The sequence below is a fragment of the Neoarius graeffei genome, chromosome 11 (assembly GCF_027579695.1).
Source record: "Neoarius graeffei isolate fNeoGra1 chromosome 11, fNeoGra1.pri, whole genome shotgun sequence".
NCBI lineage: Eukaryota > Metazoa > Chordata > Actinopteri > Siluriformes > Ariidae > Neoarius > Neoarius graeffei.
In genome coordinates, this window is record NC_083579.1 from 64543957 (window position 1) to 64688135 (window position 144179).

The window sequence follows — 144179 nt, forward strand, 5'->3', positions numbered from 1 at the left end:
CCACCGTGCCGCCCTCCACATTAAGTCATTATGTGGAAATAGATACAGTATTGTGACATTATCAGGCGGAAAATGTAACGGAGATGTAATTTTAGAAACCCACATTGATAACCACACAGTCTCTGCAGCCAGCTCTGCTACACAAATGAACTAGCGCATGGTATATAAAGTCCACAAAATGACCTTTAATCAAACACGTAGCTACAATCAATGCACTGGGACCATCAATATTAAAAGTTTAGTCAGGATAGTGGATCCTCCACCCTTCCCCCCCACTTCAACAGGCATTTCTGTGCCCAGTGTTTCCAGGACAGACTTCAGATCCACTATGGCCTTGACCAGGATAACGTGGTTGCTTCAGTTGAATGAATGAATCAAGGGGCAAATACATTTCAGCTAAATTCACTTAATATAATTGTCTTTCTACAAACCATATAATTTGTTAGCAATAAAGGACAATAGACATATCAAAAATATTTTTATTCAAATACATATTTATCGCCAAAATGGATCACCGTTAACAACCTCCCCAGGTCAGTCGTGCCACATGGTCAGTTTTTTGCTTTGTTGATTTCACAAATCCCAGGAACTCCAGCTCAGACACCGCTTGGATGAAACGAGCACTGTTTAGTTAAAGGCAATACAAAAAAGTACGAACAAATCACCAACAGTACACAATAGCATGACAAGCTGGGTATAATCACCAGCATGGCACCATTAATATTATGGCCCAGTTATATTAAAAAAAAAAAACCTGCACTGTGAACATAAAGCTACGGTCACACTACAGCTTTGTCAATGAAAATGAGGCGTTTTGGTGATGCGTGGCGATATACAGGTGAGCTAAAAGTTGTAGTCGCACAGCAGGTGAACGCTTGATTATCACGCCTTCATGCACTTGAGCCTGGCGCAGCTCGAGCAGCCACACCCACTCGCAGAACGTATTGTGCGTGCTCTTGGGACCCAATTGTTATGGGAAACACCTGATACTGATTTGAATGCAATCAGCACATGCAGATAAGGACTCTTTTCACAGAGATTTTGCGAAGCATTATCACGGTCACGTTTCTTTCTAGCCATGTTTATGACTCTGGTTAAATATTTTGCTTTTGGTTTCATTTGTGCTTTATTACTCTGACCTTGCCTCACATTTTGTAAAAATATCACACCTACTAATAAACACTCTTCTTGCACTTCAATCCGTCTACCGCCACGTACTGTACCTGACAGAATACTTTGCAAAGTCTCTGTGAAACCAGCGTCTTTATATGCACGTACTGATTGCGCTCAAATCAGCAACAGGTGTTTCCCGTAACGACTGGGTCCCAAGCACACGCACAATACGCTCCAAGGGATCACCGAATGTAAATGCACTTTTTAAGTCTCGGCAAAGGTTAGGCTATGCGAAGCCGATGTGTTGATGAGGCTCCCGCGAGCATCGGGGATATGGATTTGTGACAAATACATCTCAAGGGGCTCGATGAAGATTCCCTGAGCTTCAGGAAGTAATCCCAAACCCATCTGCAAGTATGCGCCACTTAGTTTGTCAACGAAACCATCGCCACCAAATTTCAATGCATGCAGTGAAATTTTTCATGACATTTTTGGCTACTCGTGAGGTGGAGACGCACCAAAAAGCAACTCGTGAAGCTCGGAGAACATCTGCCGTGAATCACGTGATTGGTGGCGAGGCTACCATTTTTTCATCGGCAAGTATTTGCAAACCATTCGAGAGCTGTAGCGTGACCAGGGCCTAAACTCGCTCATACCACCATCGCCTGTGTGGATGAAATGGAAGCAATGCCTAAGACAGGAGAATCAAACTCCTTTTCGATAACGAGGCATATCACGTTTAATTTAACATCAAGTAGACTGGACCAAAACATGATTCATTTTTTTTTTCAAACCACAAGATGATTAATTTATACAACAGTTGGCTCCGTTTTACTAATTTGATTGGACGAACGCATTCCAAGACTGCTTATATTTGCTATAACACACTGGGACGTTTCACTGTTTGAATCACTCTGCATTTTGAAATTCTAGCAACAGTCCCACTGAAACCACTACTTAATGTAGAGTTAGCAACATCAGCAGGGAGGGATGGAAAAAAAAATATTTTTCATGAATATAACTTTTGACTTACAGTGGTGTTTGAAAGTTTGTGAACCTTTTAGAATTTTCTATATTTCTGCATAAATATGACCTAAAACATCATCAGATTTTCACACAAGTCCTAAAAGTAGATAAAGAGAACCCAGTTAAACAAATGAGACAAAAATATTATACTTGGTCATTTATTTACTGAGGGAAATGATCCAATATTACATATCTGTGAGTGGCAAAAGTATGTGAACCTCTAGGATTAGCAGTTAATTTGAAGGTGAAATTAGAGTCAGGTGTTTTCAATCAATGGGATGACAATCAGGTGTGAGTGGGCACCCTGTTTTATTTAAAAGAACAGGGATCTATCAAAGTCTGATCTTCACAACACATGTTTGTGGAAGTGCATCATGGCACGAACAAAGGAGTTTTCTGAGAACCTCAGAAAAAGCATTGTTGATGCTCGTCAGGCTGGAAAAGGTTACAAAACCATCTCTAAAGAGTTTGGACTCCACCAATCCACAGTCAGACAGATTGTGTACAAATGGAGGAAATTCAAGACCATTGTTACCCTCCCCAGGAGTGGCCGACCAACAAAGATCACTCCAAGAGCAAGGTGTGTAATAGTCGGCGAGGTCACAAAGGACCCCAGGGTAACTTCTAAGCAACTGAAGGCCTCGCTCACATTAGCTAATGTTAATGTTCATGAGTCCACCATCAGGAGAGCACTGAACAACAATGGTGTGCATGGCAGGGTTGCAAGGAGAAAGCCACTGCTCTCCAAAAAGAACATTGCTGCTCATCTGCAGTTTGCTAAAGATCACGTGGACAAGCCAGAAGACTATTGGAAAAATGTTTTGTGGACCAATGAGACCAAAATAGAACTTTTTGGTTTAAATGAGAAGCGTTATGTTTGGAGAAAGGAAAACACTGCATTCCAGCATAAGAACCTTATCCCATCTGTGAAACATGGTGGTGGTAGTATCATGGTTTGGGCCTGTTTTGCTGCATCTGGGCCAAGGACGGCTTGCCGTCATCGATGGAACAATAAATTCTGAATTATACCAACGAATTCTAAAGGAAAATGTCAGGACATCTGTCCATGAACTGAATCTCAAGAGAAGGTGGGTCATGCAGCAAGACAACGACCCTAAGACCTCATTCGTTCCACCAAAGAATGGTTAAAGAAGAATAAAGTTAATGTTTTGGAATGGCCAAGTCAAAGTCCTGACCTTAATCCAATGGAAATGTTGTGGAAGGACCTGAAGCGAGCAGTTCATGTGAGGAAACCCACCAACATCCCAGAGTTGAAGCTGTTCTGTACGGAGGAATGGGCTAAAATTCCTCCAAGCCGGTGTGCAGGACTGATCAACAGTTACCGGAAACGTTTAGTTGCAGTTATTGCTGCACAAGGGGGGCACACCGGATACTGAAAGCAAAGGTTCACATACTTTTGCCACTCACAGATATGTAACATTGGATCATTTTCCTCAATAAATAAGTGACCAAGTATAACGTTTTTGTCTTATTTGTTTAACTGGGTTCTCTTTATATACTTTTAGGACTTGTGTGAAAATCTGATGATGTTTTAGGTCATATTTATGCAGAAATATAGAAAATTCTAAAGGGTTCACAAACTTTCAAGCACCACTGTAAAATTTGAAAGCTCATTTGAGGAAGAAGGGAAGCCAATTTCCCTGGCAGTACCTTTCAAGCAAATGTAAATGTGGCTTCTTCAGGATCCATTTCTGTTGGCGGAGCAAAACTAAATAGATTTGAGCATGTTGTGTCCAAAATATAAAGTAGCTGACATAAATTTTTTATGTATAATACAATTGTATAAAAGCAGTATTGCACAGGAAACTGTGGTTACATTGAATTTTGACACCATATTCAGTATAACCGCAGTCTTGCTCATGCGATACTGCTTTGAAGCGTTTTATAAATAAGAACTTTGTATCAGTGCCCATTCTAGCAGATCTCTTTATGCATACAGTCAGACATACGGTATGTGGTCACAGCCTGCAGACTGTATGCATGATGAACTCTGCTAGAATGACATGAGGAAAATATACAACTGTTCAAAGTTGTGTAATCAAGTGTGACAAATACAGATTTGAACACTCGTAACAGTGCTATCCAAGATCACTGCAGATTGAGTCGCCTCGAACCAAACAATTTTGATCATACAGCTCATGTCATACTCATTTCAGAATTTGATTGTCTGAAATTTTGATGAATAACGACTGGAGTAATGCAAAAATTGCCTTAGTCTGGTCTAGAGCCCTGCACTCCCGCGGGAGTCCCGCGGGACCCGACGCAAAGCAGTGCGGCGCGGGACAAATTTTGAAAGCTCATTGCGGGCGCGGGCAGGAGAGGTGATAAGCTGCAGTCCCGCTAACTAAAAACGTGTTTAAAATAAAATTTATAAATTATTAATTATGTCTATCATATATAATTTGTGCTGAATATTTTATTTGGCATTAATAAAAACATTTTAAGATGCCTAAATTTGCGGATGTGGTCTAATCTCGCGTACGTTTCCGATTCCTTTCCGCTCTTCCGTGTTTGAGATCTCCGATCATGGCAGAAGAGCAGAGCTCCTCTAGTGAAGCTCACAATGGGTATCTCTGTAAAGCCTAAGCTGCGCATGCCGCCTGGCAACGCGCACCCTCGCTACGTGCGCTAGGTGAAGGATCGGTCAGTGGAGAGCTCAGCTAAGCTCAGCATGTTTAATTCCCCAAGCCAATGACAAGAACTTTCGTGAGAAATAATGCGAACGTCTGCAGCGGGCGGGAGCGGGATAAAATATGGCAGGCGCGGGCGGGAGCGGGGCTGAAAATCATAATTCTTTGCGGGAGCGGGACTGAAAATTCTGTCCCGCGCAGACCTCTAGTCTGGTCTGTATAATCGAGTTATTACTTCACTAAGATTTGGAGCGCTGATAAATAGTCAAACTCCAAATTGTGTCCATAGTATCCAGATCACATTAAATCAAAAAGAAATGACCAAACCTCATTAGCTGGTAATCAAACCTAGTCTTGAAGTAGCTCCTTTGTAAATAAAGGATACTGCTTGAGTTCATCAACTTTGCCATATTCTTCAGAGTCAGGATCCTTACCCTCTGCAGCTGAGGCCACTGTTGCATATGCCTGAAAAAACACAACGTCTCATTTCTCACCACGGAAAAAACTCAACATCCAGACATTTAACACGGTCACTCTATCCACAATATTGTATTGTCCGACAAGATGGTCTCACCTCCAACCAGTCATACAAGTTGATGAGCCTCCCACACTCCAGATGGAGTTTGTAGGCAATGCAGATATCAGGAGCAGCATTGGAAACTGTGCCTGCATCGGTTTTCAAGCTTGTATTCTGCAAAACGTATAGCAACACACATCACTACATTCTGTGGAGCATTTCAGTGGACTTAAAGCATATACGCAGAGCCATGGACTCACTTTCGTTTATAAATGCCTTGAGATCTCAAGAATGGCACAAGAATAGTTTTAAGCGTTAACAATAAATCTAATATAGTAATTTTTACGATTAAAGTGATTTATATAGGTAGCGGTCTGAGTGAATGACCTTGACGTCTGTAACGTCACAGCAGGAAGTCTATCGGTCTCATCGCCACTTCCACTATACTAAAACACAGAGCTGACTGCAACTCCGGTTCTCCATTCTGAGCTAATTTATCGCCATGCCACGTAGATGTGTTGCTGGCGGGTGCAGCAACACGACAGAAGGTGGATTTATGTTGCATTCATGGCCCAAGAATGTTCAAACTGCAAAGATTTGGACGCGTTTTGTGAGAAGTTCACGGGCACATTGGGCGGCTATGAAGTGGTCTCTCCTCTGCTCTGCACATTTTACTGAAGACTCGTACGAGACCTCTGATCTGTTGAGGAGCGTTGGCTATAAGCCCGTATTGAAAGAGGGTGCAGTACCAACAATTAAAGGAAAAGAAAACAAGAAAAGGAAAGTATTTATTTATTTTTTTAGTGAGTTCAGTTGCACCAGTCCTCCTGGAGCATGAGCTAAGGGTTGTTGCTAAAATCCGGGATGGAATGGTACGGGACATGTCGCTCGGGCAGTGACCTCCCCGCAGTTGTTGCTAAAACCGATGACATCCCGTTCCATCCCGGGTTTTAGTAAGTGCCTGAGCCGAGTAGTAATGGCAGAATACACAGTACGGAGAGAATGAATGGACCAGCCGTCTTATTTCTAAACTGGATATCGCTGCCATCTCTCCTTTACGTGGAAGAAGTGAATGAACGGAGAACTAAACCAACAACTGAAAGTCAGATTTGTTTTGAAACAATCGGCCACAAGATCGGCCTTCAAGAAGCGAGAACACAGACGGGTAAGCTCTGACTCTCATTTGGATAAAAAAAAAAACAAAAAACAAAAAAAACACCACCACGTTGTTTACCTGCATTTAGATTAATGCATGTAACTTGTATTGTGTGTTTAAGTTACCGGTATAAGATTATTTAATTTGCTTCAGAATGTGATTGTCTCAGTTCATCTGATTATTTAATTAGCCTTTTACATTTTATCAGTGAAAATGCATGCATGTAAATGCATGTTGCATAAGTTATAACACCTATCCTGTTTTAATGAGAGCATGTATTAAAGCAAAAAAAATTTATTTGACTGAAAATTTACGAGGGGGGGGGGTTATGGGTGGATTTCGATGAAATTCTTTATTATCAATTAATTAATGGATTAATATATTCAATTTATTGCACTTTCTTTCTATTGCTTCCGTATATTATTTTTTTGTGGCAAACCACACAAATGCAAGTGCCTGGAATGTTTAGTTTTTTGCACCATGAACTAAATGGCTTTCCGTTTTCACCTGTTTCGTACAGCCAAGCCCACCTCCACTTGTTTTACACCTTTATCGATGGCAGACACATCAGTACCTTCTTTCATGTAAAGCACATCCATGCTGCCGAAACCGAAAGCAGAATGACATGCTCCTCTATGCTCGACATCAATATAGAAAAGAGTTTGGATCTTCGCTTACATTAAAATTAAAATTATAATTTGACCTTACTTTGTGTTGAATACGACTTCAAAAACAATTCAAGATTTTTTTAAGAGAAATATTGTGGCCAACACGAGTGTTAAGTTACCTAAAAAATCGCGTGAAGTTGGCTGCTATCTACTTTGCGTTCGTTCTCATTTTCCTCCATCATTTCATAGGCCAGAAACAGATGTTTTGACGTAATTTAACTTAGTAGGCTATGATTATTATTTAACCGTAGTCTTCTAGACATTTTGACTGTTTTTTGCATTGAACGCTGGTGTATGATTTTCAGGGAATAAAGTTTAGCGCATGTCGGAACATCATTGCGCTCGCAGCCTCCAACTCCTCAAACAGCCTTTAAGTTGTGATATAACGTAGGCTATAAGGCACGGTTCTAACATACCTTACACATTGGCCTAACGAAAATAATAATTGTTGGGGCGTCTGCTGATTTGTTAGTTATAAATTTAGGTCTAATTACTTCTGACAGTCTGCAAGCATTGCACCGTCGGGTCTTCAAGTCTGGCTGAAGCAGAGGAGCGGGCTTTCCGGGGTTTATTTTTTCGTTTTTTTTTTTTTACATGCTCTATTTCTATATGTCCAGGTTTGAACTAAGTCATTTTGGCAAGATTTAATTTAATACAAAACAGAAATGGTCAGACACAAGCACGCCAAGCACATGGGAATGTATTTTGCCAATTTTGACAGCGCATGTTTTTTTAATGCTGCACCGTAGACAGCGAACGTTTAAACATGATCAAACATAGGAAATGAACGACACAAAGCATGGCTCAAAAACAAAAAAGTTAAATAAACCCTGCTGATAGTTGATGGTGTTGCAACACATCAGTGTTATAACCCAATCTCTACCTAACCACCCGTCATTTTAATTCTCCTCGGATCAGCACCGACCTCACATTTGGCCTTGGGAGAGTTCAGTTGACGGAAATCTGTCACACGACGGAAAACTTGAATCCATGAATGAGAGTCAACCCACAATCAATGGAGTCAAATCAGTCTTAGTTGAGCAAGTCAGTAACGGCATTTCTTACTTTCACCATAAATTTTTATTTATATGACTTTGGTCTATAGCTATAAAAGGCCTCGGCCTTAAAACCGGTTTCCGCAGTGACGTTACAAACCCAGGCATGGCTGGCTCAGCGGGGCAGCTCAAATGCCAACTTTGTGGTCGATTTTAACTCTCAAAATAAATAAATAAATATAAAATTCCCATTTAGGCGGCACGGTGGTGTAGTGGTTAGCGCTGTCGCCTCACAGCAAGAAGGTCCTGGGTTCGAGCCCCATGGCCGGCGAGGGCCTTTCTGTGCGGAGTTTGCATGTTCTCCCCGTGTCCGCGTGGGTTTCCTCCGGGTGCTCCGGTTTCCCCCACAGTCCAAAGACATGCAGGTTAGGTTAACTGGTGACTCTAAATTGACCGTAGGTGTGAATGGTTGTCTGTGTCTCTGTGTCAGCCCTGTGATGACCTGGCGACTTGTCCAGGGTGTACCCCGCCTTTCGCCCGTAGTCAGCTGGGATAGGCTCCAGCTTGCCTGCGACCCTGTAGAAGGATAAAGCGGCTAGAGATAATGAGATGAGATGAAATTCCCATTTATGCAGCATACAAGAGTCAAGGATGGAGATACTATCCACTCAAATTTATTTAAAAATAAAAAGGTTCTGCGTATCTGCTTTAAAGAAACAAAATGCTAATTACCTGCAGGTAGTAGAAAGGGTGGTTAAGTGCAGTCTGGATGGAGGTGCGTGGAGTTGCATTGAGGTGGCGCCGCAGAACGCCTGAGGAGCTGTAGTAGCATACTTCATATAGTGGCTGCGACTCTGGTGGCATCAGGTGGCTCCTGAACAAAAAACAGAAAATGAAAAAGAATAATACAAGTATTCTCTCCACTGTGTTTTCCATGCAATTTTGCTTCGGGGTTCTGAGGTGTTTGGAATGGGCACATATGGGTGTGATGGTCAACTGTCCACATACCTTTGGCCATAATCTACATGCAGGAGAGAGTTTGTAAACAACAGCTTTGAAGCCGACTCGTTACGATCAAGATCAAACTTTAAATAAGAAAGTTGTCCAAAATTTTAATGTACTCTGAATTTTCCAAGTAGAAGATCCATGTGTTGCAGAAACATTATTCCAGGTAATCAGGAACAACACGCACCATCATGTGTCCAGTCATTTTAGGCCCAGACAGTCCTCACTGTTTGACGAACTGCTCATTATTTAATACCATTACAAACAAGCCAAATGTACATCACACAGGCTGTTACGTCATTAGCATGATCTAATCTAATCTAATCTAAAACTATGAGGTCAGGTGCGATCGAAAAGTTCCAGAACTCTTCCTATTGCGAATGAAGGGAGCACAGCAAGGTCATGGTGTGCAGTACGAGCGAACAGTAACGTGACAACGTGCATTTGCGATCTTACTATGGACGCGAGAGCAAACACCAAATTCTGTATGAAACTCAAGGAATCAGCAAAGCAGATCCTGGAAAAACTCAGCAAGCATATGGCAAATTAGGCAATGAGTTCAAGGGGTTTTGAGCGGCATTTATGCATCAACAGGGGAAGAAGGTCGTCCTCCAATGGCGTCCTGCCAGTCTTGAAGAGCGAATGCCACTCAAAACACCTTTCCCGGCTCACTGCTTCATTCCTGTAGGCTTCTCTCGGTTGCCAATTGGAAACGCTTGTGCATTCTGCAAATGCACACATGCATTTTTTTGTGACAACACGCATGTATAAAACACAGACCCGATGCGGACAGCGCGATATCGTGCGGTATATTGACTCCGGGAAATTACTGCTCGCTGCTGCTGCATGCACATGACCTTACTGCGCTCCATTCGCTCGCAACAAGAACAACCTCAGAACATTTTAAATGTACCTTGTATTTTACAGCAAGATGGAGTAATTTCATAATAGACCAATGTTCTTACAAAAAGCTTTTATTTTTAATGACAACTTATATTTTTATTTATATATATATATATATATATATATATATATATATATATATATACACACACACACACACACATATATACATATATATATATATTAGTGCTGTCAAAAATGTCGCGTTATTAACGCGTTAACTTGACTCAATTTTAACGGCGATAATTTTTTTATCGCGAGATTAACGCTCTGTGACATGATGTAGGTTTTTCATAAGCTTTTGAAACTGCCAGGAACTTGGAACAGAGACTTTGCTTAGAAAACCGATAGCAGCTAGACTGTAATGCCCCGCACAGCCAGAGTCCTCTGCCCTCCTCCCCCAAAGAACCAGCGCGGGCAGGGCGCGCTAGTAGAGATGGGATTTATGGCTCTTTGATGGGATCCGCATCTTTGTGATCCGTTCTTTGAAAAGAGCCGTTCAAAAGACTGGCTCATTTGGCTCTTTTTAAACATTTATTCAGTTTTAAGAAGACAGCGTCTAAAGAAGCCAGATCCCTCTGAACTGTAAACTCAATGCTATCCCAGAAATCCTTCCTGTAATATGCAAATTTGGCCGCCTCTGATTGGACAGCGCGACGCATCAACAGGCAGAAAGTGTAAAAGTACAAAATGTGTTAAGTGAGCTGAAACAGTAAAGATCAGATTCAATGCAATATTTATCAACGAACAACTTAAAGTTAATATAATAGTGTACTTTATATTATAATCAAGCATGTCAAGCCTACCGTCACTGTGTAACCTGTCTCTCTGATAGACTAACTCAAGCAGTAGATCACTTCACTCATGGTTCTTTTGCTAGCCCCGGTGTTCAGCTTAGGTTTCACTTTGCAGTGGCTGTGTCAAGACGTGTTATGCTTTGCAATACAAAGCAAGCCCGTTCACGTTTTTATGCTGATAAGAGAATTACAATGGTTTTTCATGTGACAAAAATGTGCGATTAAATTGCGATTAATCGTGAGTTAACTATGACAGTCGCGACATTAATCGTGATTAAATATTTTAATCGCTTGACAGCACTAATATATATATATATATATATATATATATATATATATATATATATATATATATATAAATAAATAAAAACCTGTTACTCACTTCACAAGGCCATCAATAACATCTAGTGCCTCGTTTCTCAGCACCTCAAATGGACTCATTTTCTTTGATCTTCTAGTGCCTTTCATCTCTAAGAGAGTCTAGAAAGAAAACAGACATTACCAAAAATCCACCAAGAACAAGCATAAGCATAATATCGTTCCAGGAAATCCCATACAAGCCATAGAAACCATTACTTTCTGAAGCTGGAAGAGATCAGTTTTCTTTTGGAGATCCTTTCCTGCTGAATTAACTTCCACGTCATCAAGATTCTCTTCAGACATATCTAACAGAGTAAAATGGGTTTTATTCAAAATCAAATCCCAGTGGGATCTTACGAAGTTAATGACCACTGATAATGGGTTAGAGTAGGACTCATTTTATTTCTGTAACACAAATTCCTAGTATTCTCAACACCTATAAGGTATACAAACAAAGGTTTGGTTTCAGTCACGTGACTTTTCTTAGTGGTTTTACGGGAAGTGAAATAGTCGGTGGTCGAAACGGCTGCCGTAGTACAAACAGCTAGCGATAACTTATCAGAGTACGCTCGTAATCTAGAAGCCACTGTTGGCTTAGGATATATTCAGAAGATTGCTATGTGCAATGGAATCGACCCCTACAGTCTGGGAAAGAAGGATTTGTCATACAATCTCGAAAACTACCCTTCAGTCGAGTTCCCCGACATCTCGAACTATCTGGTGTTGCAGACGTCCTTCAACACCACAAAACAGATGAAAGCGTGGAAGAGTATGGAGGCTTACAACTTTTTTTGTATGTGGCTGGGTAAAGGACCTCGGTATCAAGTTGCTGCTGAATGAATCCTGGATTGTTTTTGCCCCTGTAAGTATGTTTTTTTATTTTTTTTAAATAAAAGCTTTTCTTTCACGTCTTTACAACGAAGCGCTGCAAGTTGAAGTGTAAACATACAACAGTTGGCTTGATCCTCACTTGTGTTGGCTCTTATCTCTCAGGTAAATCATTCACAAAGATCATCAGAAACCCCTTTAAAGACCTGGATCTTAGTTAAACAAGACGGAGAAGTGATCACGGCGCACTGTAACTGTATGGCTGGGTAAGAATTTTGTCGCGACCTTCATGCATATGGACTTTGTGAGGAGTAAACAAAGAAACAGCTGGGGACTTTAGCACTTTGTGACTAAAAAAAGTACCGTAAAATAACGACACAGCAAGACAAGTACTTGGAAAACACTAACGCCATAGCTGAGAGGGAAATACAAACCTTTCACCAAGTGATCACTGCAAACTCGAGCATGCTTCGACTCGGCTCCCTTCGATTTCAGTGAGAGGTTCAAAAAGCCACCTTTCTCGACATCTTTTTGTGAAATCTTGTGTTCGTTCACCCTTTTTTATTAGTTCACAGGGAACCCTGAAGAAACTTTTCAGTTTCATGGTTTGATTGATTCAAACCTAAAACAACGTACGGTAAGCGTAAGGTATTTTTCATGCGAGCGACGCACCTTCTTCTTACAAACGCTTTGTCAGCTGAGCTTTGGTAGACCACCAGCTAAAATTCTGAATAACTAATGAGGCAGAGGTGACGTCACGTGAAACCCAGCAATTGCTGTTGGAGTTGAGATGTTTCACGTTGATTCAAAGTTGATTTGAGTTGAAATTAAAGAGTTGCGTTGCTACACACACCATGTATCCTATGTGTAAATGTTTTGCTGAGATAAAACGCATCCTGCATTTTACGATCACGGAGTTTGCCAAAGCAAGTGAGCAACGATGATATGTGACCACCATGGGGCGTATTTGACCTACTTTTAACCAAAACAAGTCGGCGTTAGCAAACATGGCAGACTCCATTCTCCCACTAATTAAAAGCCAGCGGAAAAGGAAAATATGAAAAAGCGAATCAGCTAGAAAGCGCACCAGAGACCAAAAGGTTATCCACAAGAAATTTCGTGAAGGAGCAGATCGACCGCTAGAATCGACTGAAGGATGAAACAGGCGTGAAATCTGATGAAGAATTTACAGCGCTTGTCTTGGATTGGTGAGTATGGAGTTATACACCTAATGTTTTGATCTTACAGAGAAAGAAACGAGAACACAAAAGCAGTACCAGAGAAAAGATACATTCATCTTTTGTTTCACGGATCTCTTCACAAAGATCAACCACAAATTACATCCCTGCAACTCAAAACTCTCCGAGGTCGATACAGAGTCATGCACTACGTTCACACTGCAGGCTGAAGTGACTCAAATCCGATTTTTTCGCCCATATGTGACCTGTATCCGATCTTTTATTGACAATATGAACGACACAGATCCGATTTTTTCAAATCCGACCCAGGCCGTTTGGATATGTGGTCCTAATTCCAATTCCTATCCGATCTTTTCATATGCGACTTCAGTCTGAACCGCCAGGTCGCATTCATCCGACTTACACGTCATCAACAAGCCACAAACGTCACTATTCTGCGCTGAAGTAGGCGGTGAGTCTCTCAAAAAAAGTTACAACAACATGGCGCATGACATCAATGCGACTCCGCACCCACACGTTCCTTTGAACAGAGGTTGCAGTCACTACCCCGCAGAACGCCTGAGCCAAAACCCTTGCCCTCTTCCTTCTCAACCTCCTCCTTAACATCAGGCTATTGTGCATGTTCTGGCTCCGTCGCAACAACAACTGCATCATCGCCAGGTACTCCATGCTGGCTACTGTCATACACAGGAAACTTTAGGTTACTTCCGTAAACACTGGCCATGCTCACTGCGTGTGACGTCGTCGTATCCTGCAATGCGCATGCGGAACACTTTTAGGTCGCTTTTCGTTCATACTGAGGATCACATACAAGTCGCATATATTTGTTAATGTGAACGACCTCACAAAAAAATCGGATTTCACAAAAAAAATCGGAATTGAGCATTAAGCCTTGCAGTGTGAACGTAGTGATGTTTTCCATGCGTCGCCATCTTGGTGTGACGCAGTTCCATAGTTATGCTAATTAGTTCAAGCTCCTCACATTCGGCCGTGTCCATGGGGCCATGCTGTTTACCTCAAGAGGTAGGATATTTGGTCTCAAAACGGAGGAAAGCGACCCTCGGCACATCAAAACGATCACATCTAGTCCGCATATAGTTCTTGTGGAAAATAGGAAAATGCCATGCACAATAAAATAATATAAAAATTTCAGATGACGTTGCCGTCAGTACTTTTAAAAAAGCCTGCAACATTGCTGTGCTGTACGAGTGGCACACTGCCAGGTCTTATAGATCAGGGATGAGAATGAGAAATTGCATTTTCAGCTGAAAATTTAATCGGGGGTCCAGGGGGCCGAAGGCCCCCGGAAGCTAATGAGTTTTATACATTTTAGACCACTAGAAATGGTCTCAGATTGCTCAGTTGAATAATATTTTCAGTCCAAAGAAGCTTGAGTTTTGGACACTAATAAACAAAAAGAGTCTCAATAATGCTCAGCTAAAAAGAATTTTTAACTTCATGCTAGAATGAAAGGAATGATGAATATAAATTAAACACAAAGACAGAATATTTGACATAATCCTGTAAATGTTTCAGTTATTTTATTAAAGAATGCAGTTACCTCTTTTGCAGTGAACTTGTCTCAACAGAAACACAATTTCCCTGTTGAACAGTTCTATCAGCTCCCAAAGTCACAATCACATATAACTAGCAACACTACTCTAAGTTTTCAACATATTTACAAAGTACTTGTTCTTTTTCTAGGAATGCTTCATTGCAGAGATGTTTTTTTCCTTTTGGCAGGTAATCTGAATAAGCGATTCGTTTTCTTTTGTGATAATTTTCACCATTTTGAAGCTCTTATTCGCTGTTACATCCTCAATCTCCGGCCTCGTGGAGCGCCATATTGAATGAGTAAGAAAGCGAAATGTGAAGAACCAATCAAAACGAAGCTTACATGTGACATTTTGGCCTTTCCTATCTATGCTCGTTTACCATTGGTCAAATCGCGATATTTCTCTCTCAACGGCCAATCAAATACAGTGTACGTTCTGAACTGCCGATGTAAACAGAGCCTTGTTCCCGATGGTTGACCGGGTCAACACATACCTACACCCCCCCCCAAATATTTTCTCCTCGGATTTAGACGATTCACAAAAATGACCCCTGGGTTGATAAAATCCGCGGAATTCCACGGATCCGCGGAAAATTCCCATCCCTGATAGATGCACGGAGAATATCCGGTCAGTGGTGGTCCCTTTCTACTGATAGATGAGGTAAAGAGGCCAGACAATTTGTGTAGCAAGACAAACATCATAGACTCAATAACTGCATATCTATTAAATGCACCTACCTGGTAGTTACATCTGTTAACATAGTCAAAGAGTATAGCTACAACATGTAAAAACATACTGTCCAACCGCTCAAACTTGATGAGGTAATCCTCCAGCTGTTGCAATGCAGCGCTCATTTTCTTCGTCTTCCCAGATTTAAGAATGTCCACACACTTTCTGAGTGTTGTTACAAGCTCGTCTTTTGCAAGCAACCTATAAAATGGTGTGAAAATGCAAAAATGCATTTAAATTAGATCTATCCGATTTTACACACACACACACACACACACACACGAAATACATCCTGAAATGTTATACATGCATCTTACACAGTGTCTTTGGAATTAAACTGGAACAGCAGTACATGCTCCAACCACTATTTTAATTTTTATTTTAGCACCAACAGAAAAACATTACCTGATTACACTGATAGCAGTGTTCCAGCCACTTTATTTTACCAGAGCACCACACCCTGCCCTCCAGAACTTACACCCTGCCCTCAAATACCAACAACATGCCCAAATTTATATGCGCCCTGCTGATAATTTTCCAGAACTTTCCAAGCTCCTGGCGCAGTGTTCCGACACGGAAATAGTGTGCCCTAATGAGTAACAAATGTTGCCAAGTTCCAGTGAAAGTAATGTATGTTATCTAAATCACAGCACACTATTTGCGCAGGTCATAGTCATGCTCTGTTGACCACTTTTTATTAGCAGCACTCCATACTTAAAAGAATATGGTAATTCATCGACCTGATTTGTGATGGCTTTTGCAACCTTACGTACAGTGGTGCTTGAAAGTTCGTGAACCTTTTAGAATTTTTTATATTTCTGCATAAATATGATCTAAAACATCATGAGATTTTCACACAAGTCCTAAAAGTAGATAAAGAGAACCCAGTTAAACAAATGACAAAAATATTATACTTGTTCATTTATTTATTGAGGAAAATGATCCAATATTACATATCTGTGAGTGGCAAAAGTATGTGAACCTCTAGGATTAGCAGTTAATTTGAAGGTGAAATTAGAGTCCGGTGTTTTCAATCAATGGGATGACAATCAGGTGTGAGTGGGCACCCTGTTTTATTTAAAGAACAGGGATCTATCAAAGTCTGATCTTCACAACACATGTTTGTGGAAGTGTATCAGGGCACAAACAAAGGAGATTTCTGAGGACCTCAGAAAAAGGTGTTGTTGATGCTCATCAGGCTGGAAAAGGTTACAAACCATCTCTCAAGAGTTTGGACTCCACCAATCCACAGTCAGACAGATTGTGTACAAATGGAGGAAATTCAAGACCATTGTTACCCTCCCCAGGAGTGGTCGACCAACAAAGATCACTCCAAGAGCAAGGCATGTAATAGTCGGCGAGGTCACAAAGGACCCCAGGGTAACTTCTAAGCAACTGAAGGCCTCTCTCACATTGGCTAATGTTAATGTTCATGAGTCCACCATCAGGAGAACACTGAACAACAATGGTGTGCATGGCAGGGTTGCAAGGAGAAAGCCACTGCTCTCCAAAAAGAACATTGCTGCTCGTCTGCAGTTTGCTAAAGATCACGTGGACAAGTCAGAAGGCTATTGGAAAAATGTTTTGTGGATGGATGAGACCAAAATAGAAATTTTTGGTTTAAATGAGCAGCGTTATGTTTGGAGAAAGGAAAACACTGCATTCCAGCATAAGAACCTTATCCCATCTGTGAAACATGGTGGTGGTAGTATCATGGTTTGGGCCTGTTTTGCTGCATCTGGGCCAGGGTGGCTTGCCATCATTGATGGAACAATGAATTCTGAATTATACCAGCGAATTCTAAAGGAAAATGTCAGGACATCTGTCCATGAACTGAATCTCAAGAGAAGATGGGTCATGCAGCAAGACAACAACCCTAAGTACACAAGTCGTTCTACCAAAGAATGGTTAAAGAAGAATAAAGTTAATGTTTTGGAATGGCCAAGTCAAAGTCCTGACCTTAATCCCATCAAAATGTTGTGGAAGGACCTGAAGCGAACAGTTCATGTGAGGAAACCCACCAACATCCCAGAGTTGAAGCTGTTCTGTACGGAGGAACGGGCTAAAATTCCTCCAAGCCGGTGTACAGGACTGATCAACAGTTACCGCAAACGTTTAGTTGCAGTTTTTGCTGCACAAGGGGGTCACACCAGATACTGAAAGCAAAGGTTCACATACTTTTGCCACTCACAGATATGTAATATTGGATCATTTTCCTCAATAAATAAATGACCAAGTATAATATTTTTTGTCTCATTTATTTAACTGGGTTCTCTTTATCTACTTTTAGAACTTGTGTGAAAATCTGATGATGTTTTAGGTCATATTTATGCAGAAATATAAAAATTCTAAAGGGTTCACAAACTTTCAAGCACCACTGTATGTACGTACAAACAACATACTGTATGTGTACCACCACAGGAAACCCAATCATAAGTGCAAGGTAGTGAATCTCAAACACTTGACCACCGGACAATGAAATTTGTGTCTTTATTTACATAAAATAGATGGATTTTTATCCAGTGCTTATTTTTAATTTGCTTTAAAAAAAAAAAAAAAAATAATAATAATAATAATAATAATAATAATAATAATAATGTGAAATTATTAACCAATACATTTTATGGAAAACATTCACAACAGTTTCAGTTTTCCTTCACAAATTTCCAAAATGATATGCTGGTGGAATAAATAAAATTCGAGACCCTGTGGTTTTGGCAAGATTCCTCAATGCATGTATGCATCCAGGTCACTAACAACATTAGTTTTGCTATTTTTTGTTTTCATACTTATAAGCTTGGTCCTGAAATACTTCTCGTATCTTGTTTCTTACAATTACAATGATACAACAGAATAAAATTCCATAACCATTTTGGAACTACTTGAAGAAAAGTCACAACAAAATGGTGAGTTATCACTTTTTATTTTTTGAAATTGCAATGCGAGAATTCTCGATGCCTGTGAATGAATTAAGCTTACTCAAGCTTAACTTTCAAGTCTTATGGAGAAACTGGACTATTTAAGCTTATTTATTAATATTATGTTTTAATTATATGGCACGATCTACAGTACTTCTGGTAAAATCGTGCATTCTGATTGGTTCCTTGGCAGGTCGTATTTTCCCGTAATGCCTGTGGGCGATTACAGACTGACTTTCCAAGACCCCGGCTTTCAACGTAGCAAAACACAAAACAAGATTAACTGGAAATCAAAACGGAATCAAAAACGGCTGAAATACAAACGAGCCACCAAGTTATTCAAGAAATGAGCAATGAAGAGCATTCAGAAACTGCTAACAGAAATTCAGTTTTGAAACCGCTAGCCGTTTATTCTGCATGTGTGACTCAACTATGTTACAAATATGACATGACTGAAAGCAGCGTCATGCCTCATTATAATGTCCGTCTATTTTAATCTTAGAAATAAAAAAAAGCCATATCATAAACTCTTTACTAACCTCACTTGCTCTGTCTTTACAGGAAAATATCAGACCTCGGTCTTTTTGTATAGGCTTGGTCCGTACTGTCAAGACCTCGGTCTGATATTTTCCCATTAAGAACTCACGGTCAATTAATAAGTAGTTATTATTATTACTGTTATTATTCTATTCAGGTTGATTTTGTGCCCTTGCAAATATTTTGCTCATGCACTCATCGGGAGATACAGAAAATAGAAAATCTAGTCACTAGTATTAACATGCTAGACTACATCTAATCGAACATTAATATCCTGGAGTAATATTAATTATTGATTAATGCCATTAATATTACTATTATTAGTCATATTAACTAATGTTAGACCTAGTTAAAGGTAATTGCAGCCATTTAGTTTCAAAACAGACCTAACTGTTAGGTCTGCCGATAACATTAAAATACAGCAATAAATCTAAATGTTAGATCTTTACAGTTAGGTTGCTGTACGTCAAAAGGCTTAACGTTATTGGCCTAGATTTGGCCCATGATCTCATTTTAGGTGCTGATGATTTACAAATCCATGTTCTCAAATATTTTTACGGTAATATCAACTAAAACTAACAATCCCAATGCATCATGTTATCAGTGATGTGTGTAAAATACAGTGGATATTTAAAAAAAAAAAAAGTGTACACACCCTGTTAAAATGTAAAAAAAAAAAATAAGACCATGATAAATAATTTCAAAACTTTTTCCACCTTTAATGTGACCTATAACCTGTACAATTCAATTGAAAAACAAACAAATCTGTTTGGGGGGAAAAACATTTATTTAAAAAAACAAAACAAAAAAACCCTGTACAATAAGCTGGTTGCGCAAGTGTGCACACCCTTAAACTAATACTTTGTTGAAGCACCCTTTGATTTAATTACAGCATTCAGTCTTTTTGGGTTCACACCTGCCATCAATTAAAATGACTCTGATTAACCCCAAATAAAGTTCAGACATTTACTCAGTTGCATCCTCCAGCAAAAGCCAGGGTTCACAGAGAGCTTACAAAGCATCAGAGGGATCTCATTGTTGAAAGGTATCAGTCAGGAGAAGGGGACAAAAACATTTCCACGGCATTAGATATACCATGGAGCACAGTGAAGACCGTCATCAAGAAGTGGAGAAAATATGGGACAACAGTGACATTACCGAGAACTGGACGTCCCTCTAAAATTGATGAAAAGACGAGATGAAAACTGGTCAGGGAGGCTGCCGAGAGGCCTACAGCAACACTGAAGGAGCTGCAGGGATTTCTGGCAAGTACTGGTTGTGTACTACATGTGACAACAATCTCCCCTATTCTCCATATGTCTGGACTATGAGGTAGGGTCAAAGAAAAACATCCAGGCCTGGCTAAATTTTGCAAAAAAAAAAAAAAACAAACAAACACAACAACATCAACTCTCCCAAAAGCATGTGGGAAAATGTGTTATGGTGTGATGACCCTAAAGTTGAACTTTTTGGCCACAATTCCAAAAGGTATGTTTGGCGCAAAAACAACGCTGCGCGTCACCAAAAGAACAGCATACCCACGGTGAAGCATGGTGGTGGCAGCATCACGTCTTGGGGTTGTTTTTCTTCAGCTGTAACAGGGGCTTTAGTCAAGGTGGAGGGAATTATGAACAGGTCTAAATACCAGTCAAGTTTGGCCCAAAACCTTCAGGTGTCTGCTAGAAAGCTGAAGAGGAATTTCATCCTTCAGCATGACAATGACCCCAAAAAAGTTTTGGAACGGCGCAGCCAGAGCCCAGACCTAAATCCAATTGAAAATCTGTGGGGTGACCTGAAGAGGGCTGTGCACAAGAGATGCCCTCGCAACCTGACAGATTTGGAGCGCTTTTGCAAGGAAGAGTGGGCAAATATTGCCAAGTCTAGATGTGGCAGGCTGATGGACTCCAACCCGAAAAGACTGAATGCTGTAATTAAATCAAAAGGTGCTTCAACAAAGTATTAGTTTAAGGATGTGCACACTTATGCAACCAGCTTATTGTATGTTTTTTATTTTTTGTTTTTCCCCCCAAACAAATTTGTTTTTCGACTGAATTGTACAGGTTATTGGTCACATTAAAGGTGGGAAAAGTTTGAAATTATTTATCGTGATCTAATTTTTTTACGTCAGTAAAACCTATCATTTTAACAGGGTGTGTACATTTTTTATCCACTGTACAGACATATGATCAAAGCTAAATTTATTAGATCAACACTGACAGTCAGCAGTAATGAACCCTTTATTATCTTTCAAAGTTTTCCTTTAAATTAGTTTAATATATTTAAAAATTTTGCACAAATTGACTGGTTAATGAATGTGGACTTATCAAAGCTGTCTGTCTTTGATGTAACGTCGGCATTCAGAACGATACATTTTTCTTTATTTATATTGTATTAGTCAAGATAGTAATGTTAAATGTAGTTAGACTGGGCCTGTGACAAACGGATGTTAACTGGCAGCAAGGTCCATATTCAGGATTAGTTAGTTTTTATATATATATATATATATATATATATATATATATATATATATATATATATATATATACACATACACACACTATATATATATATATATATATATATATATATATATATATATATATATATATATATATATATATATATATAAAAATAAAAACCATATAATCCATCCATCCATTGAAACACTTCATTATTTTTTAGCCATTTTTGGTCTACAGCATTTCTTTACATGTGCCGAAGACTTTTACACGGTACTGTATGTATTTTTGTTACAATTACAATAATTGCTTGACCACTTATCTTTGAAACATTCATACACAAGCTTTCTTCCTAAATAAATTCCAAACACATGGTATAATCTGTTACCTCAGAAGCTGCATAGCAGACTCGTATTCATTTGTCTCCCATACATTCTTCTCAAGGCAGGATATATGCAGCTCTCGGATCTAAAAATAAGCGTACATTAAATGTTCAGTAAATCTACAGTTTTTTTTCGCGGTCCGGTCTCCATCAAATCCTGCGCTCTGATTGGCTGGCGAGCGGCCAGGTCCTACGATACGGACCCCAGTTACGGACCCCTGGCGACTCGCTCATTCACAACAACAACAAACATAGTAGCGTTTTTTTGTCAACATTTATCTTTTTTTTTTTTTATAAGATTTACTTATAAGATTATCAAAAATCTTGTAAATTTTTGCCAGCATTTCTCAGGAGAATAGCATCAATTTTACAGCATGGATAGCGATAACGACAGTCTTCACAGCGAAAGTGAGTTTTACTACCCTGAGGAAGAAGAAATAAAAGAAAACATTTCAGGAGAAAGCTAAAAACCTGTAACTGTTGTTAACGCCGAGCAAAAACATGGCTGAATCCTGAATGACTCAATTTTGTATAAATAGGGGAAAACATAGGGGGCAAAATGTAGTTTTTTTCCTGCCATGGAAGTGCACATGTATACCGAGGAGGAAGCCATTTGCATTACAGCCGTGAATGAGGATTCAAAATGGTGGCTCGGCTCGGTTTTCCCTTTCAGGCGCTCTCGTTTTCTGTTAGAATTTGGTGAAGGAAAAAATAAATATATTATTTACCACTTAAGGTCGGTCCATATGGTGAAATACCGTGACCTCGGCCTTGAATACTGACCTCGGCCCAGAGGGCCTCGCTCAGTACTTTCAAGACCTCGGTCACGGTATTTCACGATACGGACCTCCCAGCTGGTAAATAACATATGTATTGGAAGTAGCATTTCTTACAACAAATTTAGGAGTACATCTACAATACTAAACAGGCTCTTACTTGTTTCCCCAGAGGATACTTGGGTAAAAACGATGTCAGTGTGTGCAGACAGCAGAGGATGGGATAGTAATTCTTATGGTATTTTCTAAGATCCTTCAGTAACTTCTGACACACCACCTAGAAAAGACCCAAATCAGGCTTGCTTAATATTTCACTTTAACTGAATTCATTAAAGAAACATAAAAAAAAATATTTAAAAATGTATCTTAAAGGAGAACTGAAGTCATTTTTAAACTTGCTTTATTTCTTAATTAACGTGTTACTCAATTGCGTTTTCAGTTTTAGTAACCTTATACCGTGACTCGTATTGGCAACTAATTGCAATTAAATATGATACTTATCTGCCTATTCGGTTTTTAGCCGTGTTGAATTTAGTTCGTTTGGTCGACGGCAGGCGTCGCTTATCTGCGCGATCTTCACAAGACTTATGCGAGACTTCGAAACGTGAAGTGTCAGTGCCGCCATTTTGAAAACTGTTTTCCAAACGAAATATTGCACAAAAACGAGCTTAAATGACGATTACTGCCTACTTTTTTCAAATTTCCCTGATTGCTATCAAAACAAACAAAACTTCCAGCTTGATTACATCAGCATTCGAAAGAGGGCGCGAGTGTCTTTTGACAACGTTGGCAGATGTTGGTCACTTTGATTTCCGCTGTACGTTTTACTTCCGTCCTACGATGTCTCGCACAGGTCTCAACGAGTCTTGTTTACGGCCATTGCTTTGACATATGGACTGATATATTACAGAGCACATTTCAAACACTCATAACTTGCTGTAGCAGCGACAAAATAGCTATCAAAAATATGCATTCCTATATTTAATAAAATGAGATAAATAGAATTCTGATAATAAAAAATTTGCCTTCAGTTCTCCTTTAATGGATACAATTACCGCAGTAGTTATTAGGATCTAAAGACAACAGTGGATACACTTGACTCTGCAATGAGTAATAGGAAAAACACTACAAGGAAGCAAACAATATTTATATAACTATCAAGAGCTTACTTTAACATGTTCATCACTGGTGAGAAGCTGGACTTGTTCCTGTGCGTCTTGTGCCTCTACATATCTGGAATGAAAGCTGAGAGAGTCAGATAAAGCCCCGTCTTTCAAAAACTCTACTCCTGAGCTAGTATGCTTTATTCCAGCTAGTAAGCCATTAGGATGCATAGGATGCCTAACCTTACAGCACATATATGTTTACATAGGCTTTCAATAAGGTGACCAAAAGCAAGAAATGACACCTATACTGCTTCTGCTTCCAATAAAGGTAGGTCCCAGTAAAGGCAGATTAAGGGTATTGACATATGGGGTCACATCATTTATACAGCCCTCATCACCACTGCCTCCCCAAGTTCTCACACATCACATCTTCCCTCATTATTTTCTAGTTTGTGTACTTGAAATTACACTTTCAGCACCTGACTATCACAAGGCGAAGTAGGAAAGCACAGTGGTGCTCTTTCTCATGTAGAGAAACAAAAAAATACATCTCTGGAGACAAGGACAAACATCTGACGTCTATGAGGCCGAGGTAAGGCTGGACTACAGGCTCATCTGGACAACTTTTACCAAGCTAAACCGGTTCCAATTTGTTAGCAGAACTTTAAAACAGTGCTCAGAAAGCCGCCTCCTCAAGTGAGAATATTATCGTCACTGGTAGAGCAATTAGCTTAATTCAAATCGGCAGTAAAGCAAGAATTTAACTAGCATTAGGCAGATTCTACCGTAACTGGATCCATTAACCACTTGCCCACAAAATAAGGAATTTTTCTTGTCCTTTTTTCAGTGAGGTAATATTTTCAAGATTGAAAATATGGTATTTGGTCTTCTAAAACAGCACGTCATTTAAAAATACACTGAGTATATCAATAAAAGATTTTTAAAGAATAAAGTTCTATTTCTTTGACATATCTGACAGACATAACTCCCATTTTAAAAATCACTTTCATTATCCCTGTTGCTATCGTCAGTGAATTTCTGTCAGATGACCTGACGATAGACTCGGCCATTATGGATCTTTGGTAGTTATCGTGTGAAAGCAGGCTTTATAATTTTTGGGTGTCAACAGATAGAGTTGAAATAGATTAACGGTGAAAAAACTATTTCGTTCACGAGAGAAGCCCACAGTTATTTTAAAAAAATGCTATCGTCAGTCTGTCAGTCAAATGCACCTGACGATAGCAAAATTCAAGCCCTCGCCACGCACATGTTGACTGACGCAAAGAGGAAATTCTACTGCGCATGATTTTTGTGACAGCATACATTTACTTCCGGGCAAGACTTGGGAGTTCTGACAGCTAGATTTCATCAAATAAATCAAGGTAAGATTTTCAGTCAGCTATCCTGACGATAGAAATTTTTGACGATAGAAACATTGAGAATATATTTGTGCATTCATATTTAAAATTTTCTGGAGGAAAACTATCGTAAGTTGAGATAAATCGGAGCCACTTGCGACCCTTTCAGCCGACAGGCCATTTCAACGTGTTATTTCCCCGCGAAAGTGACACAGTCGTGTCTATCGTCACCGTTCTGACAATTATTGTTGATACATGGATTAAAGTTTTCCGTCGCTACGACGGATTTCCGTCAACTGGGAGCGCTAAAGGTCAATAATGAGATTGATGCAGATCCGAGGAAGAAAAAAAAAAAAGGGGGTAGGCCCATAGGTCTGACACCGATGTGATTTAGAACTTCACCAAGCTGCTGTGATTGCCTGTTGTTGAACCCTTTCTTGTGCTATGTTTGAGTATATGTAAAGGAATAAGTTGTTGCGCTAGATAGGCATAAATAAATAAATACAGCCTCCGCTACTGTCTAGTCCCGGGGAGGCTCGGCGTAGGCCACTGATGAAACAATCTGGCTGTCCTACTACTAATACTAGGCCTATTGTAGTAGTAGTAGTAATATTAATAATAATGATATTTGCCTATTGAAAGGCGATCAGGTGAAAAATCTAAACAGCCCTGTTGAAGCCGCAGCAAGATCTATGCTATTAAGCCTTTTGTAGGTTAAACAGGCTTCGGCAGACAACGTTCTGGAAAGGCTGTGTTTTTCTTTGGTTTGATTAGCCTACGATTTAATCTTTAAACATTATGGTTTCAGCAGTTCACTTAAACATTGGAGGCTGCAGAGTCGGGCTGCAAGATTTCCCGACACTTGTTTAAGATGCCAAACTTCATAGTAAGGAGAAAATAATTCCACAGTATTTACTGCCTCGCCAGTCTCAAAAATTAATAGTGAAGGACCAACGCGAATTAAGTCCCAAAAATACATCTCGTAGGCCTATAGTTTACATTTTCAAAAAAGTCCGGAATTGGAAGTCGGTCAGTGGAGTGTAATGAAGTGTATCATTCACTAAACACAAAAGGTCGGAAAACAGTGGAGAAAACAGTGATTGCTTAAATAGGCTACTAATGGTTTACATTAGTAATTTAATGTAGGTGACAAATAAATTAATTGATTAAATAGATAAAGAAGCGAATACTCCGAAGCTCAAAATTCAGGAAAGTGGCTCCGGTGTCGCAAGTGCACAAGAACAGTTATTTGAAAGTTAACCTGATGAATTTGTGCGTGCGCGTGCGATTTCATGAAGAACCGGGACAACTGGCATTCGGTGAAAGATTCACACGTGACTCATTATATTCGCGCGCGCCCTCTCGCCCACTGCTGCTTCGTTTTCCCGATTTACATGAGCGTCTGAAGATGGAGTTTTCAGAAATCTCCACTCTGCCCCGAGTTTGCAAAAGTAGCTGTTTTCAGTGACTGAAACCTCCGTATAGGTGTGAATGAGAGGTGCAACCGAATAAATAAATATGCGTCTTTTTTAATCACTAGAGTGCGTCAAATTACTTTCGGTTTTGCCAGCATGGACGCGCTTCTTTTAAATGAAGGCACAGATGTGTCAGACATCGACAAAACGGTAAAGAATAAGTGGAGATGGGCTTGGCGAAATGAAATGGGCGATAATGGCAAGCCATTTAGTTCATGGTGCAAAAAGATGAAAATGGCAGGTGTGTGCTTTTGTGTAGTTTGCCATAAAAAAAAAAGTCTATGGAAGCAATGGCAAAAAACTAGATGCCTTTGGCTTCACTGCGAAGAAGCAGAAAAAGTGAACTTTCACTTTACTTTTCTTGTTTCCTGGTTTTATGTCAACAGATTTTCTTATTTTTCTTTCTGTTCCACTCTTTTGAAAGCATGGTTCAAGTTCAACTGCACTTGCACTTTTCTCTTAACCACTGTTGTGCATTACTAAAGTATTGTTGAAATAAATTTGCACTTTGCGCTGAAAACTTGATGTTTCATCATTTATAGCCAGTAATGACAATGGTAAAGTCTTGCCTTAGCTTTAGTCATTGTTAAAATTACGTAAATGTACTATAAGTAGGGGCCGAGGGGATAATGGACAACACGGCATTTAAAATTTGACGCATCGCTGACGTGGTAGGGGCCAACGACACGGAGCTTTTTTTTTTTCAGTCAGATGATTTTTTTTTTGCTTTAATCCATGGTTGATATTTCAATTTTGAAAATAAAATTTATCTTTTTTATTTCAATATTTTATTTTATTATTTGGTTCTAGTGATGAGGTATTTAATATATTATTACTAAATTTGTCAGATTAATAATGTAAGAAACAGTTTTGTTGCTATTGTCATCTAGAGTGTCTGTCAGAATATGATGGTAGACGTTAGTTTGTCTGTCAGATTTTGATGATAGAAACCGATGTGTTTCTATTGTCATTTAGCATGTCTGTCATGTCAGGCTTTTATTAATTAGTTACCAGGACTACTGTCCTAAAATTTACTGTGAATGTCCAAGACCCCAAATGCTACTAGAAAAACTTAATAGAATGCTCAAAATAATCAATCAATTCAGCAATTTAAGGAGATGGGACTTAACTGGCCTCTGTTATGGTAGAATCTGCCATTAGTATTTGTGATACCAATGTTTTATCGCAACTTTATCATAAACTCCACATCTCTGGATGCACATGTATTGTGAAGCATTGTTATTTTTGCCATCTTGCACACCCTCGCTTTCCAGGGACGATGAGAAATTCATCACCTCATGAAAGAGGGCAGCTGGCGGACCATTTCCACGTCTTGGTGGCTCAACTTCTGTGCATAGACCAGAAATTTCTTTTTCTCACAGCAGAGCACACTGAGAGGCTGTGAATGGAAGTGCTCCAACAGGACAAACTGTACAAGAACAAGCATAATGTTCTCAACACAACAAAACTATTCAACATAGGCACAGAAATCAGAAAGTAGTATACAGTCATGTTGTTGCATCTGCTCACCTGCAGGCCTTTAACAAAGTTGCGGACTGAGAAGTCATGGTACAGGAAGATGCTCACCAGCACCTGCAGAACCTTCCCACTGAGCTTGAATGGAAACTCTGAGGTCAAAAGCAGCTGCAAAACAAAATAAATTTTTTAAAAAAATCATCAACAACAACAAAAAAAAATGAACTAATTGTCAATAATGAATACCTGGTCAATAACAGTTGCAAGGTGCTGGGTACAGGACAGTGACTGAAAGAGCTCAATGCACAGCAGAGATGACACAGAGTGTGGCAACATGCGCTGAATGGTGCTCGGAGACGTGGCAATGCCAAAGACGAAGATCAGCGGAAGCTCCTGGATGTACCGACTGTTCAAAAATATTCATTCTTCAATATCAATAATTTGATAAAATGCACCACATAATTTAAAAAAAAAAATTACATAAAGCAATAAGATCAGGAAACCTAGTTTTGCTGGACGGCTATCAACCGCACAGCAATCCTTGTGTAAATGTCACTGGTATGGGATCTGACAGGATGTTAGAAGTGGATTTGTCTACCGAGTCTTACTATGAAGAGAAATACCACAGTGGCATTTCAAATTTCTGATAGAGTGCAAGGTATTCTACTCAGTGCTGAAAATAGGAGTCGCTTTGTGCTTGTAAAGTTCCTCGCATCTCTTGTCTATGCACATTTCAACACTGGGGAAGCAGTGAGTTTCTTACTGAAAGTCATGGTGACATTTTCCGACCTCTAGGCAACTTCTGGGTTCTGAGAGGAGGACTGTGGCATATAATTAATTTCACTGTTGGACACAAAACTGTCACAATGGACACAAAACTGTGACTCAAGAGACTGGAAATGGTTCTATCTACAGTTAAATTGGATGGGTACCAGGAAAAATATACAGGAATTTAAATAAACATTTCAAATCATTATCTAGAGCATACCTGATACGTATACCATTGTGTTCAATCAATTAACACAAAAAGTAAAACAAATTGAGGAGCAATAAAAAGAAAAAACATTTCTTTCCTCTATTAAAGTGCTGATGACACGTTTTTGACATCTTTGATGTTTTATAACATAAAAACTAATTCCCGATGATCCATATATTAATTCACGAAGGCGCCTATTTTACAAGTTATGATAAAAAACGCGGCTATCTGGGCAAATTTGACGGGGCTGCAGCACCCAGGAGACGAAGGAGGAGCTATATGACATCAGCGAAAGAACCTTCCTCCTAACTTACCAGTTTGTTGTTGATGCGGCAGGTGTTCAGTTTGTCATTATTAGTATTATTACACACACACACACACATATATATATATATATATATATATATATATATATATATATATATATATATATATATATTAATTAGTTATTATGCCTTCGCGTTGTGTTGCCGGCTTTTGCTCCAAAACCTACAAGGATGGGGAGATCCCGAGCTGCATGCGAAGTGGGTGAAGCAAGTCAGGCGCACTCGTGACAAGTGGGAGCCCTCGCCAACATCCGTCCTGTGCTCTGAACACTTCGATTTGGATTGTTTTGACACCCTTCCCAGCTTAAAAGAATCTCTTGGGTGTTCAGTTCAGCACAAACGTGTGTTACTACCATCAGCAGTGCCTACACAGTGTTGCCAGATTGGGAGGTTTCCCGCCCAGTTCAGCGGTTTCAAGTGCATTTTGGTGGGGTTTGAACATATTTTGGGCTGGAAAACATCAGCAGTATCTAGATACTGCTGATGTTTCCCAGCCCAAAATATGTTCAAACCCCACCAAAATGCACTTGAAACCGCCCAACTGGGCGGGATTCCTCCCAATCTGGCAACACTGCCAGTATTCTGGAGGGGGTCTACTAGTAGCTATGCCGGATCCAAAGACAGTCCTCCTGTCAGAACGTGTTGTGAAACGACATAAGATAAAAGGTACATAGAGCTATAGATTCTACATGATAATTATAAATGTATTCATAAAGTCGGCGTGATATCAGTCATGTATTTGCTTGTGAAAGCTTGCGGCTTTCATGTAACTGCCGCCTAGCAACGAGAGGCAAAGGGTAGGCTATCATAGATTCTATTTGGAAGAGATCAACACAATTCTAGACTCCCAGAAGAGGAAGAGCTAGCACTAGAGAGTTCACCGGCGTTTTCATGCGCCATTTCCATTGAGTAGAACCAGAGTAGAACAGCCAGTGAACCGCAGCGTGTTCTTCCGCTGACGTCACAACATGGCCGCGAGCCACGGACCCAGTTTTCTTGCACTGTGCAATTAAAAGTTGGATATTCGCGTAACAACAGCTTCTTTTCACGTAATTATAACATAAATCTAACATGTTTGCCATGTTGTATAGTTTATTTAAGAAATTGCATAGAGTCATGTTCGTGTCATCAGCCCTTTAAAGTAATTAATCCAGCAGCAAATCTTAAAATGGCATTAGATTACAGGCATTTAGCAGACGCTCTTATCCAAAGCGATGTACAATATACCCAGAGCAGCCTAGGGAGCTCAAGGACACTTCAGTCATTCCTGCTGGTCCAGGGAATCAAACCAGTGACCTTTTGGTCAGGGGTTCTCAACCTTTTCTGCTTTGAGGCCCACCTATTCATACTTGTAATGAGTCGGAGCCCATTAAAAGAGAGCCCCAATTGTTTTGGCTTATCTATTCTATTAGAATCTAATAATCTATTGGAAAGTGTATTAATGGAAAGCAACATCAATCCCTGTTACAGATGTGAGCCCAGAAATTACATAAATGCAATAAAAACAAACTGTTTTTAATTGTAGGTATTGTATTTAAAACTGTATGGATGTGCCAGAAGCCGACATAAAACCATGCATGCAGGGCATTCTCAGCCAAAAGGGATTAATGATCCAAAAGTGGAGTCTGGTCCATTAACACAAGAACTTATTGACATGTTTGTGTTCAGCAAACAAGAAAGTTATTAAAACCAAGAAGTTCACTCAAAAGAAGTGAATATAGAAACCACTCAATGGGATTAGATCCTTACACGCTAACAAAGAAGGATTTTTCCTACGAGTTGGAAAATTATCCATCTGTTGAGTTTCCTGGCATCTCAAACTACCTGTTGCTGCAGACATCATTCTACACGGAGACACAGATGAAAACCTGGAAGAGCATGGAGGCGTACAACTTTTTATATGGCTGGGTTAAAGATCTGGTGATCAGGACACTACAAGATAGACGGCGGTAGAAGGATCTAAGTGTAGGAAGAGTGTTTATTAGCAGGCGTGATATTTACAAAAGCAAAACAGAAAGCAAAATATTTAAAACAGCGTTATAAACATGGCTAGAAACAAACGTGACAGTGAAAATGATAATGCTTCGCAAAGCCTCTGTGAAAACACCGTCCGTATCTGCTGATTGCACTCAAATCAGTATCAGGTGTTTCTCATAACAACTGGGTCCCGAGTGCACACGGCCACTCGAGCTACACCAGGTTCAAGCACGCAAAGGCGTAACAGTTAAATGTTCAGCTGCTGTGTGACCACAACTTTTAGCTCATGTGTATATCGCCATGCATCGCCACAAAAATGCCTCATTTTCATCCAGAACCCATCGCAAAGCATCGTGAGCTGTAGTGTGACCGTAGCTTAATGAGTCGGATGCGACGTCGGATGCAACCCAGCAACTGTACCCTACTACGAGTAAAAAATTAACTTCAACTTGGAAAAAAATGAAATAAAATTTGCGACCCATTCGACGGCGCTTCGCAGCCCAGTGGCTGAGAAACACTGCTTTTGGTCCCAAAGCTGCATCTCTAACCATTAGGCCGTGGCTTCCCCAAAATAAACTGCAGCACCTAATCTCATAAACTCACATTGTTATTTGATCACTAATAACAGGCTAAAAATTAGCTCTACCATATAAAGCCTAGGTCACAACCGGACGTACGATTTTTTGGCCGTACGATTTTTGGCATTTCCCCAAATCGCTGCGTTTTTTTTTGTTTGTGGAGAAAGGTGCACGTTGGCCGTAAGTTTGTCTTGCAACCTGAAAAAAACGTAAGCAGCCGTAGAGTTTGTTTGACATGACAAAGAACCTCTGCGGCCAGTCTACGGCTCGAAAATCAGCACGTCACACATGCGCCCTCCGTGCGTTTTTTGCACGTAGACCGGCCGTAGGAGCACGTACGGCCGGTTGTGACCGAGGCATAAGTGCAGAATGTGATATTTGCTGCCAAAATATATTTTTAAAATTGCAGGGGAACAAGGAAGGAGATGAGGCATTGGAGACCACTGTATTGTTATTCATGCCTATACATTTATCCAAAGAAAATGCACGAGGGAAAAAAAAAAAGCAAGAGACATCCTATAGAAGTCTCTCAGACACATGCAACTGTGCTACAAGTCAGCAGTAAATGAGAAACATACAGGCAGCAACCCCTATATACTGCCAACTTCGAGATAAAAACTCAAACACATATGCACTTCTAAGCCTACATGCTTGTTCTGAAAATGTGGAATATCTGACTTTGAAGCCAAGACCATTTTATCTGCCCAGAGAACTGCAATGCATTATTGTGAGTGTCGTGTATATCTCCCCCTCTGCTAAGGAGAAGGCTGCACTGAAGGAGCTACATGACATGATCAATGAGCATGAAAACATATATCCTGATGCTACCGTTATTATTCTGGGAGATTTTAACCACTGCAATCTCTGGAAAAACATGCCTAAACTGCACCAGTTTGTGACTTTCCCCACCAGGGGAAATAAAACACTGGATCACCGCTACAGCACCATCAGAAACGCCTTCTCAGCTGAACCAAAACCCCATTTTGGAAAGTCTGACCACCTGGTGATCCGGCTCAAACCAGTTTATAACAAAAGGCTCAAGACAAAACCAGTCACAGTCAGAACCGTTAACACCTGGACTGAAGGTGCACAGGCTAGCCTGCAGAGCTGCTTAGAGGCCACAGACTGGAGCACTTTCAAAGAGGCCACTCATGACATCCACGAGTACACAGAGACTGTGAGCGACATCATCAGCTGGTGCACGTCTATATGTGCACCTCCCAGGACTGTGCGTATGTTCCCCAACCAAAAACCCTGGTTTAATGGGGACATAAAACAGAAAATCGGGAAGCGGCAGGAGGCCTTCAAGTCAGGAGATCAAGTGGAGTATAAGAGAGCCTGGTACGAGCTGCAGAAGTCCATCAGAGCAGCAAAAAGGGCTCATTCCCAAAAACTTGAAAGCTACTACCTCAACCACAACACAGTGGCAGGGAATCCAGTCTGTCACAAATTATGAGAGAACCACAGACCCCTGAGATGCCACCCTGCTAGACAGCCTTAACACCTTCTACGCCAGGTTCGACAGGCTGAATACGGACACACCCTCAAAAGCCCCGTGACCCCACAGACACTGCCTTTCAGGTGACACACACACACACAGGTACTGAAGGCTCCGAAGAAGGTGAACCCCCCCCCACAAGGCTGTGGGACCCGATGGAGTCCCTCCCAAAGTTCTGAAAGCCTGTGCGGAACAACTAGCTGGTGCGTATGCTGACATCTTCAACTTGTCATTATCCCAGGCTGTAGTCCCCCGTATTTTCAAATCTTCCATCATTATACCTGTCCCCAAAAGACCAGATATATCCACCCTAAATGACTTCAGGTCAGTGGCACTCGCACCAAATCGCCATGAAGTGCCTAGAAAAACTAGTCCTTACACACATCAACCACACGGTCCCGGACACTGTCGACCCCCTCCAGTTTGCCTACCGCCCCAATCGATCAGTGGACGACGCGGTAGCAATAGCCCTACACCACACTGATAGAAAGACCACAGGTGGTGAGAATGGGAGGACAGGTGTCTGCTGAGCTCACAGTCGGCACAGGATCCCTACAGGGCTGCTGCCTTAGCCCCAAACTCTTCACCCTGTATACCCATGACTGTCTCTCCACCCAAGACAACACCATCATCATCAAATACGCTGATGACACCACTATCCTGGGGCTCATCAAGGGGGGAGACGGGTCAGGGTACAGGACCTTGGTAAACAACATTCTTGTCTACGGAGAGGAGAACGACCTCATCCTCAACACAGACAAGACCAAAGAAATAATACCGGACTTCAGGAAGAATCCTCCCCCTCTCCAGCCTCTCATCATCAAAGGGACTGAGGTGGAGAAGGCTGACAGCTACAGATTCCTGGGATTGCAGGTTACATCTGACCTTAGCTGGACTCTTAACACCAGAGCCACAGTGAAAAAAGCCCAGCAAAGGCTTTATTTCATCAGGCTGCTCAGGAAAGCTGGTCTGAACCATCGCCCTCTCACCCTGGCCTACAGAGGACTGATAGAGAGCATCCTCACCACAGGCATCACTGTCTGGTATGGTAACACCACACAGGCAGAGAAGAAGGCTCTGCAGAGAGTCATTAAGACTGCGGAGAGGATCGTAGGGACAAAACTTCCTTCCATGGACTCTACGTATGTGCAGCGTTGTCGGAAAAGAGCAGAGGGAATCATCAGAGACTCACTCCACCCAGCTCACTCTCTGCTCAGACACAAACACTGCACGTACAACCTGAGACACAGCACAGCGGACAGCATCACCACTCATAGAACACGGTTCTTCAACAGCTTCTTCCCTGTCACAGTCAGACTGATGGCAAAACAAAACTATTGAATAAGTGTAACAATAACCCATTACTACCTCACTTCACCTGTCATATGCAATACGTGATATATTATTATCTGTGAAATAGGATTGCGTGTTATATACCCTCTGATAAATGTCCAATATTCTAACTGTGCAATATCCCCACATAACTCTCATCCCCCTCCCAAAATGTGCAATATTTCCATATAACTTTCCCCTCTTTTCATTATCCAGGAACAGCAATCAGAACTAGCCTTTTATTTTATTACTGTTATTTAACATTTGTCCTCTCCTTTTGTTTAATACTTGTATTTTTTCTAATTTTGTACATATTACCACCTTTTGTATAGTGCTTTATCTCATCTCATCATCTCTAGCCGCTTTATCCTGTTCTACAGGGTCGCAGGCAAGCTGGAGCCTATCCCAGCTGACTACGGGCGAAAGGCGGGGTACACCCTGGACAAGGCGCCAGGTCATCACAGGGCTGACACATAGACACAGACAACCATTCACACTCACATTCACACCTACGGTCAATTTAGAGTCACCAGTTAACCTAACCTGCATGTCTTTGGACTGTGGGGGAAACCGGAGCACCCGGAGGAAACCCACGCGGACACGGGGAGAACATGCAAACTCCGCACAGAAAGGCCCTCGCCGGCCACGGGGCTCGAACCCGGACCTTCTTGCTGCGAGGCGACAGCGCTAACCACTACACCACCGTGCCGCCTATAGTGCTTTATATTTTATATTTTTATTATAATGTTCTATTTCCTAACGGGTTTTTTTTTTAAGTGTTTTATTTCCTAAACTGTTGACTCAGAGAGCCCTGCACAAAAATTCCAATGTGTCTGAACTGTTGGTTTATGCACAAATGGCAAATAAAATCTAATCTAATCTAACATGAACAACAACAACTTTACCTCGTGTTCAATTGTCTGTAAATGATTATAGTAGTAACTAGTGTATGCATGCAAAATACATTGAAGCATGGATGTCTGGTGCTATTTATGACAGAGTTTACCAACATTTCATATTGAGCATCACCTGAATGTCTGCATGGTAAGGAAAACACATTTCTAATACATCCAAAATATACAAAAGGCAACAAGAATACATTTACCTGCAGATAAGTATAAAGTCCTGAAGAACACGTGGATTAAAAGCTTCAAAATCTTTGAAAATCACCAAAATTGGTGGAGACTCTGAGAAATCATTGACTGAACTGCATTTCCTCCCTGGTGACGTCACAGTCTGTTTCTATAAGAAGGAGCCACAAACATAATGAGCTCCATATCCAGTAGCATCGATGGACACAGCAACCTCCAGAAATAATTAGACTAATGTCTTCTTACCTTTGTAACCGTCTTATACCACTGACAAAGCGCACTCATTGAGCAGGACACCCGCTTTTGTGGTAAAGACATACTAGGGTCTTCTTCATCATCTTCCATTGACACACTAGCACCCATCAATCTTTCTAATACTCTCTGCATCAGATTCTTGAGAGCTGTATGAACACAAGATTTCTTCACCTAATCCTAAGGTTGTTTTTTTTTTTTTATTTCATATAAAAAGCCACAAAACGATTTTCGGAAAATTTCATAACAGGTACAACCCCAATTCCAAAAAAGTTGGGACACTGTGTAAACTGTAAATAAAAACGGAATGCGATAACTTGCAAATCATGGAAACCCGATATTTCATTGAAAAGACAACATATCAAATGTTGAAACTGAGAACTTTTATTGGTTTTTGAAAAATATAGGCTCATTTTGAATTTGATGTCAGCAACACGTTTCAGAAAAGTTGGGACAGGGGCAAGAAAAGACTGAAAAAGTTGTGTAATGCTTAAAAAAAAAAATTATTTGTTTAATTGGCAACAGGTCAGTCAGATGATTGGGTATAAAAAGAGCATCCCAGAGAGGCGGAGTCTCTCAGAAGTAAAGATGGGGAGGGGTTCACTGCTCTGTGAAAGACTGCGTGGGCAAACAGTGCAACAATTTCAGAATAACGTTCCTCAATGTAAAACTGTAAAGAATTTGTGGATCACATCATCTATGGTCCATAATATCATTAAAAGATTCAGAGAATCTGGAGAAATCTCTGTATGCAAGAGACAAGGCTGAAAACTGACATTGGATGCCTGTGATCTTCAGGCCCTCAGGCGACACTGCATTAAAAGCAGACACGTGTCTGTAGTGGAAATCACCGTATGGGCTCAGGAACACTTCAGAAAACCATCGTCTGTGAAAACACTTCATTACTGCATCCACAAATGCAAGTTAAAACCAGATATACAGTAAACAATATCCAGAAACACCGCCACCTTCTCTGGGCCGGAGGTCTTTTACGATGGACTGAGGCGAAGTGGAAAACTGTCCCGAGGTCTGATGAATCAAAAGTAGAAATTCTTTCTAGAAATCATGGACCCCACATCCTCCAGGCTAAAGAGGAGAGGGACCATCCGGCTTGTTATCAGTGCACAGTTCAAAAGTCAGCATCTGTGATGGTATGAGGGTGCATTAGTGCACATGACATGGGGAGCTTGTACATCTGGGAAGGCATCATTAATGCTGAATGATATATACACATCTCAGAGCAACATGCTGCCATCCAGACAAAATCTTTTTCAGCGAAGGCCTTCCTTCTTTCAGCAAGACAACACCAAACCGCTTTCTGCACATATTAAAACTGCATGGCTCCATAGTAAAAGAGTCCGGGTGCTAAACTGGCCTGCCTGCAGTCCAGACCTGTCTCCCATTTAAAACATTTGGTGCATTATGAAGCGCAAAATACGACAAAGGAGACCCTGAACTGTTGAGCAACTAAAATTGTATATCAGGCAAGAATGGGGCAACATTTTACAGCAATCTGTCTCGTCATTTCCCAAACGTTTACAGAGTGTTGTTAAAAGTAGAGGTGATGCGACACAGTAGTAAACATGCCCCTGTCCCAACTTTTCTGAAACGTGTTGCTGACATCAAATTCAAAATGAGCATATATTTTTAAAAAAACAATAAATTTCTCAGTTTCAACATTTGGGGCGGCACGGTGGTGTAGTGGTTAGCGCTGTCGCCTCACAGCAAGAAGGTCTGGGTTCGAGCCCCGTGGCCGGCGAGGGCCTTTCTGTGTGGAGTTTGCATGTTCTCCCCGTGTCCGCGTGGGTTTCCTCCGGGTGCTCCGGTTTCCCCCACAGTCCAAAGACATGCAGGTTAGGTTAACTGGTGACTCTAAATTGACCGTAGGTGTGAATGTGATTGTGAATGGTTGTCTGTGTCTATGTGTCAGCCCTGTGATGACCTGGCGACTTGTCCAGGGTGTACCCCGCCTTTCGCCCGTAGTCAGCTGGGATAGGCTCCAGCTTGCCTGCGACCCTGTAGAACAGGATAAAGCGGCTACAGATAATGAGATGAGATGAGTTTCAACATTTGATATGGTGTCTTTGTACTATTTTCAAAGAAATATAATGTTTCCATGATTTGCAAATTGTTGCATTCTGTTTTTATTTACAGTTTACACAGCGTCCCAACTTTTTTGGAAGTGGGGTTGTAAAACAGCATACCTGCACATTCTTTGGCCTGTACAGAAACGGCGAAAGGGGTTACTGACTCCTGTAAGAGGTCAGATAGGCTCTGAAATGTCATGTCATGATCTGGTACGTTCACACCTAATGAGTGGAAACAAATGTTAGGAAAATAATTATCATCTTCAATAGACTGGATATTGATATGTGAAATACTGAATTTAAAAATGTACTCATACCAAGCACCAGGGCAGCTGTTGGTATTTCATTGGCTCTCATATGCGACGCCCAGTCACTGGATCTGGACTGGAAGTTTAAGCTACGTTTTTTGATGAATTCTAAAAGGCTATCCAATATTTTCTTATTCAGGTTATCCTGTAATATCTGTTTAAGAGAAAGCAAAACAAGTCACTTTAACTTGGAAAGAAAAGATCAAGAATCAAAATGAAAGCAGAGGTGTTTCCCACTTTATTTCTATCAGAATCTTTTTTTTTTAAATGCCACAAACCTCTGTGTCTGTTTTAATCTTCTCCCAAAGTCTCTGACAAATAATAAAGCGTTCTTTGCCATACGCGTAGTCACCATTTACATCAACAAAGTAGTCTTCTGATCACGATCATGATGGAGAGGCACAGTAAAAATTCTGTCAGTGGGAACTATGGGGATAAACATCACCAGATGGTTGATATACTAATATAATTGTTTGCCCTCTACTTACCTGCGTCTGTATTACGCTTCCTCTTCTTAGAACCTGGCTTGAAGACAAAACATCCCTAAACATGGAGGAAATAAAAATCAAGATCAAAGTTATAAAGTATTTATAGATGACTCCAAAAAGTAATAACTAGGACGATGTCTTTCTGGACACCGAATAAAGACAAAGATCCAGGTACTGTACAGACCAAGCAAAAGTGATTAATAATTAAAATCCCCAATATAAGGTAACACATTTATTTAAGTAATATAAAACCTTGCCTTGACACACAAATACAAAAATAATTAGATATAAATGACTAAACATCAGTAGTTTGGCTTGTAGACAAGACGATCATCTTCTTTTGGCTGCTTCTGATTGGGGGTCACCACAGCAGATCTTTCGTCTCCATTGCTCCCTGTCTTCCGCATCCTTCTCTACCACACCTGCCACTTTCATATCCTTTCTCACCACATCCATGGATCTCCTCTTTGGCCTTCCTCGTTTTTGTGTGCCTGGCAGCTCCGTCCTCAACATTCTCCTTCCAACATGCTCTGCATCTCTTCTCAGGATGTGCCCATACCATCTCAGTCTCATCTCTCTTAGCTTAATTCCCAAGCTCTCCACATGTGCTCGTTCCTTATCTTGTCCAACCTCGTCACTCCCATCGCAAACCTTAACATCCTCAACTCCGCCACCTCCAACTTTGCCTCCTGTCTCTTCATTAAGGGTACGATCTACAATCCATACATCACAGCTGGTCTCACTATTGTCTTCTACATCTTGCCTTTCACTTTTGCTGGGACTTTCCTATCACAAACGACTCCCGAAATCCTTCTCCAACTGCTCCACCCTGCCTGCACTCTCTTTCTCACCTCACTATCGCAGCCCCCATTTTCCTGCACAGGTACTTGAATTCACCAACTTTCTTTACGTCTACTCCTTGCATCTTCACTACACTCTCATCCCCGTTCTCACTGACGCACATGTATTCTGTTTTGCTACTGCTCACCTTCATTCTTCTTTGTTCCAATGCATCCCTCCATCTCTCCAAACCCAGCTCAACCTACTTTCACCACATATCACAATATCATCCACAAACATCATGTTCTACGATGACTCTTGCCTCACTTCGTCCGTCAAGCTATCCATCACTATGGCAAACAAGAAAGGACTCAAAGCAGATCCTTGATCAAGTCCTACCTTCACCTTGAACCATTCAGTCATTCCAAATGCACACCTCAGTGCTGTTTCACTGTTCTCATACATGTCTTGCACCACTTTGGTATACTTCTCATTCAATACAATACCATAACTCATCTCTCGGTACTCTAGAAGAGCGTTTCTCAACCTTTTTTCAGTCACGGCACCCTTCAGAAGTATGGAAATTCTCAAGGCACCCCCATATAAAATATACGCAGTCACGCTGACCATACGCTGACCCCCGGCAGTGACGTTGTGACATGGGAAAGGGGGCCGTGAGACAAATTCTGATGATGCATGAGGTGGCGATGATCTGCATTAGTGTAACTATAATTTTTTGGAATTTTCTCATCTCATCTCGTTATCTCTAGCCGCTTTATCCTGTTCTACAGGGTCGCAGGCAAGCTGGAGCCTATCCCAGCTGACTACAGGTGAAAGGCGGGGTACACCTTGGACAAGTCACCAGGTCATCACAGGGCTGACACATAGACACAGACAACCATTCACACTCACATTCACACCTACGGTCAATTTAGAGCCACCAGTTAACCTAACCTGCATATCTTTGGACTGTGGGGGAAACCGGAGCACCCGGAGGAAACCCACGCGGACATAGGGAGAACATGCAAACTCCGCACAGAAAGGCCCTTGCCGGCCACGGGGCTCGAATCTGGACCTTCTTGCTGTGAGGCAACAGCGCTAACCACTACACCACCGTGCCGCCCTTTTTGGAATTTTAATTCATTTTATTTATTCCAATGTTAGAATATATAATTTTTTGACGGCACCCCAACAAAGCCAGATGGCACCCCAGTTGAGAAAGGCTGCTCTAGAAGAAGAAGAAACCTTTATTTGTCACATGCACACTTCAAGCACAGTGAAATTCATCCTCTGCAACACACACACAGAGCAGTGGGCAGCCACACCAGAGCGCCCAGGAAGCAGTCAGGGGTCAGGTACCTTACTCAAGGGCACCTCAGCCCAAGGCTGCCCCATGTCACAGTTCAACCTAACTGCATGCCTTTGGACTGTGGCGGAAACCGGAGCAAATCCACGCAGACATGGGGAGAACATGCAAACTCCACACAGAAAGGCCCTCGCCGGCCACTAGGTTCGAACCCGGAACCTTCTTGCTGTGAGGCGACCGTGCTAACCACTACACTTATCGTATGCCTTCTCCAGGTCCATAAACACCTAGCTTATAGACAAGATAATAATCTGAAAAGTAATCTTTATTTAAAAAGTAAAAAATTGAGTGTTGTGCTGGAATTCAGAGTTCCACCTTAAATCATTTTAAACATCACTGTAAGGTGAAAATTTTTCATAAGGCAAATATTATTTTGCAGTTAGTGCCACCAAGAAGCACTAACATGTACACTACCGTTCAAAAGTTTGGGGTCACCCAGACAATTTTGTGTTTTCCATGAAAAGTCACACTTTTATTTACCACCATGAGTTGTAAAATGAATAGAAAATATAGTCAAGACATTTTTCTGGCCATTTTGAGCATTTAATCGACCCCACAAATGTGACGCTCCAGAAACTCAATCTGCTCAAAGGAAGGTCAGTTTTATAGCTTCTCTAAAGAGCTAAAAACTGTTTTCAGCTGTGCTAACATGATTGTACAAGGGTTTTCTAATCATCCATTAGCCTTCTGAGGCAATGAGCAAACACATTGTACCATTAGAACACTGGAGTGAGAGTTGCTGGAAATGGGCCTCTATACACCTATGGAGATATTGCACTAAAAACCAGACATTTGCAGCTAGAATAGTCATTTACCACATTAGCAATGTATAGAGTGGATTTCTGATTAGTTTAAAGTGAGCTTCATTGAAAAGAACAGTGCTTTTCTTTCAAAAATAAATAAGGACATTTCAAAGTGACCCCAAACTTTTGAACGGTAGTGTACAGCAATTAGACAATACAGTTTTACAACACTCCATGGATTTAAAAAAAAAAACATGAATGTGGTCCCTTCCAGCTGTGATCCTGCATCTGCATTTATTTAAGGTGGAAATGTGAATATGAAAAAGCAGCTGGTCTTTATGTTCAGCCTCAGTACACTGGAGCCCAGTCTCACATCCACAGCAGGAAGACAGCTCTTCACTAACCCACCCATCGTGCACCATTTCAAAACTCTCGGAAAGCACAAAAATAAAACCTTTACCTTTGATACTGAAGAAGTAGCCATTGTGGTTCATTCAGCCTGGTGAACCGGAAAAACGCAACACCACTTCCTGTTGTTTTTCCCGCGCTTCTGACGTATACGTGATGACGTTGGGAGAAAAAGGGGCGCGTGGGGATGAAGGGCTTATCTTCAATATCAAAAGGCTTGACTAAATAAACTTGGTTGTTTATTGTAGCCCTGTGATAGCTCTATTTACCATGCAAAAAAATTTTGGTGATAACGTTATTTTTGGTGAATGTATGGCAATATATGTCATATTTAGCAAAATTACTCGTGTCATTTAGAAAAAGTGCTTTTTTGACCACAGGTCCAGTTAGGTCCATATATATTTGGACACTGACACACATTTTGTTTTTTTTTTACCTGTTTACTGAAACATATTCAGGTTATAGTTATATAATGGACATGGACATAAAGTCCAGACTTTTAGCTTTCATTTGAGGGTATCCACATTAAAACTGGATGAAGGGTTTAGGAGTTTCAGCTCCTTACATGTGCCACCCTGTTTTTAAAGGGACCAAAAGTAATTGGACAATTGACTCAAAGGCTATTTCATGGGCAGGTGCGGGCAATTCCTTTGTTATGCCATTCCCAATTAAGCAGATAAAAGGCCTGGAGTTGATTTGAGGTGTGGCGCTTGCATTTTGAAGATTTTGCCGTGAAGAAAACATGCGGTCAAAGGAGCTCTCCATGCAGGTGAAACAAGCCATCCTTAAGCTGCGAAAACAGAAAAAAACTCATCCGAGAAATTGCTACAATATTAGGAGTGGCAAAATCTACAGTTTGGTACATCCTGAGAAAGAAAGAAAGCACTGGTGAACTCATCAATGCAAAAAGACCTGGACGCTCACAGAAGACAGCAGTGGTGGATGATTGCAGAATAATTTCCATGGTGAAGAGAAACCCCTTCACAACAGCCAGCCAAGTGAACAACACTCCAGGAGGTAGGCATATCAATATCCAAATCTACCATAAAAAGAAGACTGCATGAAAGTAAATACAGAGGGTTCACTGCACAGTGCAAGCCACTCATAAGCCTCAAGAATAAAAAGGCTAGATTGGCCTTTGCTAAAAAACATCTAAAAAAGCCAGCACAGTTCTGGAAGAACATTCTTTGGACAGATGAAACCAAGATCAACCTCTACCAGAATGATGAAAAGAAAAAAGTATGGTGAAGGTGTGGTACAGCTCATGATCCAAAGCATACCACATCATCTGTAAAACACGGCGGAGGCAGTGTGATGGCTTGGGCATGCATGGCTGCCAGTGGCACTGGGTCACTAGTGTTTATTGATGATGTGACACAGGACAGAAGCAGCCGGATGAATTCTGAGGTATTCAGAGACATACTATGTGCTCAAATCCAGCCAAATAATAATCGGCGTTTCATAATACAGATGGACAATGACCCAAAACATAAAGCCAAAGCAACCCAGGAGTTTATTAAAGAAAAGAAGTGGAATATTCTTGAATGGCCAAGTCATTCACCTGGTCTCAACCCAGTTGAGCATGCATTTCACTTGTTAAAGACTAAACTTCAGACAGAAAGGCCCACAAACAAACAGCAACTGAAAACCGCTGCAGTAAAGGCCTGGCAGAGCATTAAAAAGGAGGAAACACAGCGTCTGGTGATGTCCATGAGTTCAAGACTTCAGGCAGTTATTGCCAACAAAGGGTTTTCAACCAAGTATTAGAAATGAACATTTTATTTACAATTATTTAATTTGTCCAATTACTTTTGAGCCCCTGAAATGAAGGGATTGTGTTTAAAAAATGCTTTAGTTCCTCACATTTTTATGCAATCATTTTGTTCAACCCACTGAATTAAAGCTGAAAGTCTGAACTTCAACTGCATCTGAATTGTTTTGTTCAAAATTCATTGTGGTAATGTACAGAACCAAAATTAGAAAAATGTTGTCTCTGTCCAAATATTTATGGACCTAACTGTAGCTCCAAAAGGGATGCACTTAAATCATTCTTTATACCATAAAACAAATATTTGGTTCCATATCATTGGAAACATAGTTAAGTTTTAATGTTGAATGCCAGTAAGTTTTCAGACTATTTTGATCAAATTAGTACGTAATTGTGTCAAAAATGTCCTCTCAGAGACAGCTAATTTTTCAATATAAAATAACATGTCTAAAATGATTTTCATCCTAAAATGTGGTCAAGATATTGGGACATAAATATTAGAGACAACTAACACAAAGCTTACAGCCTTATATTTAAAAGCACTATGGAAGTAGTGGATTCTGAATTGTCAAAAAAAAAAAACGTCCTCTCCGAGAATCACTTCATTTATTTCTCCCAGCCCTGCTTAAAGCTACACTTAATCTTCTTTATCTTATAGCAGATTACACAAAACTACCATACACATATGTAAAAAAATTACCTGAAATCTGTTCTTTAACTTGTCCTTCACTTAAAAACTGGTACAAGAACCAGTTTGAATCAATTTGAATTTTGGACCCCTGTGACGCAAACTTTGTACCGATTGTAAAACAACCCTTAACGAAACCTTGGTCCATTTATTTCGGTCTTGCCCACACACCAGACAACTTTGGGGCAAACTGACACGCTTTGTCAGTGATCATATTTACCCTCAGTTTAATTTATGCTGGAAAAATGTCTTGTTTGGCTTCACTGAATTTGATAAGAAATTAAATTCACAGTTTTATCTGATTAATTTGCTTATTATTTTGTCTAAGTTTTACATACACAAATCTAAATTCTCAGGCAAGAAACCAAATTTTCTGGAACTGTCTGCATATGTGGAACAATATGTCTCCTCAATATCTGATTGTGAAAATAAAAACAGCTGTTAAAACATACAATCTTTGTAAGCTTTACAAAATATTCATTGAATAAGTTTTTTTCTTTTTTTCCTTTCTGTTTTGTGTGTTTGTTTATGATGAATGTATGTTTCTGTATTAATGTTGTATACACATACTATGTACTTACTGTACTCGTGTGTATACTCCATGTTATTAATAAAGATTGTTAAAAAACATAAAATGAAGCATGGCCAGAAATGTGCTAAGCTTTGTGCTAGTTTATAATAATAGACTGAGCTAACGTATGAGCTATGCCATATAGAATTCAAGTTTTTCACCCTGTAGCCACGTAGTTGGTTTAGAAAACAGAAGGACAGTCTCATCTCATCTCATTATCTGTAGCCGCTTTATCCTGTTCTACAGGGTCGCAGGCAAGCTGGAGCCTATCCCAGCTGACTACGGGTGAAAGGCGGGATACACCCTGGACGAGTCGCCAGGTCATCACAGGGCTGACAGACACAGACAGCCATTCACACTCACATTCACACCTACGGTCAATTTAGAGTCACCAGTTAACCTAACCTGCATGTCTTTGGACTGTGGGGGAAACTGGAGCACCCGGAGGAAACCCACGCGGACACGGGGAGAACATGCAAACTCCGCACAGAAGGACCCTCACCGGCCACGGGGCTCGAATCCGGACCTTCTTGCTGTGAGGTGACAGCGCTAACCATTACACCACCGTGCCGCCCCAGAAGGACAGTGATTGGAAAAAAGAAATCAGACAGGCTGATTGATGGATTTCTGCTCTTTGGAGGCGGTGTGCAGTGTTATGAGAGGCTGAGGGGGCCATAAAGCCTTATGATGGGTGTAGCAAGTGTTCTAGGTGGGTGGAGCACAGAAGCACGTCAGGCCAGAACTGAGTTCTCAAAACTCGTTTATTGTAGCTTTTCAGCTTATAACTATACACGCACGCACACACACGCACACAGGTATCCAGGTCGGGAGTAGCCCCCTTTCTCCGCGCTCCCTCTCCTCTTATAGGGCACGGTCACTGGGGAAGACAAACAAACACAGGTTAATTCCCGTCAGGTGCAATGATTCCGCCACTTACCTTCCCTGACTCCACCCTCCATTCACAGACCGATGCTTGACCATGCCCCCGCTGCCACATACCCCCACCGCCCGACTCAGGCAGGGCAGCTGTCCGGCCTGCAGCCAACTCCCCCCCCTTGACGGGAGAGGAAGTCCGCCACAACCATCTGCGCCCCCGGCCTGTGGACCACCTCGAACTTAAACGGCTGGAGTGCCAGATACCAACGGGTGATCCGCGCGTTGGCATCCTTCATGCGGTGGAGCCACTGCAGGGGCGCGTGGTCCGACCAGAGGGTGAAAGGGCGCCCCAGCAGATAGTAGCGGAGGGTGAGAACTGCCCACTTGATGGCGAGGCATTCCTTCTCTATGGTGCTGTAACTGCCCTCGCGCACCGACAGCTTGCGGCTGATGTACAGCACTGGACGGTCCTCCCCCTCCACCTCCTGGGACAGAACAGCCCCCAGCCCTCTGTCCGATGCGTCTGTCTGTAACACAAAGGGGAGAGAAAAGTCAGGGGAGTGTAACAGTGGCCCTCCACACAGTGCAGCCTTTACCTTAGAGAAGGCCCGCTGGCATTGCTCCGTCCACTGGACCGGATCTGGTGCCCCCTTTTTAGTGAGATCAGTCAGCGGGTTGGTGACATCTGAATAATTAGGTATAAACCTATGATAATAGCCAGCCAGCCCCAGGAACTGCCTCACCCCCTTTTTGATCTTGGGCCTTGGGCAGGCCGCAATCGCTGCTGTCTTATTGATTTGGGGACGCACCTGCCCATTGCCCAAGTGGAAGCCCAGATACCGTACTTCCACCTGCCCAATCGCACATTTCTTCGGGTTGGCTGTGAGACCCGCTCGCCTCAGCGACCCCAGGACGGCCCTCAGGTGTTTTAGGTGCTGCGGCTAGTCATTACTATAAATAATAATGTCATCCAAGTATGCGGCCGCATAGGTGGCGTGGGGGCGGAGGACCCTATCCATAAGCCACTGGAACGTAGCGGGCGCCCCAAACAGCCCAAACGGAAGTGTGATGAACTGGTGTAAGCCAAATGGTGTGGAAAAGGCCGTTTTCTCTCGGGATAGTGGAGTCAAGGGGATCTGCCAATATCCCTTTTTCAAATCCAGCGTCGAATAAAAACGAGCCGTGCCTAGTCGATCGAGCAGCTCGTCAATACGAGGCATTGGGTATGCGTCAAATTTAGACACCGCATTGACTTTTCTATAGTCCACACAGAACCGGACCAACCCGTTGGCCTTGGGAACCAAGACCACCGGACTGCTCCAGTCACTGTGGGACTCCTCGACAATGCCCATTTCGAGCATGGTCTCGAGTTCTTCCCGAACCACCTTTTTCTTGTGTTCGGGCAGTCTGTAAGGGCGGCTGCGCACTACCACCCCCGGGGGTGTCTCAATGTGGTGTTCTATGAGGTGGGTGCGGCCGGGCAGGGGCGAGAACATGTCAGAAAATTCTGTTTGCAACCAGGCGACCTCTGCGAGCTGGGTCGGGGAGAAGTGGGCTCCACAAGGGACCGGAGCGGTGGGTGATGCCAATTTTCCCTTTTGAACCTCCGGCCCCAGCTCCGCCTTCTCGGGAACCACCGACACCAGCGCCACGGGGACCTCCTCGCTCCAACGTTTTAACAGATTGAGGTGGTATACCTGTAACACCCCACCCCTGGCCGTTCACCTCACTTCATAGTCGACGTCCCCGACTCGCCGTGTGACCTCAAAGGGTCCTTGCCTCCTGGCGATTAATTTAGAGCTCGACGTGGGCAATAACACGAGCACTTTGTCTCCCGGTGTGAATTCCCTAAGGCGCGTGCCCCTGTTGTACAGGCGGACTTGACGTTCTTGAGCCTGCCGCAAATTCTCCTGGGTTAGGTGTGTGAGTGTGTGGAGTTTTGCACGCAGGTCAATAACGTATTGAATTTCATTTTTGCACGGGGAAGGTCCCTCCTCCCAATTTTCCTGCAGCACATCTAGGATGCCGCGTGGCTTACGCCCATATAATAATTAAAACAGGGAGAACCCTGTGGAGGCTTGTGGGACCTCTCGCATTGTGAAAAGCAGGGGTTCGAGCCATTTATCCCAGTTACGTGCGTCCTCGCTTACAAATTTTTTAATTATGTTTTTGAGGGTGCGAATAAACCGTTCGACTAAGCCGTCCGTTTGTGGGTGATAAACGCTGGTGCGGATCGGCTTGATTCCCAATAACCCATACAGTTCGCGCAGTGTGCGTGACATGAACGTAGTGCCTTGATCAGTCAGAATCTCTTTGGGGATTCCGACTCGGGAGATAATGTGGAAGAGCACTTCCGCAATACTACGTGTGGAGATATTGCGGAGTGGCACCGCTTCCGGATATTGCGTTGCATAGTCCACCAGAACTAAAATAAAGCGATACCCTCGTGTTGACCGATCTAATGGCCCGACGAGATCCATCCCAATTCTTTCGAACGGGGTCTCGATTAATGGGAGAGGGCGCAAAGGCGCTTTTGGGATGGCCGCTGGATTTACTAACTGGCATTTGCAGCACGCCGTACACCACCTATAGACATCGCCATGAATCCCTGGCCAATAGAACCGGGCCATTATTCAGGCTAGTGTCTTATCCTGCCCTAAGTGTCCAGCCATAGGATTAAAGTGAGCCGCCTGGAATACCAATTCCCAGCGGCTCTTTGGGATCAAAAGTTGGGTTATTTGTTCCTTAGTTTGAGTGTCCTGCGTCACTCGGTATAATCTATCCTTAATAATGGAAAAATAGGGGAAGGACGGGGTGGCGTTTGGCTGGAGCGTTTGACCATCGATTACTCTCACTTGGTCAAACGCATGCCGCAGAGACTCGTCTTGCGATTGCTGTAACGGAAAATCTGCGAGGGATTCCCCGAGAGAGGGAGGAGGAGCCTGCTGCTCCTCACTGTGACGCAGTGATGACGTAGACGGCTCTGTGACAGCTGCTCCCACCAACGCCACTCCAGGACCTCCCCCCGCTAAACTACGGCAGGACCCACTCTTCACTAAGCGCGTCATTGAATCCCGAAATCCCGGCCAATCAGTCCCCAAAATTATAGAGTGGGTGAGGCGAGGATTAACCGCTGCCTGAACTCTAAATTTCTCCCCTAGAAACAGAATGTAGACCGACACTAAAGGATAGTTGTGAACATCCCCGTGCACACACAACACCTTCACCAATTGTGCTCTCCCCAATGCCTCGTTTTGCACCAGGCTTTGGTGGATTGAGGTCTGATTACAGCCGGAATCCACCAAAGCCTGATACGTATCCCCTTGGATACTCACCGGTATGCGATATGCTCCGGCCCGATCGAGGGCGGTTCCTGGCGCGTCGGGGATCCGGACCACCGCGCCCACCTCCATTGCTGAGCACTGATGTTGGAGGTGCCCCGGCTCCCCGCAGCGCCAGCACACCGGCCCGGGCTCTCTCTCTGCACCGGTGTTCCAGATATCACTCACCTGAACGGAGGAAGACACAGACATGGAAGTAGGAAATGGTAGGACACCGCGGGTGCCGTGGGCCGGCTGGGGTGGAGCCGGCCCCCGCCTCCGCGGTGGGGGAATGGGGCGAGGGAGAGGAACAGAAGGGGAAAGAGAGGGAGAGGGGAGGGGAGAAGGGGAGACACGCTGATCTGCTGTTGGAACGGCCGCCATATGGTCCTCCGCCAGCTCAATGGCCTGATCCAGCGACGCTGGGCGATGGCACTGGACCCACTCCGCGGTTACTTCTGGAAGTCGAGCGACGAACTGCTCCAGCGCCACCAGATCGATGATCTCCTCGGCATCGCGGTTGTTGGCCCTCAGCCACCGGCGGCAGGCATCCCGGAGTTGCTGGCCAAACGCGAACGGCCGGCCAACCTCCTCCAGGCGCAGCGCACGGAAGCGCTGCCACTGCTGCTCTGGAGTGCGACCCATGCGCGGGAGGACGGCCCTGCGGAGGTCCGCGTAGACCAGCCGGCTGTCGGCGGGGAGCTGTAGCGTGGCCAGCTACGCCTCGCCCGTGAGCAGGGGGAGGAGGCGCGCCGCACGCTGTTCCATCGGCCAACCCCACGCCTCTGCTGCCTGCTCAAAGAGAGCGAGGAAGGCCTCAGGGTCGTCGTGCGGGCCCATCTTCGTCAGGGTGAGGTGGGAAGGGCCCGTGGCGGTGGAGGTGGTGGACCCCGCCGACACGAGTAGGTGCCGGAATGTCCGGTGATCTTCCTGCTGCGCCAGCAGCAGGGCCTCGAACTTTTGCTCCTGTTCTTCCTGGAGGGCGACCAGCGCCTGGTGCTGGCTCTGTTGGGCCGTGATGAGGGCATGGATCAGGTCCTTGAAGGGGGAGGACTCCATGGGGCTGTTCTCTCCTGCGCTCCGTCCCGAGTTTCGGCACCACTGTAGCAAGTGTTCTAGGTGGGTGGAGCACAGAAGCACGGCAGGCCAGATCTGAGTTCTCAAAACTCGTTTATTGTAGCTTTTCAGCTTATAACTATACATGCACACACGCACACACACACAGGTATCCAGGTTGGGAGTAGCCCCCTTCCTCCGCGCTCCCTCTCCTCTTATAGGGCACGGTCACTGGGGAAGACACACAAACACAGGTTAATTCCCGTCAGGTGCAATGATTCCGCCACTTACCTTCCCTGACTCCGCCCTCCATTCACAGACCGACGCTTGAAGGCTGTTCAGTTCAGGGGGATATTCAGCTTTTTTCATTTCCTGTTTTGCATTAGAGGGGATATTCAGCTTTTTTCAATGGCTGTTCACATTAGAGGGGATATTCAGTTTTTTCATGGGCTGTTCACTTCAGGGAGATATTCAGCTTTTTTCATTTGCTGTTTGCATTAGAGGGGATATTCAGCTTTTTCATTGGCTGTTCACATTAGAGGGGATATTTGTTTTTTTTTTTCATGGGCTGTTCACTTCAGGGGGATATTCAGCTTTTTCATGGGCTGTTCACTTCAGGGGATATTCAGCTTTTTCATTTCCTGTTTTGCATTAGTGGGAATATTCAGCTTTTTTCAATGGCTGTTCACATTAGAGGGGATATTCAGTTTTTTATGGGCTGTTCACTTCAGGGGGGTATTCAGCTTTTTCATTTCCTGTTTTGCATTAGTGGGAATATTCAGCTTTTTTCACTGGCTGTTCACATTAGAGGGGATATTCAGTTTTTTATGGGCTGTTCACTTCAGGGGGGTATTCAGCTTTTTCATTTCCTGTTTTGCATTAGTGGGGATATTCAGCTTTTTTCAATGGCTGTTCACATTAGAGGGGATATTCAGTTTTTCATGGGCTGTTCACTTCAGGGGGGTATTCAGCTTTTTCATTTCCTGTTTTGCATTAGTGGGAATATTCAGCTTTTTTCACTGGCTGTTCACATTAGAGGGGATATTCAGTTTTTCATGGGCTGTTCACTTCAGGGGGATATTCAGCTTTTTCATTTGCTGTTTGCATTAGAGGGGATATTCGGCTTTTTCATTGGCTGTTCACATTAGAGGAGATATTTGGTTTTTTCATGGGCTGTTCACTTCAGGGAGATATTCAGCTTATTCGTTTGCTGTTTGCATTAGAGGGGATATTCAGCTTTTTCGCTGGCTAATCACATTAGAGGGGATATTCGTTTTTTCATGGGCTGTTCACTTCAGGGGGATATTCAGCTTTTTCATTTGCTGTTTTGCATTAGTGGGGATATTCAGCTTTTTTCAATGGCTGTTCACATTAGAGGGGATATTCAGTTTTTCATGGGCTGTTCACTTCAGGGGGATATTCAGCTTTTTCATGGGCCGTTCACGTCAGGAGATATTCAGCTTTTTTCATTTGCTGTTTGGCGTTAGTGGGGATATTCCGCTTTTTCGTTGGCTGTTCACATTAGAGGGGATATTCAGTTTTTTATGGGCTGTTCACTTCAGGGGGCTAATCCGCTTTTTCATGGGCCGTTCACTTCAGGGGGATATTCAGCTTTTTTCATTTGCTGTTTGCATTAGAGGGGATATTCAGGTTTTTTTCATTTGCTGTTTGCGTTAGAGGAGATATTCAGCTTTTTCACTGACTGTTCACATTAGTGGGGATGTTCAGTTTTTTTCATGTGCTGTTTTGCGTTAGAGGGATATTCAGCTTTTTCATTGGCTGTTACTTCAGGGGGATATTCAGCTTTTTTCATTTGCTGTTTGCATTAGAGGGGATATTCAGATTTTTCATTGGCTGTTTGCATTTGAAGGGATATTCAGTTTTTTCATGGGCTGTTTGCATTAGAGGAGACATTCAGGGTTTTCATTGGCTGTTCACATTAGAGGGGATATTCAGTTTTTTCATAGGCTGTTCACTTCAGGGGATATTCAGCTTTTTTCATTTGCTGTTTGCGTTAGAGGAGACATTCAGGGTTTTCATTGGCTGTTCACATTAGAGGGGATATTCAGTTTTTCCATGGGCTGTTCACTTCAGGGGGATATTCAGCTTTTTTCATTTGCTGTTTGCGTTAGAGGGGACATTCAGATTTTTCATTGGCTGTTCACATTAGAGGGGATATTCAGCTTTTTCTTTGGCTGTTCCCTTTAGAGGGGATATTCAGCTTTTTCATGGACAGTTCGCTTCATGGGCCATTCACTTCAGAGGGGATATTAAACTTTTTTCATTTACTGTTTGCGCTAGAGGGGATATTCAGTTTTTCAGTGGCTGTTTCCTTAGAGGGGATATTCAGCTTTTTCACTGACTGTTCACTTCAGGGGGATATTCTTTTTTTCACTTGCTGCTTGTGTTAGCGGGGCTGTTCAGCTTTTTCACTGGCTGTTAGCTTTAGAGATGTGCAGCTTTTTCATTGGTTGTTCACTTCCATGGGGATATTCAGCTTTTCATTGGCTGTTCGCTTCAGAGGGGATATTCAGCTTTTTCACTGGCTGTTTGCTTCAGAGATATTCAGCTTTTCACTGGCTGTTTGCTTCAGAGGAGCTATTCAGCTTTTCATTGGCTGTTCACTTAAGAGGGGATATTCATATTTTTAATTGGCTGGTCACTTCCGTGAGGATATTCAGTTTTTCATTGGCTGTTCGCTTTAAAGGGGATATTCCGATTTTTCATTGGCTGTTCTCTTCATAAGGGATATTCAGCTTTTTCATTGGCTGTTCGCTTTAGAAGGGATATTCAGTGTCATGACTGGTTTTACCCTTCAGGGGTGATATGCAGCATTTCATTCGCAATATATTTCTCTTTTGTGCAATTTCCACTGCTGAGAAATGTTAACATTTTTTCTTGTCAAAGACTCAATAGACCAAGGTTTCACATATTGTGTACTCACACTGAAAACATATCTTAGTCCTGACATATGAAACGTGGTTTTCCTCAAATAACAAAAGGAATGTGCAGAGGCCTCTTAAGATTTATGTGCACATCACATTTAACCTGCCATGTCAGAGCTCATGCATATTTTTGACATTTATGCCAGTTTTCCCCCTCTCTCAACACATTACATGAAAAGTATGCACAAAACATACCCATATCTTAAATGAACATTCCATTGTAATCATAAATTACTTTCAGGATTAAGTTGTTTATATGAGAGCTTAAAGTAGTTGTTTTCTCAGACGCTGACACAGTGAGCAGCACGCACACCTCACAGGGTCCTCAGTTAGATCCTGAGTTTGGGTTTCTCTCTGTGTAGAGTTTTGCATGTTCTCCCTCTGTCCACATGGGTTTCCTGCTGGTTCTCCAGTTTCTTCTCACCTTCCAAAAACATGCCTTGTGGATAGATTGGCTAAATTAAATTATGAATGTGTGTGTAATGGTGTCATGTGATGGTGTGGTGCGCTTGCCTCTTTGATAAAAGAAGGAACATAGAAGGAAGGGCTGCATGCATCAATACAGAAGACTGAAATACTTCAAATATTTGCTTAATTATTATCATGGCTGGTTTGTTGAAACAAATTTTAAAAGGGGTGAATAAAACTAGAGTACGTGCAAGTACAACCGCCAAGGAAATATAAAATCCTAAAATTATAATACTTGAAGTGGGCTTGTGAGCAAAAGAATACCAATTAATAACTGAACTAAAAGTTAGCCCTGGTCATGCAGTTTTGATATATAACATAATTTACAGAAAGCATTCGGGTTACTTTTATTGAATATTGTGTGGAAGACATATACATTACTATACACTACAGTGAAGTAAAAAATAAATATATACTTAAAAAAGAAACAGATCCCATAGGGATATATCAAAACATTTTTTCAGCATGTGTGTAAAATATTACATTTAGCAAACGCTAAGCTTTAAAAGAGAACTGACTTCATAAATACAAATATGTTTCTACATAACATTTAAACCCTAATGTACATAATGGTATCTCAAAATGTAAAATCAATATTTTGTATAAGAATCTGTCTTTTTCAGTCTTCCCAAATCAAATGAAATGCTTGAAAAAACCTCAGACAAACTGTTAGCTGATGTACCTGTCTGCAGCATGTAACGTTATCTAATCCTGAGTGCAAAGCTCTGAAAAGAGACAGAGACATCAGTCTCAAAGCCAGTCATCAACTGCACAGCCACTTTTTCAGGATGACTGTAGGCCGCATGTCCTGAAGTTGTTTCAGCAAAAGATCAGCACCACTGGAAAAACTTCCATCCATAACAATCTTAACATTATTGACAGACTCTAACTTGAGGGGATTTCTGAAATGAACCATATGTTGGTCCTCACCTTTCTTCAGAAACATAGAGTTTCTGTACATACTATTAGCATTCAGTTTTTTTTGTTTTCGTTTTAATGGTTTGTCAGTCCAATCACTTTCAGCTGATTTCCTCTTGAAAGTATTTGTCGAAGGAGGCTCTTCAAATAACTTAAGTATCGATGCCTTCAACCCTAAAGGACTGAAAAGCTTTTGTGCAACTCCACTCTCAGTCTGCTCCTGATGATGGACAGCAGAATTTGATGTAGCGCCTGAAACCTTTGGGACATGGTTGCTATCTGTAGTGCTGTGTCTAAGACTTTGTTTCCGTTCTGGGTTGACTTTTAGTGTCTGTTCTGACTTTCGCGGCCGCCCCCTTTTGCGTTTAACTGGTATTGGTTCGGATGTAGGGTTCGCAAAAGCTACTTGCTCGGTTTTAGGAGGACCGTCATTTTCCGGCTCTAGATCCTGGGATTTAACCACGGAGTTCACAGGATCAGCCTTTTGCTGAGGATCAGTCTTTTGTGGGGGTTCAGCCTTTTGCTGAGGATCAGTCTTTTGTGGGGGTTCAGCCTTTTGCTGAGGACCAGTCTTTTGTGTGGGTTCAGCCTTTTGCTGAGGACCAGTCTTTTGTGTGGGTTCAGCCTTTTGCTGAGGATCAGTCTTTTGTGTGGGTTCAGCCTTTTGCTGAGGATCAGTCTTTTGTGGGGGTTCAGCATTTTGCTGAGGATCTGCCTTTTGCGAGGGATCAGCCTTTTGGGTGGGATCAGCCTTTTCTGCGGGATCCACCTTTTGCTGAGGGTCAGCCTTTGGAGCAGGATCGGTATTTTTGTCAGAATCAGCCTTTTCAGCTTCAGTGGTGTCTGATGAAATTTCATCTGATTTACTTCCTTCTTTGTTCCTTAATCGTGAGTTCTTCTTACAAAATATGAAATGGCTCCTCTGATTCTCAATGTAGCGTTCTGTGAGACCGTGAGTGGTGTAATGCTTAACTATATTCCGTTCTGTGTTTGAGACTGAGTCACAGCCCTTAATCATACATGGGTACTGTAGAGGAAACTGCCCAGTGCACATAGCAGATGCCTCATCCTTGGACTTCAGAGAAGGCTTTCCGAAGCTTGTCCAGTGGTTACGGGCTTTCTCCTCCTTTTTCTTTGAATTTTTCTTTTTCAGTTTGATCTTGTTACTTGAAATATTCTCCTTCCCATCATTAGGCTTTGCGCCAAGCGTTTTTGCCGATTCTGTCTCTGCTTCACACTTTTTTGGTTTCTGTTTAATGGTGTCAAAAGGTGTTTGATGCTTTTTCATGAAATGTCGTAGAAGATTTGACTTTGTGGTATAGACCCGGTCACAACCCTCATACTCACACTTGAATGTGAGGTCAACACTTTCAAAGTCTCCATCCGCAGAAACTCTTATTGCTTTGTGGTCGTTCTTAATATGATCAATGTATTTCAGATGGCACGTGAAATATGCAGAGCATTTGGACTGATCGCACTGAAATTTCCCTACCTCAATACCCGACAGCAAAGCACTTGCTTTTTCTAACGTGCATCTGTGAAGCAACAGATAATGCTTGAGTAAGCTTGTAACTTTGGAGACAACCTTGGAACATTCCTTCACTTGACATTTAAATTCATGGACACGAGTAGACCCATCATCATGATCTCCACTGATCTTTTCATTTGCTTCATCTAGAATCTCTGACTGATGCATCGCCTTGTAATGTAAGATGAGATTTTGCTGGATAGAAAATGCTGCTACACATCCTTCATGGACACATCGGTATGGCCTGTACAAACTAACATCATCATTTGCATCAACAGGATCGACTTTGGCCACAAGCTTTTTGCGTGGTTTCTCTTTTTTAAGGGGTTCAAACCTCTCCTTAGGTTTTGCCTTTTTTGACTTGTTCATTTGTTCAGTCACGCTTTCTCTCACATGTGTGGATGAGGCATTGGCAGCTTGCTCCAAAACACAGTTTTTGTCAACAGGAACAGTGTTCCCAGCTGCCAGTTCTTGATTAACACCTATTGTTGAACTCTGCACATTTGGGTTATCTGCAGTGTGACAAGGACCTTGCAAAGGTTTTAAATCCTTTTCTGATATTAAAACAGGACCTGGATTTTTCTGTAACACATCTGCAGCTGGACTAATCACACTACTTATTAGGGCAACTTGATTAAGGCATTGGTTTTTTCCTGCAAAGTCTGCTGGTTCACTCTTTATATTAGTACCTACCATGCCAAAAGTTACGTTTGACAAAGACTGCAGGGATGAAAAGCTGTTTGTCTGAGGGCTGGCAAGGTTCTTAGTTGCATCTTTTGATGCGGAGTTAGATGCTTTTGTCTTTCTGCTTTGTCTGCCAATTTTTAATTTAGATATTTCCTCCTTTGATAAGCGATGTACATTTTTATAGTGGATTTTAAGGCCTGTGGTTCTGGTAAATGTCTTTGAGCACATGTGACAAATGTATGGTGATAATCCGTCTGGGTTTTTCTTTAGTTCATTTACCTTGTCCTCAGTGAATTCGTGTACTCGGATGAGGTGTTTAAATAAAGCTTCCTTTGTCATTGCACCATAGGCACAGCCATGTTCAGTACATCTGAATGGTTTGAGAATGTTCTTCAGATCACGACTTTCTCCCTGACTTTTGGATTTATTACAGCTCTTGGGTGTTGTTTTATTGACAGCCATAAGATTTTGCAAGGCAGGTGGTCCAACTTTTAGGGTGTCTTGGGTGAGTCCATCGACTAAATCTAGGCGCTGTAATGCCCGTTCAATTTCTAAAATATTGCCATCTTCAACGGGAGATGTAGAAGAAGATATTTCAGCTTTAAAGTTCTTTTCAGCATCAGTTGCTGGCAAGTCAAGAATTTTCAAAGATGGCACATTAGATGAACTTCCACTCTGATTATTAGGGGCTACGAAAGGACTTTCGGATGTGTCTCCAGATGACAGATGTCCATTCTGAAGACTGTAATTTGGGCTTTGGATGTCTGTAAAGCTGCTACTGTTCAGGACATTTGATTCAGACTGCTGATGTACAAGTGACTGGGGATCTTGGCCATGCAGGTCATTTCTGTGAAGAGATACTGGGATGGTTGAAATGTCGGGATCGTTCAGAAAATCAAGAAATGATGTCGGCAAATCAGCAGTTAGATCAACTTCATCTAATGGCCTGCACTGGGAGCGCTTAGATAAGTGTCCTCCAAGGGACTTGGTGCTGCTAAACTCTCTGTAGCACCTGCAGCAAATAACTTTTCCATCCTTTATTATTGCAGGCCACTTAGTCCTCTTCGATGATCGAACTTTCTTCATTTTTGTGATTTCACCAGGACTTGTAATGCTCTTATCACCACAAGAAACATCTTCACTTGTCACTGGTGACATTTCTTGTGTGAGTAAATCATTATTCTGTTCATTTTCAATTGCTGTAGTGCTGGCATTGGAAACAGAAAAACATTCAGGTTCTTCTTTGCAAATACGTGATACAAAATGGGTTTGACTTTTAACTTCTGATGAGAACAGCGGATTAGCATCACTAACCGGGTATTCTTTTTCTGGCTTTAACAGAGATTGTACTGAAGTGGAACACGTCTCTGCTGGATAAGATGAAAAATATTGACTGAAATTCTGATCCGATACAGAATGCAAATCGCTAACATCTGGGGGAACGACGCTGTTATGGTTTTGTCTGATCTGCATGTATCCAAGTTCTTCACTTGATGCCATTTGTGATATCTCACATGTCTGGTCACCATTAAGTGCATGTAACACCCTTAAAGAGCTTGAGACATATTTAGAAGCTTCGTTCATTACACTTGAGTGCGAATCCATGTTTCCTGTTGACAGTGCGTTGCCGTCGTCAGCTAAGGAAGGAGCATAATCCATGTCTCTTTCTGACAGTAGGTCAGTGTGTGACATGTATAATGGATAAGACTGCTGTAAGCCGTCAGGCATAATCATTGGCGGGAAGTGATTCTGCAGAGAATAATCAGAATTGTATCCATCAAATGAAGTTGAACTCCACGACTGAGCCATCTGTGATTGTATTAACGGAGGAGCAGTTAGTTGAGCTTCATTCTGAGCTCCTTCAAATGGAGGGCAAAATTTGGCACCAAAAGTTTGTGTGTTTATAGGACCAGAGAGATGGGGAATAGGGTCTGCAGCTGTACAGTCTGGCTGACGCTTCACCTGCTGGATTCCTGGATACTGGTGGGGTACTGCCCTTGTAGAAGATTTTATCCGCTTTTTGGAAATCGGAATATTTGAGTGTTTAGGGTCGGATGAAGATTTTCTTGCAGCAATTTCTGCAATCCTCTTGTACTTCCTTGACAGTTTCCACTCCTCGAAAGCTTCAATATGCACATTTTTTACATGTCTTGACAAACTTTTTGAAGTGCTATATTTTCGCGTACATGTCTCAAATGGACAGATGTGAGTGAGATTCTCCCCTCCATTTTCCATATTTGCCTGCGACCATGGCTGCATACATGCATTTGGCGGAGTTCCATTTTGTAAATCAGGTGTCTGACTAGTTGTGAGCTGTGTCCCAGTGAAGAAAAATAGCTTCTTATCTTTTAATATTGGCTGAGGCGCTGCATCAGTGTTCTCAAGAGTATTCAACATAACAGAATCATCATACTTGACTGGAATGGGCATTAGTTTCACATAGCATGATCGAAGATTAACCTGGTTTGCGGAATCAACGCCAGATTCTGTCATACAAGCTGTGTTTAGAGTCTTAGTTGCTTCATTAGTCTGTGCAACAGAAGGGCTCCTAGCTGGTGACTGGTCATGTGTGACTGATGATTCACGTGTGTAAGAAAAAGAGAGATGAGGCTCCTCTACAGATCCATGAGTAGAGTTTAACGTGTTCTCAACAGTGTGTTTCATGTTCTGTGGACTACAGTCTTGTAGAACATCAGCGGTTTTGTTTGAGGTCTGTTCTATGTTCAAAGAATTCTGGGGGTTTGTCTCATTTTGAAGCCTTAAGCTCTCAACGTCAGCAAACTCTGGCTTCGTGTGATCTTTCTGATGTAAATTCAGCTGAGACAGAGAGTAAAATATCTTGCCACAATTTTCACTTTTGCAAGTGAACGTGATGTAGTGTTGTGCTTCGTGATCATAGAGTAAGTAAGCTTCACTGAATACTCTCCCACAGTTTGGAAACATACACTGTGCCTGGAATTCTGAATGCACCTTTCTGTGCATGAGAAGTTCAGCATGCGAGTTAAAGCTGCATTTGCATCCCAGCTGAATGCAGAAATATGGTTTTTCGCCACAGTGCATTTGCAAGTGATCATTTAAATGGGTCATATTAACGAACTGTCGACGGCAATACTGGCAAATGGCTTTCTGGCTTTGTACTTCAAGAAAATGTGTAGCCTCCGCTTCGTTTTTGTGAGCCTTAACATGTGCAACCAAATTTCTGAAGTACTTGAATACTTTCTGACAGCTTGTAACAGGACAAGAACAATCCTCAGTGTTTTCAACATCACGTACAGGGTTCCCTCGTTTCTGAGAGCATAGTTTAGGTTTAACATTTCCAGCAGTGCTAGAATTAGTGTTTGAAGTTCCTACAGCAGTAGGGCACACGTTCTGGCCAACCTTTACAGCCGATTTGCTGTAGTCTTGTTTACTATCAGTCAACAAGGGTTGATTCGGTTTTTTGTCTTTTGCATTCATAGCAGCAAGCCGTTCTTTGCACGACTGTTTCACGTGTGATGCTACATGAGGCTCAAGAATTACTCTCGTCTCGAATGTCTTAGTACATATTGGACAACGGAAAATACCATCTTGGACATGCTTCAGTGCATGCTTCACTATCCTGTGCCCAAGGAACTCCTTATCACACAGTACACAATACTGCATATAAGCTTGCCAGTTGCGAAACCTTGCAGACACAAATCCCTTTTCTCTCAGCTTTTTCATTTCTCTTTTTTTCTTTCTTTCAGCTTCCATACCACCATCCTCATTTGCTGGACTAAAGGTAAATTCCAGATGTTTGAAGTCATTCTCATCAGCATCCAGAAGCCCTTCATTTTCCTCACTGTCATTCAATTTGTCAATGGAGGACACAATAGATGCTTCCTCCCCCATTAGAGCAAGGCAATGGCGCTTCAGAGTTTTCCAGTCCCAGAACTCGGGGTCAAAAGGCCACTGCGTTTTCAAGGCCAATAACAAATCACAGCGTAATGAATTTGGAATCGGGAGACTTTCCTCCTCAAGTTTCTGGTCAGGTTCATTGAAGAGTGTTTCAACCGCATAGTAGGAATCCACAGTGGGCTTCACAAGAAACTCAGTTAACTGGCATGCCCGCTTCACTTCCAAGTCTAAGGGCAACAAGCAGGAGATAGTTTTGCAGATAGTTGTGTTGCAGTCTTCATTGTCACTCACTCCTATTTTCAGAGCTTGAATGCACATTTCAATGCACACTGGAAGTCCTTCATTCTGAACCTGGAAACGAGACAAATGTATAATATTACTTTGATTTGTGATACTACATCCAAGTGAATATTCTTGATTAGTGTATGAGATAAAACGAAGCCTTACCTCTGCTTGGATAACTTTGATGAGGAGAAGGATATGGTAAACGCTGCCAGAGAGTTGTGCTAACAATCTGCATTGATCCAAAAAGGCTTGTGCTGATTCAAGACGTATCAGAAGCTTACTCCAAAACAGTGTCAGTTCCCTGCAATTTAATGAAAACAAATTAACTCAATTTATCTTATTGAAACAGAAGCAAAGTAGATCATCAAAGACAGACAAAAAAAAAAAGAATGCTTGTTAGTCGCGATATAATCACTAATTATTCTATCCACATTCATTGGATATGAGCAGTCGGACGCTCTGATTGGCTACTCTACTACTAGGCTACCAGCTCATATACCGTCAGTAGAGGAAAACAAAATGGCGGCGCGTGTTGCTGAACCAACCGAAGACGAAATAAAAACTCTACTTAAAAACAAAACCCGAAAAAAATACAAAAAGCACCAAAATATAGAATGAAAGTATTTGATGGTAAAAACATCTTTATTTTATTTTTCAAAAATTATTATTATTATAGCATTTTTCACAAATTGCTACTGTTATTTCGCCAGTTTGTTTACATTCTAAGCAGAAATTATTTTTAGTGCTGTCAAAAATGTCGCGTTATTAACGCGTTAACTTGACTCAATTTTAACGGCGATAATTTTTTTATCGCGAGATTAACGCTCTGTGACATGATGTAGGTTTTTCATAAGCTTTTGAAACTGCCAGGAACTTGGAACAGAGACTTTGCTTAGAAAACCGATAGCAGCTAGACTGTAATGCCACGCCCCGCACAGCCAGAGTCCTCTGCCCTCCTCCCCCAAAGAACCAGCGCGGGCAGGGCGCGATAGTAGAGATGGGATTTATGGCTCTTTGATGGGATCCGCATCTTTGTGATCCGTTCTTTGAAAAGAGCCGTTCAAAAGACTGGCTAATTTGGCTCTTTTTAAATATTTATTCAGTTTTAAGAAGACAGCGTCTAAAGAAGCCAGATCCCTCTGAACTGTAAACTCAATGCTATCCCAGAAATCCTTCCTGTAATATGCAAATTTGGCCGCCTCTGATTGGACAGCGCGACGCATCAACAGGCAGAAAGTGTAAAAGTACAAAATGTGTTAAGTGAGCTGAAACAGTAAAGATCAGATTCAATGCAATATTTATCAACGAACAACTTAAACTTAATATAATAGTGTACTTTATATTATAATCAAGCATGTCAAGGCTACCGTCACTGTGTAATCTATCTCTCTGATTAGAGTTGTAGACACTCAAGCAGTAGATCACTTCTCTCATGGTTCTCTTGCTAGCCCCGCGCCGGTGCTCGGCTTAGGTTTCACTTTGTAGTGGCTGTGTCAAGACGTGTTATGTTTTGCAATAAAAAAAAAACAAAAAACATTGGTACAAAGCAAGCCCATTCACTTTTTTATGCTGATAAGAGAATTACAATGGTTTTTTTATGTGACAAAAATGTGCGATTAAATTGCGATTAATTGCGAGTTAACTATGACAGTCGCGACATTAATCGCGATTAAATATTTTAATCGCTTGACAGCACTAATTATTTTGTCGGACGTTTTGTATAAAGTTTTTATCTATCGAATTTGCAAAAAAAATTTAAATAAAAATGCTCCGTTTCTCAAAATCCAGTGAACGTGGATAGAATAAAACGGTTATTCCACTCAATCTCGTCATACACGGCTTATAGCCAAAGCGCTATGCGCCTCGTCAGCTATCAGCTCATGTACAACTCGATTCCGTGGAATAACTGTTAAATAGTATCCAATCAGGTACAGTAATTGTGAAGAGTCACATGCAAAATATCCACAGCTAATGTCATTTTCTTTTCCAGTAAGAAGTAATAAAATGCACCTTTCAATACCTTAGTAAGACAGAAATAGTCTTGAACCTGTCTTTAAATATTATACGTTATACTGATATTATATTGATAAATACTGTATAAACAAAATTTGAACGATTCAGCTGCTGAATCTCTGGAAATGAAGTCACGTTACTAATAATAGGAATAGGATGACCCATAAATAAACTTCACACACAGAATGGTTGTGTAAAAGCATGCCACCCACAGATACATTTATTATAAAACTTAAAAAAGGGTCATACCAAGCACAGTACACATCCCCTTGGAGAAGCTGCCGCTTGAAAAAAGCAGTGCAAAGGCTCAGGGCACCTTTTACGTTTTCCTCAGATTCTAAGTTACAAATCATATCCAAAGCATCTTTGCAGTCAATCTCCTTGATCTGAAACAAGAAGTTGGAAAACATTACTCAGCTTAAAAACAACTGTATTCTGAAAATGCACAATTGTGTTGATGTGTTCTACCGACAAAAACTTGGTCACACATTTATTTTAATGAACTCATATTTGTCTACATATCCATATCTACTCTTCCTTCACATAAAGATATATGAATTCAACATCAAGGACAAAAAAAACTTTCCGATGTTTTACGTATGAGAATTTCTTACTTTTCAGAGCAATCGGGAATAAAAATCCATAATAAACATTAAAAATATTCACCTCTTGCATGAGTTCTTGTTGTGACATTGTCTCACACAGACATACAAGGTAAATCTGCTTGAAATTCTTCTTTCCACCAAATTCAGGAAACTCTGCACATGTTTTTGCAAGCACTGCAGCTTTTTCCACGCACTTCTGTTTGATAAGGTGTTTTATACGCATATCAAGCAGGGTAGGTCCTTCCCGAGCTAAGAGCTCATGAACTGCGAACAAACAGATTACAAAAGTACACAAATTTCAGGTGAAACCTTGACCTGCTGTCAGAGCCACTCATTCTTCTTACTAATCCGCAAAGACAATACAATAATACAACCCCGATTCCAAAAAAGTTGGGACAAAGTACAAATTGTAAATAAAAACGGAATGCAATGATATGGAAGTTTCAAAATTCCATATTTTATTCAGAATAGAACATAGATGACATATCAAATGTTTAAACTGAGAAAATGTATCATTTAAAGAGAAAAATTAGGTGATTTTAAATTTCATGACAACACCACATCTCAAAAAAAGTTGGGACAAGGCCATGTTTACCACTGTGAGACATCCCCTTTTCTCTTTACAACAGTCTGTAAACGTCTGGGGACTGAGGAGACAAGTTGCTCAAGTTTAGGGATAGGAATGTTAACTCATTCTTGTCTAATGTAGGATTCTAGTTGCTCAACTGTCTTAGGTCTTTTTTGTCGTATCTTCCGTTTTATGATGCACCAAATGTTTTCTATGGGTGAAAGATCTGGACTGCAGGCTGGCCAGTTCAGTACCCGGACCCTTCTTCTACGCAGCCATGATGCTGTAATTGATGCAGTATGTGGTTTGGCATTGTCATGTTGGAAAATGCAAGGTCTTCCCTGAAAGAGACGTCGTCTGGATGGGAGCATATGTTGCTCTAGAACCTGGATATACCTTTCAGCATTGATGGTGTCTTTCCAGATGTGCAAGCTGCCCATGCCACACGCACTAATGCAACCCCATACCATCAGAGATGCAGGCTTCTGAACTGAGCGCCGATAACAACTTGGGTCGTCCTTCTCCTCTTTAGTCCGAATGACACGGTGTCCCTGATTTCCATAAAGAACTTCAAATTTTGATTCATCTGACCACAGAACAGTTTTCCACTTTACCACAGTCCATTTTAAATGAGCCTTGGCCCAGAGAAGACGTCTGCTCTTCTGGATCGTGTTTAGACACGGCTTCTTCTTTGAACTATAGAGTTTTAGCTGGCAACGGAGGATGGCACGGTGAATTGTGTTCACAGATAATGTTCTCTGGAAATATTCCTGAGCCCATTTTGTGATTTCCAATACAGAAGCATGCCTGTATGTGATGCAGTGCCGTCTAAGGGCCCGAAGATCACGGGCACCCAGTATGGTTTTCCGGCCTTGACCCTTACGCACAGAGATTCTTCCAGATTCTCTGAATCTTTTGATGATATTATGCACTGTAGATGATGATATGTTCAAACTCTTTGCAATTTTACACTGTCGAACTCCTTTCTGATATTGCTCCACTATTTGTCGGTGCAGAATTAGGGGGATTGGTGATCCTCTTCCCATCTTTACTTCTGAGAGCCGCTGCCACTCCAAGATGCTCTTTTTATACCCAGTCATGTTAATGACCCATTGCCAATTGACCTAATGAGTTGCAATTTGGTCCTCCAGCTGTTCCTTTTTTGTACCTTTAACTTTTCCAGCCTCTTACTGCCCCTGTCCCAACTTTTTTGAGATGTGTTGCTGTCATGAAATTTCAAATGAGCCAATATTTGGCATGAAATTTCAAAATGTCTCACTTTCGACATTTGATATGTTGTCTATGTTCTATTGTGAATACAATATCAGTTTTTGAGATTTGTAAATTATTGCATTCCGTTTTGATTTACAATTTGTACTTTGTCCCAACTTTTTTGGAATCCATGTTGTACAACACGTAAATACAACAAACACCGGAATGTGTTTTACCTTTATCAACATCGGGCATGTTGTTTGATAGAATGTGACACAGAGTGGTGTTGGTCCAAACTCCAGTTTCATTAGCTACAGCCATCAGTGTACTAAGCTGCAAATTCCCATTGCCCTGAAGAATACCATGTGCCACCTGTGAGAATGATGATAAAAGAGGTGAAGAAAATTTGCATCCTTTCATAAACTTTTACCATCTAACAAGAATTTGCAAGTGGAATTAATGGAAATTAGGTTTCATATCATTTCCACAACAAATTCTACAAAACTGGAGCAAAGCATTTATACAATTACTCACTGTGTATTTTTCATAGTTATTTTAGAACCTTTTTACAACTCAAACCATCCAATGCTTTGCCCCATACAGCATCTTTTTCTACAGAGCAATGACATGGATTGTCTGAGACAGATTGCTGCTCCAAACAGTAAATTTCAAGTGAAGCAAATTAATATCGTCTAACCTTGACAGAAGACTGAAATTCTTCCCATAGGGCACCTGGTACTTTCTCCAAGAGTGAGAGTAGAAAATCCAGACAACTCCTAAAATACAAATTTCATTTTCAATGAATGAATTGGTTAAAGTCATGTACCATAATGCACCCATCATATTTAGGTTACTTCTACTCACAAAGCTAACTTCTCAAGGACAACCGTGACATGTTCACATTCTGAAAAAAGAAAGGGGGTGGCCTCGGCAAAGCATAGTATAGCCACTGTGTACATCTCCAGCAAAGGCAGTGGATCTTCCTCTGACTTCCATTGGCCTCCATGTTCCACAAGTATCTGTTAACAGAGGGGAACAAATGGTACTGTATTGTAGCATGCCATAAATAGCCATCTTCAGTTTATCAAAATCTAGTCCAGTATCAGTCATGTTGCTGAAAAAAAAATAATAATAATTTGTGTAATATTTCTTCAGTTTTGCATTTTTCATGGTTAATGAAAAGGTTTTGAAGATAAACTGTGCACAGAAATTGGGAACATTCTGCTTTAGTTTGTTTTTAAAGGGGAACAGACCACCACGTTTTACTGTCCAGATGCCAAATTAATCACTTTGATTGGAAGTATCTGTCCTGTTGTGTTTGCTGGGTATTGTAACAAACAGATGAACAGCAATAAATTAAAAACACAGATGTGCCATGTGTTTAACAAACAGTGTAATAACTACAAATAATCCTCATGGATTTAAGCACTGAGAACATGTGCAGGTCAAAGAATTGATTCCACACATACACAGTCATTTGATAACGTGTAAATATATCATATATAAAGCATGCCAAAAAGCAATTATTTGTAAGCTATAATTTGAAAGAAACTGATATTACTGTCTAAGTTTATGTTAAAAAAAAAAAAGCGTTCCCAATAGTTTCACTCAACAAATTACAAATGTTATTCTAAATGTTATCCTCGATCACTATCTGAGCTCAAAGCCATCCTGCTGGAGTATAGGGCCAACACAAAAATAAAAACTGGGTCACTGACCAATTGCTTACAGACCACACTGTATAGATGCTTAGAAATAAGCATATACTTTTCTGAGAAAACCTGAAATGATGCACAGGTAAACTGTTAGTGCTCTGACATTACAAAAATATTATTTTTACTTGTGCATGTCCTTTAAAGGTTAAATATTTTAAAAGCAGCGTAAACTCCTTTTTCAGTGAAAACTGCACTACTGAAGCTTGAATGTTACCCCAAGTGAATAGTTTTGCCATTAAATTGTCATTACAGTGACTACGTTTACATGCACATCCAAATCGAGCTGCTGTCGGTAATCGAGCTGAAGGTCCCAGCAGGGTGCCAGAGAAATCCAATCGTACATGCACACAATGAAATCGAGCTGTGAGGTGCATTGTGCACCCGAGCCACAGGTGGCGCTACACGCCCCATCGTGTTGGTACACTTCCGGTTGTCGTCATGAAGAAGAGCTATTCAAGAGTATAAACAAAGTTATCAGCAGTGTTGCCAGATACTGCTGACGTTTTCCAGCCCAAAACATGTTCAAATCCGCCAAAATGCACTTAAAACCGCCCAATCTGGCAACACTGGCAGTTCTGTGTTCACAAGTTCCGTGCTCAAACTGTTAGGCTTGCTCTAACAGACTGTATGGCTACAAACTGTCCTGCGCAGACCACTGTTTTGTAAGACAACTTATTTTGCACAATTGTATATTTTTCTAAAGTCCATTTTTTGCTTACAATTTAACTTATGTCTTAATAAACACACAAAAAGTTCAATTGTTTTGTTTTTATTGACATTCTTCAGATGTTGGACATTATATATATATATATATATATATATATATATATATATATATATATATATACACACACACACACACATATACACACACACACATACAGTGACTTGTTTATGTACACAATTCACAGCTATGCAACAGCTGTACAGATGTATTTGGTGATACAGTAAGTGAGCTAAATTTTAACAGTGCAAACAATGCCACAAAAAGAAAAGATTCATGCCGTTGTCGTGCCGACCGAGGCTGTTGTGTTTCCCGCTTGTGGTCTCGTCACTTGTCACTTCCGGAAGGGGCAGTGCTGAAGTAAGTAGCTTGAATACGTAGCTCAATAGGGTATACATGCACTAAGTAGCTCGGCAGAAATCGCATAATCTAGGTCGTGTAGCTCGATTATGAGAAATCAAGTTCGGTTCAATTTCAGCCGAATTAAGGTGTATACATGGCATTTTGAACTTTGATTTCAGTCGAGCAACGGCAGAAATTCGATTTTCTCTATGTGCATGTAAACGCACTGAGTGTTATATGCCTTTTAACTCTGACTTGTTTGAAAATACGATGTAAACAAACTACAACACTCACAAGCCTAGTAAAATGTTATGACCAAACAACATGCAGAGATTTATTTTGTAGATTCATTCACAGAAGTTTTTCCTTTTGAGTTGTTCATAGAATTTTATGGGAATATCTGGGTCACTCCATGAAAACCACAGCCACACTGTGACATGAGGGTAAAATTCCTGAATAAGGAATTTTGAAGAACACTTTCATCCTTACGCTGACATTACCATCAGACATAATAGCACATGGGTCAAAAGATACAATCACCACTCACACCCGAGTTATAATGCATCGCATTAGGGTGTTGGACATGTAACAAGGACACAAAAATAACAATTAGTTAATCAAAAAAAGTTTTTAAAAAATAGGAAAATATTTGACAAGTCAAATAACTAACACAATCAATTAAAAAAAATTAAAAATATGAACAGAATTTTGAAAATAAATCAACGATTGCGACCAATATTAAGATCTGTTCATTTGAATATTTCAAGATAATTTTTTAGTGTATTTTCGATCCAATACAAAATAAAAAGGATTCAGAACACTGAAATGGAGATTTTCTTGAGTGCATCACTACGAAGTTAAGGTAAGTCCATATCAGATATTTTAGCTTTTATGACAATGTAGTTACAATATACACTACCGTTCAAAAGTTTGGGGTCACCCAGACAATTTTGTGTTTTCCATGAAAAGTCACACTTTTATTTACCACCATAAGTTGTAAAATGAATAGAAAATATAGTCAAGACATTTTTCTGGCCATTTTGAGCATTTAATCGACCCCGCAAATGTGATGCTCCAGAAACTCAATCTGCTCAAAGGAAGGTCAGTTTTATAGCTTCTCTAAAGAGCTCAACTGTTTTCAGCTGTGCTAACATGATTGTACAAGGGTTTTCTAATCATCCATTAGCCTTCTGAGGCAATGAGCAAACACATTGTACCATTAGAACACTGGAGTGAGAGTTGCTGGAAATGGGCCTCTATACACCTATGGAGATATTGCACCAAAAACCAGACATTTGCAGCTAGAATAGTCATTTACCACATTAGCAATGTATAGAGTGTATTTCTGATTAGTTTAAAGTGATCTTCATTGAAAAGAACAGTGCTTTTCTTTCAAAAATAAGGACATTTCAAAGTGACCCCAAACTTTTGAACGGTAGTGTATATTAACTGAGTGACTTCACTATCCACTGCACTAACTGTTGCAAGCGTAACATAGACAGCAAATTTTTAAATGTTCCCATATTACAATACACTGGTATATTATCCAATGATTGCAAAAGAACACAATGGGACAATTGATTTTAACGTTTTTGGGTATAAAGAAAAAATATTTAGAACAAGTCGCTTAACATCAACCTATTGTCTATTTCATTGGAGTGTGGAACAATAGTCCGGTAGGTTAACAACCTTTAACAGCAGGCCAAGGCTGCAGCTTTATCGACCTCAATATACCCAAAACAGGACATGATAAATCTATAAACCTTAAAATGTCGATTTTATCTATAATCTTACATTCTGGTCATTATCCTCGATTTTTTTAAATACCATAAATTGTGCTTGACTGTGGCCCTGCAATGGATTGCTGACCTGCCCGGGCTGTACCCCACCTCTCAACCGAAGTCAGCTGAGATCGGCTCCAGCTTCCCCTCGAGACCCTGACGGACATGCGGTATAGATAATGCATGGATGGATGTGCTTGACTGACTGACAGGGAAAAAGTATCGTTACTAATGGAAATCCTTGTTTTTATTAAAACGGTTTGAACGTAACCCATGCGGTTACATTTGCAATGACTTTTACTAGACCTCATACTTTTATTACAAGAAAGGGTAAAAATAAAAGCAAAAAAAAAAATTACTTTATTAGGTACGGTAAGGAATGTCACAATTTCCAACGCTAATTATTAAGGAGAATTTAGAAAGACATGTTTTGACAGTAGTTAGGAACAGGATGACACTGAAATTATCTTACGTATATCTCAACGTGCAACATTAATCATATTTAACAATATTCACTGCAGTGTTAACTTTTATTGCCAAAAATGTATATACATTTGTACGGCTGCAGTTTTCATGGAGTGACCCATCTGAAACCTGTGGCACTTCAAGAAGAACTGAAGTCATTTTTAAACTTGCTTTATTTCTTAATTAACGTGTTGTTCAATTACGTTTTCGGTTTTATTAACCTTATATCATGACTCGTATTGGCATATTACATTACACTTACTGGCCTTTTCAGTTTTTAGCCATGTTGAATGTAGTTCGAATGGTCCACAGCAGGCGTCGCTTATCTGCACGATCTTCACGAGACTTATGCAAGACTTCAAACGTGAAGTGTCAACGCTGCCATTTTGAAAACTGTTTACACAGTGGCCAGATCGCCATATCATTCCAATTTAGATTCATTTCGAGATTTGTCAGATTCATCAGTGATGAAGATTATTCCATATGACTTCGAACCAACGTGGCGTAGAGAAGAGTTGGAAAGACGACAGGATAAGGACAAGTCCGTCGTGCTGGTATTTACGTCATTACTGTCGCACAATTAAAACGTGCCAGATCAGGCGGCTGGTGGGTTTTCAAAATAATAAATACCGTATTTTCCAGACTATACGTTGCTCCGGAGTTTAAGTCGCATCAGCCAAAAAATGCATTATGAAGACGAATAAAACATATATACGTCGCACCGGACTACAAGTCGCACTTTTTTGAAGGGTTATTCTATCCATAGAATCTGTGATTCTATCTGATAAGCGGCGCGTGGTTACTGCGCAACTGCATTGTTTATTTAATAAACGAACAGCTGAGCAGTGATAACGCACCCTTTGCCCTGTAAGTAGCCTAGTCTGATTATTTTAAATATCTACTACTATATTTAATACTATCACTATCGTTATTACTAATAGCCTATATTATTATTATAACTAATATTAGTAGCCTATTACTAATCATTACTATCGTTATTACTTGCGGTGAAAAAAAAAAAAAAAAAAACATATATACGTCGCACCGGAGTATAAGTCGCATGGCCAGCCGAACCATGAAAAAAAGTGCGACTTATAGTCCGAAAAATACGGTACATGCATGTATTTTTGCGATAAATACATATTATACTGAGCGCATTTCCCACATAATCCTCACTAAGGTTTTGGACAGCACTACAAAATGGCGTCCCCACTATACAGTGCCCTATATAGTGATTAGGGAGCGATTTCGGACACAGGGAAAACTTCTGGCTTGATTACGTCAGCATTCGAAGGACGGCGCACGCATCTTTTGACAACACTAGCAGATGTTGGTCACTTTGATTTCCGTTGTACGTTTTACGTCCGTTCTATGAAATCTCGCACAGGTCTCGGCAAATCTCGTTTACGGCCATCACTTTGACATATGGACTGATATATTACATAGCATATTTCAAACACTCATAACTTGCTATAGCAGTGACAAAGTAGCTGTCAGAAATGCATTCATAAAATGAGATAAATAGAATTTTGATGATAAAAAAAATTTGCTTTCAGTTCCTCTTTAAATGTCACCGACCTTCCAAGAAAATGAAGCCAAACATAAATGTCTCGTAGAGGTTAAAAAAAAAAAAAAAAGGACTGGTTAATTAGTTTAGCCAGATTGTTAAACGAGCAAAACCCTAGACCTGTTAACTAATAGCCATCTTTCAAAATGGTTGGGTAAGATGCAAAGCTGAAGCTCGGAGTTATTTTGAAACAATAAATGTTATCTTAATATAGTTTATAAAAAAAAGAAAGAAAAGAAATTGGGCGGCACGGTCGCCTCACAGAAAGAAGGTTCCGGGTTCGAACCCAGCGGCCAGCGAGGGCCTTTCTGTGTAGAGTTTGCATGTTCTCCCCGTGTCTGCGTGGGTTTCCTCCGGATGCTCCGGTTTCCCCCACAGTTCAAAGACATGCGGTTAGGTTAATATGGGACGGCCTTGGGCTGAGGTGCCCTTGAGCGAGGCACCGAACTCCTAACTGCTCCCCGGGCACTGTTAGCATGGCTGCCCACTGCTCTGGGTATGTGTGTGTGTGTTCATATGGAATCAATTTTGTGCCAAAATGTTCATACAATACTTTTGAAATATCAAACAAAAACGACAAATCAAAATACAAAAAAAAAAGTCAATTTTTTTAGACTGGCAAACAAATTATTAGTGTAATCGTGCAAAATATCAGTCTATTACTCTTCAGAAACCTTTTATTTTTGTTCCACGTCTTTCTCAGTTTTGTTTGACGTAATTTATTTTGGTTGCGATTCCAGCTTTCTCGTTTGCGCTCCCTGACTTTTTGCTTGCAGTTTTGGCACAAACTTCACGTGTGGGTGGGCTGTCCAGGAATGCATTCCCATTGGCTAACTTGTGTTTGACTGACAGCTACGCTCAGCGATTCCCCCGGAGGCTACTGCGGCCATTTCCTACTCGGATTCTGGCGGACTGTTTGACGAGTGGCCGATCCATTGAAGGTACACAAGGATCGAGTGGACTTCAGTGGCGACTATGATATTGAACTAATTCAACAAAGTGTAAGTACGGGACAAATGTGTTGTATGTGTTGCAGTAGCACACATTATGCAGGTCTGTTTAACGTTAGCAAGACAGCTATTATATTGGGTAGTGGAACTAAGTCTAACATTTGACTTGCCACGAAACGCCTGCATAATGTGCACTGCTGCAACACATACAACACATTTGTCCCATACTTGCACTTTGTTGAATTAATTCAATATCATAGTAGCCACTGAAGTCCACTCGATCCTTGCTTACCGTCAATGGATCGGTCACTCGTCAAACAGTCTGCCAAAATCCGAGTAGGGAATGGCTGAGCGTAGCTGTCAGTCAAACACAAGTTAGCCAATGGGAATGCATTCCTGGACAGCCCACCCACACGTGAAGTTTGTGCCAAAACTGCAAGCAAAAAAAGTCAGGCAGCGCAAACGAGAAAGCTGGAATCGCAACCAAAATAAATTACGTCAAACAAAACTGAGAAAGACGCGGAACAAAAATAAAAGGTTTCTGAAGAGTAATAGACTGATATTTTGCACGATTACACGAATAATTTGTTTGCCAGTCTAAAAAAAATTGACTTTTTTTTTTTTGATTTGTCGTTTTTGTTTGATATTTCAAAAGTATTGTATGGACATTTTGGCACAACATTGATCCCATATGTTCACTGCTTCAGATGGGTTAAATGCAGACAGGAAATTTCACAAGTGTGTGATGAATAAAGTTGTGCTTTGCTTGATCAACATTCCATTACATTTATTAGCCGCGAGTTAAAAGTTCACCCGGAAATAAAGCCAAGTAACTAATGTTAGTGAAAAATCCGTAAATTTGAGAATATCCACAAAAAAGTTAGGTATTTATAATGGAGAAGAAAAAAATAAAAGCATTCCATACAGGAGATAGATATCATAGATGTAGTACATAAATGGGTATAATGATCAGAGAGAGAGGGGGGAGAAGAACAACACTCAGGGGACTACTGAGCCAACAGAGATTATTCAATAATTTATTTATTTACTGGGTTTTTTGTTTAATAGTACTGGGGTGGGGCTCTTGGGTTATACAGAGTTGTCAAATTATCAAAGCATGGTGTCCCAGCCTGGATATGTATATTAAATAAAAGATTTAAGCTCACTCACAGATGCATGTATTTATGACTTGGTTGTAACACTAGCTCTTTGCCTCCATATTGCCCAGCCCCATTTCTCTGACCAGCTCGACCCAATTCCATTAAAATGTGTGTCTTCACTACAAGTCGGCATTTGATCAGTTAGTTAGCAGCTACTGCCATCTTAATTTTAACCATCTGCTCATCCCTTAACACACTCTGTCTATTTATGCAAGGGGAAAAATAACAATAATAATCGAACGAATAAAATGCAGGAGGAGGAGGAGGAGGAGGCATGCAACTACAACGTTTCATTAATGTCATGCACGGGCTCTGTGGCAGCTCTTGAAACTGCACAAGTAGCATTTATGAACTGATTTCAACATTTAATGATAAATTGTGTTGGTTGTTATCATAAATAACACCGAACCGTTTAGAATTGCAACCGTAGTCCGGATGCTTGTGTGGATGACCGTGTTTTAGGTCGAGACCCTCCCTTATTATCAATGCAATTAAGCGTTAAGGTGCCACAAAAAGCTAGCCAGCTAGCCACTTAGCCGAGTAGCTATCAGGGGGAAGGGAAGAAGGGAAGGGAAGAGAAGAGAAGAGAAGAAGGGGAGGGGGGGGGCTTGGCAGACTACAACATACCTGCTACTTTTGCAACAGAAATACAGCAATGTGAAACTCTATACCGCTAACAAACCAGCCGTTTTGTATAAATGTGTTATTTTCGATATTTAATTCAAGAAGCACAATGCGGTGTCTAAAGCCGCCGAGGTATTTCCCTCCAGCCGGTCAACGGACCGATAGTCTGCAGGACAGAGCTAACGGAATTAGCCATCCAAGCTAACCCGTTCTCTGCGATGATGGAGACGTGCAACTCTCCCACCAATCTGCCTCAAACCGAGCGGGCAAAAATCACAGGAAAACCCAAACCTGGCAAAATTCATGGCAGAAGCGAGCGGAGGCGTCCAACGCCGAGTCTGCGCTGTCTCGTAACACCGTAGTTAATTCCTGGAAGCGTTTTCTCAGGGCCACGGTTTCTTCTCTTCTGTTGTATTCTTTCTCAGCCTCCTCCTCCGCCATCTTCACAACAATCACGGCTGCGCGCGCCCGCTAGGCCCTGCTCTCGCGGTCCGTGCCGCGCGCGCGCACTACGTGCTCGACGCCTTTTTCTTCTTCTTCTTTTCTTTTCTTTACGTGAGCTGCTTTTAGGTGTGACTGACTTCACAGATAAAACCTTTTTTTTTTTTTTTGGAAATATGTTTTGTTTGTTTTTCCTTCCTTGAATTGTCGTATAACGTTTCAATGCAGCATGCAAAAATATTAGAAAAAGAAGTCAGGCTTATCCTTTACATCATGTACAGTACAGTACAGTACAGCTGCACATTTTGGTGTTTTTTCCCTGCTCTAACACACCTGATTTGACTCATAAACAGCCATTCCTTAGCTGAAGTGGACATGCTGGCACGCTTCAAGCAGGGCAGGGGTACACCAGGACTATAAGGTTGGGGAAGCTGTGGCCAGTGTGTAAGGTTCGTCATGATAGAGCACCCCACAGTTCAAAGACCTGCGGTTAGGTTAATATGGGACGGCCTTGGGCTGAGGTGCCCTTGAGCGAGGCACCTGACTCCCAACTGCTCCCCGGGCGCTGTTAGCATGGCTGCCCACTGCTCTGGGTATGTGTGTGTGTTCATTGCTTCAGATGGGTTAAATGCGGAGAGGAATTTCACAAGCGTGTGATGAATGAAGTTCTTCTTCTCTCGCGCACGAATAAAGAGGATTAAGGGCCTTGTGCAAGGGCCCATCAGGGGCAGCTTAGCAGTGCCAGGGCTTAAACTCATGACCTCCTAGCTCGAAGACATTTCCCCTGAAACAGCACTGCCCCAAGACTGGAACCTAAAAATCTACACAGTATGCCAATTTGCCTGTTTTTATCTCTTTAGAAAAAGAAGTCAGCCTTATCCTTTATCACGTACAGCAGAACCCAACCCTGGTCCTGGAGAATCCCCTGTCCTGCACATTTTGGTGTTTTTTCCCTGCTCTAACACACCTGATTTGACTCATAAACAGCCATTCCTAAGCTGAAGTGGACATGCTGGCACGCTTCAAGCAGGGCAGGGGTACACCAGGAGTATAAGGTTGGGGACCTGTGATGTACAGTATAGAGTGCTCCGAGATGATGCTAAAAAATAGTAACACTGCGGTCTGCGAGGCCATCTTGGAAGTCACTCGTTCCAGAGCGCTCATAGAGTACACATCAGCTATTTACATCCACCGATTCGTTTCCGCGTTAGAGGGCTTAGAAGCTTGGATTTTTTAAGAATTTAGACATCTGAAGTGATGGAGCACTACTGTGATAGTTTAGATAAGCAGACACGGGAGCGTTATGCTGAGAAGTTACATTTCATTGGGAATGTAGATCCATACACTGTTAGTGAGAAGGAATGGAAAGCTGACCCCAGCTTGTTGCCACATGTGACATACATCGATCTTGTGAACTATCTAGTGTTTCACCCAAGTCCATTTTGTGAACTAAAGGATTTCCAGAACTACAAGAGTATGGAAGCATACGATAGATTTGTGTCCGGTTGGGTCCGCGATGTGTCGGTGTTATAACTATTATAATTATTATCAATTATTTTAGTCAGTGAATAAAATGTAGGCCTAGTATGTAACTTGTACTAACAGCATGTGTACATAAACATTACTAGGCCTAGATCTTAAATGCCATTTGATGCAACAATGCACTGCAGTAGACATAAGCTACCTAATGTGACAAATATATCCATTAATCATTGCTGAAAGTACATAGAAAAGATAATAGTTTGTATCACATTTATTTTAGTAACTATGAAATTCAAGACAATATTAACTTACCTGTCACAAAGTGATCAGAACAAATCCGGATACAGTCAAGTTGTCCTAAATTTGATCGGTTGATGGCAGCCAGCCACTGTCGTTTCCTCCGCTCGCTTTTCTCCTGTGCTGCAATTCCCTGGTTAGTCACAACTTTAGGGAGTCTGTAGAAGCTTTTGCCACCCTTTTCCCCCCGGCTACTACAGCCAACAATGACACACGTATTCGGCATTGTCACCCCTTTTTGCTTCGCTGAACAACAACAATGCACTGACACAGCCTGACCCAGGCGACCTTTGACTTCCAATATGGCCGCCACTGGGTTCGCGCTGACCTCGAAGCACTCTATAGTCAAATTCTTTCCTTCGGATAGGAAGCTGTGGCCAGTGTGTAAGGTTCGTCATGATAGAGCACCCCACAGTTCAAAGACCTGCGGTTAGGTTAATATGGGACGGCCTTGGGCTGAGGTGCCCTTGAGCGAGGCACCTGACTCCCAACTGCTCCCCGGGCGCTGTTAGCATGGCTGCCCACTGCTCTGGGTATGTGTGTGTGTTCATTGCTTCAGATGGGTTAAATGCAGAGAGGAATTTCACAAGCGTGTGATGAATGAAGTTCTTCTTCTCTCACGCACGAATAAAGAGGATTAAGGGCCTTGTGCAAGGGCCCATCAGGGGCAGCTTAGCAGTGCCAGGGCTTAAACTCATGACCTCCTAGCTCGAAGACATATCCCCTGAAACAGCACTGCCCCAAGACTGGAACCTAAAAATCTACACAGTATGCCAATTTGCCTGTTTTAATCTCTTTAGAAAAAGAAGTCAGCCTTATCCTTTATCACGTACAGCAGAACCCAACCCTGGTCCTGGAGAATCCCTGTCCTGCACATTTTGGTGTTTTTCCCTTCTCTAACACACCTGATTTGACTCATAAACAGCCATTCCTAAGCTGAAGTGGACATGCTGGCACGCTTCAAGCAGGGCAGGGGTACACCAGGACTATAAGGTTGGGGAAGCTATGGGCAGTGTGTAAGGTTCGTCATGATAGAGCACCTCACAGTTCAAAGACATGCGGTTAGGTTAATATGGGACGGCCTTGGGCTGAGGTGCCCTTGAGCAAGGCACCTGACTCCCAACTGCTCCCCGGGCGCTGTTAGCATGGCTGCCCACTGCTCTGGGTATGTGTGTGTGTTCATTGCTTCAGATGGGTTACATGCAGAGAGGAATTTCACAAATGTGTGATGAATAAAGTTCTTCTTCTCTCTCTCTCTCTCACGAATAGAGGGGATTAAGGGCCTTGTGCAAGGGCCCATCAGGGGCAGCTTAGCAGTGCCAGGGCTTAAACTCATGACCTCCTAGCTCGAAGATATTTCCCCTGAAACAGCACTGCCCCAAGACTGGAACCTAAAAATCTACACAGTATGCCAATTTGCCTGTTTTAATCTCTTTAGTGTGATTTAATGGGTCAGAAATGCTTAAAAATTTTTACTTTTCTATAACAATTTGCTATGTTCTTTCTTTCACATGTGTCAAGTGGAAAGATACCAAGTACTTTAAAAAATAATATATTTTGTAAGCTCTTGAGTGGCAGATCATTTTCTTTTGAGTATAAGTGTTCATTTGTATACTACTACACTAGTAATTTTAAAAGATAAAATAATATTCAAATTATAATATTAATGACTCGAATAAGTAATAAAGAGATAGATAGACATTGATTGATTGATTGATTGATTGATTGATTGATTGATTGATTGATACATACATACATACATACATACACACATACATACATACAGAGTTGCAGCATATGCTTTATTTTAAAGGCACATTTGACAAATTCCACACTGCAATTTGGTTTACTTCTCTAAAATAGTAAGACAAGTAATTACAGCTTAATAACAAATTAAACTTTAAGCACAGAAAATTTATACACATGAGCACGGGGTAATTTTTTGTTATGTAACATGCATTCAAGGGATTTCTTTAACACACTAGTCAAATGTGTTTGTTTTGAAGTCATGACAGCTAAAATTTATGATAGTAGCAAGTGCTGCAATGGCAGTCTGTATGATTCACTAGCTTTACATCATTAACAATAACCTGTGGGACCAGAAAAAGGAGAATATCAGTAAAACCTGTAACATTTTACAAATAACACATTTTTTTTTAATATCAAGTATAGTGTTCTGGTTTTAATTATCTTACCCGTCTAACCTCTTTGGCAACACAACACGTGGCTTCAGATGTGATATTCTTTGGGACCAACATAGTTTTCTTGGACCTCAAAGGAGTCGGATAAGCTCTGGAAAAGCAGCATCCCATGCACTGATACACAGGTGCACCGGGTTTTGAGAAAATATTGTTCTCCTTGAGTTTGCACTCTTCACAGCCAACTTTTCAGACAATGAGCAGAAATAATAACATCAGCATAAATACAAATTCATATGGATTCTTATGCCGATTAATTTATCAGTTATTGAACCTCTATTTGCTCTGGTGTTGTTTTAGAGTCATAATTATGCTGTAAAATAAAGGAATTAACTTACAGTCATTGTTTGGATAAAGCTGTCCAATTTCAATTACAACAGACAGTAAAAGGATTGTTGCTCCCGTGTATTTAAGAATCAGAATCATCCTAGCTATGGACAGTCTGAAAAACAAAAATATACATTAAAAATCACTTCTCTATAACAGTCAAATTAGCTATTTATCATTATAAAATTCCAATGAGTGTTAATAATTTAGAAATAATACCGTTGTTCTTCTTCACACCAAACACTCACCAATGCATATGTCCTAAATGCACCTCAGGAGTTTTATAGTCTCTCCTAACCACACCTACTGAATAAAACTCCAAAAGTTCTTCCTCCAGTTAATTCTTGGTATGACTCACTGGCCTTTATCTGACCTTATAGTCCATTAAATGAATGAAAGGAAAAACTGAATATGCACTGTTGTAAACAATATTTGGGGTTGATAATACAGGTGTGGATTACACTAAACATTATTAAACACCACGTAATCAAGTAGAATGCAGCAGTGTATCCAAGCAGCCACTGTTCTTGATCTGTTCCACATTATCAAACTGAGTGATTCTTTCTTCTGCGAATTTGTATTTGGTAATTCTTTAACGGTACAGACTAATAAAATAATGTGGCACTATAATCCCAGTATACATTTTTGCTAGGCCTCATTATTGATGATAGGAGAAAGCTAGAAATGTTTGATCTGAGATTTGAACAACCATTTTCGGCTGCCCTATTTCAGTAAGAAATGTTGCAGAAGTTAAAGTTGCCATTATTATTTCCCAAGTTTCTTTTCCCTTGTAATTTCTGCAGTTAACACTAGCATCCACCTCTATTTAACTATTCAACTATACAAATCAAAAATGAATATTTGTTTGCACAACTATCTTTTGAGTTTTCCGTTGTCGCTAATCCATTTATCCTTGGTTGTGTTGGAAACCAGAGTCTGAGCTCAGACAGCTGTAACCTAATACATTGTGTGGCAGATGGAACACCATATCTTGGGTTAAAAGATTTATTTAACTTTCCAGGGTTTCATGTAAATGCTATCTCATTTAACAAAAATGTTCCTTTTGTTGTTCATTAACGCAACCAAATTGAAAATTGGTCAGTTCACTATTTCCATTAGAAACCATTAAAGTCTTTGGGTGAAGTTTTTTGGTTCAACACAAATATAAGAAGTTAAGTGAATTTTTATTAACCTTGGTACTGGGAGGTGTGGCTCGCTTAGACAGACATACAGAAAATAAATGAAGAATAGCTCCACAATTATCAGACCAATATACATAATCTTGGTCTCTATGGCTCCGTATGACCTCAGAGACTATATTTCAAGTATCAGTAACATTGTGACCGTTACTATACCTGAGTAAATTAAGAAGAAACCTTTATTTGTCACATGCACACTTCAAGCACAGTGAAATTAATCCTCTGCATTTAACCCATCTGAAGCAGTGAACACACCCAGAGCAGTGGGCAGCCACCCCAGAGTGCCCGGGGAGCAGTCGGGGTTAGGTACCTTGCTCAAGGGCACCTCAGCCCAAGGCCACCCCACGTTAACCTAACCGCATGGCTCTGGACTGTGGGGGGAACCGGAGCACCCGGAGGAAACCCACGCAGACACGGGGAGAACATGCAAACTGTGATAAACCAAAGGAGAAATTTACTTTTTTTTTTTATCCTTGCCTAAAATTTATTCTCGGATAGACAGTGGATCCCATGGTTCTATACACAAAGATGCCAATTTTTAAATTCAGCAATTCCTTGATGACAACTGTACCAAAAAACATAAATATGCCACAAATCTCATCGATACTACAAAGGTTTTCATAAGGTGGACTCTCCATTTGCCAACTTGGATACCTAAGGTGTGCCAAATAGATTTTTAACCAGTTGAAAGTAAATCTGACTATAAAATACTACTGATGATTCTACCATTCTCAAAAATCTCATCTCATTATCTCTAGCCGCTTTATCCTTCTACAGGGTCGCAGGCAAGCTGGAGCCTATCCCAGCTGACTACGGGCGAAAGGCGGGGTACACCCTGGACAAGTCGCGAGGTCATCACAGGGCTGACACAGAGACACAGACAACCATTCACACTCACATTCACACCTACGGTCAATTTAGAGTCACCAGTTAACCTAACCTGCATGTCTTTGGACTATGGGGGAAACCGGAGCACCCGGAGGAAACCCACGCGGACACGGGGAGAACATGCAAACTCCACACAGAAAGGCCCTCGCCGGCCCCGGGGCTCGAACCCAGGACCTTCTTGCTGTGAGGCAACAGCGCTAACCACTACACCACCGTGCCGCCCATTCTCAAAAATCAATTAAAAAACAAAACAAATATACTGTATTTTTTTAAATTGCATTTTTAATACATTTTATCTGCAAATGGAAAACAACAAACAAAACACCAAAAACAGCAATGTGCACTATGTACAAATTTGTACTTTTAGTGCAATGTCTGTAGTAATATAGCAATTCTGAAGTAAAAGTACATTCAAGAGTCAAGAGCAGAATAACAGCATGAAAAAACTACGTACAAAAGAATGTTCCTGGGGTATGTACTGATTGAGTGCTAATGTTTCAAACAAAACAACAAAAAGTACAATGTGCAGCATGCCAAAAATACTAACTCTTAGTGCAATGTTAGTAATAAAAACAATTCTGAAGTAAAAGTACATTCAACAATCAAAAACAGAATAACAGCATGAAAAAACTACATACAAAAAACTATATACATCCTTGGGTATGCACTGATTGAGTGCTGTGGCGTCTACATCCTCATGTGGTACTTCTGAAAACAGTTTCTGGTCAAGGTCTTTGCCATCAGTTATGTCCATGGTGGTAATGTGGGCTGGGTCTTTCTCATAACCCCCAGCCACAGGGTATGCAGGTTCTACCATGGGACCCAGAGTGTCCTGGCGTGGTCCCAAGCCTATGGTAGACACCTGATGTCTGACTGGTCTCTCACAGGGTAGCAATGCACTTACTACAGTACAGTGGGGTGTTCACTTTTTCCCCCTGGTCCTTGCATACAACACAGACCCTCCACAGGGCAGTGGCAGTTTCCCAGTGGCAGTACATGGGCATACAAGTGGTGCTGAGGGTGGGGCAGAGGGCAGCAACAGTAACTGCAGATTTGGCCTCTGCAACCAGCTCTTCCATCAGGACATCCCTAAATTCTTTGCCTGTCATAGGAGTTCCTGATCATCTGATGACCGAGAGCTTGTACAGGATGTAGGGATTCACAACTGCAATGCCAATGAAATGATAGAAAAAGGTCTTATACCATCTTATTGTTTTCCCTCAAATGGAGTAATATTGGGTGAGAGCATCCAACAGATCCACCCCACCAATGTAGTTATTATAATCCTTGATGGTGTCAGGGAAGGGAATGTTTTTTATAGTACCACTGACAAGCCTCTGTCACTTTCCTACGGTATATGTAGTATCTCCACTGTATGCCTTGTGGAAACTGCTGCACACTGTCACCTCCTTGGTGTCCTCCTGCAGCCACCTTATGTCTCCCATTTCTTTGGTAAGTCATTCTTGGTTGTTTTGGGAAAGTCAATGCGTGAGTGTCAGATGGTTCCACAAGCGAGCATGTTACTGGCAGCAAGTTTATAAAAAAGTGCAGTTTTCCCGTCATAAATAAATAAGTTCCACATGTATGCGGTCTGGGAATCAGCCAAGACAAACAGTTTGTATTCATACTTGGTTGGCTTGTGTTTCATGAACTATTTGAATCCAATTCTGGCCTTTGGTACCACCATCCTCCCATCAATAGCTATTTCTCTGCCTGGCTGGAAGAGAGAGTTCCAAACATCGACAATCTGGCTGTAGAGGGATTTGATTTTGAAGAGTCGCTCATGCTTTACTGTTTCCATAGTTACACCATCCTTGTACATGTACATTCACTGGCCACTTTAATAGGGACACCTGCACAGCTGCTTATTCATGCAAATATCCAATCAGTCACACTTGTTGCTGCAGCACAATGCATAAAATCATGCAAGAACAGAATCAAGAGCTTTACGTAATGCTCAAATCAAACATCAGAATGCGAAGGAAATTTGTGATTTCAGTGACTTTGACCGCAGCATAGCTGTTGGTACCAGACAAGCTATTTTGAGTATTTCAGAAACCGCTGATCTCTGAGGAACAAGTATGGCAGATGGGCTACAACAGTAGCAGACCACATCGGCTTCCACTCCTGTTGGCCGAGAACATGAATCTGATACCACAGTCGGCACAAACTCATCAAAACTGGACAACTGCATGAATAAGCTGGTGCACATAGGTTCCTGTTAAAGTGGCTGGCATGTGTATATTGTAGAGCAGGATGAAATATCAAAGACTTTCAGGAAAACAATATAACAGGTAATATAAGTACTCATTACTACATGTAATCTAGACCATCTTAAATAGCATCATATGGATATAGCATCTTATAAAATACTGTATACATGAAGTTGACCATCAGAGCTAGATGCATATGAATGTTGTGGCATATAGAGAAACGTTTATCATTAAACATAGCATCTGGTGTGGATCTTGGTCTGGAAGCCAGATTAAGATGAAAGATTAATTTTAAAAATCTATACTATTTCTAAGGACTCTTTCTGTTGAAAAAGATGAGCCTGTGAAGAATGTGATCACAGGCTCTTCACAGCCTGTGAAGGGTGATGGATTTCAGGAGGTCCAGCCCCCCTCTGCTTCCAGTCTCCATCGAGAGGGTTGATGTGGAGGTAGTCAGGACATACAAATACCTGGGGCTGCATCTGGACAATAAACTGGACTAGTCAGCAAACACCAATGCACTCTACAGGAAGGGTCAGAGCCAGCTCTATTTCCTGAGGAGGTTGGGGTCCTTCCATATCTGCAGCAAACTCCTGATGGTTTACCAGTCTGTCTGGCTCTGTTGTTGGCATTGAACTGTAGCCCCTGACATCAGTGGCGGAAAAGAGGACCCTGAACAAGCTGCTGTCAAGAATGGACAATGACCGCCACCCTCTGTACAGTACATTCACCAGACAGAGGAGCATGTTTAGTGGCAGACTTTTGTCTCTGTCATGCTCAACAAACAGGTTGAGAAGGTCCTTTGTCCCGAAGGCCATCCAGCTGTTCAACTCAGCACAGAAGGAGAGGGGTGAAATGGACTTTTGGGCATGAATCTGCCTCACTCTGTCCCCACCACATCATGCCAGCCTACACCCAGACTGTCTTTTTTCTTTTATTGGCTACAATAGCCGCTACATACAACCCTTTTTTAAATCTTTTAATTTTAGTATTTGTTTATGAGTATTAAAGGATTTGTATAGTTAATTTCTATTACTGTTGACATTCTTGTATTCTATTGCTGTGTACATTCTCTTCTACCATAGCATCCTACTGAACCACTTCCACTATGCATACTGCCTAGAATCTGTGATCATTTCACAATTATCTTCTGTGAGGTTTTTTTTAATCATTTGTGCGTATGTCATATAAGCTACTGGATGCCTTAATTTCCTTCTGGATGAATAAAGCATCTATCTATCATGCTCAGCAAAGTATAATATCCATCCATCCCTTATCTTTTTTTTTATAAGATTTTTTTGGGCTTTTTTCACCTTTATTGGATAGGACAGTGTAGAGACAGGAAATGAGTGGGAGAGAGATGGGGAGGGATCGGGAAATGACCTCGGGTCGGAATTGAACCTGGGTCCCCAGATTTATGGTGCCTTATCCACCTGAGCCACGACGCCCCCATCCATCCATTATCTGAAGCCGCTTATCCTGTTCTACAGGGTCGCAGGCAAGCTGGAGCCTATCCCAGCTGACTAAGGGCGAGAGGCAGGGTACAGCCTAGACAAGTCGCCAGGTCATTGCAGGGCTGACACATAGAGACAAACAACCATTCACACTCACATCTACGGTCAATTTAGAGCTACCAATTAGCCTAACCTGCAAGTCTTTAGACTGTGGGGGAAACTGGAGCACCTGGAGGAAACCCACGCAGACACGGGGAAAACATGCAAACTCCACACAGAAAGGCCCTTGTCAGCTGCTGGGCGTGAACCCAGGACCTTCTTGCTGTGAAGCGACAGTGCTAACCACTACACCACCATTTTGTTTTGTTTTATCTGTAACCGCTTATCCCGTGTGGGATCGCAGGGGTGAGCTGGAGCCTGGTCAGCCCAGCTGACCATGGGCAAGAGGCAGGGTATACCCTGGACAAGTCACCAGCTCATCGCAGGGCTGACACACACATAGAGACACAAACAACCATTCATACTCACGGTCAATTTAGAGCCACCAATTAGACTAACCTGCATATCTTTGGACTGTAGGAGGAAACCCACGCAGACACGGGGAGAACATGCAAACTCCACAAAGAAAGGCCCTCGTCGGCCGCTGGGTTCGAACCCAGAACAAGAACCTTCTTGCTGTGAGGTGACAGTGCTAACTACTACACCACCGTGCCGCCTAGTATTTGTTTATGAGTATTAAAGGATTTGTAGAGTTAATTTCTATTACTGTTGACATTCTTGTATTCTACTGCTGTGTACTTTCTAATCTACCACAGCATCCTACTGAACCACTTCCACTATGCATACTGCCTAGAATCTGTGATCATTTCACAATTATCTTCTGTGAGTTTTTTTTAATCATTTGTGGGTATGTCATATAAGCTACTGGATGCCTTAATTTCCTTCTGGATGAATAAAGCATCTATCTATCTATCTATCTATCTATCTATCTATCTATCTATCTATCTATCTATCTATCTATCTATCTACAGTGATGCTTGAAAGTTTGTGAACCCTTTAGAATTTTCTATATTTCTGCATAAATATGACCTAAAACATCATCAGATTTTCACACAAGTCCTAAAAGTAGATAAAGAGAACCCAGTTAAACAAATGAGACAAAAATATTATAATTGGTCATTTATTTATTGAGGAAAATGATCCAATATTACATATCTGTGAGTGGCAAAAGTATGTGAACCCCTAGGATTAGCAGTTAATTTGAACTTGAAATTAGAGTTTTTCAATCAATGGGATTACGATCAGGTGTGAGTGGGCACCCTGTTTTATTTAAAGAACAGGGATCTATCAAAGTCTGATCTTCACAACACATGTTTGTGGAAGTGTATCATGGCACGAACAAAGGAGATTTCTGAGGACCTCAGAAAATGTGTTGTTGATGCTCATCAGGCTGGAAAAGGTTACAAAACCATCTCTAAAGAGTTTGGACTCCACCAGTCCACAGTCAGACAGATTGTGTACAAATGGAGGAAATTCAAGACCATTGTTACCCTCCCCAGGAGTGGTCGACCAACAAAGATCACTCCAAGAGCAAGGCGTGTAATAGTTGGCGAGGTCACAAAGGACCCCAGGGTAACTTCTAAGCAACTGAAGGCCTCTCTCACATTGGCTAATGTTAATGTTCATGAGTCCACCATCAGGAGAACACTGAACAACAATGGTGTGCATGGCAGGGTTGCAAGGAGAAAACCACTGCTCTCCAAAAAGAACATTGCTGCTTGTCTGCAGTTTGCTAAAGATCACGTGGACAAGCCAGAAGGCTATTAGAAAAGTGTTTTGTGGACGGATGAGACCAAAATAGAATTTTTTTATTTAAATGAGAAGCGTTATGTTTGGAGAAAGGAAAACACTGCATTCCAACATAAGAACCTTATCCCATCTGTGAAACATGGTGGTGGTAGTATCATGGTTTGGGCCTGTTTTGCTGCATCTGGGCCAGGGCGGCTTGCTATCATTGATGGAACAATGAATTCTGAATTATACCAGCGAATTCTAAAGGAAAATGTCAGGACATCTGGCCATGAACTGAATCTCAAGAGAAGGTGGGTCATGCAGCAAGACAACGACCCTAAGCACACAAGTCGTTCTACCAAAGAATGGTTAAAGAAGAATAAAATTAATGTTTTGGAATGGCCAAGTCAAAGTCCTGACCTTAATCCAATCGAAATGTTGTGGAAAGAACTGAAGCGAGCAGTTCATGTGAGGAAACCCACCAACATCCCAGAGTTTAAGCTGTTCTGTACAGAGGAATGGGCTAAAATTCCTCCAAGCCAGTGTGCAGGACTGATCAACAGGTACCGGAAACGTTTAGTTGCAGTTATTGCTGCACAAGGGGGTCACACCAGATACTGAAAGCAAAGGTTCACATACTTTTGCCACTCACAGATATGTAATATTGGATCATTTTCCTCAATAAATAAATGACCAAGTATAATATTTTTGTCTCATTTATTTAACTGGGTTCTCTTTATCTACTTTTAGAACTTGTGTGAAAATCTGATGATGTTTTAGGTCATATTTATGCAGAAATATAGAAAATTCTAAAGGGTTCACAAACTTTCAAGCACCACTCTACCGTATCTATCCATCATGCTCAGCAAAGTATAATAGTAATGAACAATTTTGTCCACATGATGGCTGTATTGAGTAAATAATAATAATAATCTCATCTCATCTCATTATCTCTAGCTGCTTTATCCTGTTCTACAGGGTCGCAGGCAAGCTGGAGCCTATCCCAGCTGACTACGGGCGAAAGGCGGGGTACACCCTGGACAAGTCGCCAGATCATCACAGGGCTGACACATAGACACAGACAACCATTCACACTCACATTCACACCTACGGTCAATTTAGGGTCACCGGTTCCGGGTTCGAGCCTCGTAGCCGATGAGGGCCTTTCTGTGCGGAGTTTGCATGTTGTACGCGTGGGTTTCCTCCGGGTGCTCCGGTTTCCCCCACAGTCCAAAGACATGCAGGTTAGGTTAACTGGTGACTCTAAATTGACCATAGGTGTGAATGTGAGTGTGAATGGTTGTCTGTGTCTATGTGTCAGCCCTGTGATGACCTGGCGACTTGTCCAGGGTGTACCCCGCCTTTCACCCGTAGTCAGCTGGGATAGGGATAAGCGACTAGAGATAATGAGATGAGAGGAGATGAATTTCAGTTCAATTCACTGCATGCATGTACTACAATTTATGTGAGCTGTTCAAATGCCTTGGTGGCTGTTACTCTGGCACTGCAATGTCCACAGACTATTCACGCTCCTATCATCTAGCAGACGCTACAGGAGTGTGAAAGCAAGGACTACTAGACTGACAAACAGTTTTTACCCCCAGGCCATCAGGCTTTTGAACCACAGATTATAATCACCATCTACCTCTATATTTCCATCAGGCTTTGAACCACGGATTATATTAGCAATTTTGCACAAGACATTGCACAGTATATCTACCTCTATGTTTGCACATTGTTTGTTTGCCACTCCTTTTTTTTAAATACATTGCACAGTATACCTCTATGTTTGCACATTGTTTGTTTGCCTCTCTCTTTTTTTTTTAAAAATGTTATCTTCATTTTTGGGAGGCATGGTGGTGTAGTGGTTAGCGCTGCTGCCTCACAGCAAGAAGGTCCGTTCGAGCCCCGTGGCTGGTGAGGGCCTTTCTGTGCAGAGTTTGCATGTTCTCCCCATGTCCACGTGGGTTTCCTCCGGGTGCTCCGGTTTCCCCCACAGTCCAAAGACATGCAGGTTAGGTTAACTGGTGACTCCAAATTGACCGTGAGTGTGAATGGTTGTCTGTGTCTATGTGTCAGCCCTGTGATGACCTGGCGAGTTGTCCAGGGTGTACCCCGCCTTTCGCCCGTAGTCAGCTGGGATAGGCTCCAGCTTGCCTGCGACCCTGTAGAACAGGATAAAGCGGCTAGAGATAATGAGATGAGATTTATTTTATATTGGTAAGCGTAGTTTGGTCGGGCAGTTGCAAAATAAGAATTTCATTACCCAATAATAAACTGCTGTGTCTGTTATTGTGTATATGACAAATAAAAATCTTGAATCTTTAGAGACATAAAAGAGACAATTTAGATTTTATTTTTTGCCCTATAGAGATTGAAGTTTTCCCTCCTCACAACACTCCTTTATCCAACCCATCAACTGTTAAATAGATTTGTTAAATAATAATCAGACAGGGGCGACACGGTGGTGTAGTGGTTAGCGCTGTCGCCTCACAGCAAGAAGGTCCGGGTTTGAGCCCCGTGGCCGGCGAGGGCCTTTCTGTGCGGAGTTTGCATGTTGTCCGCGTGGGTTTCCTCCGGGTGCTCCGGTTTCCCCCACAGTCCAAAGACATGCAGGTTAGGTTAACTGGTGACTCTAAATTGACCGTAGGTGTGAATGTGAGTGTGAATGGTTGTCTGTGTCTATGTGTCAGCCCTGTGATGACCTGGCGACTTGTCCAGGGTGTACCCCGCCTTTCTCCAGCTTGCCTGCGACCCTGTAGAACAGGATAAAGCGGCTAGAGATAATGAGAATGAGATGAGATAATCAGACAGTTGGATCAGGCGTGGTTAGAGTTAAAAAAAAAAAAAGTCACGTGGTAGGAATCTCTAGGCAGACCGGAGATGAGAACCTTAAACTGTGCATTGAAGAAGGACCAAAATAACTAGAACTAGATCTAGAAAAAGCGTCCTCGTCAAATCCTGAGACACAATGCTGCTCTCTGCTGGTTAGGGTTTTGTTTTTGTGTTGCCAGAGAATGCTTATTTAGCGTCTATGGCCGCCACTATCCTCACAAACGAGCGATCCCTGGATGGGCGCGTGAGAAACCCCGTGCTTTAGAAAAAATCTCGCGGCGTGATGCTAGCCGCCATTTTGCATCGTCCTAGCAAAGTGCAAGAGCGGCGCCGGACCAACGGCAGGGGTTTTGGTCATTTTTTCATTTTCTCCCGTTTTCCCTCCGGAGTCATCCACACACAACAATTATTAATCGACAGGTACGATAAACATCTTAAGCTTGGCAGAGAAATCTATCGCGTTAAAAGAAATGACCTGATGTTCTTTTGTTTTCAAACAAAAGTAGCTAGTAACTGGTCGGGACGCCTCAGACCGGCTTTTTGAAAATGGACTCCCATGTGTTGCGGCACGTTGACTTGACTTGCATCTGGCTAATTTAGCTAGCTTAACCCAGCTAGGCCTCGGTTCGACTTATAACTCTTCACACAATTATTTTAGCTATTTGTGACTCGTTTTGTTGCCCTTGTGGAAAATAGTTATCATTAGAAAGTGCTTGGTAAGACAGACAAAAAGGATAAGCATTATTTCCCGGCCAAGTTCTCAAGCTAGCTAGCTAGCTAAGCACTTAGCCACGTAGCAAGCTGGCTAACAACAAGCACGCAAAGTTATGAAAGAGTTTTTCTTAATCGCTGTGAGCAATCCGTGTTATTGTGGATGCTTGTTGTAAACCAGTTCGGTGTCAGTGAACATACGAGTCGCTTGACAGCGTGGTTCACAGTAGCTGTCAAATAACGCATGGTAGCTATTGGGAGTTGTAGGTGTCCACGTTGCTCGTGTGTCCTGGCCTAAATGAGCTAGCTAGCTAGTTATGTAGCCTACTGGTTAGCTCAATGCACTCCCGTCATTAGCGCGCCACATTGCACATTGACCGCCTTATTTGAAGCTGCTCAAATCTCCTCGGTTAAAATGAAACAAAGCGAGCTTCATTCATCCCATCAGGTGTTCCCTGGTAACTTTGGCTGCATATCAGATACTCGATATTAAGCTCAATCCAGTGATCTATTGTTATTAAGTGAATGTTAACCGAGCAACATGGTTATCAGTGTAGACTGTAACTGGGCGTTGAGATGTCAAGTCTTGAACGGATTTGCATATAAACTGGTGAGCTCATGTTCGTGCAAGTAATGGACTCGACAACTTGTGATCTGCTTGGACACATGCTTGCCTGGGTAACATCAGATGAGCACGAATTAGCCTCTAAAAGAACACGTGGAAAAGCACACACAGATTAGGAGTTCAAGTTCAGACCTGGTGGTTGTTAGATTTCTGGTTGTTGTACGTAACTTTTTTTTTTTTCTTTTTTCATTTGCATGCTGTTTCTGTTAATTGTCAAATGACGAGACGCTTCTTCTTGCAAAACTCAAGTGGGTGTGGAATGTATTGATAAACTGGTTTGAAGTTGATGCGCTTACCGATTTGTTTAAGCAGTAAAACTGGGGCCCTAGTTGTATCAAGGTCCCTCGGATAGTGCTGTGCACTTTGTATAAGGGATGCGAGTACATGAACACAGGGTCAGGCAACAGGTTCCTTGACCTCTGCCCAGTTTGAATTAATTTGGCTCATTGCATCTGCGCAGATAACGGAGACATGGCCACAGAGCATATAAATGGAAACGGTACTGAAGAACCAATGGAGACTTCGGCTGCAGTTACCCATTCAGAACACTTCCAGACATTATTAGACGCTGGGTTACCTAGAAAAGTTGCTGTCAAACTAGATGAAATTTACATAGCAGGTAAGGCCCCTTGAACTTTCAGCATATTCGCACCCTTTTCAGGTTTCAATTCAGTTGCATGTGCTTTTAAAATGAGATTGTTGGAATTGGAAAACCAAAGCAACTTTTTGTGGTTTCCTTCCAAAATGGGTACTGCAGTCATAAGGTGCTTAAAAGCTATTAAAGAAAATTGGCCAGTGATTTTTCATTTTATTTACTTATTTTAAATTATTATTTTTATTTTTCTCTGTGCCTCCCTTAGCAGTTTGAAAGAAAGTGTATCCTGGGTGGCAGTTTGAGAATTTCATATGTAGACCCCTTAAAGCTGGGTGTTAAGCAGTCCTGAGGAGGTCTCCTCATACAGTGTCAGGGCAAGTGTGTTGCCAGATGGACATATGCAGGAACAATGGAGCAGCTGGCAGTGGTTAAGACAGGTGACGGGTCCTCATAAATCACTGTGAGCAAGCTTGATATGCAGAGGGTTTCTGGATGGTGGTCTCAAATTACACCATGACATCTGTTGTGATTAGTCCTGTATATTTGTGCTGTGACTCCAGCGATATTTGAATAGCACAGTGCGGAATGGGATAAGAGACTGAACCGATAGTTGATCATTATTGCATTATTCTTTTGTCTGTATCTTTTTGCTCAGGTCTGGTTTCTCACAGCGATCTTGATGATCGGGCAATTGAAGCTCTAAAGGAATTTAACGAAGAAGGTGCTCTGCAAGTCCTCCTCCAATTTAAAGACAGTGACCTCTCACATGTTCAGGTACGTTTGTGTTGAAGAGCCGAGACATGAGAGTGATGAGTCAGTCTGTTTCACAGCTATCAAAAAGCTGTTTTACAAATTAGTATATCTCAATTGTTTATCAGGAAGTACAGGAGTTGGTGGAAAGGCTAGATATGGGAATGCTCAATCATGCAGCGATTGTTGATTAGCTGTAGAGCATAGTTATAAAGCACAAAGGTGCTGACTTTAATCAGCCCTGGAAACTGTAGCAGGGGTGCATGTTATACAGTTTATGAAGCTAGGTCAGCCAGCCACTATGGAGTTGGGTCAGTTTGTGTTCTAGTTAACACTTAGCTGACACCCACAGCAAAAGTGTTGGGGTTTTATTTCTACATTATGATTGAAAAGAAGTAATGTTGATTTTAATTAGTACCAAGGTTTACCGGATGAGTGTTTCAGGAAAGTATATGAACACTGACACCTGGAATTAATTTATTAAAAAGCAAAAACAGAAAAATAGTCTTAGTTTGATATTTGTCAAGGCTCTTCACTGCCACTCCTGTGTAAGTATACAGTATATAGGCACCAGTATAGATCCCCCCCCCTTTACTTTGTCCATAGAACAAAAGTGCCTTTCTCTGTGGAGTTATGAAGACATACAGGCAAAGGGAGAAACAGGGGACCAAAGTGTCAGATTCTAATAAAGGACCAGATGAGGCAAAAATCAAAGTAAGTTTTATTTTACTTTTCTCATTTGATAATCTTTTTTTTAAAATCCCTTTGTCATGGCAGAGATGCATGTTCGTCTTTCTAATTTCAGGCTTTGCTTGAGAGGACTGGCTACACACTCGATGTGACAACAGGTCAGAGGAAATATGGCGGCCCTCCTCCTGAGTCAACCCACTCGGGTGCACAACCCACAGTTGGGACAGAGGTAAGATCACGGACACCCAAACAAGTCGTTTAAGGATTTCTGGACATTTACCCAACAGTAAACTATAACAAATTGTCTGTAGTATTTGTGTGTGTTTTTCTCCTACTGTAGAGAACAAATTAATTGGCAATTTTGGGATGCAGTTGTTGCAGATTACTTCTAATCATGGAAACTTTCATTAAATAAATGTTTTTCTTTGAATTGACTTTTCATTGAATTTAATGCATTTTTCCAAGTTTTACACTCGTATGTAAGGGGCTCGTTCTTGTCTTTTAGATTTTTGTAGGAAAAATTCCAAGAGATCTCTTTGAAGATGAGCTGGTCCCCCTGTTTGAAAAAGCTGGGCCTATATGGGACCTGCGTCTGATGATGGATCCCCTCAGTGGCCTGAACAGAGGCTATGCCTTTGTCACTTTTTGCACTAAAGAGGCTGCTCAGGAGGCTGTCAAACTTGTAAGTGACTCGGCACCACTGGTACCAATATTAATCATTTTGATAACCAGTAGTATTGGCCAATAAAACTTACTCAAAAAACAGAGACCTCAGTTTAAAAACCGACTTTTTTAAAAGCAGTCACCGGTTTGAGTGAGATTAAGAAATGGACAGCATACGGTAGTATGGATTATAAATGGTCCTGCTCCAAGTGATGCACATTTCAGAAGGTTGAGTTTGTATTCCCAGCAGTGCATCAATTCAAAGAAGCTATGTTAATTAACCGTAAAATAATTGCTTTTTGGCAATGAGGGTTTACATCTTTTTTACAGTGTAACAACAGCGAGATCCGCCCTGGAAAACACATTGGTGTTTGTATCTCTGTGGCCAATAATAGACTATTTGTTGGATCCATCCCTAAGAGCAAAACCAAGGATCAGATAGTGGAGGAATTTGCTAAAGTTACAGGTAGGTACATAACTGCAGGACTGTTAACCTTCAAGCTTAAGGTTCTTTTTGTAGCACAAGGGCAAGTTGTCAGTATGAGCTGTATCAGTTTATGTAGCTTACATGCGAATGAAACCTGGATCCATAGTTAATCGCTTGTATTTTTCTCTCAGAGGGGCTGAACGATGTAATTTTATACCATCAGCCTGATGACAAGAAAAAAAATAGAGGCTTCTGCTTTTTGGAGTATGAGGATCATAAAACAGCAGCACAAGCACGGCGCAGGCTAATGAGTGGCAAAGTGAAGGTGTGGGGGAATGTGGTGACCGTGGAATGGGCCGATCCCATTGAGGACCCTGACCCAGAGGTTATGGCAAAGGTAAACGAGCAGAATATGTGCCAAGGGCAACTTTTCTTACACTTTCTGTGGGATTTCTTATGGTGGTAAAATCCATTTTTGTTCTGTCCCGTCTAGGTTAAAGTACTGTTTGTAAGAAACCTTGCAAGCACTGTATCAGAAGAGCTCTTAGAAAAGACATTCAGTCAGTTTGGCAAGCTCGAGAGGGTGAAAAAGCTTAAGGATTATGCCTTTATTCACTTTGAGGATCGAGATGGTGCTGTTAAGGTATCATTTTAGTTCCCTTTCGTTTTTACACTTGTCATGTTTGTGGAAAATATTAGGTGATTTAACTGTGCATTCTTCAATAGGCTTTAGCTGAAATAAATGGGAAAGATTTGGAAGGTGAACAAATTGAAATAGTCTTTGCAAAGCCACCCGATCAGAAGAGGAAAGAGCGGAAGGCTCAGAGGCAAGCAGCTAAAACTCAAATGTAAGTTTACTTATTCATACTCTAACATTTTTTTGGTTTTGTTTAGTTCTTTTGTATTGTGTGTGTTGCTCAAATTCCATTACTTGTGTTTTCAACAAGGCATTTCTGGGCCTCCTCCAGGTATGATGATTATTATTATTATGGCCCGCCACATATGCCACCTCCCACAAGAGGAAGAGGACGAGGAGGCAGGGGAGGCTTCTCTTATCCCCACGACTACTACGGATATGATGACTATTACGAATACTATGGCTATGACTATCACAATTATCGAGGTGGCTATGAAGATCCGTACTATGGCTACGAAGACTTCCAAATTCAAGGTAGAGGACGAGGGGGTCGAGGAGCTCGCGGATCCACTCTGTCCCGGGGTCGGGGTGCAGCCGCAACTCGAGCAAGAGGAGGTTTCTCCCAGCGTGGAGGGCTAGGATCCAGCAGAGGGGCACGTGGCTCCAGAGGAGGAGCTCAACAAAGAGGCCGCGTGGTATGTGTGCGAGAGAGTCAGGACAAACAAGGCCATTCTATACCTAATTGCCACTCGTTAATATTGATTTATTGTTTTATTATTTTCTTCTTTCAAATTGCTAACACATAAAAGGCACCTTGTGGAAGAAATGGACCAAAGGTTTGCATGTCTCTCTCTTTCTGGAAAAGCTGCTTTGAATATGCAGTACTAAGCAATTTATTGTGCAATGACTGGTGGTTTTGCAAGCAATTTTATTTGCTTTGCTTAAATGATGTACAAGAGCACATTACTGTAATGTTTCAGTACTTTTATTTCTGAATTTTATGCATAAAGTGGGCTTGAAAAATGCCGCTGGTATACGAAAGGCTTAAAGCCAGAACTACCTCACACATGGCATGCCTTTTTATATATTTATTGGGAATCTTCTTCCTTTTTTTTTTTTTTTTTTCCTTCTGTTGGTCACGTTTGACATTTTTAGTTAAGGCTGTTTTAATTTTTTCTCAGCAGGGAAAGGGGGTCGAGGCTGGTCCTGACCAGTGACGGTGAAGACTGACTTGCTACATGGGGTTACACCATAAGCCGCCAGTGAAGATGATGGATGGTAAGGTCGAAGCAATGCCCCAATGATGTTACAGCCTTACAGAAGCAGATCTCCCCATACTGCCACCCTTGAAAACCAGTGGAAATTCTGTTCACTTGGACTTGTTGTATTCATATAAGTAACGCATTTAAATTTTGTCACGTTCTACCCCTCTGTAACATGCTCCAATTATTACAAAGTATGCCAGTTTAAAAAGAAAAAGAAAAAAAAATATTGAGGTTCAGTCTTTCTAAAGGATCCTTCTTTTTTGTTTTTGCACTTTTAAAGTCTCTGAGTTTGGAGTGGCTCAGTGGAGCTTGATGATAATGTATATTTTTGTGCTAATTGCAATTTTATTGTCGGAATATCCATGTTTATCTAAATTAATTATTTGGATGAAAAGGACATGACATCTGCAGGTTTTTGGTGTAACCACCTTGCATGGATAAGTCAGGCATTCCAGGAAAGTGGTTCTTTTCAGAACTTGTCTTTAAAGGGTTGGTTAACTACCTCAGTACAGAGGATTGAACTACCCTGCCTGTACTGTAAATAGGGAAACTTATATTGATGAAAGCAGGGCTTGTTTTCTATGAAATATGCATTAGAGCAGCTGCTCAAAAGATGTACTTAATGTAATATAATCATTTTGCTGCTGCTCTGACACTGCAAACAGTCAAACTGGGCATGCAAAATACTCATATGATGAGCCTGAACAAGCCCTGCTTTTATCGTATTTTGAACTGAATTAGCTTCCTTGCTTCTTCAGATTATGTAGTTACTGGTTGTATGATTGTATGATAGTTTTGGAATAAAATGTTACTTTTGTAAAGGCTTGAACATCACAAAGGCGTCAACTGCTTTTGGTAAGCCCTGCAGTGTCCCTTTTTCTAACAGTTTTTAGAAAACATTGGTCCTCTTATCATGCATCATCTTGCCTTTTTTTTTTTTTTTAAATCGAATCATGCACCATTTTTGAAAGAATGATCACATTTCCACCCAAAACCAGACAGAAGAAAATCTCTAAACCTTGTTTTTTCACCTTCTGTGCATCTGGCTGCGTTCGCTGGGAAGGGATGGGATCATTCAATGGAAAAAGGGATGCTGCAGCTTTGGTTTATATTCCATTATATAGAAAACAGTTGACTGAACCATTCAACCGGTTTTGTACACAGTTAACTCCCTCTTGATGAAGCTGTATCAACCTTTTGACATGTTAGCAGTTTTAAACTATTGTTGGTGGCCAACAACGTTTTTGCATTCCCGCAAATAAATTGTTTTATACTGTAAAATGAGGTGAGTGTAACTTATTTTTGTAATAAAGTTTTTGATTTCTATCTGTGTCCTAAAACTGTTTACTGTAACAGCTTTTAAGTGTTTAAAAACTTTAGAGATGTGATGGTTAGACTTGCTGCTAAAGAAAGAATATATTCAGACGTCGTCTATATTTATTTATACTCTCCTATGGCTTCCCGAGTCACTTCGCCATTCCTTGTAACGTTTTTATGAGTCATGCCATGTGCTGAAGTGCCAAGCTGCTCCAGTGTCTGGGGAGAACACGTGGTCACAGGCGCGCCTCCACCCGGATATGACGTGACTCTGGGACCAAACCCCAAGCAAACAACGTGTGGAACCGTTATAAAGCGCATCAGGAAGGAACGCAGGTTGAACACCTTGGTATCAGATCAGTGAAGAAGTGATGCAGTGTCATGGTTAATGTGTTGCTTGGAGAGCGTTATTTCCGCTGGCTTGTTTGGCGCTATCTGTTTATCAAAACAAACCAGCTGCGGCTGTAAATAGTGTTGGAGCTGTTTTTCTTGGGGTAAGTAGAGAGATTTCAGTTTAACTGAGTTTCATGAAAGCAGCTGTAATTATGATACATTGCCATAAATCCATAATGATGATGATGAATAATAATTATTGCTGGTATAAGGACATTAATTCGTATAATAATAGCAATAATAATAATAATAATAAATAAAAACATGCAGAGGAGGCCAGAAACCTATATGGTTTTTCGTGGGCCTCCCCCCAAAACTTAAAAATATAAGAATGCTAGCATTAAAGTATACATACATAAGAAAACAAAATTAACTAATGAAAGAAACAAATCAAAATTATATAATGAAGTATCTATATAGCGCAGAAGCATGTCTGTGAAGATTGTCATCCAGGTCATAGTAAACTGTGGGTGGTAAAAGAGAGCAACTGGACTTGCTTGAAGATTCTCGAAGATGTTTCGCCTCTCATCTGAAATACTTCTTCGGTTCTGAGAGAGCAACTGGACTCGCTTGAAGATTCTCGAAGATGTTTCGCCTCTCATCTGAAAGACTTCTTCGGTTCTGAGAGAGCAACTGGACTCACTTGAAGATTCTCGAAGGCGTTTCGCCTCATCCGAAAGGCTTCTTCGGTTCTGAGAGAGCAACTGGACTCGCTTGAAGATTCTCGAAGGCGTTTCGCCTCATCCGAAAGGCTTCTTCGGTTCTGAGAGAGCAACTGGACTCGCTTGAAGATTCTCGAAGACGTTTCGCCTCTCATCCGAAAGGCTTCTTCGGTTCTGAGAGAGCAACTGGACTCGCTTGAAGATTCTCGAAGGCGTTTTCGCCTCTCATCCGAAAGGCCTCTTCAGTTCTGAGAGAGCGACTGGACTCGCTTGAAGATTCTCGAAGGCATTTTGCCTCTCATCTGAAAGATGACTTCGGTTCTGAGAGAGCAACTGGACTCACTTGAAGATTCTCGAAGGCGTTTCGCCTCTCATCCGAAAGGCTTCTTCGGTTCTGAGAGAGCAATTGGACATTCTTGAAGACGTTTCGCCTCTCATCCGAAAGGCTTCTTCAGTTCTGAGAGAGCAACTGGACTCGCTTGAAGATTCTCGAAGGCGTTTCGCCTCTCATCCGAAAGGCTTCTTCGGTTCTGAGAGAGCAATTGGACATTCTTGAAGACGTTTCGCCTCTCATCCGAAAGACGACTTCGGTTCTGAGAGAGCGACTGGACTCGCTTGAAGATTCTCGAAGACGTTTCGCCTCTCATCCGAAAGGCTTCTTCAGTTCTGAGAGAGCAATTGGACATTCTTGAAGACGTTTCGCCTCTCATCCGAAAGACTTCTTCGGTTCTGAGAGAGCGACTGGACTCGCTTGAAGATTCTCGAAGACGTTTCGCCTCTCATCTGAAAGGCTTTTTCGGTTCTGACAAGAAGCAGCCATTTTTTGTCAACCTGGAACGGCCATCACTGAACAGAGGTGGTGGTCTAAGACATCATTTATCAGCCACCTACAATGCAGTCTTTAGCACACTTCCCAGCCAACTGAATGCACACCAAAACCCAGCTGTTTTCAGTGACTCCCAGGAGGACAGAGAGAACCAACAATCCGTTAATCACCCCAATGACACTCTAGGCTGTTCACACCCAGCCTCCAGTGACCCACACCACAGGATGACTCAATGACACCTTAGGATTGCTTTTCATCCATGAGAGGATAAATACCTGATACTCCCTATTAGTCAGACAGAACTGAAGAAGCCTTTTGGATGAGAGGTGAAACGTCTTCAGGAATCTTCAAGCAAGTCCAGTTGCTCTCTTTTACCACCCACAGTATACATCGGAAGCTTACACATATGAAGACAATTAAGTCTTGAAACCTATGAAATGAAATGGAATGCTAGCGTTGTAATTAAGGTATACATGCATAAGCAAACAAAATTAACTAATGAAAGAAACAAATCAAAATTATATAATAAAACACAACATAGGGGCGGCATGGTGGTGTAGTGGTTAGTGCTGTCGCCTCACAGCAAGAAGGTCCGGGTTCGAGCCCCGTGGCCGGCGAGGGCCTTTCTGTGCGGAGTTTGCATGTTCTTTCCGCGTCCGTGTGGGTTTCCTCCGGGTGCTCCGGTTTCCCCCACAGTCCAAAGACATGCAGGTTAGGTTAACTGGTGACTCTAAATTGACCGTAGGTGTGAATGTGAGTGTGAATGGTTGTCTGTGTCTATGTGTCAGCCCTGTGATGACTTGGAGACTCGTCCAGGGTGTACCCTGCCTTTCGCCCGTAGTCAGCTGGGATAGGCTCCAGCTTGCCTGCGACCCTGTAGAACAGGATAAAGCGGCTAGAGATAATGAGATGAGATCTTACCAAGACCAATTTGCAAGGTTCCTTCATCTTAATTTTGAACTGCACAGCTCTAAGCAATGTCTTTCCTCGGAGTGTATTTGCAGAAGATGAGGCGAAAGCTGGAGCTGTGCAGGGAGGTGGGACGCCAGTATCCTGCCTTCTGCTTTCTGCTAGTGCTCCTGCTTCTGTCTACTGTCTTACTGAATAGGTAATAACTCGATTTAGGTGTAATAAATGCCTTATACACCATTCACATCAGTTCTGTCATAACACTCAGAAATAAAGATACCTAACTTCATGTTTTTACCATCAATGGTTCCATCTTAAGATGTGTTTTTCACTTGGGAATGGGAATATGTTTAAAAATAATTGAAGATACAACCCAGTGACAAAAGTCCGCTTTGGTGCCGGAGTGGAGTGTATGGCGCGTACACACTGACACTGGTCTTGTTTGTTTCAGGTATCTTCACGTTATTGTCATTTTCTGGTCGTTCTTAGCAGGAGTGGTTACCTTTTACTGCTCCTTGGGGCCTGAGACATTGCTTCCTAATATCCTTATAACAATTAAACCTAAGAAAAAGGTATACTTTTTTTTTTTTAAAGTTCTCTAATATGCAGTGGGGGGATTAGGTGTTTGGTCAATTTATTTAATATACTTCCAGTGCAAAAATAGATTTTAAATTTACAGTGTATTTGTATTTTGTATTTGTATGCTTAAAAAGATACAGTACTGTGGCAATACTTGGGTAAGTCAGAGGCACCGTAGAAGACGACGACTTTATTTGCCACACGTACACTCAAGCACAGTGAAATGTCTCCTCTGTATTTAACCCATCTGAAGCAGTGAGCGGCTACGCTACAGCATCCGGGGAGCAGTTGGGGGCTTTGCTCAAGCCTTCTGTAAACCCAAGTGCGTGTCTTTAGACTGTGGGGGAAACCAGAGCACACCCACACAGACACGGGGAGAACATGCCAACTCCACACAGAAAGGCCCTCGCCGGCCACTGGGCTCGAACCCAGAACCTTCTTGCTGTGAGGCAGCAGTGCTAACCACTACACCACCGTGCCGCTGCCTGTATAGTTTGTACTAAACATCTTTTTTTTTATTTTTATATCATTCTTTATTTGGTAGCATGGTGGTGTAGTGGTTAGCACTGTCGCCTCACAGCAAGAAGGTTCGAGGTTCGAGCCCAGTGGCCGGCGAGGGCCTTTCTGTGCGGAGTTTGCATGTTCTACCCGTGTCTGTGTGGGTTTCCTCCGGGTGCTCCAGTTTTCCCCACAGTCTAAAGACATGCAGGTTCGGTTAATCGGTGACTCTAAATTAACCGTAGGTGTGAATGGTTGTTTGTCTCTGTCAACCCTGCGATGACCTGGTGACTTGTCCAGGGTGTACCCCGCCTCTCGCCCATAGTCAGCTGGGATAGACTCCAGCTTGCCTGCAACTCTGCACAGGATAAGCGGTTCCAGATAATGGATGAATGGATGGATATTTATTTTTTATTTATTTTATTCTGCATTATCAAGTCAATATAAAACATTTCAGATTTCCGAAGAGTAGTTTTCAGCACCACATTAAATGTTACAGAAAAATGTTTGTCCGTCAGTAAAGAATGCAGAATATTATGTAAGAGAGAGTGACCACTTTGAAGACAAAAGACATAATGAAGGCTACTGGGTTTTCTTGCAAAAATAAGAAGCAAATGTGGCTAAGTCTCCAGAAGAACTGTGGCTGGTTCTGCAAGATGCTCAGTGAAACATACCTTACTTGGTTAACTTTACTAATTTCATTATAAAACTGCACAAAATTTTTGTAGTATCGGAGACTACTATTTTTGAAGCAAAGGGTTGTAACAGCAAATATTCTTTTCATTTATTACTATTTGCTGCTCTTTATGGTATTTTTCAATGAAGAAACATTTTCATTATTTTTGAATGCATGCATTTCTTCACATGTTCCTAAGACTGTTGCCAAGTAGCCTACTGTGTGTGTGTGGTTGTTTACTTATTTAAAAGCTAAATTTATCATAAAGCTGCTGTTTGTAGTTCCAGCAATGCAGCATGACTGCTAAAAAGTAATTAGCTTTTTGCAATATTATGGTCCATTCCTCATGGCAAAGAGCTTATAATTCCCTAAGGTTATGAGGGTCCTTCTAACAGATTTTAAGAGCCTTTTTCAAAGATGTGCTAGGCCATGCAAGCATCATCTTGAGTTATTCTGGTGGAATGTTTGGGGTCATTGTCTTGTTAAAATCCTTCTCCTCCCCACATTCAGTTTCATGGCCCATGAGATTAAATTCTCCTCCAATATGTCCTGATACAATGCCCCATTAATGTTTTCTCTGATACTGTGCAGTGCCTTAATACTGTTTGCAAAGAAGCAGTGCCATATCATTATGCTTCTGCCTTCGTATTTAAGTGTGGATGTGGTGGTCTTGGGATTATACACACAACCCTTATTTCTCTAAATATGATGATGTGAATTGTACAAAGGTTCCAAAGGGTTGTTTTATCTGTCCAGAGTATTCTTCTGAAAGAGTTGTCTGAATGCTATTAGACATATACAGTGGGGCAAAAAAGTATTTAGTCAGTCACCAATTGTGCAAGTTCTCCCACTTAAAAAGATGAGAGAGGCCTGTAATTTTCATCATAGGTATACCTCAACTATGAGAGACAAAATGAGAAAAAAAAAATCCAGAAAATCGCATTGTCTGATTTTTAAAGAATTTATTTGCAAATTATGGTGGAAAATAAGTATTTGGTCAATAACAAAAGTTCATCTCAATACTTTGTTATATACCCTTTGTTGGCAATCACAGAAGTCAAACGTTTTCTGTAAGTCTTCACAAGGTTTTCACACACTGTTGCTGGTATTTTGGCCCATTCCTCCATGCAGATCTCCTCTAGAGCAGTGATGTTTTGGGGCTGTCACTGGGCAACACGGACTTTCAACTCCCTCCAAAGATTTTCTATGGGGTTGAGATCTGGAGACTGGCTAGGCCACTCCAGGACCTAGAAATACTTCTTATGAAGCCACTCCTTCATTGCCCGGGCATTGCGTTTGGGATCATTGTCATGCTGAAAGACCCAGCCACGTTTCATCTTCAATGCCCTTGCTGATGGAAGGAGGTTTTCACTCAAAATCTCATGATACATGGCCCCATTCATTCTTTCCTTTACACAGATCAGTCGTCCTGGTCCCTTTGCAGAAAAACAGCCCCAAAGCATGATGTTTCCACCCCCATGCTTCACAGTAGGTATGGTGTTCTTTGGATGCAACTCAGCATTCTTTCTCCTCCAAACACAAGTTGAGTTTTTACCAAAAAGTTCTATTTTGGTTTCATCTGACCATATGACATTCTCCCAATCCTCTTCTGGATCATCCAAATGCTCTCTAGCAAACTTCAGACGGGCCTGGACATGTACTGGCTTAAGCAGGGGGACATGTCTGGCACTGCAGGATTTGAGTCCCTGGCGGCGTAGTGTGTTACTGATGGTAGCCTTTGTTACTTTGGTCCCAGCTCTCTACAGGTCATTCACTAGGTCCCCCCGTGTGGTTCTGGGATTTTTGCTCACTGTTCTTGTGATCATTTTGACCCTACGGGGTGAGATCTTGCGTGGAGCCCCAGATCGAGGGAGATTATCAGTGGTCTTGCATGTCTTCCATTTTCTAATAATTGCTCCCACAGTTGATTTCTTCACACCAAGCTGCTTACCTATTGCAGATTCAGTCTTCCCAGCCTGGTGCAGGTCTACAATTTTGTTTCTGGTGTCCTTTGACAGCTCTTTGGTCTTGGCCATAGTGGAGTTTGGAGTGTGACTGTTTGAGGTTGTGGACAGGTGTCTTTTATTCTGATAACGAGTTCAAACAGGTGCCATTAATACAGGTAACGAGTGGAGGACAGAGAAGCCTCTTAAAGATGATGTTACAGGTCTGTGAGAGCCAGAAATCTTGCTTGTTTGTAGGTGACCAAATACTTATTTTACAGAGGAATTTACCAATTAATTCATTAAAAATCCTGCAATGTGATTTCCTGGATTCTTTCCCCCCATTCTGTCTCTCATAGTTGAAGTGTACCTATGATGAAAATTACAGGCCTCTCTCATCTTTTTAAGTGGGAGAACTTGCACAATTGGTGGCTGACTAAATACTTTTTTGCCCCACTGTATCTGTGGGTGGGGTGGTTTAAGCACAGGAGTTTTGCCTGGGGTGTGGGAGCGGAGATGATTACAGTGCAGTTCCTTGCTTTTGTACACAGTGTAATTATTGTTCCTGTTGCTTTCAGGTCGTAATGCAACTCTTTTTGATTGACCATTGGTGGCTGCTTCTTTATCATTAGTCTGAGGAGTATCTTGTGAAATCTTGTGTGGTGCACCTGTCTGGGGAAGATTAGTTTTGATTTTATGAACTTTCCACCTGCATATCATCAATCTAGTTGTACTGACAGGGATGTTTAATGTCTTTTGGTATGGCTTTGTAGTTTTCTTCACTCAAGTGTTTAATAATCCTGAGAACTTTTTGGGAAGCTCCTTCACTACATTACAGGCAGCATAGTGGTGTAGTGGTTATCATTGTTGCCGCACAGCAAGAAGGTTCTGGGATTGAGCCCAGCGGCTGACGGGGGCCTTTCTGTGTAGCGTTTGCATGTTCTGCGTGGGTTTCTTCCAGGTGCTCTGGTTTCCTCCATAGTTCAAAGACATGCGGTTAGGTTAACATGGAGCAGTCTTGGCCTGAAGGTTGGGCTGAAGTGCCCTTGAGCAAGGCACCAAACCCCCAACTGCTCCCCAGGTGCTGTAGCATAGCTGCCCACTGCTCTGGGTGTGTGTGCACGCTCATTGCTCACTTGTGCGTGTGCACATGTGTTAAATGCAGAAGAGAAATTTCACTGTGCTCAAGCGTGCATGTGACAAAGGCTTCTTTTTCTTCTTCTGGAAGGGACTGTCACCTCAAAGAAAGTTCTGGGTTTGAACCTCGCAGTCAATTGAAGCCTTATTGTGTGGAGTTTGCCTAGTACCTGCGTAGGTTTCCTCTGGGTTCTCCTGTTTCCTCCCACAGTCCAGAGACATGTGGATTAGGCCAACTGACTACTCCTAAATTGCCCATAGGTGTGAATGTGAGTGTGAATGGTTGTTTGTCTCTGTGTTGGCTCTGTAATAGATTGGCAAGCTCTCCAGGGTGTACCCCGCCTCTCACCCAAAGTCAGCTGGGATTGGCTCCATTTTCCCCGTGACCCTGACGGATAAGTGGCATAGATAATAGACATGTGGCTATATATGCAGTGGAGGTCTATTAAATAACGAAAACAAACATCTTTGAATACTTATTTCCCTTCACTGTATAACATTAGTTTAATACATACCCTTTCAGGATTTGGTAATGTTTTTTTTCTATGTTAATAGCCAGAGCAGCAAGAGCTGTTTCCCTTTGCTCACAGCTGTGCTGTCTGTGGGAAAATTAAATGCACAAAACACAGGTAAATTTAACTGCTATTGTTTTATCCTCATCTAAGATTAATCCAGATTAAGTTTCTAAAATGATTGATTTATATTGTTTCTTCTGTTAGACCAACATTGCTTCTTGAAAACTATCGGCCATGGTTGGATCTAAAAGTGCATTCCAAGGTGGATGCGTCTCTTTCAGAGGTTTGAGAACTTCATATCACCTCAATTTATGGTGACTTTTTTTTTTTTTAAGAATATTGAGATGTTATTTGAGAATCTTATCTGTCTCCAGCTTCTTGAGCTCGTCCTTGAAAACTTTGTGTACCCATGGTACAGGTATGTTGATTGCATCCATTCAGGTCTTTGTATGTTAAGACACGGCAATTAAAATGAATCCTTGTTGGCAGGGATATTACAGATGATGAGGCATTTGTGGATGATCTCAGAGTAACTTTGCGTTTTGTAGCTGCGGTGTTGGTCCGCCGAGCACAGAGAGTAATGTACCATTTCATCATTTTTATTTTTTAGTTAGCGTAAGATTTTGCTCTTGGATAGTTAGCCTGTCTTTATCATAACAAAGGTGTGTTTTCTTTGCACTGCTAATGGGAAATTTCTCTTTTGCTTCACAGGTTGATATCCCATCTCTCATAACACTCAAACTTCTTAAAGTTGCCATGAAGCACATTGAAATAATTGCCAAAGCAAGACAAAAAGGTATTTCATCACTATTTGTTAGAGCTCCAAAAACTTGCTTGCCTCTACCAGGAGGATAAAACTTAGCCATAGATCAGTGTTTCAGCAAAAATACCACCCCACACACATCAACACACAAACTTTTATGGGAAATACAAAATCAGTGCTTTGCAGTGACCATGGTTCCAGTTTATCTCTGGATTTCGGCCATATTACATTTTTTTTTCCTGAGTTGAAGAAGGTAGACTATATGCACACACCTAAGAACATACTGTAAGTGGGTTTGAAAAGATTCCTCTGTCTTCAACCTTGACATCACAGAGAAAGGTTTTGAAACCAGTATTTTGCAGAAAGAGTTTGATTGATAAACATTTTTCAAATAAAGTTTTACTTAACCCTGGAGTTAACTTTGTTCTGTGTGCACTTTAGTGAAGAACACGGAGCATCTGCAGCAGGCTGCGTTAGAGGAGTACGGTCCTGATCTGCATGTGGCCTTGCGCAGCAGGAGGGATGAGCTGCTCTACCTACGCAAGCTTACTGAGATGCTCTTCCCATACATTTTGCCTCCAAAAGCTACTGACTGCAGGTAATGAAGCTCCGTCAGTGGGAGAATTAACATTTCTCCACTTTTTCCTCTTCTGTTGCATGCCTGTCTATTTTCCAGATCTCTTACTCTTCTGATAAGAGAAGTTCTTGCTGGCTCTGTATTCCTTCCCTCCATGGATTACTTGGCTGATCCTGTGAGTGTCGGTGGAAAAGAAACCTGTTTCTAAGATGGACATTTTTGTTTTGTTCATATAAAAATCAGCATTTCCTTTTTCTCTTTTAGGATACTGTGAACCACTTGCTGCATATTTTCATTGACAACTCTCCAGTAAGTTTTAATTAGTTGTGCTGTTGCTCTTGGTGATCTTGAATGATGAAGGTTTTCTTCTGGACCAAATGTTAGGGGGGAAAAAAAGATGTAAAGCAGTGAAACAATGTAGCAAGTAATAAGAAATTAAAGCTATGCGACCTTTCGATTTCATAAAATCAGTGAAATTTTGTTCTCTCGGAAATTTGGTCATTGTGATATATGCCTCACTCAAGGGCACCTCAGCCTAAGGCCGGCCCATGTTAACCTAACTGTATATCTTTGGACTGTGGGGGAAACCCATGCAGACACGGGGAGAATATGCAAACTCCACACAGAAAGGCCGCCACTGGCTGCTGGGCTTGAACCCAGAACCTTCTTGCTGTGAGGCGACAGTGCTAACCACTACGCCGCCGTGTCACCGTATATCTGCTGGTATAATCTAAATTTTTAATCAGCATGATGTTTTCCGTGCGTCGCCATCTTGTTGGGATTCATGCTGCGTTCATGTGCTATGGGAAGATGATATTTTCCAGTTGGGAAGTGGTATTTACCAGTGTGTTGTGTTCACATGCTTTTGTTGTTGTTGACAAATTAAAGATGGTGGACCAGATTCAGAATCAGGCCTGTTATTTGGCTAAAACAATTATAGATTGCCTTGTTCATCAGCTGCAGCAGGAATATGAGTTATCAAAAGTCAAAAGGTAAATAATGCTGAATATTTCCTGATCGTGACAAGTAGAGATTTTCTTAACACATTGAATGCCACGCAGTTTTTGGAAATTTGGCTGTAGCCACAATGAGAGTAGCCAGTATCTAGATCATTGTTGGCGTTCTTTGGACAGCCACAGAATATTTTGTATTAGGCTATAATATAATATACATAACATGACTCTTTTAAAAGGTGAGAGTCAGCTTTCCGTAGGTGAAAACCACTTCTTTCTTGGTTCATAAGCTAGTCTTGTACCGCTCGCCGCCATGTTGAAAAGGTTAAAGTTCATCTCATCTCGGCAACTCGTGTATCAAAATTTTCTACGAGTTGCCCAGTGGGAAATACCACAAGAGGGGGCGTTCATGTGTGCTTTCCATGTCGGCGTTTGGTATTTACCATAATTCCCATAGCACATGAACGCACCAATAGTTCCATGGTTATGCTAATTAGTTAAAGCTCCTCGTGTTTGGCTGTTTCCATAGGGCCATACTGTTTACCACCAGAGGTAGGAAAACGGTCCCAAAACGGATAAAAGCGACCCTCAGCACATCAAAATGATCACATCACGTCCGCATGATATTGTTCTTATGAGACATAGGAAAATGCCATACACAATTTTTTTTTTTTTAAATTTCAGATGACTTTGCAGTCAGCACCTTTTAATGTGCAAAGATAAAACAAACTTCGATGAATAGAATATAACTTTGTAGCCCTGCCTTTTTAACTTCATTCTTAATAAGGGGGCCAGGAGTTACAAGTGACAGAGGAAAGAGGATGATGTAATCTTGAGCGTAACCACACCACCATTCTATTTTCTATAAAATGTCAGTTAATAGCTAGTGGTAAGAATACCAATTACTTATCATTGTTTTGGCGGTAATGGTGATAGATTGATCATAGTCAGGAGTCAGTCTGTGTAGAGAGAGTAGAGGCTAGTGGCCTTCAAGACAGCAGGACTTGAAAGTGATTGGTCACAGGACATCAGGAGTAGAAGCTTGAAACCCTCAGGACAGAAGGAGTAGAAGCTTGTAGGTCTTGGGATGGCAGGAGTAGAAGCTTGTACAGTAAGTGTGTGTACCCAGTAATTAATAAAGTGAAGAAACTCAAATAAGGACTGAATAGTCTTTAACGTTCCAATTAAATACAAAAATTAAACACAATATTCAACAAATACGATTAATAGTCCTCCAAATAAATGTTTGCTGTATATCTATGCATATATTTTGATGGTGAATATCTCATTGTAGCCTGAAGCTGCCACTGAACCGGCCTCTGCACTTGTCCCATTCCTGCAGAAGTACGCAGACATACGCAATAAGTCGTCTTCAGTAAGTCTTTTCTGTTCCCACCTGATTCCATGATGCATTTATTTATCTTTGCATTGACTTAACCATTCATCCAGATTCATCTGTTTTAATGATATTAATGGTATTAATCTTCAAATCAGGTGTTAAAGCTAGAACTGAAGGAGATTCGGGAACAGCAGGACCTGCTGTTTCGCTTCATGAACTTCCTCAAGCAAGAAGGAGCTGTTCATGTGCTGCAGTTCTGTCTCACTGTTGGTAAGGATTACGAACTTGCTGTTGGAACACGTAAAAAGTCTACTGTGTACATCTTTTCATCTTAGGTCTAGTCGTTCCCTTGGGCAGCTAAACAGTGAGTTTGGAGGACAGTGCAGAGTTATTCTGTACACAAGAGATAACAGATGCCTAAAATTGTCAACCATTGTTCTGACTGACAGGGAAGAAAGGAATGGCATCACTCCCACTCAGAGAGCAGGGCCAGTTACAGACTCAGCCAGGATTTACAATCTGTCAACAATACTGGAAGTACTTGGTTGCTTCACCCAAGAGTTTGTTTCAGGGTGATAGAAATGTGTTTAAGCTCAGTATTTTTTTTCCTCCATATTTCAGAAGAGTTTAATGATAAGATCCTTCATCCAGAACTTTCTGATGCTGAAAAACTGATGCTGCACGAGGAAGTGAAAAAGATATATGAAACTTACTGCCTTGATGAGAGCGTTGACAAAATTCGCTTTGATCCTTTCATTGTTGAGGAGATCAGAAACAGTAAGTTGCTGGTTTGTTGTTTTGAGGATAACTGTTAAAAGCAGGCATTCTGCAGAACTTGTACTATAAATTCAGTCAAGGTTAACTTATGTGAAATAAAGATAAATGTGCACGAATGGGAATACAATGGCTTTGATTTCATCATATGTTTTATTGTTTCTCTGCCCCCTACAGTTGCAGAGGGTCCGTATGCTGACGTCGTAAAACTGCAGACTATGCGCTGTCTGTTTGAAGCCTATGAGCATGTTCTTTCCTTGTTGGAGAATGTTTTTACTCCCATGTTCTGCCAGAGTGATGAGGTAATGTCACTTCTATGCACACTGCACCATAGTGGCATCAATTCCTGACACATGACTGCTTTAATGAGCCAAGCATTTAATACTGAGCCTACGTCTGTACCGGGGTGCCCTTGTCCAGCTTTCAATTTGGGGAATCACCAAACTATGGGACTGGAGTTGGGCACCCCCACTGTGTAAATTCACATTTCAAATTATTTTTATCAGTTTTTTCCATAGCTATGTGTGTGTGTGTGTATGTATGTGTGTGTGTGTGTGTGTGTGTGTATATATATATATATATATATATATACACACACACACACACACACACACACACACACACACTTTCCACAATGTGTATATATATATATATATATATATATATATATATATATATATATATATATATATTAGTGCTGTCAAGCGATTAAAATATTTAATCGCGATTAATGTCGCGACTGTCATAGTTAACTCACGATTAATCGCAATTTAATTGCACATTTTTGTCACATGAAAAACCATTGTAATTCTCTTATCAGCATAAAAAAGTGAATGGGCTTGCTCACCGTTCGAACTACGGGGGTACTCGGGGGATCCGAGATCCCCTGAAACAGACATGAGATCCCTTGAAAACATGATTTGGGAAATGTTGGGGGGTCTCTAAAATATTGGCAAAATGATGTTTATTGACATAGCAATCGTGTGTAACGGGAAGCATTTGCATATCCGAAGTGAGCGTGCGATGGAGATCCGCGCTCTGAGACAAGCGCAAGCACCCCCCAAGGGAAAAAAAAGGGACCCCCCGAAAATATCGGCATAGTTCGAACACTGGTTGTACCAATGTTTTTTTTTTATTGCAGAGCATAACACGTCTTGTCACAGCCACTGCAAAGTGGGGCTGGAGCCGCCGATGGGAAAACGAAACTTAAGCCAAGCACCGTGGCTCTTCGGGGAAGGGCAGAGGACTCTGGCTGTGTGGGGCGTGGCATCATGTCACAGAGCGTTAATCTCGCGATAAAAAAATTATCGCCGTTAAAATTGAGTGAAGTTAACGCGTTAATAACGCGACATTTTTGACAGCACTAATATATATATATATATATATATATATATATATATATATATATATATATATATACACCCACACCCTTTCCACAATACTAATATTTGCTTAGTAGGTCTTGATAGAATGGAGAAATTTCACACTTGCATAAATACTATTTTTCAGTATTTTAGACAGCTGTTGAGGGGGGCGGAATCCCCAACTAGGAGCTCCAGACTTGGCAGGTGGGTGCTCTCCAGTTTGTAGAACAAATATTAGTTGAAAGTAGGGCCAAAATTTGAAAAAGAGCACATTTGGTATTTGACTAAATGAATAATGATGCAAGATTATGGTATCAAGCAGGTAGACTTATGCAACAAAAAATGCTTCTTTCTGAATATAGTATATGTGTTTGTGTGCTAAAGTGGTAATCTGTAACAAATCTACCAATATTCATATCAAAATAGACACAACACTAGCCATAAGAAAGCATATTGCCTCATGAACAGTTTAGAATATAAAGGAAATAATTAAGGTCCAGTGAATATTGATTTCATGTTGTAAAAGATTTCACTTCATCCACCAATATTATGGATTTTCAAAATTTTTTGTTCACTGAGAAGCATAAATCAAACCAAAATGCGTTCAAATTCATCATGTATGCAATGGAAAGTATTTGCAGTGGTAATTCAGCTTTGGCCTTGGTCATGAACTTTCATTTGTGTGCATCACAAAAAAAAAAAAAAAAATCACGAATAATTTGCTTTGCCAGATAAATTGCACAAAGATATGAAGGCTTACATGTCAGACAGGATTTGCTATTTATTTCTACTGAACGTTGGATTCCAAGTATTGTAGCATCCACCAGAATGTAGTGGTTGACTATTAAATACTTTTTGTTCAGGAAAATGGAACATTTCCTGTTTATATTTACTCACTTGTCTGTCAGTCTGATCATATTCTACTGTTTGTGAAATGTTTTGCTTATTTATTCAGCATATAACGTGTTCTTTGAATGTTCTTTTCTTTCCTTTATATCCAAAGTGTTATTTGGTGCTTTTGTTATGAGGTTTAGTGTTTTCAGCGGACAGCTGTAATTCCTTTTGCCCATTATTTCAGAAATAGCGTGAGTTTGGATGACATCCGGTGAGTATGCTGTTGGCTTCATGCTCAACCTGTAGCTCTCCATTCTCCACATAATGCTACACATGAGATACATGCTGGAGTGCAGGGGAAAACTGTTTACTTTATCAGCTATAGATTTATCAGCCGTCTCTGTGAAAGCTACGACGCTGTTGTGGCTTTGTATAAAATAAGCTAAGGATTCTTTAATTTAGTTCAAGTCTAGCAAGATGTTTTCTAAATTGAGACCATTTTTCAAGCCAAAGCTAAATTGCTTATGTATATTAAAATTGTCTGACGTCTACTCTGTGCACGTGTCGCACAGAATCCGATAACTTTGGCCTCCACATGCCTTGAGATAAGAAAAAGTAAGAGGCAGTCAGTGGAGCTTGTTGCCTCACTGCTATATGCTGCTGTTGAGGAAAAAGTCTGAGATCTACTGCAAGAACTTACACGACTACCTTGACCACCTTAGCTAATTCTGTTTGTCTCTCTCTTACATCACGGACTACACTTTGTGTCTGTGTCCATCCTTTGACCCTCCATTCATCCATGGGCTCTAGCTTTTCTGAGTGGGACTATACCATGAACCTAGACTCTCCGTCCATCTCACCTGCATCTGTCTCCCCTAATGTTTCATCCATTCTTACCCAACCATCTGGCTCTAATGCCTGGCGCACCGTTGCGCTAAAGTAAGTCAGGATCCATTGCAAGTCCCGTACCCCTGTATGCATGGATTCTTTTGATAACCCTCTGCCTTGTGTGTTTGTGTGTGGGGAATCTCAGTATGTTGACCATGCTGAGAGTAACAACATATTTTATTGTAACTGTAGTTTTATCTAAATGTAGCTGTAACACAGTCTAATATATTGTTTCGAACAGAAATCTAAACTGGATTTGGAATAATGTGCTGATCCTTTACAGGGACTTTGTCCCTTCCTTGTTGTTTAATCAAAGTGCAGGATTTGTCCTTCACTACCAGGGCTCGGCATTAAGGACTGCCCGATTGCCCAGGGCAAGTGAAACATGCATTCGGGCAAGTGGGAAATGTCCCCGACATGCCTGACTGGGCAAGTTGGAATGAGCACATATTACGAATTAGCACCACAAAACTTAGGCTTTTTGATCTTTTATTTCAGTTCCTAAAAGCGTTCCTCACTACGTATCCACCATTATGTCTTGGCTGTTTTCTTAGTCTAGGTTTCGTTTACTGCTTTGCAAGTTATTTTATATACCCCCACTGTTGTAGTATGGTACGCGTACTGTTTATAGACCCCTTGCGCATGACGTCACGCATCACGTGATGATTACAGCTGGGGTCAGACAGACACCGTTTTTCATGCAAGCAAGGCTTAATCTGTCTTCAGTATGGTTAATTTTTGTGCTGCTTTTGCTTGTTCAAATAGAGAAATAGATAAAAGGTATTACCGTCTCCCCGCTCTCAAGAAAAATGTTAACAAATAGAAGCAAATGCTTCAAGAACATCGAGGAAATGAGTGGCTAAAGAATACGACAAGAGGCGCTCAGCCTGAAAACTCCAGAGAAATTCACGATTGTATTTAAAATGTATTTTACAAAAACAGAAAGTTGGAAGTGAGTATGGAAGACTTTGCTTAAGAATCTCGTTTTATTTTTTTTTCTGCTCGCCTTCGAGTTAGCTCCTTTATGAGAGTGTTTGATTTTCTTACAGGTGAAGCCGCTTCTTTATTCGACACAGAAAACCCAGATTGGTTTCAAATGACTCGGGCATAAAAAACTCTACAAGGCGCGACATGCGCGATAAATCCTGAAAGAACAGATTAAGAGCAGGGAGAGCTGGAGCTTTGTTTCTGTTATCAGAGGAACACAGTCCTGTGAGATATAGATTTTGGTTATATCATCCACTTCTAGGTTTAAAAAAAAAAAAAAACTCCAGGAAAAAAAAACGCGTTGCGTCATGACAGACAGCATAATGTTTGAGTTTAAAATTGTTGTGTGTGTAGGTGGTGGGTGTTTTATACACACCTGCCAACCTGTAACTGAATCAGTGCAGCCGTTCTGTCATGACGCAGCGTGTTTTCATTTATTTATTTTAACCTAGCGGTGGATGAGATGTATAAAAAATATACACACACTCAAACACAGTACTGTTCAAAAGTCTTGGTACACTATTGTTTTCTTCATACAAACTTTGTTATAGATTTCTATTTTATGATTTCTACATTGTCGAGTAATGAACCTACAGTCAGAGTTTTCTACACAAACACACTGAACTTTACAACAGCTGCATGCATGTGAAATGGAAATAAATCGACTAAGGCAGGAAAAACTATTTTGGATAAAATTATTGTCCATTACAAGTAAAAAGTAACCAACAACCAAACTTAATAATAAACTTAATAACCAAATTTCATTTTATGTTGCAATTCACAACTATTCTATGGTTTACCTAAAAAAAAAAAAAAAAAAAGAGTACTTGCAAAATAGGGGGCAAGTGATAATATCTGGGGGGAGTGGAACTTAACACCCACTTGCCCCCCCACGGCAAGTGGGTTTAAAAGTTAATGTCGAGCCCTGACTACACACGAGCACTAATATTTCATATTCAAATCTCAAATGAGCATGTGGGTGTGGTTGTAAGTGTGGGTGGGTGGCCACGCTTGTTAATCTTACATAAATTCCATGTGGTGTAAGTTGCTGTCCATGTGCCATTGCCAACTGATTGGATGATTTGAGCTGAATAAAATGACTTGGATTGAGTCCATTTTTGTTAGAAATGTCTGTCTTAAGTGATGCAATGTTTATTTGAAAGAGTTTATTTCCCCTGACAAATGCATGACAATTGCATGTGCTGTGCCCATCTTAGACATCGTTACCAAGGGTTCTGGGTATGTTTGTGATTGTGTGGACATGTATTATGTTTAGGAACACATCAAAGCGAGGAGAATCTTTTGGCATCAGCCGCATTGGCAATAAGATTAAGGGGGTTTTCAAGAGTACCACCATGGAAGGTGCCATGCTGCCCTCTTATGGACTAGCAGAGGGAGAGGATGATATGGTTAGTGAGCTCTGCCTTAACCCTTTGATGCAAAACATGGGTCAAAAGTGACCCGGCTGAGTTTTTATCTTCTATATCTTTGCAGTAAATTAATTCCATCATTCAGTATTCAAGGTATTCCTCAATTAACTTGTTTTTGATCATCATACATCCTTATTTTATTTTTTCCTTTCTTGCTTTTTGAATAAAAACCCTTTTTGTATCACTACCCTTCTAATGTGCAACATGGGTCAAAAACGACCTGCATTCATTTTCCAGGTTATTTCATGTATGGCTGAGTGTTTCTATGATATACTTTTGAAATAAATTCATTTTGTCATTTACTTTTCCAAATATGCAGTAAATATCTTGTTTTTGTTTAGCACAAATCATCATTTTTATTTTTCCTTTCTTAAGTTATGAACAAGCACAGCTTTTGTAATTCTACATCAAGTTTACACACATGGGTCAGAAACGACCCGCATGCATTTGCTCCAGCGTTTGGTGGGAACTGTGAATTGTGCTTGTGTCAGACATTTCACAGCTCAGCGCAGCGCCCTTTGCCCACCTAATACATGGAAGTAATGTTTTTCAATTGTTCGAACATTACCTTAGAAAAAAATTGATTATGTTTAGGTTATCTTGAGAGTGAATAGATTACTTGTCAGAAAGTTACAAGTAATTACTATTAGCTACCGAGCTGTTGACATATTCTACTTTAGTTAGCTAATTTTATTGTAGTTGGCTTAGCTAACTACATAGTTAATAAATAAATAAATAAATAAATAAATGGCCCCATTCACTGCTAAAGTAATTACTTGAAACAAATTATTATTATAGTATTAAGACATTTAATTTTAAATCACACTTGGATGACCCATGTGTAGTAATATAAAAAGTATTTTTGTTCATAAAGTAGGAAAGAAAAAATTTAATTAATGATTTGTGGTAATTAAAAACAAGATATTTAAAGAATACTTGGAATATTCCATCTTAAAATAAATTGATTTCAAAAGATAGAGCAAAGAAAAACTCAGTCAGCATGAAATAACCTGGAAAATGAATGCGGGTCATTTTTGACCCATGTTGTGCATTAGAAGGGGTGTGCATATGTTTTGCATCAAAGGGTTAAGACTATTTATTTATTTATTTATTTATTTATTTATTTTTCCTTCCTTTTAAGAAAGGTTTATGTTAAGTTTACCATATGTCTGTTGGATTGTGGTAGACTTTTCAGTCACTGTGTTTGGCTTATGGGAACAGTTGAATAACAGTGACTGATTATATACTGTACCTGTGTTTCCCAGCAGCGCCACCTCTGATATTTGAACTTCAAAATGGGTTCTCTCTCTCATTCTGTGAGCTCAGTTTGTCAATAGTAGTTACAATAATCAGGATCTAGCTCATCCTTTGCTCATTTTGTGAACAAGTTTAGAAATAGGATGTTTCACACCTTGCATAAATGTAGACTGTGATGAACATCTAGTAAGAATAAAATATAAACATTTTTGGTTTGGAACTTATTTTGGGGTGTTCTATAGCAACAGGTTATCCTAAAACATCATACATGGACCTCAAATTGGAGATACAATATTAATTTATACACCGATCAGCAATAACATTATGATCACTGACAGGTGAAGTGAATAACATTTGATTATCTTGTCACAATGCCACCTGTAAAGGGGTAGGATATATTAGGCCACAAAAGAACAGTCAGTTCTTGAAGTTGATGTGTTGGAGGCAGGAAAAATGGGCAAGTGTAAGGATCTGTGCGACTTTGACATGGGTCAAATTGTGATGGTTAGATCACTGGGTCTGAGCATCTCTAAAATGGCACATCTTGTAGGGTGTACCTGTATACAGTGGTTAGTACCTCCCAAAAGTGGTCCAAGGAAGGACAACCGGTGAACTGGTGATAGGGTCATGGGTGTCAAAGGCTCATTGATTCGCATGAGGCATGAAGACTAGCCCATATGGTCCAATCCCACAGAAGAGCTACTGTAGCACAAACTGCTGAAAAAGTTAATGCTGTCTTAAACAGAGAGGTGTCAGCATTAACTTCTTCCTACCCATTTTTCCTCCTTCCAGCACATTGACTTTGAGAACCGACTGTTATCTTGTTGCCTAATATATCCCACCCCATTACAAGTGCCATTGTAACGAGGTAATCAATGTTGTTCACGTCACCTATCAGTGCTCTTAACGTTATGGTTGATTGGTGTATATTGTGGTAGTTATATATATATATATTGTGTGTGTGTGTGTGTTTATTTATATATATATATATATATATATATATATATATATATATATATATATATATAAAATTTAAATTATTTATTTTCTATCCACATTCACTGGATTTAAGCAATCGTGCACTCTGGCTACACTACTACTAGGATATCAGCTCATATACCGTGAGTAGAGAAAAACAAAATGGCAGGGCGCATCAAGTCAGATGCATCACTTTATCAAATATTTAAAAGAAACAGAAATGGCTAAAAGAATATAGTTTTCCCTCCCTATATCTCCTTTTGCACAGTCCAGTCAGTGGCAGTAATGCACCTTTTAAGTCGGTTTGTCAACCACCAAAAAAACCTTAAAAAAGAAGAAGAAAATGGCGGACCGTGTTACTGAACCAACTGAGGACGAAGTAAAAACTCTACTCAAAAACAAATTCCCAAAAATGACAAAAAAAAGCAACAAAATATGGAATAAAAGTATTTGATGGTAAGAACGTGTTTTTTTTTTTTTTTTTTCAAGAATTGTTATAGCATTTTTCACAAATTGCTACTGTCATTTTGCTGGTTTGTTTATATTCTAGGCGGAAATGATTTTGTCATCTCATCTCATTATCTCTAGCCACTTTATCCTTCTACAGGGTCGCAGGCAAGCTGGAGCCTATCCCAGCTGACTACGGGCGAAAGGCGGGGTACACCCTGGACAAGTCGCCAGGTCATCACAGGGCTGACACATAGACACAGACAACCATTCACACTTACATTCACACCTACGGTCAATTTAGAGTCACCGGTTAGCCTAACCTGCATGTCTTTGGACTGTGGGGGAAACCGGAGCACCCGGAGGAAACCCACGCGGACACGGGGAGAACATGCAAACTCCACACAGAAAGGCCCTCGCCGGCCCCGGGGCTCGAACCCGGACCTTCTTGCTGTGAGGCGACAGCGCTAACCACTACACCACCGTGCCGCCCGATTTTGTCAGATGTTTTGTATAAAGTTTTTATTTATCTAATTTGCTAAAAATAAAAATGCTCTGTTTCTCAAAATCCAGTGAATGTGGATAGAATAAAACAGTTATTCTACTCAGTCTCATCGTACATGGCTTATAACCGACTCTGTGCGCTGTGCCTCATCGGCTATCGGCTCATGTACGACTCGATTTCTTGGAATCTGTTTATACTGTATAAAAATAAATACACACACACCATGTTTGTTGATGTCATTTATGATCTTAACTGCTTGTGTAACTGATGTTATCCCTGCCATATATGAACTGAGGTAAATATTATATAATACATATTAAAATGGTTTCTACTGATTTCCCTCCACTATTTGACATCTTAGGTGGAGGAGGCTATCATGGTTATGGAGGATGACTTGCCCATGGAGGCCATCAGTACTCCAAGTACACCTCGTAACCTGACGGCCTGGAGCATCACTATCCCCTATGTGGACTTATTTGATGATGAGGTGAAGAAAGAGAGGATTCCTGTGTATTGCATAGATGTGGAGAGAAATGACAGGAGAACAGGTAAAGCCTGAAATGATTCAGTCACAAACTATTTAAATTGTTTAACTGTTATCTAATTCAAGATAAGTTGCTTGTTCTGTGTTACAGTGAAAGACCTATAGTATAATTTCTTTTACCTGCTTTTCAGTGGGTCACGAAACAGAACATTGGTCTGTTTACCGAAGATACCTGGAATTTTATGTTCTTGAGTCAAAACTTACAGAGTTTCATGGTATGTACAAATTGATTTATAGGCAGTAGGTGAAATTTGTTTTAATGCTTGCAGGTGTTGAACTGAAGAAGATAAACTTCATATCCACTGTGTAATGTTCTTTATATTATATGGACACATCCACAAAAAAAAAAAAATCAAGTTAATCAAAAGAATTTTAATTTTGAACCGGTTCGACAATTTGACAATGCGGGTCTAGTCTGTAAAAAAACCCCACTAGGAGTGATGTCATTTGGGTGAAATATTGGGAAATATGTCACTCCGATCTATGATGTATTTTGTATGAAAAATGTGAATTTTTCAACATAAGATAAACTTCATATCTTCAAGCCAGCGTGTAATTTTCTTTTTATTATATAGACACATTCACAAACAAAAAGTACCCAAACTTATCAGAACAATTCATCGAGATCCTCACAAGTGAGATATAGAGATTTATGTCACGTTTTGAATCTCCATGTCCAGGATGTAGCTTGTATGAAAAATACGAGTGGTGTATTTCCCAGTAAAAACACTTCTGTCCATATAATATAATGGTAATAATACCTCTGTCCCAACTTTTTTGTGTGTGTGTGTGGGGTGATTTTACAACCCCGATTCCAAAAAAAGTTGGGACAAAGTACAAATTGTAAATAAAAACGGAATGCAATAATTTACAAATCTCAAAAACTGATATTGTATTCACAATAGAACATAGACAACATATCAAATGTCGAAAGTGAGACATTTTGAAATTCCATGCCAAATATTGGCTCATTTCAAATTTCATGACAGCAACACATCTCAAAAAAGTTGGGACGGGGCAATAAGAGGCTGGAAAAGTTAAAGGTACAAAAAAGGAACAGCTGGAGGACCAAATTGCAACTCATTAGGTCAATTAGCAATAGGTCATTAACATGACTGGGTATAAAAAGAGCATCTTGGAGTGGCAGCGGCTCTCAGAAGTAAAGATGGGAAGAGGATCACCAATCCCCCTAATTCTGCGCCGACAAATAGTGGAGCAATATCAGAAAGGAGTCTGACAGTGTAAAATTGCAAAGAGTTTGAACATATCATCATCTACAGTGCATAATATCATCAAAAGATTCAGAGAATCTGGAAGAATCTCTGTGCGTAAGGGTCAAGGCCGGAAAACCATACTGGGTGCCCGTGATCTTCGGGCCCTTAGACGGCACTGCATCACATACAGGCATGCTTCTGTATTGGAAATCACAAAATGGGCTCAGGAATATTTCCAGAGAACATTATCTGTGAACACAATTCACCGTGCCATCCGCCGTTGCCAGCTAAAACTCTATAGTTCAAAGAAGAAGCCGTATCTAAACATGATCCAGAAGCGCAGACGTCTTCTCTGGGCCAAGGTTCATTTAAAATGGACTGTGGCAAAGTGGAAAACTGTTCTGTGGTCAGACGAATCAAAATTTGAAGTTCTTTATGGAAATCAGGGACGCCATGTCATTCGGACTAAAGAGGAGAAGGACGACCCAAGTTGTTATCAGCGCTCAGTTCAGAAGCCTGCATCTCTGATGGTATGGGGTTGCATTAGTGCGTGTGGCATGGGCAGCTTACACATCTGGAAAGACCCCATCAATGCTGAAAGGTATATCCAGGTTCTAGAGCAACATATGCTCCCATCCAGACGACGTCTCTTTCAGGGAAGACCTTGCATTTTCCAACATGACAATGCCAAACCACATACTGCATCAATTACAGCATCATGGCTGCGTAGAAGAAGGGTCCGGGTACTGAACTGGCCAGCCTGCAGTCCAGATCTTTCACCCATAGAAAACATTTGGCGCATCATAAAACGGAAGATACGACAAAAAAGACCTAAGACAGTTGAGCAACTAGAATCCTACATTAGACAAGAATGGGTTAACATTCCTATCCCTAAACTTGAGCAACTTGTCTCCTCAGTCCTCAGACGTTTACAGACTGTTGTAAAGAGAAAAGGGGATGTCTCACAGTGGTAAACATGGCCTTGTCCCAACTTTTTTGAGATGTGTTGTTGTCATGAAATTTAAAATCACTTAATTTTTCTCTTTAAATGATACGTTTTCTCAGTTTAAACATTTGTCATCTATGTTCTATTCTGAATCAAATCTGGAATTTTGAAACTTCCATATCATTGCATTCCGTTTTTATTTACAATTTGTACTTTGTCCCAACTTTTTTGGAATCCGAGTTGTATATGCATATATGTAATCACATATACACATGTATCCTTAATGTAATCACAAATGTATTTTGATTCATATACACACACCTTAATGAAATCGCAAGTGTATTTTGATTCACACGTAACCCCACACACGCCTTGATGTAATCACATAAGCAGTAATGTGGTTTATGATGATTGTATTTCGATTCAAAGCCAGTCATGTTGATTTCCAGTAAAGAGTTAATGAAGTTGATATTACAAATAGGTTGTTCAAAGCTTTATACTGTTAATGGAACCTTGAAGCATGTGTTGAACTAGAAATAACCTCAAACTAGAACCAAGCCTTATTTGGATGTATATTATTGGAATGACCTTGTTTGGATTCATATTTGTCACTTAGCACAAGTGGTTTGTTTTAATATTAAGAATAATCAGGGAAGTCTCTCCTTGGATTGAGAACAGTGCAGTTCACTTTGGGGATACTGGAAGAGATAGGTGGAAACGTATCCTTATATAGTGCAAGTCTGGCATTGGTGGAATACTATAAAAACGGATGATTTGAGATTTGGAACCAGTTCACTCTGCAGACTGTACTTGGCTTTTATTAATTGATTTAATAAAGGTCTAAACTTTTCTGTAACCTCTTTGAATCATTTTTGCTTGAGAGAGCTTCCACGACACGTGTTGCAGGCATCAAATTCTAACTTCATTTATATTTACAAAATGAAATGAAGTTGGTCAGTGAAACTATTGAAAATCTTCTCTTTGTACTTTTGTCAGTTCAATAAAGGTTCACGTGAATTAACAAATCACAGATTTTTGTTTTTATTGCATTTTGGAAAATATCCCAACTTTTCTGGAGATGGGGTTAGTGATATGGATTACTACAGTTGTGGAATAGGGCTGTTTACTGTATTTTTATTATTTACTGCTTGATGGTCTCAGATGCATTAAGAAGGCAAGAAATGAATCCACTAATTAACTCTTGACGAAGCACCTGTTAATTGAAAAGCATTCCAGGTGACTACCTCATGAAGCTGGTTAAGATGATGCCAATAGTGTGCAAAAGCGTCATCAAGGTCAACGGTGGCTACTTGGAAGAATCTAAAATATGAAACACGTAGCTTTGTAAACACCTTTTTTTTTTTTTACTACATATATGGAATTATGTTCCATGTGTTATTTCATAGTTGTGTTGTCTTCAGTATTATTCTACAATGTAGAAAATAGTCAAAATACAGAAAGACCTATGAATGAGTAGGTTTGACCAAATGTTTTGACTGGTACTTTGTGTGTGTTGAAACAGGCTCATTCCCTGATGCACAACTTCCATCCAAGCGGATAATTGGGCCTAAAAACTATGAGTTTTTAATGTCCAAGCGTGAGGAATTTCAGGAATACCTACAGGTATGAATGATAGAGAAACTGTTGTTTCATTTAGCGTAACGTGTGCTGTATGTAATCACTGACATGTACGGTATGCTGGGTGTATTTTTTTTTTTATTTAGAAACTCCTGCAACACCCTGAGTTGAGCAATAGCCAGCTGCTGGCAGACTTTCTTTCTCCTCACAGTGTGGAGTCGCAGTTTCATGATAAGATGTTACCTGATGTCAATCTTGGTACTTGGTGTGCATAATTGTAGTTATGTATAGAACACAGAGACACTCACATTTTAAAATCATATTTTTCTCTTACAGGGAAGATAATTAAATCTGTACCTAGCAAACTAATCAAAGAGGTTGGTTATTTTTATCTTAAATGCAACTAATGCACTAGATAATACTGATTTTATATAATTACGAGGATTTATTTTGTATATTTACTCTTCTGCAGAAAGGCCAGCACCTAGAACCATTTATCCAGGCTTTCTTCAACTCATGTGAGTCACCAAAACCCAAACCCAGCCGGCCAGAACTCACAATCCTCAGCCCCACATCAGAAAACGACAAAAAGGTAAGCTTTTTGAGTTTTAATGGAATTAGTTAATTTCAAATATCAAAATTTGCTTTGTTTCTGCTAGAAAAGTGTCTGAATCCAAAACTGTATCTTTGAAGTATTCAAGGATATTCTGGTATTCTTTAGCTTTTCAATGAGCTATACAAAAACAATGCAAATCGCTCAGAAGTCACAGAGAAGAGGCACAACCAGAATTACTTTATGGAGATGATCACTGTTGAAGGAATTTATGACTACTTAATGTTTCTAGGTAAGTCTGTGATTTGATTAAAATAACCACATCTTGAGTCCTGTTCAGTCGACAACCCCAAATCTGAAAAAGTTGGGACAGTATGTTGAAATTAAAACTGAAAACAATGATTTGTAAATAATCTTTGACCTGTACTGCACTCAAAACAATACAGCAGCACATTATTTGATATTTTACCTCATGAATTTATTTCCAAAATAAACACATTACAATTTTGATTCTTGCAACACATTTAAAAAAAAAAAAAAGTTGGGGCGGTAAAGCATTTACCACTTTATAATGTTGCCATTCCTTTTCACAACACTTAAAAATGTTTACAGATTGAAGACACCAAGTGACGAAGTGTTTCAGGTGTTACTTTGTCCCATTCTTCCTATAAACAGGTCTTTAGGTGTGTCACTTCGTCATATTTTTATTTTAAAATTTGCCACACATTCTCTGTTGGGTACAGGCACCCTCTTCTTCCGCAGCGCTGCCTTTGTAATGTGTGCAGAATGTGGTTTTGCATTGTCTTGTTGAAATATCTCCATGTCTTGATGGCAGCACATGTTACTCCAAAATCTCAATTTACTTTTTTGCATTAATGCTGCCATCACAGAAGTGTTAGTTACCTTTGCCAAGGGCACTGACACAACCCCGTACCATGACAGACCCTGGCTTTTGGACTTGTTGCTGGTAACAGTTTGGATGGTCTTTTTTGTCTGAGGTCTGGAGCACATGGTGTCCATTTCTTACAAAAAAGACCTGGAATACTAATTTGTCTGACCACAATACATGTTTCCACTGTATGATGGTCCATCCCAGATGCTGCTGAGCCCAGAGAAGTCAATATTGCTTCTGGACACAATTAACATAAGGCTTCCTTTTTGCACAGTAAAGTTTTAACTAGCATTTGTGGATGTAACTCCATATTGTAGTGCTTGATAAAGATTTGCCAAAGTAATCCTGAGCCTATGTGGTTATATCAGCTATAGATGAATGATGGTTTTTGATGCAGTGCCGTTTGAGGAATTGAAGATCATGGGTGTTCAGCTTAGGCTTGTGCCCTTGCACTTTACACACCGAAATCCCTCCAGATTCCTTGAATCATTTAATATTATGCACTGTAGAGGGTGAAATGTCCAAATCCCTTTATATCTTTATTTGAGGAACATTGTTTTTAAACATTTTTATGAATTTTCTCATGCATTTGTTGACAAACTGGAGATCCTCGGCCCATCTTTGTTCCTCAAAGACTAGGCCTTTCCTAGATACTGATTTTGTACCAAATCAAGATTACAATCACCTGTTGACATCACTGTTTCACATCACATCATTATTTAATTGTTCTACCTTGTTAATAGCTCTAAATTGCCCATGTCCCAACTTTTTTTTCTGGAATGTGTTGCAGGCTTGAAACACAGGAATGGATGTATATTAAGAAGTAAAATGAAGTTGACTAGGGCGGCACGGTGGTGTAGTGGTTAGTGCTGTCGCCTCACAGCAAGAAGGTCCGGGTTCGAGCCCCGTGGCCTGTGAGGGCCTTTCTGTGTGGAGTTTGCATGTTCTCCCCGTGTCCGCGTGGGTTTCCTCCAGGTGCTCCAGTTTCCCCCACAGTCCAAAGACATGCAGGTTAGGTTAACTGGTGACTCTAAATTGACCGTAGGTGTGAATGAGAGTGTGAATGGTTGTCTGTGTCTATGTGTCAGCCCTGTGATGACCTGGCGACTTGTCCAGGGTGTACCCCGCCTTTCGCCCGTAGTCAGCTGGGATAGGCTCCAGCTTGCCTGCGACCCTGTAGAACAGGATAAAGCGGCTAGAGATGATGAGATGAGATGAAGTTGACTAGACACAACATGAAATACAAGTCAGAGTGAATTCAGAAATCTCTACTTTTTTTTTATTGTCCAAACTTTTTCTGATTTGGGGTTATATATGTCATTATTTTATTGATCCTCATAGTAGTTATAATTACTCTCCACAATTGACATCGAGACTGATAAATGAAGCCTTTTATGTTGCTACAACTGAAGTTAATTTTCTTCCCAAAATTTTGGCAGGACGAGTGATATTTCACATACCTGATTGGTTACATCATCTCTTAATGGGTGGGCGCATCCTGTTTAAAAACACACTGGAGGCATATACTGAATACTATCTGCAGAACAAACTAGACCAGGTGTTTCAGGAGCATCGTGTGGTTTCACTTATCACTCTGCTCAGAGGTAACAAGTACTACCCACAAAAAGTGGGACTGTCATCTGCTATTAAATAACAAGCATTCATAATAAAATTACTAGTATAATTAGAATTTATAAGTCGTTAAGTTAGCATGATGATTTTTTTAGTTTGCAGTCACAATGCACATTTCAATATCATCATTTGACAGTATTTACTTCTCCATAGATGCTGTATTCTGTGAGAACAGTGAACCACGCTCTTTAGAAGACAAGCAAAAAAGAGCCAGAAAGACATTCGATGAAATGAGGAATTACATTCCAGGTTGAGCAGCTGATGATTTTTAAAATTACTGTATATATCCCCTTTCAATTACTCAAAAAATATTTATTTTCATTGGAATGGTTTTAATTGATTGTGTATGTCTAAGAATGTATCTGGCTAATGAAGGACATGATAATTAGTCCCTCAAGTGCATGACTCCAATATTAAGGTAGATTATTAATTAGTAATACATTTGGCACTTATGAACATATGACACACACCTTTTTCATCAAAGATATGAGCGTAAAACAAATGTACGCAAATTCCACTGACAGGTTTGTTGATCATCAGTGTCCTCTTTCTTTGGTATATTTGGCTTATATTTGGTTTTATTGTGTAAATTTGTGTGTATTTTTACAACCAAAAATGATGAATTTTATAGTTAAATCATCAAATGTAATATTAATAATGACCAAAATTATAGTATGTAGTATATGAACACTAACAACAGAAGATAACATTGATGATCATCCCTGAACCTTGTACTGAGACAGTAGATCATTTGATTAGGAAATCGTATGTACCGTATGAGTGTAAATCATGGTGTATCATCTGTGTCTGATATGTAAATAATGGCGTAGAGGGCAGGAAGTTGCCACTGAAGCAGATTTGTCAATTGCACTCAAATTGTCACTCATCTGGATGCCATCTGACAGTATAATGAATTAAGCTCAAATGTCTAAACAGTTGGCATGAAAAGGGCGATGATTTCTCAGATTTGAGGACTCGGTAATATTTATGTAATGAGGTGAAATTGTTGCTTTGGTATTAGATTTGCTTGGAAAATGTATTGGAGAGGAAGCAAAATGTGAAGGGATAAAGCTTCTCTTTGATGGACTTCAGCAGCCAGTTCTTAACAAGCAGGTAAGTAAAGTAGGAATAAATTATTGTGAAATCCACCATACAATTGATGATAATTCAGGAATTTTCTTACCTCTCCTTATAGCTGACATACATCTTGCTTGATGTAGTAATTCTGGAGCTTTTCCCTGAATTAAACAAAGTAAGTTGTATTGCATGCCTCTTAATTTTAAAGAACAATCTAACTGAAATAGTCATGTTACTATTTTTTTTAATTTTCGTGTTGAATTTTATAGGTACAGAGAGAAACTTCTATAATGGCTCCATGGATGTAGAAAAATCCACCACGAGATGGAGGAAACCGCAGCTATAGCTGCATGTGCAGCATCCTGCATAAGGGTCAAAATAACCATGTACAGTAGTGTACTGACATTTGTCTCAAATATACAAAGCATGACTTATCTGTATAGATTGCTATGCAGGGTAGGCTGTATAGAATGGACGTACTGAAATGGCTTAAAATGCCCATGATTACATCAAGTATGATTTAAACCGATGTTTTAGCAAAAGTTTTATCTTTGGTGGGGGGGAAGGATATTAAAACAGGAAATGATGAATGTTAGTTAGTTAGTTTTTTTTTTGCCAGTATCAAATTGACAACATTGCACTGACCTTTTTGTTTAACACTGAATAGGTTGCCGTGTACTATATTACATACTTTGTAAACCAGTGACGTGCGGTGAGGTTTGTGGCTAGTGAGGCACTGACTTTTTCAAAATCAGATTTTCAAATATGCACCAAAATATTTGCCAAATACCGATTAGTTTCATATCTCTGTATCCTATTTGACAACCCAGAAAATACCGTAGATGTCTCCAAGTGTCTTTCAAGCCTCTCATCTCTCTCAGCAAAAGCATTCAATAGCTCGACATAATTCCCACGATTCGAAGAGCTTGTACTCTCATCATCACCGCGAAATGCCAATTCCTGTTTGGCTAAGAAGCAGGTTGCATGAATGAGATATTTTAAGATCTCTCGGTTTTCCTTCACCTTAGCGTTGTGCATGCTAATGTTTAGCCGGTGCTGTTCATTCAAAGCCACATCTACAGTCGTGCTTGAAAGTTTGTGAACCCTTTAGAATTTTCTATATTTCTGCATATTTATGACCTAAAACATCATCAGATTTTCACACAAGTCCTAAAAGAAGATAAAGAGAACCCAGTTAAACAAATGAGACAAAATATTGTACTTGGTCATTTATTTATTGAGAAAAATGATCCAATATTACATATCTGTGAGTGGCAAAAGTATGTGAACCTTTGCTTTCAGTATCTGGTGTGAACCCCTTGGGCAGCAATAACTGCAACTAAATGTTTCCAGTAACTGTTGATCAGTCCTGCACACTGGCTTGGAGGAATTTTAGCCAATTCCTCCATACAGAACAGCTTCAACTCTGGGATGTTGGTGGGTTTCCTCACATGAACTGCTCGCTTCAGGTCCTTCCACAACATTTCAGTTGGATTAAGGTCAGGACTTTGACTTGGCCATTCCAAAACATTAACTTTATTCTTCTTTAACCATTCTTTGGTAGAACAACTTGTGTGCTTAGGGTCATTGTCTTGCTGCATGACCCACCTTCTCTTGAGATTCAGTTCATGGACAGATGTCCTGACATTTTCCTTTAGAATATAATTCTGGTATATAATTCAGAATTCATTTTTCCATCAATGATGGCAAGCCATCCTGGCCCAGATGCAGCAAAAATGGGCCCAAACCATGATACTACCACCACCATGTTTCACAGATGGGATAGGGTTCTTATGCTGGAATGCAGTGTTTTCCTTTCTCCAAACATAACACTTCTCATTTAAACCAAAAAGTTCTATTTTGGTCTCATCCATCCACAAAACATTTTTCCAATAGCCTTCTGGCTTGTCCACATGATCTTTAGCAAACTGCAGATGAGCAGCAATGTTCTTTTTGGAAAGCAGTGGCTTTCTCCTTGCAACCCTGCCATGCACACCATTGTTGTTCAGTGTTCTTCTGATGGTGGACTCATGAATATTAACATTAGCTAATGTAAGAGAAGCCTTCAGATGCTTAGAAGTTACCCTGGGGTCCTTTGTGACCTCGCTGACTATAACATGCCTTGCTCTTGGAGTGATCTTTGTTGGTCGACCACTCCTGGGGAGGGTAACAATGGTCTTGAATTTCCTCCATTTGTACACAATCTGTCTGACTGTGGATTGGTGGAGTCCAAACTCTCTAGAGATGGTTTTGTAACCTTTTCCAGCCTGATGAGCATCAACAACACTTTTTCTGAGGTCCCCAGAAATCTCCTTTGTTTGTGCCATGATACACTTCCACAAACATGTGTTGTGAAGATCAGACCTTAATAGATCCCTGTTCTTTAAATAAAACAGGGTGCCCACTCACACCTGATTGTCATCTCATTGATTGAAAACACCTGACTCTAATTTCACCTTCAAATTAACTGCTAATCCTAGAGGTTCACATACTTTTGCCACTCACAGATATGTAATATTGGATCATTTTCCTCAATAAATAAATGACCAAGTATAATATTTTTGTCTCATTTGTTTAACTGGGTTCTCTTTATCTACTTTTAGGACTTGTGTGAAAATCTGATGGTGTTTTAGGTCATATTTATGCAGAAATATAGAAAATTCTAAAGGGTTCACAAACTTTCAAGCACCACTGTATTCGAGAAGTCCCAAAAGTTTTAAAGCAATTTGGCTTTGAATGTGAGTAGCTGAGCATTCATGTTTCAGGAGGCTTCTTGGTAGGTTTTTTAAGTCACAAAATCCCATGTTAGTCCAGACATTGTCAATGGTTGAGAACAAGAGACAGGGATAACAGAAAAGGCGGTTTCTTGTAGCACAGCCAAACAGGCAATCTTTTCGGTTGTACCACTCACTTTGAAACGATCGGGTTATCTTCTGCCCAGTCCTTTGAAGTAATTCCTTTAGCTCTGGCATCGGCCGTCCATTCTTTATCACGTCCCGTTTTCCTTGAAAGTCCAACTTTGAGAAACCTTTCAGTTGAGCTATTACATCCTCCATTAATTTGTTGCAGTCAATCGGAACAAGCCAACAACAGTCCAAATTAAACTTTACATGACGACGTAGAGAAGAAGCAACCACCAAACAAGAATAACTGAGCTCACATACGCCCTCTGCACTGCGGCAGAGCTACTGCCTGCCTCACCTCATGTCTTTTCAGTGCGGCTTTATGTCAAATTGTTAACACTAAATAAGTGATACACATATGTAGAAAACATTACATATTATAAGGAAAGTGAGGACATATTATACACATGTCTACAATGCATAAAAAACATTTTAATACAGCATTCCGTTGGTAGCATACATAGAGTAAGCAAAAGGCACGCGCTCAACCCAGTTAACAAGGGATTGCGCAATCTGACGTGAGGCACGGCTTGGTGCTGCCTCACGTCGCTGCATATTCGCTGCAATTGAATAGGAAATAGGCAAATACGGCGATTTTGATCGCAAAAATGATTGAAATTATTTGAATCGTACAGAAATGGCATATATAGCACAGATGATTGGACAAATCTTTATCATTATTTACATTCATTACATCTCATGATGGCTGGATGATGACCGGTGAGGCCCTGCCTCACCTGCCGCCCCTGACTGCACGTCACTGTTGTAAACCAGTTCTTAATTGTGAACTCTTTAATCCGTAATTAAGGGAGAAATTTTATGTTGCCTGTCAGTAAATAAAAACTGTGTACCCACTACTCAGTCTTATGATGCAAGTGTGTTTTCATGTGCCACAATAAAATATTTTGTATAGCCCACATGTCTGTGTGCACTAAAATGTGTATCTAAGGGTTATTAAGAATTTGTTAAGGTTTGTATTGGATTTGTGTGTGGCAGATTCTTATAAAAGGACATGCTAAGGTTGCAGTAGAGACCTGTTATCTCTGGTCTTATATTTTTAATATTTGAGTGATTTAGACAAGCAAACCACCCTGTGCATTTTAAAGACTGCGTTTATGCCATTATATAGTTTGCTATCCAGTGTGGAAAGAGCGAATGTGTGTAGAGTTTGAGATTTATCTGTAGCCGTTCTTTTTCTTCTTGGTTGTGATTTACAGTGGTGCTTGAAAATTTGTGAACCCTTTAGAATTTTCTATTTCTGCATAAATATGACCTAAAACATAATCAGATTTTCATACAAGTCCTAAAAATAGATAAAGAGAACCCAGTTAAACAAATGAGACAAAAATATTATACTTGGTCATTTATTTATTGAGGAAAATGATCCAGTATTACATATCTGTGAGTGGCAAAAGTATGTGAACCTTTGCTTTCAGTATCTGGTGTGACCCCCTTGTGCAGCAATAACTGCAACTAAACATTTCCGGTAACTGTTGATCAGTCCTGCACACTGGCTTGGAGGAATTTTAGCCCATTCCTCCGTACAGAACAGCTTCAACTCTGGAATTTCAGTGGGTTTCCTCACATGAACTGCTCGCTTCAGGTCCTTCCACAACATTTCGATTGGATTAAGGTCAGGACTTTGACTTGGCCATTCCACTTTATTCTCTGGTAGAATGACTTGTGTGCTTAGGATTGTTGTCTTGCTGCATAACCCACCTTTTCTTGAGATTCCGTTCATGGACAGATGTCCTGACGTTTTCCTTTAGAATTAGCTGGTATAATTCAGAATTCATTGTTCCATCAACGATGGCAAGCTGTCCTGGCCCAGATGCAGCAAAACAGGCCCAAACCATGATACTACCACCACCATGTTTCACAGATGGGATAAGGTTCTTATGCTGGAATGCAGTGTTTTTCCTTTCTCCAAACATAATGCTTCTCATTTAAACCGAAAAGTTCTATTTTGGTCTCATCCATCCACAAAACATTTTTCCAATAGCCTTCTGGCTTGTCCACATGATCTTTAGCAAACTGCAGACAAGCAGCAATGTTCTTTTTGGAGAGCAGTGGCTTTCACCTTGTAACCCTGCCATGCACACCATTGTTGTTCAGTGCCCTCCTGATGGTGGACTCATGAACATTAACCAATGTGAGAGAGGCCTTCATTTGCTTAGACGTTACCCTGGGGTCCTTTGTGGTCTCGCCGGTTATTACACGCCTTGCTCTTGGAGTGATCTTTGTTGGTCAACCACTCCTGGGGAGGGTAACAGTGGTCTTGAATTTCCTCTATTTGTACACAATCTGTCTGACTGTGGATTGGTGGAGTCCAAACTCATTAGAGATGGTTTTGTAACCTTTTCCAGCCTGATGAGCATCAATTTTTCTGAGGTCCTCAGAAATCTCCTTTTTTTTTGTGTCATGATGCACTTCCACAAACGTGTGTTGTGAAGATCAGACTTTGATAGAGCCCTGTTCTTTAAATAAAACAGGGTGCCCGCTCACACCTGATTGTCGTCCCATTGATTGAAAACACCAGACTCTAATTTCACCTTCAAATTAACTGCTAATCCGGGCGGCACGGTGGTGTAGTGGTTAGCACTGTCGCCTCAGAGCAAGAAGGTCTGGGTTTGAGCCCCATGGCCAACGAGGGCCTTTCTGTGCGGAGTTTGCATGTTCTCCCCATGTCCGCGTGGGTTTCCTCCGGGTGCTCCAGTTTCCCCCACAGTCCAAAGACATGCAGGTTAGGTTAACTGGTGACTCTAAATTGACCGTAGGTGTGAATGTGAGCGTGAATGGTTGTCTGTGTCTGTCAGCCCTGTGATGACCTGGCGACTTGTCCAGGGTGTACCCCGCCTTTCGCCCGTAGTCAGCTGGGATAGGCTCCAGCTTGCCTGCGACCCTGTAGAACAGGATAAAGCGGCTAGAGATAATGAGATGAGATGAATGTTGAAAACCTGTATGACTGAAGATGGAGATGCTCCACCACCTTGTCTGCCACTTGCTCTCGGCTACAGCACAATCAGCATTGTGTTGCAAAAATGGTCAAAATTTGACGAAGCAGTTTCAAGAAGTAAAGTGATTATTTTTGCTGCCAAATATATTGGGAATGTGGTACTGAAAGGACCTACATTTAAAAAAAAAAAACAACCCAGATATATGGAGCCATGTATCGAGGGCCTACGGACACTACATACTCACAGGGGCGCCGCTGGGGGGGAAGTTAGGACGATTCTAAGGGCCTGGCACTGACAGGGGGGCCCTGTGAGGGATATTAATATTGTTTTAATAGTATTGCCTTGTGTAAGTTTTTGAAATAAAATATTTCATTTCATCTGTTAAAATATGCAAATTATACATGGTTATGATTTGCTATAACATTTTTCTTGAATTATTTATGATCTTGTCATTTCACCCCTCCACCCTTTTTACTAATGGTACAGTGTGATTCTGGGAGCGGGATTAGCGCAGTTTAGAGCAGCTGTCAGTTTCTCTCTGCACGCAACAGAGGTGTACATTCTAGAAGTTGCTAAGCAGGAGCAGGTGTGATAAATTATGAAGTCTGGATATCACACTGTGTGTGAAAAAAAAATCACCTTTTTTCATAGATATCTTTATTGTATAATTAAATCTAGATGTTTTGCCATTGTTCATGTGTGGATTTATTGATACTGTTGCTAAGTATTTAACTTGAATATTTGAACATTTGCTGTGTTTTCTAATAAATGTGTGATGCCTAAAAGAAACCAAAAACACTTAGTGGATTTCTTGCAGTGCACTGTGATTGTATCAAAAAACTAGTGTAGTTATTCATCAAGGCATAGATTTGATCACATACAATAAGTCAATAAATGGAGGAAACAAAGGAATACATTTTGTAATCCTGATTATTGATGATGTTTGCTGGAGGGCTCTGGAGTATCCATAATGTGCATACAGAATGTTATAAATCCATACTGATACAGTGATGCATGCAATTTCTCTCAACACAAACATTTGGATTGAATGAACTCCATAGGCTACTGAGTGGCCTAATAATAGTTGCTCATTATATATATATCATGGAATGTTCATTTTAAGGCAACAGTCTATTCAGTCTAATTCTGCATTTAAAATGTTCATCTCATCATCTCTAGCCGCTTTATCCTTCTACAGGGTCGCAGGCAAGCTGGAGCCTATCCCAGCTGACTACAGGCGAAAGGCAGGGTACACCCTGGACAAGTCACCAGGTCATCACAGGGCTGACACATAGACACAGACAACCATTCACGGTCAATTTAGAGTCACCAGTTAACCTAACCTGCATGTCTTTGGACTGTGGGGGAAACCGGAGCACCCGGAGGAAACCCACAGGGAGAACATGCAAACTCCACACAGAAAGGTCCTCGCCGGCCCCGGGGCTCGAACCCAGGACCTTCTTGCTGTGAGGCGACAGCGCTAACCACTACACCACCGTGCCACCCTTAAAATGTTCATATACCAAATAATTGTATCACCTAAACTTGCTAGGTAGCTGATCACACGCGTAGTAAAGTAAAAGTGCCAGCCAAAAACAGACTTCAAATTCAGTTGCTTGAGCTTGAAAATTTTACCGGGGGGGCCATAAATTGTAATCTTTCATAGGGCCCAAGATTTCTAGCGGCGCCCCTGCATACTCATAATGAAGTTTTATCATGGGCGTCGCCACCATTGAATGTGAAGGGGACATGTCCACCTCACATTTCATAATTCTTCGTTTGGACCCGCCCACATTTAACATAAAATATGATTTCACCCAGCGCCGTTTCTATTGCTTCGTGAAAGAATCCATTCCACTTGATGGATAAGAGAGAAAACACAGAGCACTGACAATCCACTCCGGGGTTTCCGGGCGCTCCCTACAACAGCTCACCGCGCGCGAGGGAAGCGAATCTCAGCGCGAGCACAGAAATGTTGGTGCAGCTGCTGGAAAGTGGAGGAGGTGACGTCAGCCCCATTGCCACCTCACAATGTCTAGCTTTTGCTAAAACCTTATTCTTTTGTTATCTGCCCTCAAAATTAACCCTAGGACACGTTAAATTAATGTTCAACTAAACAGTGAAATAAGCTTAGCCTAATGGGGTATTCTTGGTTGATGATGAATTGTTTGCAGCATTTGCTCCTCCCCAGACACAATGGACATAAGGACATTCTTTACAAAGAAGCGGAAAGTCAGTCAGAATTTCCCCACAGGACAGGGTTTTTTTTTGTCCCAATGGAAATGTTAGTGCAGTTAGCTGGCTAGTCAATGTTAGGAGATGCATCAGCTAGCTTAACGTTAGCTATCATTTAATTCAAACCCAGTAGGCCTGCCTTACTGTAATGCCAAGAATGAGGTCAAGTCTGCTCTGATGATATTTATTGATTCCTTGTTTTGTCTGGTCTTTGGCAGTTTTCTGGAAAGTAAGATGGGAAATCAGTGTATGGGGAAGGAATAGTAGAAAGGAAAGTAATGGAGAGAGATGTTAGTCAGCTAGGATAGGCTCCAGCTTGCCTGCGACCCTGTAGAACAGGATAAAGCGGCTAGAGATAATGAGATGAGTATATATGAGAGTTTTTTTCTTTGTTGTTTGTTTTTTGTTTTGTTTTAAACGGGGTAAAGCCTTTACAAAAAACAAACAACAAAGAAAAAAACTCTCATATATACTAACCCTGATTAACCTGTATACCCTGTATGCCCCCACATTTTGTATGCTGCTGAATCTGTCCTTTTTTCAGTAGCTTTGTATAAACAATAACCGCTAAATGTAATGCAGTGTTATGTAAGGTGATCGCCTAGGCATTCTCATTGTGAAAAGTAAGTCACATGTACATGGACTGGCATTTAATGTTGTATTTGTTCCTTTCTATTTGTTTTTTGTCTGTTCATATTCTTTTTGGGGGAGTAAAGTCAGTTTAAAAATGCCGTTAAATGCATAGGCCTATAGGCCAAGTTTAATGACCTTGAGGTTATCAGAGGTCATATGTCGTTTTACAAATGAAAAATGAATTCAGCACCCAAACATTTAACAAACAAGGCCATTTGCTAACTTCATTAATCATTTTAGTACATTTCATTCCTTAGAAAGCTGAGAAACTGGGTTCAGCTGAGACGTTTACAGGCCCAAAGTTCAATGACATCTAGAGGTCAACAGAGGTCAGATAGAGCTCGGCATATTGCAGATTTGAATTCGGCACACCCAAATTGACAAAATAAGACTGTTTGCCGACTTTGTCTCAAAAATGCCTTTAACTCCTTAAATAAGCACTTTTTTGAATTTTGGTACCAGTCTATTTGGCCGTTACTTTTATTAATGATTTTGTTTTGACTCGTGAATTACTGGAGGCCGCTAGATGTCGCTGCGGTCTTTGTTTTGTGCTTAGGATTATTTTTGTTCCGGAAGGAAATTTTACAAGTTCAAAACTTCGACAACGCATCACTAATTTATAGAAATTATAGAGTTTGTATATTGCTAAAATCATTCATTAATGTAGTTTATAGGATATTGTTGTTAGGTGGTGTCTGTGGCCTTCGATAGCTCAGTTGGTAGAGCGGAGGACTGTAGAGGGATAATCACGGAGATCCTTAGGTCGCTGGTTCGAATCCGGCTCGAAGGAAACTTTTAATTTATTGTTATTTTTAATCAAGTGCAGTATTTGTTATTATGTTGAATCCTTGATTCTGATTAATAAATTACGGCATTCTACTGTCTGTTATTTCTGAATAGCATAGTTCTACAGGGTCGCAGGCAAGCCAGAGCCTATCCCAGCTGACTATGGGCGAAAGGCTGGGTACACCTTAGTCCATACGGTTGTAGTGGATATAGAGATCTTGCATGTGACGTCACAGCCGATCCAGATTGTGACAGACGCCATCTTGTAGGTCAAACACCATATTCCGCCTTCTACTTCTACTTTTGGTTCTACTTCTGCTTTTACTTCTACCTTTTCTTCTGGAAAACCCTACTATATACAATTCTACTACAACGGCTGCGGCTACAAGCTCTCCCTACCTGTGCACGTTTTTATGTTTTTTGTGTGTATTTTTGCGTGTTGTTTGTCTGTACCGGACTTCAATATCCACTACAACCGTATGGACTTACTGGACATTGGTTTCCAGCAGAAAATGACGGTTTGTAGCGATTTCCATCGCATGCACAACATTCCGGACGAGAAAAAAAAAAACATTCCGGACGAGACCAGATTGCGAGACCAGTGGGGTCTCCATGGATTGTTATCGGAAGCAAAGCGAAGGAGGCGGCGCCGGGAGCGGAAGCAAAAGCGAGGCTACAGGCAGAGCCGGCCTGTTGACTAAGCTCAGAAAACAGCTACTCAAACCTCCACTGCCAAGCCTCTACCTCTCCAATGCCAGATCCATGTAAACAAGACGGACGATTTGGAATTACCTTATTCTATAATCGGCTGGTCAGTGCTATACTCAATACTTAAGTGACTTACCCATCCAGTGTAAACATTTTATTGTTTACAAGATGCCACATCTGAGTCGCTGACAAATCCTGAATTTCTGTAAAGAAAACTGTCCAGAGATTTATAAGCACGCAGTGCTTCACCACTGAACAGCGAGGGAAAGTTGATGAGGTAATCATACACGTCAGGGTATTCCGCTGGCAGTTCAAAATCCGGTCGTGAAAACTCCGTCCGGAAAGCCATAAGGGTCACTAATCTGTAGGTCGTTTATTTTAGACATATATCTAGTTATCTGTTCATTAGAAAAATGAGCCGTGTAGTCCGTCGGTTGAAATTGATCCATTCTGTACACGAATGCAGCAGTATTCAGCGGTGTTTTTGACCGACATGATGGCGGTTGTGTACTTTCCGGTCACGTGACTGCAAGATCTCTATTGATGGATTTTAGAGATAAAAAATTAAGCCTGTTTTTTTCATTACTTAGGCTCCAAGAAGTTTCTTGGCCATGTAACCAGGCAGGCATACTGTAGAGGAACAGGGCCACAATGGCGAGTAGGAGTAGAGCCAGGACAATTTTGATCACAAGCCACTTGTACTGATTGCAGATAAAATAGTGGATTGCTTTTAGTGGGGTAACAAACCACAGGAATGTAGTATCTGGACGGCTTTTGAGAAAAAAAAGAGTAACATAAACTAAGTTTTGAACAAATTTTGACTCAAATCATGAGTTATGAACGATTTTGGGAAGCGTAACCTCTGGGTAGGTGTGCAAGTGTGTGTTCACTGCTTCAGATGGGTTAAATGCAGAGAGGAAATTTCACAAGTGTGTGATGTTTCTTTCTTTTTCTTTTGCTACTCCTTTAATAACCAAGCTGTAATAATGTTAGCAAAGAAAAAAAAATCTATTGACCAAACCAACATATCTGCTTTTCAAACTGATAGCAAACAAAAAGTCAAATGATAATGCTACAAGCATCCTCTTTTCTTAATTTGCTGTATGTAACCTGCTAATCTGTTTTGACAAGCCAAATTAAAGTTTGTTCATAAACTGTTCTTTCTAACTTATATTTTTAATTTATATTTAAATTGCAGTAACTGGTATACAGTCCTTAGTGCACAACACATATTCACCAACAGAATCTTGGATTCTGCCCTAATGATACACAATTATTAATCAAATATACCAGGCAGTGAGAGGCTCAGCCCCTCAGAAAATAGTACTATGCCAATCACCTTGGAGAATCCACAATTACCGGTGCCTCTCAGTGCATAGTATATTTGATTTTTATTGTATCCACATTCACTGGATATGAGCAATCGCATGTTCTGATTGACAACTCTACTACTAGGATATCAGCTCATACTGTATACTGTGAGTAGAGAAAAACAAAATGGCGGAGCATCTTGCTGAACCAACCGAGGACGAAATAAAAACTCTACTTGAAAACAAAACCCTAAAAAAATTAAAAAGCAACAAAATATGGAGTAAAAGTATTTGATGGTGAGAACGTATCTTTTTTTATTTTTCAAGAATTATTATAATAGCATTTTTCACAAATTGCTCCTGTCATTTTGCCGGTTTGTTTACATTCCAAAGGGAAATTATTTTGTCAGACGTTTTGAATAAGATTTTATTTATCGAATTTGCAAAAAATAAAAATGCTCTGTTTCTCAAAATACAGTGAATGTGGATCGAATAAAACAGTTATTCCACTCAATCTTGTTGTACATGGCTTATAGCCATCTCGGTGCTATGCGCCTTGTTGAATATCAGCCCATGTACGACTCGATTTCATGGAATAACATGTTTTTATACTTTGGCATTTAATATAATGTTGCTTTAAATTTAGATTTTTAAAGAAAATGAATATGTTCTTAATCCTGAGTATCTGTTGTTATTTTGTGAATTCTTACCTTTATAACTTCATTGTAACTTAAAGTATAAAACACTTAAGTTATCTACTGGTAGTGTGCATGAGGTAAGGGTTAGGGCTAGAAAACTAAAGTATACCTAGAAGGGTAACTGCGGTATACTTCAAAACTAAAAAGTGGACTAGATGTACGGTATATAACCAGTAACTAATAGTATATTTCCAATGTGCTATAAAGTATACTTTTATAAACTAAAAAGTGGACTAGAAGTGTGTAACGAGTAAACCAATAGTATATTTTCAGTATACTACAAAGTATACTTTAGTAAACTGAAAAGTGGACTCGAAATATAAAACAAGTAAACTCATAGTATATTTCCAGTATACTATGAAGTATGCTTTTGTAAACTAAAGAGTGGACTACAAGTATAGAACCAGTAAACTATTAGTATACAAGTTTACTTGTGGTATGCAGTACAAAATAAAAAATACTAGTTGTATACTCAAAGTTTACTTCTCTTAGACTTAAAGTATACTGTTTATAAACTAAAAGTGGGCCAGTTTAGTCCCAAGAAGTATTAGATTAGTTTACTTACAAGTATACTGTAAGTACATTAATATCAGTATAATTGGTACACAAAAGTATACTTAAGGAAATATACTTTAACTTTACTTAAGTATACTTAATAAAATGAACTTGAAGTATACTTCTTTTTGATAAGGGTAGATTCATAAATCAGTGTATAATTGCTGATAAGATTGTAAATGTTAACATGTGGTTCATTCTTCCATTGCTCCAAAGATAAGTTCTTGTTTCTGGAAGACAAATGTTTGGTCTTTGAAGAAAAGGTCCAGAAATAAGTACATGGGCAAAGTTTATTTATTTATGTTGGTCACACAAAGCACAGATGTATTACCTTACACTGAGGAAATACAAATTTAATTGAACTATAAACAATCAAGATGGAGTGCTAATGTGGAGTTACATATTACAAAACCTTATGTAACATCAACCCAAGTGGTGCAAACCAGTAATCGCTAAGAAACTGTCTATTTATTATTTTTCCACAAAGATAATATAGTTTGCAGTCATACTGATGACCTGCTGTTGTTTGTGTCTAACAATTCAACAAATCACGAATTCTTATGTTGTTTCCTGTAAAGCCTGGACCATAATGCAAGTCTATGACTCCTTACAGCTGCTGCAAGGAGAAAATGTGAAACTGATCTCCCCACATATTCCTTTCAGACCATTGCACTGTTTTCAAAGTTATATGTAAATTAAAGCCCTGTCCTGTACGTTGCGCCCACTTTCCATACAGCCCCTGAATTAGACACCTAATTTTGAAAATTAAAACCCTTAGACTTCAAAACTTTACATATGGAAAGCTCAACTAAAGTTGAGTTTAAATAGTATGTGCCTTAACAGTTTATATGTATTATTTTTAATACTCAGAAAGTTATTTAATGATAATAGAGTAGACTGACCATGCTGCTTTCGAGTTGCTTTTAAATCTTCCTCAGTGTCGTAAATCTTTTGACATAGTCACTGCATACATCTGCCAAAAACACTGACCAAACATTGCACTAGAGACTCATGTCTTGGGGACACCAATTCTCAAATACACATGCATATAAAAGTATTTTACCATTTTCCTCATCTTATTAGCAAAACATATGCCAAAGCAAAGTAAATCTCTTAAATGCAATCACATAAATGTAATAAATATCTTAAATGTAATCACATGACAATATTGTTACTATTACTGAAGCATGGAAATATGGTTTTAGTCAAACAATATGCAAACACTTTTGTTATTTCAAGGAGAGTTCATATATCACTACTACTAAGACTGAAGTTACTGCATCTAGGATGATGTCAGTGTAAAACAAGTGGTTACAAGTCATATTATTGCCATTTAGGCACCAAGTAGCTTTTTCACCATATACCCAGGCATGCTGTAAAGGAATAAGCCCAGCATTGCTAACACCAGCAAAGCCACCACGATTTTGATGATCAGCCATTTGTAGTTGTTGCAGATGAGATATCGGATTGCTTTGAGTGGACTGATGAACCACAGGAACGTTGTGTCAGGGCGACTGGAGAACAAAAAGATGAGTCACTAAATATTCAGGACTGTAAATAAGCATTCTTAAGGAAAAAAAACACACTGAAAAAAATGAATTGTTTTAGTAAAATGTGGCAGTATAATGCAACTGTTATTTAGCAGTATAGGTCCATACCATACGGTATACAGTGGTGCTTGAAAGTTTGTGGACCCTTTAGAATTTTCTATATTTCTGCATAAATATGACCTAAAACATCATCAGATTTTCACACAAGTCCTAAAAGTAGATAAAGAGAACCCAGTTAAACAAATGAGACAAAAATATTATACTTGGTCATTTATTTATTGAGGAAAATGATCCAATATTACATATCTGTGAGTGGCAAAAGTATGTGAACCTCTAGGATTAGCAGTTAATTTGAAGGTGAAATTAGAGTCCGGTGTTTTCAATCAATGGGATGACAATCAGGTGTGAGTGGGCACCCTGTTTTATTTAAAGAACAGGGATCTATCAAAGTCTGATCTTCACAAAACATGTTTGTGGAAGTGTATCATGGTAGGAACAAAGGAGATTTCTGAGGACCTCAGAAAAAGCGTTGTTGATGCTCATCAGGCTGGAAAAGGTTACAAAACCATCTCTAAAAAGTTTGGACTCCATCAATCCACAGTCAGACAGGTTGTGTACAAATGGAGGAAATTCAAGACTATTGTTACCCTCCCCAGGAGTGGTCACCCAACAAAGATCACTCCAAGAGTAAGGCGTGTAATAGTCAGCGAGGTCACAAAGGACCCCAGGGTAACTTCTAAGCAACTGAAGGCCTCTCTCACATTGGCTAATGTTAATGTTCATGAGTCCACCATCAGGAGAACACTGAACAACAATGGTGTGCATGGCAGGGTTGCAAGGAGAAAGCCACTGCTCTCCAAAAAGAACATTGCTGCTCATCTGCAGTTTGCTAAAGATCACGTGGACAAGCCAGAAGGCTATTGGAAAAATGTTTTGTGGACGGATGAGACCAAAATAGAACTTTTTGGTTTAAATGAGAAGTGTTATGTTTGGAGAAAGGAAAACACTGCATTCCAGCATAAGAACCTTATCCCATCTGTGAAACACGGTGGTGGTAATATCATGGTTTGGGCCTGTTTTGCTGCATCTGGGCCAGGACGGCTTGCCGTTATTGACGGAACAATGAATTCTAAATTATACCAACGAATTCTAAAGGAAAATGTCAGGACATCTGTCCATGAACTGAATCTCAAGAGAAGGTGGGTCATGCAGCAAGACAACGACCCTAAGCACACAAGTCGTTCTACCAAAGAATGGTTAAAGAAGAATAAAGTTAATGTTTTGGAATGGCCAAGTCAAAGTCCTGACCTTAATCCAATCGAAATGTTGTGGAAGGACCTGAAGCGAGCAGTTCATGTGAGGAAACCCACCAACATCCCAGAGTTGAAGCTGTTCTGTATGGAGGAATGGGCTAAAATTCCTCCAAGCCGGTGTGCAGGACTGATCAACAGTTACCGGAAACGTTTAGTTGCAGTTATTGCTGCACAAGGGGGTCACACCAGATACTGAAAACAAAGGTTCACATACTTTTGCCACTCACAGATATGTACTATTGGATCATTTTCCTCAATAAATAAATGACCAAGTATAATATTTTTGTCTCATTTGTATAACTGGGTTCTCTTTATCTACTTTTAAGACTTGTGTGAAAATCTGATAATGTTTTAGGTCATATTTATGCAGAAATATAGAAAATTCTAAAGGGTTCACAAACTTTCAAGCACCACTGTATGCCTATCTGAAGTCTAATAAAACTGTAGATAATAGTCTAATATTTTCAGAGCAGGGGCGGCACGGTGGTGTAGTGGTTAGCGCTGTCGCCTCACAGCAAGAAGGTCCTGGGTTCGAGCCCCGGGGCCGGCGAGGGCCTTTCTGTGCGGAGTTTGCATGTTCTCCCCGTGTCCGCGTGGGTTTCCTCCGGGTGCTCCGGTTTCCCCCACAGTCCAAAGACATGCAGGTTAGGTTAACTGGTGACTCTAAATTGACCGTAGGTGTGAATGGTTGTCTGTGTCTATGTGTCAGCCCTGTGATGACCTGGCGACTTGTCCAGGGTGTACGAGAAATTGTGTCATACACATTTTAGGGGCTCTATTCTGGGAGATAAAAGCAGAAAAATGTCAATTTTCATACTATGGTTATAATTACACTATAACCATTATTTTTAGAGCACTACTTACCATCCAGCGGAGGTTGGTAAAAATCCGGACTTGGGATGCAGAATCGGTCATTTCATAAGTGTCTCTGAAGTAGCTTGTATCCATTTAAAAAGATTACGTTTTCTATTTTGATGTCTATTTAAAATCAATATTTGTCTACTATTATTGTTTACTTTCACCATTTTACAATCTTTTTTTCTTTGAAGGGAAATTCCTTCTGTGTCTGTGAGCATTGTTTCCATGCATTGAGAGCACAAATTTAGTCACTAAAGTTTATCATGGGAATCCTCACAGAAAGAGC

At 40.8% G+C, this 144179-nt stretch overlaps 6 protein-coding genes and 1 non-coding gene across 15 annotated transcripts in view; 3 read left to right on the top strand and 4 right to left on the bottom strand.

Moving 5' to 3' along the window:
- Nucleotides 1-465: 465 nt before the first annotated feature.
- Nucleotides 466-42320, bottom strand: orc3 (origin recognition complex, subunit 3). The gene is made up of 20 exons (XM_060934573.1): nt 42253-42320; nt 38904-38958; nt 38694-38791; nt 38425-38569; nt 38225-38329; nt 36015-36169; nt 35783-35919; nt 28237-28396; nt 28045-28158; nt 27810-27943; nt 23745-23808; nt 22736-22852; nt 21806-21885; nt 15571-15704; nt 11408-11496; nt 11214-11311; nt 8859-9000; nt 5365-5481; nt 5176-5255; nt 466-623 (listed from the first exon to the last, which is right to left on the bottom strand). Exons 1-20 carry the CDS (start codon nt 42274-42276, stop codon nt 518-520), a joined length of 2154 nt encoding a protein of 717 aa, XP_060790556.1. The 5' UTR covers nt 42277-42320; the 3' UTR covers nt 466-517.
- A 12025-nt stretch (nt 42321-54345) lies between these two features.
- Nucleotides 54346-75362, bottom strand: znf292a (zinc finger protein 292a). Of its 2 annotated transcripts, XM_060934574.1 has the most exons (8): nt 75204-75362; nt 66449-66603; nt 66282-66360; nt 65821-65956; nt 63866-64068; nt 63449-63585; nt 61349-61487; nt 54346-61252 (listed from the first exon to the last, which is right to left on the bottom strand). In XM_060934574.1, the coding sequence occupies exons 1-8, from the start codon at nt 75351-75353 to the stop codon at nt 54656-54658; spliced, it is 7596 nt and encodes a 2531-aa protein (XP_060790557.1). In that variant the 5' UTR covers nt 75354-75362; the 3' UTR covers nt 54346-54655. The 2 variants fall into 2 exon arrangements, with proteins under 2 accessions (XP_060790557.1, XP_060790558.1); XM_060934575.1 differs by lacking the exons at nt 66282-66360; nt 66449-66603; nt 75204-75362 and adding an exon at nt 66119-66193.
- A 3785-nt stretch (nt 75363-79147) lies between these two features.
- Nucleotides 79148-79756, bottom strand: cga (glycoprotein hormones, alpha polypeptide). The gene is made up of 3 exons (XM_060933137.1): nt 79669-79756; nt 79328-79515; nt 79148-79222 (listed from the first exon to the last, which is right to left on the bottom strand). Exons 1-3 carry the CDS (start codon nt 79754-79756, stop codon nt 79148-79150), a joined length of 351 nt encoding a protein of 116 aa, XP_060789120.1.
- Nucleotides 79757-90319: 10563 nt separating this feature from the next.
- Nucleotides 90320-97726, top strand: syncripl (synaptotagmin binding, cytoplasmic RNA interacting protein, like). 3 transcript variants are annotated; one of them, XM_060934583.1, is made up of 12 exons: nt 90320-90457; nt 91834-91992; nt 92624-92742; nt 93325-93432; nt 93524-93637; nt 93914-94090; nt 94402-94537; nt 94690-94895; nt 94992-95141; nt 95225-95346; nt 95446-95830; nt 96317-97726. In XM_060934583.1, exons 2-12 carry the CDS (start codon nt 91845-91847, stop codon nt 96350-96352), a joined length of 1701 nt encoding a protein of 566 aa, XP_060790566.1. In that variant the 5' UTR covers nt 90320-90457; nt 91834-91844; the 3' UTR covers nt 96353-97726. The 3 variants fall into 3 exon arrangements, with proteins under 3 accessions (XP_060790566.1, XP_060790567.1, XP_060790568.1); XM_060934584.1 differs by having other exon boundaries at nt 95467-95830; XM_060934585.1 differs by lacking the exon at nt 91834-91992.
- A 270-nt stretch (nt 97727-97996) lies between these two features.
- On the top strand, nt 97997-128512 carry LOC132894572 (sorting nexin-14-like). Of its 5 annotated transcripts, XM_060934576.1 has the most exons (31): nt 97997-98211; nt 100567-100706; nt 100959-101079; nt 105896-105969; nt 106060-106138; nt 106230-106273; nt 106345-106432; nt 106567-106651; nt 107060-107216; nt 107295-107370; nt 107460-107504; nt 109443-109523; nt 109643-109757; nt 110109-110264; nt 110439-110563; nt 111771-111829; nt 112704-112730; nt 113270-113398; nt 115611-115743; nt 119313-119499; nt 119627-119710; nt 123178-123278; nt 123380-123491; nt 123570-123610; nt 123706-123825; nt 123955-124078; nt 126118-126282; nt 126464-126559; nt 127332-127423; nt 127506-127562; nt 127657-128512. In XM_060934576.1, exons 2-31 carry the CDS (start codon nt 100576-100578, stop codon nt 127693-127695), a joined length of 2943 nt encoding a protein of 980 aa, XP_060790559.1. In that variant the 5' UTR covers nt 97997-98211; nt 100567-100575; the 3' UTR covers nt 127696-128512. The 5 variants fall into 5 exon arrangements, with proteins under 5 accessions (XP_060790559.1, XP_060790560.1, XP_060790561.1 ...); XM_060934577.1 differs by lacking the exon at nt 112704-112730; XM_060934578.1 differs by lacking the exons at nt 112704-112730; nt 113270-113398.
- An 8304-nt stretch (nt 128513-136816) lies between these two features.
- trnay-gua (transfer RNA tyrosine (anticodon GUA)) lies at nt 136817-136905 on the top strand. The gene is given in 2 exon segments: nt 136817-136853; nt 136870-136905. It is a non-coding gene; the product is annotated as a tRNA-Tyr (tRNA).
- Nucleotides 136906-141505: 4600 nt separating this feature from the next.
- The window catches only part of LOC132893959 (otoferlin), a 23406-nt gene continuing 20732 nt past the window's right edge, over nt 141506-144179 (bottom strand). For both annotated transcript variants that reach the window (XM_060933139.1, XM_060933138.1), the window contains one exon: nt 141506-141686. In XM_060933139.1, coding sequence (XP_060789122.1) covers nt 141506-141686 — 181 coding nt within the window. The remainder of the gene's footprint in view (nt 141687-144179) is intronic.

Excerpts from the sequence above, each read along its gene's own strand:
- LOC132894572 (XM_060934576.1), top strand. The coding sequence starts at position 100,576 with ATGTCTTTCCTCGGAGTGTATTTGCAGAAGATGAGGCGAAAGCTGGAG. Across the intron at positions 100,707-100,958 it reads TCTACTGTCTTACTGAATAG|GTATCTTCACGTTATTGTCA; the intron begins GTAATAACTCGA and ends TGTTTGTTTCAG. Across the intron at positions 105,970-106,059 it reads ATTAAATGCACAAAACACAG|ACCAACATTGCTTCTTGAAA; the intron begins GTAAATTTAACT and ends TTCTTCTGTTAG.
- syncripl (XM_060934583.1), top strand. The coding sequence starts at position 91,845 with ATGGCCACAGAGCATATAAATGGAAACGGTACTGAAGAACCAATGGAG. Across the intron at positions 92,743-93,324 it reads GTGACCTCTCACATGTTCAG|AACAAAAGTGCCTTTCTCTG; the intron begins GTACGTTTGTGT and ends CTTTGTCCATAG. Across the intron at positions 94,896-94,991 it reads ACCCAGAGGTTATGGCAAAG|GTTAAAGTACTGTTTGTAAG; the intron begins GTAAACGAGCAG and ends TGTCCCGTCTAG.
- orc3 (XM_060934573.1), bottom strand. The coding sequence starts at position 42,276 with ATGGCTACTTCTTCAGTATCAAAG. Across the intron at positions 38,330-38,424 it reads AACAGCTGCCCTGGTGCTTG|GTGTGAACGTACCAGATCAT; the intron begins GTATGAGTACAT and ends TCCACTCATTAG. Across the intron at positions 11,312-11,407 it reads ATCTCTTCCAGCTTCAGAAA|ACTCTCTTAGAGATGAAAGG; the intron begins GTAATGGTTTCT and ends TTTTCTTTCTAG.
- cga (XM_060933137.1), bottom strand. The coding sequence starts at position 79,756 with ATGATTCTGATTCTTAAATACACGGGAGCAACAATCCTTTTACTGTCT. Across the intron at positions 79,516-79,668 it reads GCTTTATCCAAACAATGACT|TTGGCTGTGAAGAGTGCAAA; the intron begins GTAAGTTAATTC and ends TTGTCTGAAAAG. Across the intron at positions 79,223-79,327 it reads TTGCCAAAGAGGTTAGACGG|GTTATTGTTAATGATGTAAA; the intron begins GTAAGATAATTA and ends CTGGTCCCACAG.
- znf292a (XM_060934574.1), bottom strand. The coding sequence starts at position 75,353 with ATGGCGGAGGAGGAGGCTGAGAAAGAATACAACAGAAGAGAAGAAACC. Across the intron at positions 66,361-66,448 it reads GTCCTTGAGAAGTTAGCTTT|GAGTTGTCTGGATTTTCTAC; the intron begins GTGAGTAGAAGT and ends TTTGTATTTTAG. Across the intron at positions 63,586-63,865 it reads AACAAGAACTCATGCAAGAG|ATCAAGGAGATTGACTGCAA; the intron begins GTGAATATTTTT and ends TTCTTGTTTCAG.